Genomic DNA, 137,173 nt, shown 5'->3' with positions numbered 1-137,173 from the left:
TGTGTAGCCTTGGCTGTCCTGGAACTCAACCGTATAGACAAACTGGCCTCACACACGGAGATCCACCTGCCTCTGCCTCCAGAGTGCTGTGTACTATTAAAAGCATGCACCACCACCTCCTGGCTTAAATGCTCTTTACTGAAAACACAATGCAGATTTGGGAGCCTGTTTTCAACCACACCATGGTTCCTGTGTCTGCCTCTCGAGGTGGGAGTTCTTCTCACCAAGTCAGACCTTCCCAAATGGAACCTGACACTGTCTCCTGCTTTGTAGAGGTGGCTTTGCCAGTGAAGCTAGACATGCTAGGGGGTCACTCAGCTCTTCTGATAGCTGCCACCCACTTTTCCCAAGTTAGTCCCTGGACATCCTAGCAGACTGTGACTGGGAGTTAGCTGACATCTTTCGAGGTCTGGTCTTCTTTGGATTTGTAGTATATGCATGCATGTCTGTCTGTCTGTCTGTGTGCCATGGCACATGTGGAGGTCAGAAGACAGCTTTTGGGAGCTGGTTCTCTCCCACCATCATGTGGGTTGTGGGGATCAAATGTGGAGAAGCAGGCATGGCAGCGGCATCTTTACCAAATTAGCCATGTCCTAGAGACAGGGTCAGTTCCTGAATGGGGAGCTCACTGGCAAAGCCAGCGAGCCAGCTGTTCCCAGGGATCCTCCTGTCTCCACCTAACATGGGGATTCAGGAGTATGCCACTGCACCTGGCTTCTTACATGAGTGTTAGGGATGCAAACTCATGTCTTGTTGCTTTTTCTGCAAACACTTTGCCAACTGAAGCATCTCCCTGGCTCTTGAGGGGTCTTTTGAAAAAATGGCATCTCACCACTGCTCTGGGAGTTGAACAGAAGGGTTTCCCAGCATCTCCTCCCTCTCCATCACTGATGTGTGAGGTTTTTCTCCCCTCCCACCTTTACCGCTCTTTGAAATATATCACCAAGAACAGAGTGCCAATTTTCTGAGGGTCTCTTAAGCTATGAGCGCAATCACTGGGAAAGGAGAGCTCCCCAGAACATTCCAGTCCCTCTAGGACAGACTGGAGTCTTTCCTGTTGTTTTGTATTTTGCTGTTTAAGTGCAGATTCTCATTGGTACTTACCTTTTCTGAAAGCTGTTTCTCTCTGGGTGACCCGCTGCAGAGTCTGGCACATGGAGTCTGCTGTCCTCCATCTTCCTAACCTCTGTGAGATATTCCTTCATGTATCTCTGCGGACTAATGTTGGCTTGGAGACTACATTATCAGAGACAACCAGAGCTAGCCCTACTTGCTTTTGTCTTCCATATGTATATGAATTTCAAAATTACATTTATTTGTGTGTGTGTGTGTGTGTGTGTGTGTGTGTGTGTGTGTGTTACAGTGTGTCTCTGTTGTGATAAAGCATTTGGACCCAAAGCAACTTGCAGAGGAAAGTGTTTGTTTCACTTATAGATTATAGTACACCATCCAAGAAAGCCGAGGCAGGAACTCAAAGCAGGAACCTGGAGGCAGGAACTGAAGAACCATGGAAGAATACGCTTACTGGCTTGCTTTCCATGGTTTGTTTAGTCCTTCCTGCCTCCCTTCCTCCCTTCCTCCCTCCTCCTTTCCTCCCTCCCTCCCTTCTTTCTTTCCTTCTTTCCTTCCTTCCTTCCTTCCTTCCTTCCTTCCTTCCTTCCTTCCTTCCTTCCTTTTCTTTGGTTTATTATGTATACAGTGTTCTGCCTGCATGTATACCTGCATGCCAAAAGAGGGCACCAGATCCCACTTCAGGTGGTTGTGAGCCACTATGTGGTTGCTGGGAATTGAACTCAGGTCCTCTGGAAGAGCAGCCAGTGCTCTTATCCACTTTCTTAAACAGTCCAGGACCACCTGCCCAGAGAGGGCAATGCCCACAGTGGGCTGCACCCTTCCACATCAATTATTAATCAAGAAAATGCCCCCACAGACTTGCCTACAGGCCAATATGATGGAGGCAATTCTCCCATTGAGGTTCCCTTTCCTCCAGGTGACACTAATGCTAAATTGACAAAACTGTCACAGCGCGCGCATGCTCTGGTGCAGATGTAGAGGACAACTTGCAGGAGTTGGTTCTTTCCTTCCACTATGTGGATTGCAGGTATTGAACTCAGGTCATCAATCTTGGCGGCAAGTGCCTTTACACGCTGAGTCATCTCACCAGCCCCGGATTGATAACTTGGTTTTAAGCCATTGATGGTTTTTAGAGGTAGGTTTATGACTCTCTGTTGGGACTTTGATCATTTCAGTACTCTTGGAGTTGGTGATTGAGTAATTACCATCTCTCGGAGGCACTGTGTTGCCCATTCCTGGTGTTTCTGGGTTGTACTTTGCACTCTTTTGTTTTGGGACTCTTCCTCAGCTTTATCTGGTAACTCAGGGAACAGCCTTCTTTGGAGGGGCTCAATCTCCAGCAGCACCCAGAGAAGGGAAAACAAATTGTTCTAGCAGTAATAACACCCAAACCAACCAGATATAGAAATGCATACAATTGTAGTCAATTAAAGCCAACAAATATAGAAAAGTGTACAAAAAAGTAAAGAAAAAATGAAAAGGGAGTGAAAATAATCCAATTAAAGCTTATAAAAGCAGATGAGAAAGAAAAGTAGGGGTGGAACAGGCTGGAGGGTCTGCTCAGCTGTGGGGAGCACCGCTGCTCTTGCTGAGGACCTGTCTTCGTCTCCAGCACTCACACAGCTGCTCACAACATCTGCAGCCCCAGCTCCAGAGGATCTGGTGTCCTCTTCTGGCCTCTGAGGGCACTCTACACACCATACACACATGCAGGGAAACACTCATACACATAAAATGAAAATAAATAAATCTTAAAATTAAACATTAAAAGGTAAGGAAGTGAGGTGAGATGTAAAAGAAAAAACGTAGTTACTCAACCAAACAGGTATGACATTTTAAAAATTTACTGAAATGAAGACAAGACATCCCAGTTTCCTTCCCATCAGAGGTCAGTCTTGTCGGCAGAGGTGAAGGTTACCAGGTGACTGGGCACTTCTCTTCTGTTCCTGTGACTGCAGTTCTCTTTGGAGAGGTCACAGGTCATGCAGTGTTTACCTTTCCCTCTTCACTGTGTCACTAGGCTGGCCACCAGAGGGAGGGGTATGTGGGCACAGCCAGTTTCACTCTTGGCTGCCTTGCTCCAGAACGTGCTGGGGTGGAACAGAGCTTCCACAGCACCAACGTTCGGTGGGTCAGCTGTGACTCTGGTAACAGTTCAAAGAGACAGGAAAATGTGGTGACCTTTGACTCCCAGAGCAGTAAGAAGAGGCAAGACCTTTTTTTTTCTTTTCTTTTATTCCAGACAGGATTTCTCCGAGCAGCCTCTAACTCAGAGATCTGCCTGCTGCTGCCTCCTGAGTGCTGGGATTAAAGGTGCCCACCACCATTGCCCAGAGGCAAAACCTTTTAAAGATGGCTCCTGGACACTGCACTTGGGTCATATGCCAGGAAGAACAAACTTCCGAAGTGGCACGGACTGTGCTGACTCCCGGTCTTGTCTCTTCAGGCTGCACTTCAGCATGGTGCCGAGACCTGCGCTGTTTTCTGCTTCTTCCCTTTCTTTTGCCTCACCCCTCAACCGTGCTGTGCCATGGCTGTGCTTGGCCCTGGGTCACTCTCTTACCCTTTGTTCCTTTTGTCAAAATCTCTTGAGTTTTTCTCAGGTCTGTTTTTACAACTAAACTTCAGTACCTCCACATCGACACCCTCTGGAAAGGCAGAAGCTGGCCACAGCAGTGTGCTTACCTGCTACCTCATCCCTTCCAAATCTTTTCGTGTGTGTGTGTGTGTGTGTGTGTGTGTGTGTGTGTGTGTGTGTGTGTGTGTGAGAGAGAGAGAGAGAGAGAGAGAGAGAGAGAGAGAGAGAGAGAGAGACTATGTAGTCCTAGCTGTCCTGAAACTTGTTATGTAGACCAGGCTGGCCTAGTACTCACAGAGATCTACCTGCCTCTGCCTCCTAAGTGCTATGATTAAAGGTGTGCATCACCACACCCAGCTAAATCATTGCACACACATCCCCAACTCCATATTTTTATGGAAAGAATTTCATCCTATTTTTTCTTACATTGTCTTACATTTCTTACATTGTCTCAAGCACATTGAGACAATGCTATTACATATTTCTTTTGTTTGAAGGTCTGTTATTGGATGTTTTTGGTCTTTGGCTCTTTTGGGGGCTCACCACTCAGCTCCCAAATAAATCATACATGCCTGGCCTTAGCTTGGCTTGTTTCTAGCCAGCTTTACTTAAATTTTCCCATCCACATTTTGCCTCTGGGCTTTTCCTGTTCTCTTACTTTTGTAAATCTTACTCTTAGCCTGTGGCTTGCTGTGTGGCTGTGTGGCTGTGTGGCTGGTCCCTGATATCTTCCGCCTTCCTCTCTCGCTCCTTCTTCTCTCCTCCCAGATTTCTCCTTCTATATATTCTCTCTGCCTGCCAGCCCTGCCTTTCCTTTCTCCTGCCTTGCTAGTGGCCGTTCAGTTCTTTATTAAACCGTCATGTATTTTAGAAAGTCAAAGCATCACAGCTTCACAGAGTTAAACAAATGCAACATAAACAAAAATAACACACCTTAAAATAATATTCCCCAACAAAAATCTTTTGTTATCACTTTATTATATTTCTCTCCTGAGTGGTGTAATAATTTTACCTTGTATGATCACAGGCTCTATGAGAACTTTCTGGATTAAAATGTGATTACAATTATTAAACACAATTGGTCAAATAAGTACAGATTCTGCTAGAATTATATCTTTTAAATGCATGATTCATTAAAATCATTCACATAACATTTCTGTGCATGATTATCACTTGCTGCTGCTGATAGAATTTGCATTATTTTTATTTTTCTGTTAGTAATGAGGTAACCTGTTCACACATGAGTGTAACTTGTCTCAACGAGACCTCTTGGAATTCTAAGTCATGTCAAAAATTACACAGCAGGAGCTGCCCTGCATTTGTTGTGCTGGTGTTGGTCATCTCGTGGTTAGAGGAGCGTCTGAGCTCCCCTCTGTGGGGGCTGAATGACTGGATCCTGTCTCCTGTATATGCTGCTGTCAGGGTGCTGCAATCTGGCTGTATCTCCTCCTGGTACCTTCCCCTTCAACTCTCTCTTCTTCTGTCTCAGTCTTTGTGTGGGCAGCTTCAGCCTAGCCATTCCCTCGAGAATACAGATCAGCCCACAGAATGAGGTGGATTTCCAGCCTTGGCTGATTTTCTCTTTGCCAGTTCTATCCTGCACCTTGTCGTGAACTATGACTATACAATGTATAGTAGGGACCATCATGTATGGTTTATCAATCCCTTCCCTACCTTCTTTTTTGCAGCTAGACATGAAACCCAGGGCTGAGCAAGAACAGTGTTTCTGAGATATGGTAGTTATTGGCTAGTGAGCACCTTTGCACGTCTCCTCCCTGTAACACTAGAGATGTGTTTTCCAGATTGTGTACTACTCAGATAAAGGTCAGCTTACCTACACAGGGAGCATATGAACAAGGTTTGTTTATTAGTGAGGATACTTCAGCTATGGAAACTTAGTATCATGTCAGCTTGCCTAGCTGTTAAGACATTTTTCTGTATTCCACTCCTCTATGTTTCTGCTTAGGATGGGACACAAAAGAGATTTGTGTGCAGGATATGGGGCATGGGAGGTGTCTTAGTTAGGGTTTCTATTACTGTGAAGAGACACCATGACCGTGGAAGGAAAATATTTAATTAGGGCTGGCTTACAGTTTCAGAGATTTAGTCCATTACTGTCATGACGAGAAGCATGGCAGTGTGCAAGCAGACATGATGCTGGAGCAGGAGCTGAGAGTTCCACATCTTGATCTTCAGGGAGTAGGAGTGTCACAATGGGCATAGCTTGAGCATGAGACCTCAAAGCCCGCCTGCACAGTGACACACTTCCTCCAACAAGGTCACACCCCCTGATAGTGCCACACATTCAAACACTGGAGTCTATGGGGCAGGGGCATTCCTATTCAAACCGCCGCAGGAGGGAAGTGCCGGACTTATGTTGCCCATGTACCACAGTATTAGCGGTTTGCTGAGGCTGGCTCTGCAACCCCACAGCCTTCCTTTCCGCCCTCTTCTGCTTCTCTGATTCCTGGTGTATATCTGACTCTGACAAAGGCTCATCTGAACAGAACACATGCCCACAAAGGGAGATGCAAGACACAATGGCACAGTGTGCCACTGCGCATCCATGCCCCTTCCTGATGGCCCCACCCTGAGACCAGCACATACTGTGAAGGCCACAGCTTCCTAAGAGTGCTTGTCAGGCCAGACAATGACACAAAGTCAGTCCCTTGTTGGGAAAGTCCCTTACTATACTCTGGTTGGTTCTGATCCTCTCATTTTTTTTCCCTTTCTTTTTTCTTTTTCCATTGAAAATGCTATTGAGGCCAGGCAGTGGTGACGCAAGCCTTTAATCTCAGCACTCGGGAAGAAGAGGCAGCCAGATTTCTGAGTTTGAAGAGAGCCTGGTCTACAGAGTGAGTTTCAGGACATCCAGGGCTACACAGAGAAACACTGTCTCAAAAAACCAAAGCAACCAACCAACCAATGAAACAAACAACAACAACAAAAAAGTTATAGGGGCAGAAGAGGGGGCTTAGCAGTTAAGAACACTTGCTGCTCTTGCAGAATCTGGGTTTAGTTCTCAACACCTGTGTGGTGGCTCACAACCATCTGTAAGGCCAGTTCTAGGGCATCTGATGCCTCTTCTGGCCTCCTGGGAACTGGGCATAAATGGAGTGTGCATACACACATGCAGATACTCATACACAAAAACTAATTTGTGTTTGTATGTGTGTGGGTACGTGTGCCAGAATGCACACAGGAAGGTTGGAGGATAATTTTCAGGAGTCAGTTTTCTTCTTTACCATGTGGATCCTGGGGACTGAAATCAGGTTGTCATGGTTGGTGGCAAGTGGCTTTATCCATTAGGCCATCTTTTTTTTTTTTTTTTTTGGTTTTTCAAGACAGGGTTTCTCTGTGTAGCTTTGCGCCTTTCCTGGATCTCACTTGGTAGCCCAGGCTGGCCTCGAACTCACAGAGATCCGCCTGGCTCTGCCTCCCGAGTGCTGGGATTAAAGGCGTGCACCACCACCGCCCGGCTCATTAGGCCATCTTAATGGCCTCTATTTTTTTTTTTAAAGGCAGAGTCTTATGTAGCTCTGGCTGACTTGGAAGTCACAGTGTAGCTGAGGATGTTGAGGATGGCTCTGAATTCCTAACCCTCCTGCGGTGTCCCTGGTGCTGGGGTTACAGGCATGTACTACTCTACCCGGCTTCTGACTGAGTTCTGACTAATGCACAGGGTTAGTCTGCGATGGTAGCAGTCAATTCTACAGCTGACCCTAGGCTTTCATCTGCAGGTGTCCTAGTAAATGTGATAAGCCCAAAAAGAGTTTGAAAAATACAGATATTAATTTCAGTACATATTTGCCAGTAAACTGACAGAAATAATGTTTTTACTTATGTAGTTTAATATGCATCCTCCTGGTGCAGGAGAGATGGCTCTGTGGTTAAGAGTGGGTACCACTCCTGCATAGGACCTGAGTTCTGTTCCCAGCACCTATGTCCGGCAATGCCTCTGGCTTCCACAGGTCCCTGCACTCACGTGCACACAGACACATACTCATACACATAATTCACTAGGCAGCCAGATTAGACAGTCTTTCTCATAGTTATCTTTCTTTTTTTGGATTCTATAGATAGGTGGATAAGGATACATAATCTTATTATATGGGTAAAATAAGAGTGTATTACTTTTAATATGTCTCACTAATACTCTCTTTTGCTAATGGCCTTAAAGATGTTAGTTGGAAAAGAAATGAATCAAAATCTTACTCCATATAATCATCACTGTGGTGATATTGTGTTCCCCAAAATATTGTTCACCCTAGTAAACTTATCTGGGGTCAGAGAATAGAACAGCCACCAGATATAGGCCAGAAAATGGTGGCACACACACCTTTAATCCTAGCATTCTGGAGGCAGAGATCCATCTGGATCTCTCTGAGTTCAAAGCCACACTGGAAACAGCCAGGCATGGTGACTCACGCCTTTAATCCCAGGAAGTGATGGCAAGAAGCAGAAAGGTATGTAAGGCGTGAGGACCAGGAACTAGAGCTGGTTAAGCTTTTAGGCTTTTGAGCAGCAGTTCAGCTGAGATTCATTCGGATGAGGACACAGAGGCTTCCAGTCTGAGGAAACAGGATCAGCTGAGGAACTGGTGAGGTGAGGTGGCTGTGGCTTGTTCTGCTTCTCTGATCTTCCAGCATTCACCCCAATACCTGGCTTCAGGTTTGATTTTATTAATAAGACCTTTTAAGATTCATGTTACACATCACTTTGTATAATATACTTGAGTTTAGAAAACTCATCAAAGATCAAGAGTATTTTAAAATGCCACCCCATGAATACCTTCAATAGGAGTCAAAAGAAAGGGAAAGGACTAGAGAGAGATGGCCTATTTAAGTAAAAGGACCTGAGTTTGAGTCCCTAGCCCCTCTGTAGAAGCCAGAGATTGCAGCACATGCCTGTAACTCCAGGGTAGAGACAGGCAGATTCCAGGAGCTCACTGGCCAGTCAGCTGAGGTCAGGGTTAGTGACAGAACATGCCTTAAAAAAAAAAAAAAAAAAAAAGAAGTGGGGCGGTGGTGGTACACGTCTTTAATCCTAGCACTTGGGAGGCAGAGGCAGGTGGATCTCTGTGAGTTCGAGGCCAGCCTGGGCTACAGAGTGAATTCCAGTAACAGCCAGGGCTACCCAGAGAAACACTGTATTGAAAAACCAAAAACCAAAACAAAACAAAAAACCAAAAGGGGAGAAAGGAAGACATCTGATATCTTCTTTGTGCGCGCACGTGTGTGTACGTGTGTGTGTGTGTGTGTGTGTGTGTGTGTGTGTGTGTGTGTTTGAGAGAGAGAGAGAGAACCTATATACATGTGGACATAACACACACACAATAAATAAATAAAGACATAAATAAAAGGACATAAATTCTATAAGGAGTTTGTGTTATTTTGATTCAAAGTAATCTCATGGAGTCCACTGTTTTAGATGAACTAGCTCCCCCAGCTATCTGGAGCCATGTAACATCTACTTCAGAACAGCTTGAAGATAACAAATATGACCTCAACAGTCTCTGAGGGTCAGGAACCCAGGAGTAGCAAGTTTTGTTCAAGTCTGTTGAAGGAATACAAGTTGGGGCTGGGAAGCTGGTGCCCTACTGAGGTGCCACTGGGCAGATCATCTTAGCTAGGGTGGTGGTGCTCACACTGAGAAAGGGGTTCGGGGAGAAGGAGGGAGAGAGGAAGGGGGAAGAGGGAGAGAGAGAATGAACATATGTGAGTGTGGTGATATACTGTGTACTGAGAAAGGGGTTGGGGGAGAAGGAGGGAGAGAGGAAGGGGGAAGAGGGAGAGAGAGAATGAACATATGTGAGTGTGGTGATATATTGTGTACCCATTATAAACTTGCCTGAGATCAGAGGACAGAGCCAGCCACTAGATTAGACATAGAGGTCAGGCAGTGGTGGTATACACCCTTAATCCTATCACTCGGGAGGCAGAGATCCATTTGGATCTCTGTGAATTCAAGGCTACACTGGAAACAGTGCCAGGTAGTGGTGGTACGCACCTTTAATCCCAGTACTGGGAAGCACACATGCCTTTAATTCCAGGAAGTGATGTCTGGGCAAAGAAACGCATGAGGAAACAGGAATTCACTCTCTTTAGGCTGAGGATTTCATAGAGGTAAGAATTAGTGGCTGGCGGCTCTGCTTCTCTGATCTTTCAGCTTTCACCCTGATATCTGGCTCTGGGATTTTTATTTTTTATCTATCTATCTATCTATCTATCTATCTATCTATCTATCTATCTATCTATCTGTCTGTCTATTTTTTGAGACAGGGTTTCTCTGTGTAGTTTTGGTGCCTGTCCTGGAACCTAGACCAGGCTGGCCTCGAACTCACAGAAATTCGCCTGTCTTTGCCTCCTGAGTGCTGGGATTAAAGGCGTGTGCCACCACTGCCCGGCTCTGGGTTTTTTTTTTTTTTTAATTAAAAGACCATCTAAGATTTGAACAACACGTGACACAGTCACACACACACAGAGAAAACACACGTGAGACAGACAAAAGCAAACATAAAGGGAATGAACACACGTGAGACAGACAGAAGACACACACACACACACACACACACACACACACACACACACAGAAAGAGAGGAATACATGTGAGACAGAGACACAGAATGAACACACATGAGACACAGGGCACACAGACACACATAAGGGGTAGGGGAAACATGTGAGACAGTCTGGAGGCCATTTGCTGCTTGGGCCTCCAGAGCAATAAGGAGAGAAGGTACACTGGAGGCAGGACCAGGAGCCCTTCACTCCGCTGTGCGCATGCTCTCTGCTGATGATGTGAAGCACAGTCTCATACAGTCTAGCCTCTCAGAGTCCAGCTAGGAAGGGTGGTTTTGGAGCTGACTGCCAAGAGGCACACACAAAGGCCACTGCAGAAACATGAACACATCTGACTATGAAATGTGACGCCAGGCCCCTTGGCTGTTACCTTACACTGTGTGATACATGCACCTTCTTCCATGGTAATATGACATCACTAGGATCTCGGTGTCACACAGAGGGTCATAGATCTGCACTAACCGCTTCACTGTCAACATGCCTTGAAAATCTTGGTCCAGAGCTGTCTGAAGCTCTGGAGACAAACCGCCTTAGGACTTTCTGCCTTTGTCTATAATCAGATCTGATCTCCAAGAGGCATCAAGCCTGAAGCAGCAAGAATACCTACACACTCAGGTTCTTGTCTAAGAGGTCAGAGCTAGGAGGTAAGCCTTGGCTTGGCTTACGTAAGACTTCTGTCATAAACATGCATTTTTAATCCCTTTGAGCTTTTGGAATTCGAACCCACAACGCCCGTTTTCTTTTTCTTTTCAGAAGGCATAAGATTTTAATTAACGGACCAAAACCTTGAGGTTTTCTGATGCTAGGGCTGCAAACTCAGGTATCTATAGGGATTTAGTATTCAAATGAGGAGCATGCAGATTGTTCCAGTTGAAATGGAACCCCCACTGTGAGGGTGAAGAGGTGTTTGTGTCATGAGGACTTTTACTCTCATATTTAACTTTCATTGATTAGTGGGCTAATAAGGAAGTTGCTTGGCTATGGAAGTGAGCTTTCTCTGGTTAGCTTGCTCTGTCTTGTCATGTGATGACCACTGTCTGCCATGGCCCAATAGAAGGCTCTCACCTATGCCTAGCAGATCCTGGCATCGTGTTCTTGCTATGAACCAAAAGCAGGTTCTTTTCTTCCTTTTTTCTTTTCTTTTCTTTTCTTTTTTTTTTTCAAGACAGGGTTTCTTTGTGTAGTCCTGGCTATCCTGGAACTCACTATGTAGACCAGGCTGGCCTTGAACTCAGAGATCTGCCTGCCTCTGCCTCCAGAGTGCTGGGACTAAAGGTTTTGCAGGATATTTGGTCACGCTGTGAACCCTGAGATTTTGTTAATTAAATAAAATCAACCTTGGGTCAAGAGGTGGAGCTAGCAACTAGTTGACAGGCAGTAGCCATAAAGATTAAGAGGGATTTCAGAAGACGGATACTTTGAGTTTGGTCGTTTTTTTGGTTTGTGTTGGCAGAAGAGAAGCTCTCTTTCTATCATCTGAGACACTAGCTAAGGAGGAAGGTCAGCTGGTTGCTCCTCGGCCTCTCTGAGCTGGCAGGTTTTGACCCCAGCACCTGATTTCCAAGTCTTTATTGGTAAAATTGTAAGACTGAGTTTAGTTTAAGAACAACAACCGTATACTGTTATCATAGATCTCAAAGCCAGATACTCTAATTTTTTAAGAGAAATTAAAACAGATTTTAAACGTGAAGTCGTTTAAGATGAGGTATATTCACATGAGTGCAGGTACCTACAGGGGCTTGCTGTGGATGATTGATTGATAAATAAAACACTGATTGGCCAGTAGCCAGGCAGGAAGTATAGGCGGGACTAGCAGAGAGGAGAACTGAGAGAACAGGAAGGTGGAGAGGAGGAGATGCCAGCCTGCTGTCCAGGGAGCATCATGTAAAGGCAGCAGGTAAAGCCACGGAACACGTGACGACATATAGATTAACAGAAATGGGCTGAGTATAAGACTAAGAACTAGACAATGGTAGGCCTGAGCTAATGGCCAAGCAGTTTAAATAATATGTGTCTGTATGTTTATTTTATAAGTGGGCTATGGGACTGCCAGGGCTTGGCGGGACCTGGAGAGAAAAACTCTAGCTACAAAATGGCGCCCAACGTGGGGCGACAAGAGTTTTCACCTAAAACCTGAGAAAAAAGATTCTAAAACGGAGGCTTGGCAGGACCTGGAGAGAAAAACTCTAGCTACAGGGGCTAGAAGAGGGCACCAGTCCAGGCTGAGCTCCAGGAGTCCAATTGATGAGAGAGAGGAGAGATTCTATGAGCAAGGGACATTGAGATCATGATGGGGAAACATACAGAGACATCCAGCCAAACTAGTGTAAATGTATGAACTGTGGACCAAGAGCTGTGGAGCCCCCATGGGACTGGACTGGGCCCTCTGGATGGGTGAGACAGTTGTTTAGCTTCAACTGTTTAGGAGGCCCCCACACAGTGGGATTGGGATCTGTCCCTGGTGCATGAGTAGGCTTTTTGGAGCCCACTACCTATGATGGGACACCTTGCACAGCCTTGGTGCAGGGGAGGGGACTGGACCTGCCTCAGCTCAATGTACCAGGCTCTGCTGACTCCCCATGGGGGACCTTGCCTTGGAGGAGATGGGAATGGGAGGCGGGTTGTGGGGGAGGAGAAGGGGATCTGTCATTGGTATATAAAATGAATAGAAAATTTCTTAATAATTAAAAAAAAAATTAAAAAAAAAGAGGGCACCAGTTCTCCCAGAACTGGAGTTCCAGGCAGTTGTGAGCACCCAATGTGGGTGCTGGGAACTGAACTCAGGTCTTCTGTAAGAGCAGAAAGCACTCTTAGTCACTAAGTCCATCTCTCTAGTCCTCCTAAAATGTGAAACTTTTAATTGATTGATTTTGGCAATGCTAGGGGTTGAACTTGGGGCCTTCAGGTTAGGAATATGCTGCTCTTTTTCTTTTTTCTTTTTTTTTGGTTTTTCGAGACAGGGTTTCTCTGTGTAGCTTTGCGCCTGTCCTGGAACTCACTTGGTAGCCCAGGCTGGCCTCGAACTCACAGAGATCCGCCTGGCTCTGCCTCCCGAGTGCTGGGATTAAAGGCGTGCGCCACCACCGCGTGGCTCTTTTTTTTTTTTTTGAGACAAGGCTTCACTGTGTGACATCCCTGACTGTCCTGGAACTTGCTTTGTAGACCAGGTTGGCCAAGAACTCATAGAGATCCTTCTACCTCTACCTCCCGAGAGCTGAGATTAAAGTTGTGCCCCACCAGGCCCAGATCTGGCATGCCAATTTTTAAAACAATGAAGATGGCGGTGTAGGCTAAACATACACATGGGAGGATCATACTCACGTGACCTCTACATGCTATACTGTATGCTAAGTGCTGGGTCCTTCAAGGTCTTTGGCTGGCTGTTATATTGGTGAATTCCAACAAACTAATCTTTCAGGATCCACAGAACTTCCCACACTCACTATGGACGTATGACTTGATTTGGTTAATGGAGCAATCAGAGTTTGATAAACATTTGTTGATTGGTCTTGTCCTTTTTTGAGCCACCCTCCAGAGGCTTGAATGATAAGAAGCCAGTGGAAAAGAGAGGTTCCAGAGGATGAGAAATCATTTTGAATGTGTTCCCAACTGATTACAGGCCCACGTGTAACCTCAGCTTATACCACATTGATCCAGATGAGCTTGGCTAAACTATGCAATCATAAAAATAAACCATTGTTATTCTGGGCTACCAAATCTTGGCACGGTTTGTTATGTTACAATAGGTAACTGAAACAGAGGTCATTTAACCTGCCCTCCTGTCTGGTGAAATCCAGACAGCAAGGTAATGGCAGGAACTCTTCATTCTGGGCTTTTCTCGGTTGCTTTTCTTTCAATTTCTTGGTGAAAGCCACCAGATAAAGATCATAAAATTTCAAACTCTAACGGTAGGGAATTTATACCGTGATTTGGATGTATACTGATCTCTGGAAATGGAAAGAGTTCGAAAGTCATCCACTGCACTGGGGCAGAGAATTGAAAAACACTTGAGAAACGGGAAAGCAGTCTCTGCCATTGAGAAGTGGGCTGGGTACAATCATCCAGGCCCTTGATGATAGCCAGAGCCTGGCCCTTACAGCTAGGTCTCCTGTAAAACATAAACAACTTCACAGACCACTAACATCACATAAGGATATTCTGTGGCCTTATCTTATGGATCAAGACAAAAACAAGACCACTCACTCCATAATCATTTGTGAACACAGATAAAACATGACCATTATCCAAGCCACACACACAGCTACAAAGACTAAACACTTGAATCTGGCTAACATGAGGGGCTGTCACCAATTACTGCTTAGCTTCAATCTAACTTCCCCCAGATAAGACTGCGATGTCCAATCTTAGAATTACTCCCACTTCGCTCCAGGGCCTCTTCAAATCCTCTTCCACATTACCTAAGGTCTCCTACTGAGACGTCCACGATTCATCATGACGAATGTTCTCTTGTGCTTTATCAGCGTGTTCCTGGAGGATTTTGGTTCCAGGGTACTGACAGACTTGGAGAAGAAGATCACAGAGTTAGAGGCAGAGTTCCCCGGAAGTCTCCAGTTGTGTTCTTTCATAGCATCTCTAACTCTCGGTTAATGTCTGCTGTTTTTCCATTAGAATTAAGCTTCCTGAGAACAGGGGTCTCTCCCGTTACGTTCGAAGTTGATTCCCAGTGCTTAGGGCAGTACTCGGTAGAAATTGAATGTTTAAAAATAAATGTTTTCAGAACGAACAGCTTCCTTCTCATGGCTCAGTTCCTCCCAGTCAGTGTAGCAGATCTTCATACACCTATTTCCCCACTCAGTCTCCAAACACTTCCTCTAGAGATGTCCATCTTCCCTTGGCTGCGTCCTCGGGTTCTCGGGCCCTCTCCCACACTTCCTAGTGCACCTTGGGCCCACCTGTCCCTACCAAATGCAACACACACGGAGCGGCGGCGCAGCCACCTACGCGAGTGGCACTGCAGACACCCAGGGCGCATGTGCGGAAATCGGTCGCACCGCAAAGATCTCAGACCTAAGTGAGGAGTTGCTTTCGAGTTTCCGTCCGGGTCCCGGCAGCCCCAGGCTGCCAGGAAGTCAGGAACGACCAGCCGGAAGGAGACCTTGCGCGCGGGGATTTCTGGGACAAGTAGTCGCGGCACTCACGAGGCCCTACCCTGAGCAAGCTCTAGATTCTCCAGGTCTGCATGTACCGCACTCCCAGCCCTGTGCTCCTGGAAACGCACCCTCTACAGTGGCGAACCCCGGCAGAGTGGGCCGGACGGCTTCTTGCTCCCACAAGGCCGCGCGAGCCGCGGTGGTTGTCGGGAGTTGTAGTCAGCTGCGCGTCCTCGTCCGCCGAGTGGGAGGGCGGAGCTGCCGGCGGCCCGGGCGGGCTGGCAGCTGGAGTGGGTGCGAGAGCCGCCTCCACCGCCGCCGCTGCCACCGCCTCCTCCGCCCGGGCCGTTCGCTGCTGAGCGGGGAGAGCGAGGCGGGGCCGCCGGGGCCGCCATGGAGCCCGACTCGGTGATTGAGGACAAGACCATCGAGCTCATGGTGAGTGCGGCCCGCTGGCCCTCCGTTCTTCCGGCCGACTGGCGATCCGGGGGCCTGCCCACCTCGGCGTCCGCGCCAGGCCAGCCCTCGTTCCCTGCCGCCCGGGCCCGGCCGGCCCCCTGCTGTGGCTCGTTGCTGACGCCTCGCGTTCCCAGGCTGTCCCGGCCTCCGCTCCCCCCCACCCCCTCCCGCCTGCCGGGCTCCGACCGGTCTCGGGCGCCCCTGCTTCGCTCCTCCGGGAGCCTCCGCTCACTCTCGCCTTGCCATCGCACTGGTTTTAGATTTCTTTCCCCTTCCCATCCCTCCCGGCAGGCCCGCATCGCGCTTCCCACCCGCGCTTAAGCCGAGGGTGGTGGTGGTGGGAGGGAGTCCGAGACCAGTTGGGGCCGCTTCGGCCTCCGTAACCTAGGCGTGCGGGGCGGGGGGGGGTGTTAGGGGGGCTCTCAGCACCTTCTCCCCAAGCTACGGCTGTGTGGATGCCGGGATAGGCCCCGTAGGGCTGGGATGTTGGGGGTGCCCTCGAGTCTGAGGCTTGCGGGATATGAAGCCTCTTTTCTGGGCCCCTGTGGTGTCAGGCTTCTTGGACAAAGGGTTTCCTACCCTGCCGTGAAGGATGTTTGTATAGCAAGGCCCCAGGTACTCTAGATTCCATCCTCCAGGAAAGGGAAACCATAACTTTATCATTTGGGAAATGAGAGGGGAGGGGGAAGGGGTCGTCCTCATCACCGCCCCCCGCTCTTAAAAAGAAAAAAAGGGGCATTCTTGGCCCACAGAGAAGCAACGATCCCTTTTACTGTTAGAAACCATTGGTAGCCAGACTGATGAGGTCTCCCCGGACCCCCCCAACCCCTTTCTGACCTCAGACTTGGTGCCAGAAGGGTTTTTGGAAACAGGACTATGAGTGGCTGGGAGAAGTGAAGAATTTGCTCATTGGTGGAAGAAATAAAATATGGCTGGTATTACCTGCCAATTTGAATGTGAGGGAAATCAGACCAGGCTTGGGAGTGTGGGGAGGCAGTCAGCCTCTGCAAATGGCCATACAAAGGGAACCGTTGATAGTTTCTTTGTATCTCCGCTAATACAGTAACAACTAGTATCTATCTGCCCCATGGTAGCGAGGAAAGCTCCAAGATCTACTGAACTTAGCAAAACGTTTTCCTAGTCAGATTCTTTCCAGTGTGAAAATGCTTATTGAGTCACTGATTCCACTGGGTAGGGTTGGTGACATCAGAGCCACTTCCCCCATTTAATGCTATAAATAATAAATGGTGATACTGAAAGTCTGTTGGATAGCCTCATGGTTTCTGTGGATGATGTTATCCAGGGAGTTGAGATATACGTTTTAAAATGGAAGTATAGTAGCGTAAAATAAATATCGAGGTAGTCTCATGTCTGCTGGCCTCTGCACAATGTGCAGAACTGAACTTGTTGAAAATTAGCGGGGGTTGGGGGGGACCTCTAGTAGTTCTTGGGGTGTGTGTGTGTGTGTGTGTTCGTGTTCGTGTGTTCAGAGGGATTCTGTCACTTGAGGGATTTTGATTTTTAGGTACTGAGGAATTTTTCCTTTTCAGCATCAGATAGTTGGTTATAGCAGTTTGGGCAAACTTCTGAAGTGGGTTATTTTAACAAAATATCATTTAAAAATGGTTGTTTATGTATTACTGTGAATGGATACATGCACAAGAGGACAACTTTAGAATCACTTCTGTCCTGCCTTTATGTGAGTACTGGGAATTGAACTCATGTTGGCAGGCTTGTATGTTCAAATGCCTTTGGCTGAGCCATCTTGCTGACCTCTATTTTGGCAAAGTATCTTCAGACATGCTCCATCTTCTTAAAGATAAACAGTACATCTGCTTTTAGGGTGACCAGTGCTTCATACTGAAACACATTCACTTAAAACAACCAAAACACAGTCTTCTTCAAAAGATGTATAAGAAATACAGTGTATCCCAAGGCATGGTCTGTTAGTATGTGACTAAAGAAAGACTCTGTCCCACATTTACTTGCTTTCTATGCATATAACTAAAAAGTTTTGTTTCGGATGCTGGGGTGCACCTCAGTGGTAGAGCACAGGTTTAGTTAGAACCATGAAGCCATGATGAGTGGCTTAGACTTTGTGTGATAATATGTGCTGTTACGCCGAAGAGATGTCAACCCAACATTTAATAAAAGGTGTAGTAGTCATGATCAATTTTAAAATGGTTTTAAGGATTTTTTTCCTCAAAGGTGGGATCTCTTAGGACCCCTGGGCAATCTTTTCCATGAATGGTAGGTGTTTGTTTTAGTGCAGTAGATGGCTCAAGTGCTTGGCTACTGAAGAAGTCTAGCATCAATGGACAGATCAGAATGCCTTGAAAATCCAGGCTCATCTGGCTTTCTGTATTATTACATTTCAATTATAGTTTCCAGAAATTGGTTGAAAATACATTTAATAATGACTTGAAAATAACATGATTGGAAGAGGAGAACTGGTTAAATTGATGCTATTTTGGAAGCCTAGAGCATAAAATGTTTCAAATTTTTGTGAGTCCTCTTCTGTACTCAGATATTTGTGATTTTGGTGCCTCTGTGAGTTTGGTACCTAATGGTTGACAAGATATGGCATGTGCTGTTTTAGATTGCACTGCAGTAAAAAGAGGAAACTGGCTTTGTGTCATCTTCAGTTCTTAATTGTCAACCTTCTACTTTGATTTTGATTCATCTTTTTCTCTTGTACTTGGTAAGACTCATGGCAGTCTTGTTGGCAGCCTCTTGGGTGCTGGGGTTACAGGTGTGAGCCACTATATACCTTTTTCTGTTTCTTTTTACAGTGCTTGAGCTCAAAGCCAAGCTTGGCTCATGCTAGGCAACTGCATTCAGCTATCTCCTCCTAGTCCATTTTTTGTACTTATTTTATTATTATTATTATTATTATTATTATTATTATTATTATTATTATTTGGTTTTTCGAGACAGCTTTCTCTGTAGCTTTGCTCCTTTCCTGGAACTCACTCTAGCCCAGGCTGGCCTTGAACTCACAGAGATCTGCCTGGCTCTGCCTCCCGAGTGCTGGGATTAAAGGCGTGCGCCACCACCGCCCGGCTAACTTACTTTAAACATTTAGGAGAAATTAAAGCTAGTTATAGTGGAGACTATATCTATCGTTTACTATAGTACACACTTTGCTTGAGTTCTACCTCTAGCAAGGAGGTGGTTGGAGGACAAAGATGGTAATAGCGGAATAGTTAAAGTTTCAAAATCCAAATCCCTACTTGGTGACTTTTATCCTTATTTGAGGCCTGGGTCTGCCAAAGGTACTTGCATGTCTCTGGCATTCTGCATAGGACTCTGACTTTAATAAAAACTGTAAAGAGTGCTTTCGCTCTCCCCCCTCTCTCTCCACTTTCTCCTTTTCTCCTTTCTCTTTCCTCTCTTATCTGCCTGCCCCCTGTCTTTCTTAACACATTCCCTTTACTGACTCCTTGCCCTCTTCTTGGGTCTCTTGTTGCTCAGGCTGGCCTGGGACTTTGTGGCTGCCCTTGAACTCCCAATTCTGTTGCTTTTGCTTTCCACGTGCTGTGATTATGGGTCTGTGCCACCATCCTCAGCAAGGTGATAAATAAACTCTTGATAGAGACAATGAATTTATAGTTGCTGATAGTAATTTAATTGCCATGTGTCTTTCATGGCTTTGTACTGGCCCAGTGTTGTTTCAGCTTTATGGACCTGTTTTCTAAACTTCTTTGTAACAGTCATCTTTTTTTTTTTTTTTGGTTTTTCGAGACAGGGTTTCTCTGTGTAGCTTTGCACCTTTTCCTGGAACTCACTTGGTAGCCCAGGCTGGCCTCGAACTCACAGAGATCCACCTGGCTCTGCCTCCCAAGTGCTGGGATTAAAGGCATGCGCCACCACCGCCCGGCCTGTAATAGTCATCTTTATTATGAGTGAGTTAGAACAGCAGTGATCCATTTTGGAAATACAGTTCACCAGGCTGTGTGTCTGGTTTACAGATTTCACTGGAAAGAATGCAAACTTCATTATGCATCACATTCAGTTTGGAGCATGAGTTGATGTACGAGAGCTGCGGATTGACAGAGAGATGGCTAGTTTTTCTCCCATGGAAAGATAGCAAAATGCGGCTAACAGTTGTAGGACACAAACCAGTGGGTAAAGGTGCCACACAAACCAGCCACCAAGCCTGACTACCTAAATGTCATTCCCTAGGACTTATAGAAGAAGGAGAGAACAAACCTCCGGAAAACACCCTCCCACACCAACTCACATAAATAAATGTAATTTTAAAGAAGTTTAAGGATTGCTGGGTGGTGGTTGCCTACACCTTTAATCCCAGCATAGGGAAGTAGATTTCTTGAGTTCAAGGCCAGAGTGAGTTCCAGGACAGATAGGGCTACATAGAGAAACCTTGTCTCGAAAAACAATAAACAAAAACAAGTTCAAGGATGATAGTTTTGTTTTGTTGTTGTTGCTTTGTTTGTTTGTTTTTTTGTTTTTTCTGTAGACCACACTGGCCTTGAACTCACAGAGATCCACCTGGTTCTGCCTCCCGAGTGCTGGGATTAAAGGCGTGTGCCACCACCGCCAGGCTTTTGTTTGTTTTTGAGACAGGATTTCTCTGTGGATAGTTTTGTTGTTGTTGTTGTTGCTTTTTTTGTTTGTTTTTGAGACAGGGTTTCTCAGTGTAGCCCTGGCTGTCCTAGAACTCTCTTTGTAGCCCAGGCTAGTGGAACTCAGAGATCCACCTGCCTCTGTCTCTGCCTCCGAGTGCTGGGACTAAAGGCATGTGCCACCATCACTTGGCTAGGATGATAGTTCTGTCTTATGGGTGTGAACAAAACAAAACTTGCCTAGTTACACTTCTACTGAGTTATTAGCTGTTGAAAGATTCCCCTCTGCTAAGAGACCTTAAGTGAGTCATTTCCTTTTGTTTTTAATCTCTTAAGTGGATGAAGTAATGCAGATTAGAACATAGTGGTCCTTCTTAAGAAGGTGCAGTATAGTGCTATCTTTAGAGTTATTAAAGTATAGGCAGTCTGCAAAACTGGAGATGAAAGAAACTGATAAGGTAAATCGTTTTTCTCTGTTTTCTTTTTGGTTCAGTTGTTTTGTTTTTCCTCCCTTCCTGTCCTTGACTTAGTGAGGCAAATTCAATTGTTTAGTGAATCTATCAAGAAGTTGGATGTCTGCAGCTGTCCCTCATAGCTCTCTGGTGGCTCCTAACTCACCAAATGGCATAAATAGATGCGGGTTTCAGCAGGGCCCAAGTGATATCAACCACATGAGTTTATAGGATCTTTGACCCATCTAAAGAGGCTGTGGCTCTAATAGCAATTTGTCTGAGGATTTGCAATAGGCTAAATGTCCTTCAGATTTGACAGGGGTGGCCCTGACTGCTGTAGTCTGTCCTTTACTAAGTAGAGAGCTAGCCCAGGATACTTACTAACTAGGCCATTGAAACACAGATTCCTAGACCCTCACACATGTGGCCCTTGGGCAGTGCTTTTGGGGCTGCGAGTTCTGAAGCCCTTTGGAAGCATGCTGGGATCCTGGGGAAGAAGCTTTTCCAGGCCTGCTGACTCTACTTCCTGTCCCTCTTCCAATCCATTTCCTCTCCTGCCACTTCCTTTCCCTCTTTGAATCTGTCTCCCTTCAGCCTTTCTTCCTGCTTGCTTCTCTGCTGTGCCTCAGCCGGAGTTTGGGGAATCCTGGTCCTGTGTACTCTGCTCGCGCTCCTTCCATTGTCAGCACTGGGATAAAGTGCCTTGAGTACATTTTTTGAAGGCAGCTGCTGTTTACTGAAAGAACTCCATCCTTGAGCAGCCTCTGGCCAAATTGGCTTAGGTCACATCTCAGCAATCTTCCCTTCTGCTAATGCTGATAAACCTCTATCAGCCCAGGAGACATAATGGAGGCCACCTCTTTGATGTCAGTTTGTAAGGTGGGTGGCAGATAGCATCTTGTTTGGTTGCATAGTCCAATCTTTGTGGACTAATCCTTAAATGAATGAATTACCTAGCGGTACTTAGGCTAGTCTATGCCTATACTGTAGTTACCTGTTTGTGTCCCCCATTACATGATAAGGTCTTTATATGGGAGATGAGACCTTCCTCCCTTCCTCTGGCCACAGCTCCTTCACATACACAGTGTGCTTCTGTAATAGCTGTTCATTCAGTGGTGAACTCTCTTCTCTGTATCTTAGCCATCTTCATGTCTGGGAAACTCACCTGTTACCAGTTCTCTTTTATGGAGCCTTCACATCATTTACTGAATGTTATACAGAATTGCAGTTGTGTTTAAACACCCGTGCCAGAAGCTGCAGTGGATGATCCTTTTCCCTCACCGTGTGTTAAGTGTGTGGTACTTGGTGGCTATTTATTAATTTAAATTAATGTTAGGTTTTTTTTTTTTTTTGAGCGCCATGATACCTTTTAGATTTTCTTTTGATAACTTTCACACAAAGATGTATATACAAGAAAAAGACTGGTGAGGGAAAGTGGAAGTTGGTGTGTGGCCCACATGACATGCATAGACATTTACGCATCATGTACGGACCTATACATATACAGATTGATTTATATGCACCCTAGACTGCTGATTAGCCAAGAAATGAAGCCACGTTCTTTTTATATCTGTTGGTGAGGATAGTTGATAAACTGCAAGGGTTTCCTGACCTTAAAATTTGTGATTTAACTGGCAGAAAGGGCATAGGCTGCAGGGTGAAACACCTGATTTCTGCCACAGCTCTACACTTGCCATGTGACCTTCAAGGAAGCCTTATTGCAGTGTAACTAACTGCACACGTACAGAAACCTGGTTATCCTCCTGAGTTACCGGGAAGGCTTCAAGAGACATGTGTATGAAAGGACTTTGCGGGGGGACGGCCTTTCTGACTGGACCTGCAGTGCACGGATCCTTTTGCATTTTAATACTTGACATCATTACTAAGTCGTCCAGGCCAGATTCAAACTCACAGTCTTCCTGTGTCTGTTTCCTGAGTGCTAGGATTACAGGTGTATACCACAGCACCTGAATGATGCTTCTTTTCAAAAAATATTTCATTATGTGTACGCACATGTCTGAAGTGTGTATTTGTGTGTGTGTGCACCCGTGCATGTGTTGTGAAGCCATGGGTGTTAATGTGGAGGTCAGATGACAACTTGGTGGAGTCATTTCTGCCCACACTTTCTGGGTTCCAGGGATTAACCTGCAATCAATGGACTTGCCCGACAGTCTTCTTTACCAGTGGAGCCGTCTTGCAAACCCCAAGTTTTTATTTATACATTCTTTTAAATTGCTTTAAAATTTTTGAGACAGGTTCTCACTTCATAACCCAGGTTAGCCTTGAATTTACTATTTAGCCCAGGCTTGCCTCAAACTTGATGTCCTCCTGCCTCCTCCTCCCAAGTGCTAGGATTATAAGTGTGTGCTTCCGTGGCAAGCCTTCAGGGACCTACATTTTATAAAGCAAACTCAGAACAGATGGTGTGGGAAAAGTTAGCTTTTTGTCCTCATGAGTTGTGCATGTGTTTATTTGTAAAGCTATTTACATGTCTATGCTTTTATTTTTAGAGACTTACGTTCATTTGCTTTGAGCCCATAGATACCATGAGTCATTCTTTGAGGGAAATGATAACATTTTACAGTATCCACAATGGTTTGGAAAATATGGGAGGTACTGTGATGTTTAGTGGGAACTATCAGTTGGCCTGTCTGATCAGACCTCTGCTGAGCTCCAGAGAGAAATCCCTACCTTCACCCCAGCCCTGTGTTGGGTATCCTAGCAGAAAGAGACCGGTGGTTAGTGTATGTGATCATTGAATATTCTGAATAATGTTTCATTCACTGGTTTATGGGGTTCTGGGAAATGAAGCTATTTCATTCTTGGCAAAGCACCAGGTGATTTTGGCCATTAATTGAATAAGCAAGCTTTCCTTCCGGGTTGAATTGTTCTTAATTGAATTAGTTGACAATGGGGGAAAACCTGTTGGTCAAGAATGAGCTTGTTACCTTCTGTTAGGTTTCTGCTTGATCACAATTGCTTAACAGGAAGTTTGTCTTTGTAGGCAAATGAGAGGCAGCCTGGGAGGACCTGACAGTCCGGTTGGTGTCTCTCACCTTGGCCGTACTGTTTTAACGAATGTTAACTTTTGGGTGGAGTTTTGTGATGTCAGCAGGAAGATTGACTGTTGATGAGATTCCCTCTCATGGGTAGTCCACATAAAGGCCTTCACAGGCCAGAGTGCAGGGAGGTAGAAATTGGGACATTAATGAGAAAAATGGTGGGAAGAAAGAAAAGCACTAGCTTGTGAGTGGAGAAGTGTGCAAATCCCATGAATGTGGGAGAGCTGGTCCCTAGCAGAAAGCTTCTGCTCTCCTGAAGGGAGAGCCAAGAGTGGGCTCTACACACGCCTTTGGACTTTGAAGGAGCTAAGCTGAGACCCTTTAGCCGCTTGTAAGAACTGACGATAAAGTATACTTCGGTTGTCTGAGAAGAGACAGGGACAATTTAGTCCTCAATCTCTTACCTTCATCTGTTAATCTTCGCAAAGCCTGAGGCCGGTTAGGCATTGCAGAGATACTTCTTTGAAGGGAAGGGTGAAAAATTAACTCACCAGTACAAGGAAAGGCCAGAGGATTCAGTAGGGTGAGAAACGAGTTGGCTGGAGAAGTGCTTGTTTGCTGTGTCCTGTCCTGCAGTGTGGATGTAAGTTGCTCTTTGAAAAAGCAGACTATGTTGTTTGAGCGACTAGCTACCAGCATAGTTCACTGGATACTTGGGTCACACCTGGATTTCCAGTTTAATTAATTAAGACAGAGTTTCATGTATCCTAGGCTGGCCTGAAATGCTGTGTAGCCACAGATGCCCTTGACTTCTACTCTTCCTGCTTCTACATCTGGAGTCCTGGGCTCACCAGGATGTGCACCAGGTTAACGGAGTGACAGGGACGGACTCTAGGACAGCAGCTCTCAACATGTGGGTCAAGACCCCTTTGGGGGTGGAACGACCCTTTCACAGGGGTCACCCAAGGCCATCAGAAAACACAGATCTTTACAGTTCATAGCAGTAGCAAAATTACAGTGAAAGTAGCAACGAAAATAATAAATTTATGGCTGGGGGTCACCACAACATTAAGATATTGAAAGCTCACAGCATTTGGAAGGCTGAGAACCACTGCCCTAGGACTTTGGATGCTGGGCAAACCCTTTGCCAACGGAGCCACATGCTCAGTCTTCAATTCATTCTGTTTTTTATTTTTTATTTTTTAATTTTTTGGTTTTTCAAGATAGGGTTTCTCTGTGTAGCTTTGTTCTTTTCCTGGAACTCACTCTGTAGCCCAGGCTGGCCTCGAACTCGCAGAGATTACCCCTGGCTCTGCCTTCCGAGTGCTGGGATAAAAGGCATGCGACACCACCACCCGACTTCAATTCATTCTTGACTCAGGAACATCAACTAGTGAGGAACAACTTGAACTTTTTTTTTTAGGCATGCTTCGTTTGCATGCTTTCTTTAAGTTGTGAGGACTGCAGGGTGTGTATCTGGTCACTGTGATGTAGTCCCTCTGATGGGCATTCAGTTCCTTCAGTGCCCAGAGTGCTGACATCAGCACTGTTGCCGTCGCCTGTGGACTGTTACCGCATCTTAGAAGTCAGAGTTCAGAAGGATTAGAAAATCCTTATCAGGAACTTGTTTGCTGCTAAGAGGGGACTAAGGCACCTTTAGGATGTGTTTTGCTATGACATTAGTGCTTGGGACCATGCAATTACATGGCTCCTTGGTAATGGGATGCCTTTCTATGTGGAGTAATCAGAGGTTTGCTCTTTGTGTCAACCAGGATGAAATTCTCATTACCCAGGGCTTTGTGAGAGCATTTATGTCTTCTGTTCCGAAAGTAATGAGTTGCCTGACCCTTGTACTCAGGGGCAGTTGTGCTTTGTGAAAATGGCATGGCTTCACCTCCTGTAGAAGGGGACTTGGGAGACAGTCTTGAGAATTAAATATGCCCTTCAGCTGCCCATAGGTATTCAATACTGCAGGGACACTTTGGCAGTAGTGTGGCAAGTAAGTTGAATCTGCATGTTCTCTCTGGTTGTCCATCCTATTTAATGTCTTTTCTCTTTTTGTTATGGTTGGTTAGGATTTGCAGTCTAATGGGGAGCTCATGTGGTAGAAAAAGAATGAATAGTATTTGGATTGGCTGTAATGTTTATGAGTGTCATCTTGTAAATTGTTGGTTAGTGTTCTTTATTGTCTCTTTGGTTTACCTGATGATTGGCTGTTGTATGGTATTGGCCTCTAGTGAACTGTAAGTTCACTCCTACCTTGATTGTCATGCTTAAGAATGTTCTGGATTCCGATTGAACATCAAGGATTTGAGTAATGTATGTAGGTTTGATGTCTTTTCAGTGGCAAACCAAATGTTTCTTTGATAGGAATGTTAGTAAATATTGGGAGATATTTGAACCCTCGCTTATTTTCGTTTTGACTGGCAAACTGCTTTTGTAGTGGTGGAAGCGCTGTCATAGAAAACTGACATTACTGTCATTGTATTGAATGATCAGGGACAGCTTACGTGGATGGTGAAGTGAGTCTTAGTTGCTCTCATTTGTAGATTGTATGCTATTTATTACGAGTAAATGTTAATATTAGCTGTATTTCACTATTTCTCTCAGTGCTGAAGGGCTGAGGGGTGTTGCCCCAGGCCCTTCATGTCCAAGGTCTGTCCTCAGATCCACCATTCCATCGGCCTTTCTTTCCATTCTTGGTGGCTGTCGTTTGCCGCTGGTGCCATGGTGGGTGTATGGATTGCTCTCTGTCTTTCAACAGTTACCGAAGTGCATGTTTGGGATTTTGTTGAAGAAAGCTGGATACAGTAAACGGAGAGTCTTGGAAGATGCTTGACCGCTGTCTTTTCTCAGACTAGTCTGAAAGGGGATGCCCCATTCAGTCAGTGGTGGATCTGAAGTGCAGAGTACTTCCAGGTAAGCCATCACCCTGTGTGTGTTGTTTTGTGGGACTCACCTCACTGAGAGAAATTTCAAAAGTAAAAAAATCTTTTTAGAGTTGGGTATTGTGGCTTCCACCTGTAATCCCAGTGCTAGCTTGCTGGGGTGGAGGACATAGTGGATATTTGTGCTTAGTGTTGTGTGTGTATGTGGGTCAATGAAGGGGCTGTGGCAGAATTACCAGGAAAAACTGCATAAATGTGAGCAGTACAGCTCTAGGCTTAAATATCTTCTAGGCAAAATCTCAATAGAGAATAAACAGGGATTTGGGAGTTCTAGGGAGATAGTTTATAAAATAAGTGACCATTTTGAGACATTTTCTTGAATGATTTCTTTTCTTTTTCTTTTTCTCTTTTTTTTTTTTCTTTGAGACAGGGTTTTTCCATGAATTTTTAGTGCCTGTCCTGAATCTCGCTCTGTAGCCCAGGCTGGCCTCGAACTCACCGAGATCTACCTGGCTCTGCTGGGATTAAAGGCGTGTGCCACTGCCGCCTGGCCAGATTACGTTTGTAGAGACCATGTAAGGCGGCAGTCTGTTGAGGATGCCTAGAGGGTCTTCTCAGGCAGAGTCCCTCCATAGCAGCTGTGCGGGCACTGCTAACTTTTAGGCGCTGTCGCTCAGTAGGCCCTTGGCATGTTTCTTAATTGGTGCGAGCTTCACTTGGATTTTAGGTAGTGGAGTGAAGCTCGAAAGTACTGAGGAAGTGCAGGTAACCCGGGCCATGCAGCTAGGAAATGGCAGAGCTGGGGTCAGGCCCAGACCTTTCTGTCCAGTGAAGTTTGAACTTAAGCCTTCTGGATTTTCACTTTTTTTTTTTTTTTAAAGTGAAGTAAGTGTGTATGTATGTGTGTGTGATTGTCAGTAGGTGTGTGTAGGTGCTCATTGTGTCTGTTTCAGGGATGAGGGTACATGTGGAGGCCAGGTTGATGGCGAGTTTCCTTCTCAATAGCTCTTCTACCTTATTTTTGATTCAGGGTCTCCTGACGAACCCCAGCTCTCTGGTTCTGCTTCACTGGCAGGAGGCAGGTGCTCAGATGATAGGTGTGCTACCTCAGGCTTTGAGGTGGCTTGTATTTATTTTTGGTGTTTTTTTTTTTTTTAAGTTTAATGGAACAGCTTGGGTTCTTGTGAAGTGCAGCAGCCCTTCATTGACAGCATCTCCTCAGCCCCTCACAGTGGATTTTCACTGACGAGGACATGCTAGCTCCTTGTTGGCATGGTATTTGTCCTAGTCAGGGTTACAATTTCTGTGATGAAACACCAAGACCAAAAGTTAGGGACGAAGGAGTTGAGTTGGCTGACACTTCCACATCACTGTTCATCACTAACGGAAGCCAGGGCAGGAACTCAAACAGGGCAGGAACCTGGAGGAGGCAGGAGTTGGTGTAGAGGCCGTGGAGGGTGCTGCTAACTGGCTTGATCCTCATGGCTTGCTCAGACTGCTCTTACAGAACCCAGGACCACCAGCATAAGGTGGTCCCACTCTCAATGGGCTAGGCCCTCATCAATCACTAATTAAGAAAAAACCCGACAGGCTCGCTGATAGCCCTGTTTTATGGAACTATTTTCTCAGTGGAAGCTCCTTCTTGTCCAGTGGCTCTGACTTGTGACGAGTTGACATGAACTAGCAGAACAGTATTTTGGTCATTTCTGGTGCTCTGCTTGCTTTCTGAAAATTCAGCAGCTCTTTAGTGACTGTGAAAGTAATTAAGGGGCACAAGAGAGGCGCAGTACATTGAAATGCAGTGTGCTGTATACAAGGAGTGCCATTGAGTTCAACCCTCCATCTTTCCCATCCCTTCTTAGTATTTACTGGTGCTTTTAGCTTAAAGCTCAAATGCGTACACTCCCTTTGACCTGTCATCTGTCAGCCTGACAGCATAGATACTGTCAGGTCACTCTTGAAAACACAACCTTTTCATTACTTAACATTTCCTCTAGATTGCCTACACCCTATACTGTTGAAAATTTCCTGTTAGAGACTGACATTCGGACCTGTTTGAGTTAGATTTCTTTTATTTGCTAATATTCTAGGTAAGCATTTCCACCTTATGAGCAGTGGGTGGTGGCTGTAGTATAGAAAGAAGAGCAGGTAATAGTTACTGGGCACTTGCTCTCTAGTTACAGTTTACATATGCACTCATTGTATCTTTACAATGACCTGGGGAGGTAAGAGCTCCTCGTGCTTCATTGTGAGGAAACCAGCGCATACAGTGGCTAATAATGTGCTCAAGAGCAGAGGTAAGAGGGGAATCCAGGCAGTATGGTTTTAGAGACTGTGTCTCTGTCCTCTGCTCTCCACAAGTACACAGGCAGAAGTCTCTTCAAACAGGGTGTACAATTTTCTTACTTTTAGAAATGTTGACGCTGGGTGTGGCAGCTCATGAGCCTGCAATCCTAGTGTTGGGAGTCTGGCCATGAGTTCCAGGCAGCTTTGGCTGTAGAGCATGATACTGTCTCAATAGAAAAGGAAGCAGTTGTTGAATGTCTGTTTCTGCCCTTCTCTTAAAAAAGTCTAGCCTTCAGGTCCCGTTAGCCGTCCAGGCTCTCTTTTTCCCAAGCAAACCCCAATAGTGAATTTGAGATGGTCTTTCAGAACAGTGCTGTGTGGTAAACCCTGCATGGTCAAGGTGTTTGAAACCTCTTCTCTTCAGAGTAACAGCCAGTAGTCGTCAAAGTGTTTGCTTCCTGCTTTTTGTTTTTGAGACTGGGTCTTGCCCCATAGCCCTGGCTACATTGAACCTCTGATCCTCCTGTGTAGTTCTCTGGAGGGCTGGGATTACAGGTGTGTGTCAGTGTACTGGCATATGTGACAGTTTTGTAATGTAACTAACTCAGTTTATATTTAAATAGGCACATGTAATTTTAGAATTTGTCATCATCCAAGGTGATGCCTTTAGCACCTTCAGAAATCAGATCCATTCAGTGTGCTCAAAGTACGCCGTTATCCTGGGGATGGGTTGACATCAGTAGCTTTACAATACTGTTGTGTAAGACCAGAAACTAATTTTATAAGTTTACAATGATAATATGTAGTGGGCATGTTTAGTATATTTTTTTTTTCCTTTTTTTGAGACAAGAGTCTCATGTAGCTCAGGCTGGCCTTGAACCCACTATGTAGCAGAGGATGGCCTTGAACTAGGGATGTTTCTGCATCTACCTTGGGAGTGCTGAGAATTACAGGCATACACAACTATACTGTTTTATTTGATGGTGGTGATCAAACCCAGGGCTTTTGTGCGTGCTAGGCAAGTACTCTACCAACTGAGCTACATCCCCAGCCTAAGTATACTCTTTTGGAGACCGTGTTTCTCTGTATAACCCTAGCTGTCCTGGAACTCTCTCTGTAGATCAGCCTGGCCTTGAACTCATGGGAATCCACCTGCCTCTGCCTCCCCAGTGCTGGAATTAAAAGGTGTGCACCACCACCACCCGACACCTAAGTATACGCTTACAGAAAGATTTGCTAGATACTAATTTATATGTTAGTTTAATTCGGAAGGGCCTGCAGATTCTAGTCAATGACTACAACATTCTCTTGGGGTAGGTAAACTTTGCCTAACAGGTCATGTCATGGACTCAGTCTGTTAAGTAAGATATCTGCTGGATGGATTTGGTTTCCTGTGGAGTGGATAGATTTCTTGATGTCAAAACCACACTTTCCAAACCCTTTTCTAATTAAGGCATTTGGGGTTTTGAATTTTCCTCTTCTCTACCCCCCCCCCTTCTTTGTTTTTGAGCTAGGGTTTTGTATATAGTCCAGGCTGGGCAGGAACTTGTGGGCCTCCTTTACCCTCCCTCAGTGTAGGGATTATAGCTGCATGCTACCACACCTGCTTCGGAGCACTTGCTTAGCATATTCAGCTTGAATGGACTTTTGACTTAGAAGTCTGAGAGGTTCTTGTTTCTTCCTCTTCCTCTTTCTTCTTCTTCTTCTTCTTCTTCTTCTTCTTCTTCTTCTTCTTCTTCTTCTTTTTGGCATGTATGTGTCATGCATTCATGTGTATATGCATGCTTGTGTGTATGTGTCCGTGTGCATGTGTGCTCATGCAGAGGCCCAAGGTTGATGTCAGATGTCTTTCTCCATTGCTCTCCACTTTATTTGCTTCAGTTCTCATTACAGTGTACTTCACTGAATCCAGAACTCATGGATTGGCTTGTCTAGTTAACCAGCTTGCGCCAAGGATCCGATTTCCACCTCCCAAGCCTTGGGAGGCCGCACCCACTCTGCCGGGATGCTGACGCCCCTCCTCCAGCTTGCAGGACAAGAGTTTTTTCCTCTGAGCCATTTCCCCAGCCCTGGCCCCTGGTTTTGCCTGAGTTCCTTTGTCACTGCTGTGACCCATTTTCTGTCCATTTTCCACTCTTAAGGACATAGTTGACTTACTAAGCTTATGTAACTTGACCACATAGTATGCTGTAAATAGGAGCATACTCCGAGGACCACATACCCAATAAATAGTACATCCTCCTTGCATTACAGCATGATTTTCGTGGAGCTTGTTTTAGTCTCCTGCGTCATTACTTTCATTTTGTTTTCTTTCTGTTCTTGAAGTAGAAAAGGTAACACAAGTGAATGGTATTTTGGGAAGTTAGCTTGGCAAGTAGATGCAGGATGAAGAGACTGAAGGCAGAGATCTGTTGGGCTTAGTGGCCAGTGATAAAAGTGAGCCAAAGTGCTTGGGGGCGGCGGGCTGGCCAGGGGGCTGTGGCTTTGTGGAAGTTACAGGTGGAGGAACTACAGAGTTTAAGGGCTGGTTTTAGTAGCAGCGGAACTGAGTAAATATCATTAGTTTTGGATTTTTCTCTCTGCCTTGGGCCCTTTGGTAGATGTTTGCTTCTTCCTCAGGATGAGTGATACTGTAATAGAGCACGAGATTGGGGGAGAAGAAAGAATGAGTTTCTGTTGGCTGAGAGTAATAACGAATTAGATTTGCCTAGAGATGGGAAGATCTAAGGGTGGAGGTATCTATGTGTAATATTGCTCTGAGCTCACCAAATAGAGAAATTTGGCAGCCTTTGCCTTCATGTATCTGCCTTTATTAATAGAGCTATGAGACTACTCAAACCCAGACTGTGTCTGGGAATGCCAACACTGGGATGGGCTGTGATGTGGCCACCCTGATTTCCTTACTCCTGCTTCCTGTTCCCGTTCCCAGATGACGTCATCACATACATTCCCTTGCTGTCTTCTCTTACTCTAACTGGCTGATCAATAGAGACACAGTTGTTTTTTGGTTTTTCGAGACAGGGTTTCTCTGTGTAGCTTTGCGCCTTTCCTGGGACTCACTTGGTAGCCCAGGCTGGCCTCGAACTCACAGAGTTCCGCCTGCCTCTGCCTCCCAAGTGCTGGGATTAAAGGCGTGCGCCACCACCGCCCGGTGCGAGACACAGTTTTTAAAGTGTGTTTTCAAAAGGCCACTGCACATCCTTCATTAATTCACACAATTTCAGTTCTACATCTGCTTACTAAAACAAGAGAAAAAGAACTTGAGCAGGGATGGGGAAGTGCTGTCCACCCTCCTGGCCAGCTTCAATTCTGAATGCCTCTCCCTAGCTCTGGAGAGTACAACACGGTGTTTTTAAAGACGTTTTAAACATCACAACATGGAGGCTAAATACAAGTCAGCTATTTTACCTATGTGTCAGTTAAAGAAACGGCTGTCCAGTGCTGGAGTGAAATGAGCTGTGGTGGACTAATTGAGGAGCTGGGTTGGTCTCTAGTGCAGCACTTCTTCAGAGTTCATTTTGAGTTTCCTTGTGTAGTTCGCGCCGGCCTCAAATTCACCAGTCCTTGGGGGTTTAGAAAAAGATTCATTCATTTATGTATTTATTTTATGTGTCTGGGTGTGTTGCCTGTATGTATGTGTACCGTATGTGTGCAGTGCCCATGGAGGTCAGAAGAGGAGTCAGAGATGGTTATGAGCTGCCACATGGGTTCCGGGAATTGAACATGGGTCCTCTGCAAGACTATCAAATGCTCCTTACTGCTTAGCTATTCTTCATGCCCTCCTTAACGGATTTTTAACTCAATTCTTTTTAACTACATGTTATTTCTACCTTAATTACTTAAGACTGATGGAGATGGCCATCAGTACTTGACACATTTTAAAGTAAATTATATGTATATGTGGTATGAACCATAGAGTACATAGTGCAAAAGAAAATGCAAGGCTCTTGTTCTACATTCATGCATCATCTTTCTATATTCATATATAGTTTTTTATTATTACTAATGTTTTTATTATTATTGTTGTTATTTTGAGATGAGGGTCTCACTAGAGTCCTGGGTAGCTGGGAACTTGTTATGTAGACCAGCTTGCCCTTGAACACTCTGAGAACTGCCTGCCTCTGCTTCCTGAGTGCCAGGATTAAAGGAATGCTCTGTCATGCATAGCCTGAACCTTTTTTTTTATAAAATTATTTTATTTAATATTATTTTATGTGTAATTTTTTTTCTGCATGTACGTCTGAATACCATACATGTGCGTGGTAACCGAGGAAGCCAGAAAAGGGCATTGGAAGCCCTAGAACTGTAGTTACAGATAGTTGTGAACCACTGAGTGGGTGCTGGGAATTAAATCCAGGTCTCTGTGTTCTTAACTGCTGAGCCATCTGTGTAGTCCCTGAATCTTACCTATTTTAATGTAAAATATGATGTGATCATCTTGCATATCAATTCCCAAAGGGCTCTCATTTTTTTGAGGGGATACTTTTAAAAATGCAAGCCTATTGTATAAGTAGGCTGTAATTTGTGTAACTAGTCTGGAATGATGGATGGTATGTGGGCCATTTCCAGTCTTTTGTTTGCTATAACATATAATGCTACAAAAATAATTTTGTGCATATGCCAGTTCACATTTGAAGAGTGTAACTTTACGGCAGATTCTAGGAGAAGGTGGGCTAGGTAGGTCCTTTGAAAGGGCTGGCCCTGGGCAAGGGTTTAGCTCAGTGGCTTGCCCAGCGTGTGTGAAGACTGAATGTGGTCTTCAGCATTGCACCTCGTGCAGGCTTTGCTGTGGGCTGCACTTATCTCCTGAGTCTCTAATGGTGGTAAGTGGCCTTCTAAAGTGGAAGTTTTAAAAACTGTGGCCCTCCTCCCTGTCCACCCCAACCCCAGGGCTTTCTGCTTGCCTGGTAGTTGCTCTGGCACTGAGGTAAGCCTCCTGACTTAGCATGAGAGCTAGCATATGCACATAGAGTTGGAGTCAAACAGGAGCAAGCGTTCTTTCCCCGGGCTCAGCACCACCTTGGCATCTTCTGTGTTGCTTCCTCTCTCTCCTTGTTTTCCTCCCCTACCTCCTTCGTTCTTACCCTGGTGCAAATCTTTCCTTTGGTGCAAAAAAAAAAAAGAAAAAAAGAAAGTAGGTTGCAAGCATTGTGGTATTGTTGCCCCTAAGTTTGTACTTAGTGTCTTAATTTAGAACAGGCTATTTATTTTCCCTTCTTTTCCCCACCGACTTCTCGGAAGAGCCCAGTTTAGTTAGTTGCCTTGTACATGTGCAGCGATGTGCACCGTTCTGCATTCATTTGAGTATTTCCTTGCAGTGTCATTGAACTTGCTTCTTTAGCGTCTGTACTAAACCAGAGCTTTGGTGAGCTGCATCCAAGCTAAGCTTTTGGTAGGAATGCTTCATCATTGGAGAAATGTGTCTCACATCAGATCACATCACGAGGCATTAGGAGCTATGCATTGTCTCTTGGTTAAGGTGGCAGCAGCCAGGTCTCTGTAATCATTGCAGTTTTCTCCTCTGCTCTTGGTGAGTTTGTCTGCAGAGCACTGTTTGGTACCTTCTCACAGTCTTGCTCCTCACCTAGAGACTGCAGTATCCCAAACAAGAAGTCTCTCCTTAAAATTACAAAATGGTGGTCTAGTTGTCATTCTTTTTCTGTTTATTAGCTAGTGTTCACAGAACTAGCCTGATTCTCCACCTCTCTATCTGTGCCACAGTACTCTCGTGGGCTTTTGTTTATTTGGTGTGTTAACAGTCAATTACCAGCTTTACTGATTCTCCGTGTCCCAGATTTGGCTAATGAGAGCCCCTTCTAGCTAGCTCCCACTTTCTTTTGATGTTAACCCCCCACCCCCAACACCAGCCTGTGTATTTCCTGGCTTTTTGGATCAAATTGTCTTAGGTCTATGTTGTGTGACACTGTGGCTTTTTATGGGGCTTATTTCTAGAAACTATTTGTTGTCACTGTAGACTCTTGTGGTAGACAGGCTAAGAAATATGTTGAAAAAGAACTATGAGTTCATGTTATTTCTCATTCAAATTTAATATTACAGTTTTCTCCCTCTGACCTTGATAGTCTCGATACTGAAAAACCTAAGGGATCTTGTTAACACAATGAACATCAAATTGAGGTGCACATTGTTCCCTAAGTAGGTAAGTAGTTTCATTCATTCATTATTGAGCATGTCTTCTTTGGTAATATGGAAATAAAGAGTAGAGTCAAGCATGTATATTGCTCCAGTAGTTTGCAGTCTTGTGTGGAGACATGAATTTATTTGGTGTTGTGGGAGTTAGAAGGAAGGCAGTTTCCTAAGGGACGTTTAGTTGCTTATTTTATGTGTGAGTGTTGTTTTTATGTGTGGTGTATGTGTGTGCGGGAGGCCCAAGGGAGGTGTTGGGTGTCTTTCCCTTCACTCTGAGGCCTTGCTCTTAAAGTCAGGGTCTCTCATGAGCATGGAGCTTGTACCTTTTGGGCTAGGTTATGCTATGGTTAAATAAAGCACGTGCAGGACGCACCCAGCTTTTACATGGCTGCTGGAATCTGAACTCCCAGCCTTATGCTTACACCACAAGACTGAGCCTCATCTCTCCAGCTCCGTAGGCTGGAGGTTTGGCAGGAATTCGACATGGGCATAGATGTGCTGGGACAGGGGGCTGCCATAGCAAAGGTAATGAAGTGACCGACAATGGCTAGAAAGCTTTCTTGTTTTCTTTTTAATACTAATTCTACTTTTTTAGATTTTGTATGTTTTATTTTATGTGTCTGAGTGTTTTGTCTGCATGTATGTGTGTGCACCACATGTGTGCCAGGTGTCATGAAGGTCAGAAAAGGGCCTCAGATTCCCTGGAACTGGAGTTACAGATGGTTGTTAATCACACTGTGGGTCCTGGGAACTGAACCCTGGTCCTCTGCAAAAACAAGTGCTCTTGACCACTGATCTGTTTCTCCACTCCACCCCACCCCTTTTAGTTTTTAATGATGTGCACGTGAGTGCAGGTGCCTGCTGTCCCTCATGGTCTTGTTGTTGTTTTTGTTTTTCCAGACAGGGTTTCTCTGTGTAGCTTTGGAGCCTGTCCTGGAACTCGTTCTGTAGACCAGGCTGGCCTTGAACTCACAGAGATCCGCCTAGCTCTGCTGGGATTAAAGGTGTGTGCCACCGCCACCTGGCCTGTCCCTCACATTTTTATGAGACAGAGTATAGCTATGTAGCCTGGGCTGGCCTTGAACTTATGATAATCTTTCTGCCTGGACCTCTCAAGGACTAAAGTTACAGGTATGTGTCAGCCATGCCTGGCAAAGGTGTGTGATTTCTATGAGGAAGGATGAGTAAGTAGTCCCATGGATTGCTTAGTACAGATGAGTGAAGCATTTGAGGTAGATGATATAATATCTTTCCAAGGTTATAACTAAATCTCGGACTTCTTTTAGGTCATAAGTTACAGACTACTGTACATATAGGTAGGAGTCCGCAGAGAATTTTATTCTGTACAGATCTTTTTTTTTTTTTTTTTTTTTAAAGATTTATTTATTTACTTTGTATACAGCATGTATGACCAGAAGAGGGCACCAGATCTCATTACAGATGGTTGTGAGCCACCATGTGGTTGCTGGGAATTGAACTCAGGACCTCTGGAAGAGCAGTCAGTGCTCTTAACCTCTGAGCCATCTCTCCAGCCCCTCTGTACAGATCTTAAGGATTGGGACTTTGCATGTCAAAACATCCCTTTCTGGGTTTGTGTGAAAACTGGAGCCTTTTGAACCAGAACTTGTGCTTTCCTGTCCACTGTGGCCCTGTCATGCTCTCTTCATGACATCTGCTGATACATGTGAGTTTGTGATTCCTACATGGACCAGAAGATGAGGGCGGTGGATGTGGCTTATGGAAGTCGGAGCAGCATCCGTGCTTTACAGGATTATTCTGGCAGTCAGTTTGGAGGCTGCACTGAAACCAGAAAAATTGGAGCAGTTAATAGACTGTTGCATTATTCGAGGGAAGAAGCGACAAGCTAGTAACAGATGGTGGAAGAGGAGGAGATGAGTCATTTTAGATATAGACTGGATAGAGTGTACGGATAGATGTGAGATGATAGGCCTATGGATTGACAAAAGAATGCAATCCTTAGAGAAAAAGAAAAGACACACTGTTTGTGTGTGAGAGTGTGGACGTGCACAGGCCACCGGTGTGCTTGGGGGTTAGAACAGCTTCTGGGGGTTGGTCCTCTCCTCCTCTGTGTTGAGGCAGGGTCAGGCTGATTCTCCTGTCTCTGTCTCCCATCTCACCATAGGAGTCATGGAGTTACTGGTGTAGTTGTGAGTCGTCACAGTCTATATCACAGCTAGCTCTTTGACATGAGTTCAAGAATTGAACTTAGGTCCTCAGGGCCAATGGCAAATGCAAGCGCTTTTTACCCATGAGCCATCTTGCCAGACCTGTGAGGTCTTAAAACTTTAAAGTACAAAGTCCTGGGGTTGGAGATTTAGCTCAGTAGTAGTGCCAACTCTTGCCTAAATGGGCAAGGCTCTGAGTTCAGTTCTTAGCTCTGCAAACAAAACAAAAACAGCTTTCAAATGCTTCTTACAGCTAAGATATATATATTCACTGATCACATTCTTGAAATTGGCCATTTGATTTTTATAATCTGTTGATTAATTTGGTAGATATCAGTATGTTGTTGTCACTGTGTAAAGTTAATTCTATTAGTAGGTGGCAAAATACATAGCCTCGTTAAGGCCTGTAGCTCAGTGGTAGATCTCATGCCTAGTGTGCTCCCGGCCCTGCATTTGAGTCCCAACACTGCATTAGAAAAATGTAATTTCTACATGGATTGTACTTTTGAATGTTGTACATAAATATTTGTCTTGTTATTCTTTTATATGACATCTCTTTAACTGTGTTAAAATTTTAAATTCTAGTAGTTCTATGTAGTTCTTTTTAAATAATGTATTATTTAAATTTCCTACAACCTCTGTTACATATATTTAAAAAATACCATCTCAAGACCATTTGTATTGTCAGTATTTTGTCAGAAGTTCTCCCTGGTTGGTTGGTGTCAGATTTGAGCAGTTTCCTCCCAGACACTCTGAGGGACAGACAGACACTCTGAGGGACAGACACTCTTGGGAAACAAAGGAAGTGAACAATGATAGATTAAAAACGGGTGTGTGTGTGTGTGCATGTGTGTGTTACTAATGTTGATTGTATGTAGCTTGTATACAGTAAATAACACACCTTAACTATATAGCTCAGTGAATTTCATAACACATACTATGACTGCCACTCAGAATGTGATACAGACCATTTCCCAAGCCCTTGAAGAGTTACCACTGCCAGCCAACTCTCCCAAAGATATGTATAGGTTAGCTGTGTCTCTTTTTCAGTTCGATGTTCATGTTCTCTGCCCATTATTATGTCGGTGAAATTCTCTTGTTTTGTGCATATGTAATTTGCCCCTCTGCATTTTCCATTTCTAGTACATTGCTCTTTTTACTGGGTGGCTAGACTAGCTGGGTTGATAAATAATGGAGTTGCTTCCAATTTTTGGCTGCTCCTGTGGATAACACTTTTTTAAAATTTGTTTTGGTTTTTGAGACAAGAGTTTCTCTGTGTAGCTCTGGTCATCCAGGAACTTGCTCTGTAGACCAGGCTGGCCTCGAACTCAGAGATCTGCCTGCCTCTGCCTCCCGAGCACTGGGATCAAAGGCGTGCGCCACCACCGCCCGGCTGATAACACTTGTAACTAGACAGAATCCGTGTTTCTATTGGGCATGCTAGGGAGCTTCGATAAGACAGTTGAGATAGGAGAGCTGGGCTGTGGGTGAGCACAGGGGGGTGAAGTGGTCCACTTGAAGCTTCTCTTCCTGAGCTAGAGTTCCATTGTCATCTGACACTGATGGTGTGCCAGTCCTTGTCAGTCAGCCTAAAGGTTGTGTGCTGGTATTGTTATTGTAGCCTTGATTTGCTTTTTATTCAATCAACTTATTAGAGTTGGTGATCGGTTAAATGTACTACTTACTTTAAATGTAGTGTTTGAGTTTTCAGAAATACATATGCTCATATAACCACCACCATAATCAACATATGGTTCGTTTCCATGCTTTCAAAAACCTCCCTTACTTCCCTTTACAGTCACTCTCCTTCCCCCACCCCCACCCCCACCCCCAGTGTCCTGCTTTCTGTAACTGTTGGTTAATCCAATCTGTTCTGGAATGTCACATGGATAGAGTCATATAACAGTATACACTGTGTACTCAGTTATGTTTGCTTTGCTTTGTTCAGCAGGGTTTTAAGACTCATTCATTTTTTCTTAAAAAGTGTGTGTGTGTGTGTGTGTGTGTGTGTGTGTGTGTGTTGTTTTGTGTGAATGTATATGCAGGTGTATTCTTTCTGAGTAAGTGGTCATTGACACAACATAGAACTTCTTAGTGAAAATCTGTACAGTTCACCCACGGTAGGTAGGTATGTATTGCTTTTGGCTAAGTCAGTCATAACACACTAGTATTAATGACAATAAGTAGTAATTAGTCTATAATTTTTAAAAATCTTTTAAAAATTATTTAATGTGTATGTGCCTGAGTGTGTGGATGTGCCCTGTGAGCATGCAGTGCCTGAGGAGGCCAGAAGAGGGCATGAACTCCTGGATCTAGGGTTACAACGTGGTTCTGAGCCACCTGATGTGGGTGCTGGGAACTGAACCTGGTTCCTCTGCAAGAGCAACAAGCTCACTTCCTGCCGAGTTTCTTTCCAGCCCCAGTCATAGAATTTGCTTTTAAATATTTTTCTTGTTCTCAGTTCACAAATGTAGTGACTTACTTAAACTGTAGTGTGTGTGATTACAGTGCCATGCCGTGTAAGGAGACAAAACCCGAGTAAGTAGGAGAAAGAAACTGGTGGTGAGGTGAAGTTAGAACCCAGTGTTGGCTGGCAGGGAAGGGCCGGCTTGTGCTCTGTCGGTAGGACTTTGGTGTCTTCCATGGTAAATATGCTTTCTCTTAGGACACTGGCTCTTTGCGGCAGTGGTTAGTAGCCCCGTTGCTGTGCAGATGTAGGTCTTGTTGCTCAGTGTGGCTTCCACAGGTCTTTGGAAAGTGTGGGCTCCTCTCTTCTGTTGTGCTTGCTTTTGTAATCTTAGAGTTTGCATTCTTCAGTCTCTTACTGCTTTTCCCTGCTCTTCCAGCAGGGATGGGGTTTCAGACCCTTTAGTTTTACAGTGTCAGCAAATTTCATGACTCCATAGGAAGGGAAATGAGAGAGGGTTAAGACTGTTCAACTGTAGAATACCAGATTTTTACAGCCTAGGCTTTTTAAAATTTATTTCTGATTACTTTTTTGGAAATAGGGTCTCAGGTAAATGAGGTAGCTGTGATTTTCCTGCCTTCACCTCCTGTGTGCCCGGATTGCAGATGTGCACACTACAGCAGGTTCCCTGGTTTGGACTAAATAGTCGGTTTGTTAGGACTTTGCAGTTGAAAGCCATAGAAAACTCACAACTGTTTAAAGCCCCCAAGGGAATTTAGAACCCGAGAAGAAAGGTGTATGTGGACCCAGGTTAGGCGAGGCGGCTTCAGCAGCCCTCTTCTCATCTCTGTTGCCCAGCTCACCGGGGAAGAAATTTCTCTTCTGTTTCCCACCCAAGTCTTCTGCTTCAACTTTGGAGTGTGTGAGCAGTAACTGTGATTGGGTGATGTAGCAAGAAAACTGCAGCTGTTCACCAAGCCTCATGGTCAGAGTTTTACTTCACCTGTAGACTTTTCTTTTTTATGTTCGTTGGTATTTTGCCTGCATGCGCGTCTGTCTGTTGGATCCCCTGGAACTGGAGTTACAAGCAGTTGTGGCTGCCACATGTGTGCTGGGGATCGAACCCGGGTCCTCTGGAAGAGCAGCAAGTGAGTGCTCTTAACTGCTGAGCTGTCTCTCCAGCCTGCCTTGCAGACTTTTCTAGAGTTGGCCTGCTGCTCACTCAGCAGGTATTTGAGCTTCTGTTGTATACAGGTACTGTAAGGACCTGAGGACACCAAGGTATACACTGATTCATTGTTTTGCCAGTTGCTTTTGTTTTGGTTCTTGTTATAAAACACCTGGCTATAACAAGTAGAGTTTTTGAGGAGAGAATTAATAACTTTCAGTAGTTTCCTGTTATATTTAAAGCATTTTTTTTTGCTTTTGATTATTCTCTCTCTCTCTCTCTCTCTCTCTCTCTCTCTCTCTCTCTCTCTCATTTTCGATACAGGGTTTCTCTGTGTAGTTTTGGTGCCTGTCCTCCTGGATCTTGCTTTGTAGAGCAGGCTAGCCTCGAACTCACAGAGATCGGCTTGGCTCTGCCTCCTGACTGGGATTAAAGGCATGTACCACCACCGCCTGGCAATTTTCTCTCTGTAAAAATTGAGACCGGGTTTCTCTTTGTAGCCCTGGCTATCCTGGATCTCACTCTGTAGGTAGGCTGGCCCCGAACTCACAGAGATCCGCCTGGCTCTGCCTCCGTAGTGCTGAGATGAAAGGTGTGCACCACCACCGCCCGGCTGATTATTTTCAAGAGGCAGTAATTTCATCTGCCTCTCGTCCCCACCTCCCAGTTGTGGTAGCTGTTTCTGTTTCTACAGATTCCATGTAGACATGTGTATGGAGGCCAGAGGTCAGTCCTGGTTGTCCTTTCTCAGATGCTCTCCACCTAGGTTTTTGAGACAGTATCTCTATCTCATGGAACTTGATTAGGCTAGGCTGACTGACTGGTCAGGGAGCCCCAAGGATCGGCCTGTCTCTGCCTCCTCAGCTTTGGGGTTACAGTTGTACTTTATCTCACACACACACACACACACACACACACACACACACACCATGGGTTATAAGGATCAAAGTCAAGCAGTTTACTGACTCAGCTAACTCCCCAGCTCCCTTCCACCACCTTTGAATGAAAGTTGGTATGTGCGTGGTTGTGTGTGTATGTGTGAATCAGGGCCAGAGGACAGTCAATCTTGGGTGGCAGCCTCAGGAAGCTTGTCTATCTCTTTTGAGACAGGGTCTCTTCTCTCATTGGCTTGGGGCTCACCAAGTAGACTAGACTGGCTGGCTGGCAAGCCCAGGTGTCCTTTAGTCTCTGCCTCCCAGCACTGAGATTACATGCTGTGCCACCACGCCTGGCAGTTCTACATGGGTTCTGAGGACTGAATTCAGGACCTTCTGCTTGCAAAGCAAACACATTTCTGACTGAGCCGTGTCCCAGCCCCTTCCTACAGATTGCTAATCCACCACTCAAATGTTGTGCGGCTCATAAGTTGTTCTGCATGGCACAGGCTGAGCTGGAACTCGAAGGCCTCCTGCTTCTGCTTCCTGGTTGCTGAGGTTGTAAGTGTGTACCATCACACCTTTTCATTCTGTGTTTGCTTAGTTGTTGGACAACTCCTTATGTTGGTGACATCTGTGTTACTGGTTTGTGGAGTATTTTGATTACTTGCTTATAGCTAAATCAGTCATAGAATTATTGAAACAGTGGTGCTAAAAAGGGTTTGCATTGATGATAAGCATTCAGTATCTCTGAAGTTTATGTAGGGCCTTTGCATGGCTTCACTGCTTCGTCTGTGTGAGAACCACACTTGCAAAATCACCTCTTAGCTTTTAGGCTGACTTTACCATCATCACCATCATCTGCTGTTAAGATTGTGTGCTTTGAATGGCTGCATACTAACAGCTTAAGGCCAGAGCTGTAGAGGACCTGGCTGGAAAAGCAGTGTAAGGATGGGATGAACACAATGGTTATAAAGGCCCTTTCAGCTCCAGCATCCAGTGAAATCCCTGGCTTCAAGAAGTGACAAGAAGTGAGCAGCAGTCTCCTTCACCTGGTTACCTGCAGGAAGCAGACAGAGTGTGTGTGTGTGTGTGTGTGTGTGTGTGTGTGTGTGTGTGTGTGTGTTGTGGGGGGCGGGGGTGGGTGGGGGAGACTCACAGCTAGCCCAGGAGTATCTTCCTGAGGCCGGCCTGAAGGATCGCTCAGTTGTTCTGGGTGCCTAGTGGGCTATAAAGCATGCAGCGTTCTTCTTCAAATCGTGGTCAGTTTAGGGTGTGTGACCAGTAGCTATACGGAAAGATCAAGTGTGAAGTGAGATGGCTGAGGAGCCTAGCCAACTCTTGCCAAGATGGAGCCCTGAGGATCCAGTTCCATCCTGAGACCCACAGGGTGGAAAGAGGGAACCCACTCCCTCAAGTTATTCTCTGACTTCCACACACCTGTCATGTGCACAAAATAAACCAATAGAAATGTAATAAAAAAATTTTAAAATTAAGGGCTAATAAAACATGCCCCACGATAGCCAAGCTTGTACTTCCTCACTTCTGAGTTCTTGAAGAAGCAAGATTTTGATCAGCACTGCTAAGTCTGTTATCTGTAAAAATGTGGGCATCGAGGCCCTACCATTGGGGGGGGGGGTGTTTATTTGGGGGAGAGGAGACTGGTTAACTCCTGAAAGCTATTAATATTTAGAGATTGCAGAGGCTTGTTTAGATGGTGTAAGGTTTGAATTCCCAAAGCTGCTAGCAGAATCCATAGTTTAGTTTTGTTTTGATTTTTTTTTTTTTTTTTTTTTTTTTCTCTCCCTGAGACAGGGTTTTTCTGTATAGCTTTGTACCTTTCCTGGAACTCACTCCGTAGCCCAGACTGGCCTCGAACTCACAGAGATTCACCTGGCTCTGCTTTCCAAGTGCTGGGATTAAAGGCATGCACCACCACTGCTTTGATTTGGGTTTTTATTGTCCTCTTTTTTTTTTGACAGTCTTGCTCTCACCTAGGCTGTCTGGGAACTTACTGTAAAGTCCAGGTTGTCCTGGAACTTACTGTATAACCTAGCCTGTATAGCTCAGCACGATGACCCTGCCTCCTTAATGCTGGGGTTACAGGCCTGAGTCCCATGGCCAGCTTGCTCTCCTTTTTTTAAATTATTTTTAAGTTAACTTATTTTATTTTGTGTGCATTGGTGTTTTGCCATGGGTGTCAGGTCCCCTGGAACTGGAGTTTTATAGACAGTTGTGAGCTGCCATGTGGGTGCTGGGAATTGAACTGGGGTCCTGTGGAAGAGCAGTCAGTGCTCTAAACCACTGAGCCATCTCTCCAGACCCTTGCTTTCCATTTTAAGCATTGATTCATAGTTTGCAGGGGCAGGAATCACTTTTGCAGTTGATCTACAAAAGATTTTTCAAATACCAACTAATTTTAGTGCTAAGACAGTGAGATGAGGTTTGTTTACAGCATTTTGTACTATAAGGAATTAGCTACATTTCTCCCTTTAGTAAACTGGAGAATATAGCTTTATTTGCATAAATAGTTTGATACCAGAATATTTGGTTTAATGGTTTCTTGCAATGTTTGCTGAAGCATTTAGTATACTGGCCTGTACAACAAATATTTTTGAATAAATAAACAACTTAAAATGAAAAGGTTAATTGTTCTCAAGCCATCTTCCTGAAATAGCTTTCTCTTCCTAGGAGAAAATGAGAGTGTTTATCATATGGGGAAAAGTTTTTGACTTCCCATATGTTCTGTTGTTCTATATAAAACATAAATTTTGCACTCTCTCACATGAAAACTTGATATGCTAGAAGGGAGTTAGAATCTTATGTAGAGGTTTCCAAAGACACTTGAAGGTTCTTGGTTTGTGAAGTAGAAGGACCTGGAATGGACCAGCTTGCACCTCTGCCTGGGGTGGTATATTAATCTGTCTTCTGTTGTCGTGACGAAATACCTGAAGCTGGGTCCTTACAAAGAAGAAAGGTTGTGTAGATGACAGTTTTGGAAGCTGACAGTCCAGGATCTGCTGCTCCATCTGTTTGGTTTCCAGTGAGGATCTTGTGACCGTGAGAGGTGTGTTTAGAATGGCAGGAGTTCATTTGGAAGAGACCACCTGAGAACCCCTGACCTACACTATTCTTCTCAGTGTGATGATGCTCCTGTGACCTAACCACCGTCTGCGGCCACCACCTTGTAGTAGGGTCAAGCTAGTTAGCAAGTCTGCAGCACACAGGGACCCCGAGGGCACGAACCCATGGAGCCACAGCCAATGGGAAGGAAAGAAGTAGCTGATGGCGGCTTGTCTCAGTTTCTAGGTCAAATATGACAACCAAGACGCCTTCTAGGTCAAATATGACAACCAAGACGCCACTTTATCCTGTCAGCTGAAAGTCCTCGTGGTGTAGAACATGGAGAGCGTGGGCCGCCACAGTAAAGTACTTTTCCTCTTAGATGGAAGACTGGGTTTCTGACTGGAGCTCAGTTATCTGGTAGCTGCGGTAATGCCTTTGCCAATAAGAGTGTAGCCAAACCGATAGCTGTTTATCCCCATCTGCTTGTCCCCTTTGTTGAAGGTCAGGGGCCTGCAGTTGAGGGGTAGGTTGCTGTGACCAGATCCCCAAGTGAGGATGGAAAGGCCAGTGTTACATATGAAGTGCACTCAGGAGATAGGATCCAGAAGCATGGATGCTGTATTTCCAATTGTATGTGGCTGACTGAAAGAATAAAATAAAAATAACTGCATCTTATTCTGAGTATTTTATATGTATTAAAATGGGATCATAATTGTAAGTCCTGAGTTACTGCCATGTAAAGCTTTTCAAATTACTTCTGTGTATTGGAACTTTTCTATGAACACCTGTCTGGATCATGAATAAGCTTCTGCTGGATGGTCCTGTGTGGCAGAAACATGCTTTTCCTACGGGTAATCCGTAACTTATTGAATGGTCCTTGTTGCTGGAGTTTTCTTTGTTATTATGAATAGTGATCTGATCTGATGGACATCTTTGTCTTTTCCCCTTAATGTAATATCTTACTTGTAAATTGACGAGTCAATGATACACGTGCTTTTCCCACTGTGAAGCCATGTTGTGCGGTTGTACCTCAGAGGCTATGTCATGTCAGCTCCTCAGTTACAGTCCATTAAGACTGAGAGATGAGCAGCAGGGTGAGAAAATGTGAATTAACCGAGGGAGGTGCCACTTTGGAGTCTAATATTAACAGAGAATGATAGGCAGTGTAAATTAGAAAAGGGAGCAGGGGGTTTGGAGTCAGAATTCTAGATCTACTTTTTTTTTTTTAAAGGTAGGGTTTCATATACCCCAGACTGGCCTGGAACTCACTACATAGTAGAGGATGGCCCTTACTCTCCTGGTTCCACCTTGCTAATTCAGTTCATGATTGTGAGCAGGGCAAGAGGAGAGACTCTTTTTGAGACAGGGTTTCTTTTTTGTAGCACTTCCTGTCCTGGAACTAGCTCTGTAGACCAGGCTGGCCTCGAACTCACAGAGATCCTCCTGCCTCTGCCTCCTGAATGCTGGGATTAAAGGCGTGCGCCACCGCACCCGGCTGAGAGACCTTTTCCTAAGTGGTGTAGGCACTGACAGTTTAGTTGCATGTGCTCCTGTACATAACTCATCACCCAAGCTCTTGTAGCAACCTTAATTAAACTCTGTGCTACTCATAAAGAAAAAAGAAGGGTTGGGGCATAGGTCGTTGACAGTACTTCCCTAGCATGTATGCAGCTTGGGTTCATTCTCTAGCAATGTAAAATGAACAGACAAACAAATTCGTTAGCCTTCATCTCTCCCTCTTCCAGAGATATTCATGCAGATCATGATGGTTTTGTGAGCTTTGGGGTCTGAGTGTCTTTTCTTGGATCATCACTCAGAACTGAGAGAATAGTGGGTAAGAGTAAGTTGGGCTCTGGCTTTGAGTTCTAATTCTATCACTGTTTGGCCTTGTTTGAGTCTCTCAAACTCAGCAGATAGTTAGTAAATTTCCATTTTCCTTATTGTGCTCCCTTTTCTTCCCCACGTCTTCCTTTACCCCTTGTTATTTTGTTCCCTTATTGAATATCTCAATATACAATATCAGCTTGAAAACAATCTGGTGTAATGTCAGTGGCAAGTACGTGTGCAATTCTAAAGTACACGTGCTAAGAATTAAATGTGAACTGTCATGGTCACATGACACATTATTGTCCAATTTTGTTTTAACAAAGTCATTCTATTTGAAAGACTGTTGTTAACACATAAAGGTATGGATCAGTACTGTATTTTTTAAAGGTATGGAAAATGCAATTAAATTGTGAATTAACAGTATTATTATTACTACTACTACTGTGTGCGTGCGTGTGTATGCGCTTATGTGTGTGTGTCCATCCATGGGTGTCTGTGCAGGCATGTGGAGGCAATGCTGTCCTTGGTGCCCTCTACCTTAGCTTTTGAGACAGCTGGTCCCTGAACCGGGAGCTCAGTGATGAGCTAGTCCACTGACCAAGGAGAACTCCAGGGTTCCTCCTGCTGCCTCCCCAGTGCGAGGGTTTCCAAGTGTGTCCACTCCACACAGCTTTTCTGTGTGCTGGGGATCTGAACACTTACTGGTCTTTATGCTTGTGCAGCGGGCACGTCACCTCCTGAGCCCCCCTCTCCTGTCCCTGATTATTAAATTTTTAAATATCTTTCTTAACAGAATTAAATGATCCAAGCACTCATACTTATTTAGTTTGAACAAAATTTACAGTAATCTACTAAAGACAGGTGTGGTTTTGTACTATTTGCTTCTACCTGTTACCATTGGATTATTTTTTAAATAATTTATTTATTTTTATTTTATGCACACTAGTGTTTTGCTTGCATGTATGTCTGAATGAGGATGCCAGATCTCCTGGAACTGGAGTTACAGACAGTTGTGAGCTGCCGTGTGGATGCTGGGAATTGAACCCCGGTCCTCTGGAAGAGCAGACAGTGCTCTTAACCACTCAGCCATCTCTCCAGCCCCAGATTCTTTTTTAATAGACTTTTCATACTTGTGTGTTTATTACACATTCTAGAAAACAGGTGTTTGTTTGTTTGTTTGTTTGTTTGTTTGTTTGTTTTTGAAGCCTCTTTGGATTGATAGTGTCCTCCATTACCTACTTGTTGGGCTAAGAACCTATGACCCATTTTAAAAAAGATTTGTTTTATTTAATGTGTGCGCATGTGTGTGTGTGTGTGCGCGTGTTGATGTCAGGGGTATATGCACATGAGTGCTTGTGCCCATGGAAGCCAGAAGTGTCAGATCCTCTGGAGTTTGAGTAACTGGTGGTTGTAAGACACCAGTGTGGGTGCTGGGACTTGAACTCGGATCCGGGGAGAGCATAAGTGCTCTTACCTGCTGAGCCATGTGTGTGGCCCCTCAGTTAAGTGTTAGTGCTCCACTGGCTTTTGCCCTTGCAGAAGCTGTGCCATTGCTTAGTTAAGCTTATGCTCTTTATTCTGCTGGAAACTCATCTTTTCTTTTCCCTAGCTGCCCCTACTCATCATTTTCAGCTTGGTTGCCTCCTCCTTTGGATAGGTTGCCTTTTTGTGGTGTGTATGTGTGTTTATACATTGTCTAGATCTCTTCCTGTGTCTAGAGGAAAGTTTTGTTTTCTATTTTTTTCTGTGTAGATAGACAAAAGTTCAGATACATTTTTATTGAATGTGTTGAAGACATTCAACTTGGTCATCTCAGGCATCTTGATAGGAATTAGATGAATGAAGTTAATGATTTGACTTGGTGGGAAGTGGTTTAAAGAAAAATACTTGAGGGGATTCTAGGAAACCAATAATAATGCAGATTTCTAAATCAAGAAACATTAGAGAGATGATGGAACATACCTCTGTACACAGTTTTAAAAGAATTGCCTCTTTGAGAAGGAGTCGGGGCAGGAGATTGGGAACAATGCCATCTAGAACCAGACCAGCAGGCAGCCTTGTGGCATTTGTGCACGCTGGCCAATGAGAAGACAAGGTTGCGGCAGCTACTTTCTGTCATTTGCTTTGTGGTTCCTATGGTAATAGAGAGCCTAGGACATGTCTCTCTTACCTCCTTTAATAAACTGTCTGCTTTTGAAAATGGCAAAGGGCTATTATTCCTGTTTTTTATTGACTTAAGTGTTTCCCAGATCGTGATGAATGTGGCAGAGTCAATAAGCATTGTTGGCTTCCTTGGCCAGTGTTTTATTTGAGTTTAGAGTTGGAAAACGTATTCCTCCTGATTGTATATTTGCCGGTAATACCAGAACCTAGTATGAATGATTTCATGTTTTCTATGAATGAGTAATCAAAAATTAGAATCCTGGACATTATAAGCAGCTAAATATGAAATGGTAACAACTGTATAGTGGCGAGTTTATGGCCCCTGGGATGGTCCTTGTGAGAGTCTCTGGAGTTTGATGCTAAAGTTGCAGGAAGAAAGGCTGGCCTGGTATTGGTGGGTTAGTGACCAGGTCAGTGCATATTTGTTAAGACTGGCAAATATGCCATTCAGACCTGCTATGACAGTAGATAAGATATTTCACTGTTATCTTAAAAAAATTATACAAGAAAGAAGGGAATAGTTACATTGTGAACATAGCTGATGAGAAGACATTTTTAATTATTAAAAAAAAAAAAATGACAACATGAATTTCCAACCAAGTCCTAAAATGTAAGTTAGAAGTGTCAAGAGTCCATCACTGTTAAGGTCCTAGTTGCATTTTATTTGGTGTTCTCAGGCTAGTGAATGTAGACTTTTTGTTTTGGCCGTTGTCAGGTTGGACCCCTATCTTCCTGGTGCGTAGGGCAGCATGTGTGAACTTCCTTATTACAAGGTGCAGGGGTTTCCTACAGTGGCCTTTTCTGTTGTGTAAAGACTCTTTCCAGCAGTGTAAACTTCGGTCAGCTATCTCCAGGACAGCTGGGTGTGGGCATGGAACACGTCTAAGGCCTTTTAAGTACCACTGTCTTAGCCCCATCTTGACCTGGAAGATGGCAGAGCTGGGTGAGCTGAAAGTTGAGATTTCTGAGCACTAGCTAGGTCTTGGCACTTGCTTTACAGCCCCAGCTGGGCGCTGCCTGGGAGCCTGCTGCCTCTGCAGCTCCTGTTCTCAAGCAGACTGTCAAAGGCTGGGGAGCTGGCACTCTAATTTAGGATTATTAGAATCAGCCCCAGCTCAGACCTCTCACTGTGTGGTTTTTAGACAAGAAGGTTGCATCTCTTTAAACCCATTTTCCTGTTCTGAATATTGGGAAAAGTACTGTGTGTAAAGATTGAAATGGTGTTGAGTTGTGGTTAGCACCATGAGACACGGTCAGCTCTTAGGGATCACTCCTACCGTTCTTCTGTAGTGTCTACTGTGGATGATAGGAAGGTAAACTCTTGAAACAGATCACCAGCGAGTCCTTTAGAGGATTTTTCCCCCTGACTAGAGTTGGACGAGCCGGCAAACAACCTGTAGTTCTAGCGCTGGGGAGGCTCAGGTTGGAGGATCACGGGGTCGAGGTCAACCTAGGCTGCATAGTGAGATTCTGTTTCAACAAAACAAAAACGGGGCGAGTAAGATGGTTTAGTAGGTAAAGGTGCTTGCTACTAGGTCTGGTGACCCGAATTCTATCCTGGGAACCCTTTCAACCATGTGGAGGGTAAAAAGGAGAGAGTTGACTATTCTAAGCCATCCCCTGACCTCTACCCCTGTGTCATGGCATTTAACCCCCCCCCCAATTAAAAATTATAATAAAAGAAGCTGCCGGGCGGTGGTGGCGCACGCCTTTAATCCCAGCACTCGGGAGGCAGAGCCAGGCGGATCTCTGTGAGTTTGAGGCCAGCCTGGACTACCAAGTGAGTCCCAGGAAAGGCGCAAAGCTACACAGAGAAACCCTGTCTCGAAAAACCAAAAAAAAAAAAAAGAAGCCAAAACAAGCAAACAAGTCTTCTCTGGAATACTTTTTAGAAAGTTGTGAAGCAGATTTGGGGTATAGCTCAGGAAGCTTTCCTGGAACTCGTGAGACTGAGTTGAGTCCTTGCTGCAGGTGCAGAAAGGAAGCTTTAGAGAGGAATGTGACTATTTACTGAATAAATGAAACTTGATTGCAAGCGAGCTTTGTTAATTTGGTGTTAGAGAATGCTGATATGGTCTTTACTCTCTTGCCTAGGAGCTGAGTGATTCTGTGCTTAAGCAAACTATTCCAGAAAGAAAGCTAAATTCTACTCAGTTGTAGAACACTTGCCTAGCATGTGCAGAGGTCTTGGCTTCTATCCCCAGGACTGCCAATAAAGAAAAACAAAAACAAAAATGCTAAGAGAATCCTGAATTGAACTATAGAGGCTATTGGGAGTTTATTTACCTTAACTAATCCAGGTAATGAACATGGGGTGTGGGGCTTTCTCTGACCACACAGTAACTCATTCTGATAGAACTAGTGTGCATAATAAATAGTTCCTTCAGGTAGAGAGCTTGCTGCGGTAGAACCAGCCCGCATTCCTGAGAACCTTAGACAAGATGGTGTTTTGTAGATCACCTGTAGACCGAGATAGGATCTGCCCTTCAGGAGTGACCTGAGAGTTTACCGTGACAGTTGTCCTAATAGGAACCGGTCAGAGGAGCTCAGTAAATGGCAGCCACTTCCACCATATTTTATAAAATGTGCTCAGGTCTTTCTGTGGTTTCTTTTCTATGTTGTGGAACTGTTGAGCAACAAAGCCTGTCCTGGAGCAGCAGACGCTTTGCCACCCCATTGACCGTGCTAAGCCTTTAATCAACACTCAGGCTGGAAATGTGTGGTGTTTGCATTGCTTAGAGAAATGCACCGTAGCTTCCTCCGTTTGTTTTCTCTGGTTTTGTGTCCTGGATTCATAGGCCCTTTCTAAATAACCTCAGTATATCTACCTTGTGAGTGAGCTGTAACTAGTGAGCAGGAAGTGCTGGAGCCCAGGTCTGTCTGTTTCAAGCAAAGCTCTCTTGGTTTATAATCCACTCATACTGATCGTAGAACGTTCGGCAGTGTAAGCCTAGGAGTGGCAGTGGCCCATGCCTTTAATCCCAGCACTGGAGGCAGGGATAGGCGGATCGCTTGAGTTTGAGGCCAGCGTGGTCTACAGAGTGAGTTCCAGAACAGCCAGGGCTACAGAGAAACCCTGTCTCCCCCCTGCCCCCAGTATATGTATAAAGCTATAGTCTGATGGTTACTGTATATTAGCTATAATATATGCTCACTTTCACGGTACATTTTCTTAGTTCCTTTGAAAGCAGCAAGTTTTCTTGTTTTGTTTTAAGGGTGGAATGGAGTCAGTGAGTTAAGCTTTTAGTTCCTAGTCTTGCCACCAAGTTTGTAAAGTCCAGAGTGAAAAGTTCCAGGTCACAGAACTCGGAAGAATGCAGAGATGTCGATGACACTGAAAATGACCTGTGTTTCAAGCAGTTTTAATTGCCTGTATCTATCACTTATCTGTCTTGTTCCTTTGCCTCATTCTCTTAAGTCTCCTGCAGTTATACTGTAGAGAAGTGTAAAACTGAATTGGCATAATGACTGTTGGGGTCACCAAAGGGTTTCCATAGAGGCATCCTGGTCTTATGGAAAGAATGTGGGATTTGATCGCCAACAAACCGAACCTTAAAGTCCTGGCTCTTCCCTCCTAGGCTGTGTGTCCTTGTGCAAAGTATTCAACACCCGAGTCTCCGTTTTCTTATAGTGTAGTGTTGGGGTAGGGGGTACATTCAGAAGGCCTGCTATATAGTTTCTTGAGCAATTGTATGAGAGAGACCCGAATCCCTTACTCTTAGGGAATTGTCACACTCTCTTGAGTGGTCTTGCTTTACTCTCAAACTCATAGTTCCCTCTAGTGGGTTTTCATGTAAGCATTCTCTCCCTCTTGATTCTGTTTACTGTATCCTGTGAAATGAATGGTTGGCAGTACAAAATCCCTGTCCGCAAGACAGAAAGGGCCCTGCTCCCCAGGGTTCAGGAAACTCAGGACCATCCCTGCCCTCTAAACTGCATGGGTGCGCCCCTGCCCCGACTAACACTGCCTGTGTGAAGGAGTGACTTGTTGCGACCTCTAACTGCTTCTTCTCTTCCTTCCTTTTTGTCATCCTGCAGTGTTCTGTGCCAAGGTCTTTGTGGCTAGGCTGCGCCAACCTGGTAGAGAGCATGTGCGCACTGAGTTGCCTGCAGAGCATGCCCAGTGTCAGATGTCTCCAGGTGCCTCTCTTCTTTCTTGTTGTAAATGTGTTTTTACGTATGCCATGAACATTTGTTGAAACTTGCAGTAGTGTGTTTAATCCAATGTTAAGTCTGCTAAATGTTCTGTGTAACCCTCTGCTTTCCTCCAGCCTGGACACCCCCTGAGGAGTACTAAGAGGGCCCTTCCGAGCAAACGGGTCTCGAAGGGCCCTTTCTTGCTCTCCTTTTCTGCTCCTGCCTTTTAATTCTCCCCCGCCCCACTTCAGAGTTGTGATTCTCATGTTTAATAGTTAAACCTTTGAACAACAAAACAGACTATTCTGATATCTCCCATTTGGCACCTTTAACAGTTTTGAGTTGGGAGGGTTTCATAATTGAAATGATGATTTTTCTATTTTGAAATATCTTTTGGTTTGCCTTTTCTTCTCCATTCCAAAGGGGGTGGGAATCACTAGTTAACATTATTCTATAAACCTCAAAATGAGGTTTATGAAGACCACAGCTTTATGCTGCTGGGAACCATCTGTTTGAGCCAATTTCAAAAAAATGGCCAGATGTAATACCTGTCCACAGGGTCCACCCCGTTTTCCAGGCCAAGGCCAGCAGAGAATTCCACAGATAAAGTAATATTGGGTGGGGCTGTTGGAGGGGTGGGGGTGGGGTTGCTTAGGATAACACTGTAGCAGGAGTGTAGTTGGTGACCTCTCTTGATGACTTCTGATAAAACCAAGGCCAAAACCATCATGGCTTTACCTGGGAAAATCTGTTTAGAGAGTGTGTTTAATTAAATGTGTCAGTAGCAACATCAGCTTTTACTACTGCATAGTTCATACAGTTTGGTATAGTGTTCTTTTAAAAGCAGTGTTAAATTCTTGGTGTTCTGCTGATACTGCCCAGATTTTAGGAAACGAGTTAGAGGGATATTGATGCCATGGATGATTTCACTGTTCCTTCTCAAGGCTTTCTATTCATGTGTACAGTCTTTAAATGGTGCCAGGGGTTTGGAAGGAAGAAGTTTCTTTTATATTGATGTTGGGCTCTTCCTTGCTTATTGCCAGCCTCTGAGTAGCACTGGTGTGGTAATTGATTGAAATTGCTATCTTTAGAAAATTGTGCTTCATTGACAGAGAGCTGGGGTTCTACGGAAGAAGATAGGTCCGAAGTCTAGGGTACAGTGTTTCTTTCACTCCGGCAGACAGTATTGCAGTGCTCTCTCTCTCTCCTTAGCACCACGGAATGGGCATTTGCATTATAAAAGTCTGTCTCTTCAATGGGTGCTTGAGGGCTGCCCTTGATTTGTGGCGGGCTGACCCAGTTTTAGCCAGAGCTGGCAGTACACGTAGGGAAGAATTGTACTTATGAAGTTATTAATCGGAGGTTTTCTTTGCTGTATTCAGTTAAAGTAATCAGGCAGCATAGGCACCAGTCCGTGTGTGGGTCCTGGTGCTTCGAGTTCGCTGGAAGTGCTTGGGAGTGGGAGGAAGTATGGGTTCCTGAAAACAGGGAAATGCCTTCAAAATTCTTCAAAGTCACCTTCCTCTGAGGAAAAAAGATGAAATGTTGCCTTCATTGGACCTTGTTTCAGTGATTGGGAGCAATATTGCTGTTAGATGCACGTAGGGAGTTTTGATTATTAAGCTTTTACTTTGACTGGCCTATAATAGAGGGCATGCAGCTTAGTGAAATGAACAAGGGCCTTGCCGATTGGAGTTAGCAAGTCATTATTTTGTTCCATGTGAAAATGAACCTAGAAGATTTCTTTCCTTTTCACTTATTGTTTTATGTATTGTTGTTGGTTACAATTTTAAACAAAAAGTGTGCATGTAGAGTTTTACTTTTTACTTTTCTTTTAAAATGTAGTTCTTGTTTTGATTTTTGGTGGAGATTGAACCCAGGGCCTTGTGTACTAGGTAAGTGCTGTGTCACTGACTGCAGTCTTGGCCCTTTGTTCTTTGCTGCTGTCCCCAGGCAGCACCTGTTGATGGACTCCATGTTTGTTCCCTTACAAAGATGGCTTTCCTTGGCGCTGGATGTCATTTAAAAAGGCTCTGGAAGAGGGGAGAGCCGTGTTGACTTTGCTTGGGCTGTAGAGGTCTGAAGTTGACACACTGGACCAGTAGTAACCGCAGCTTTCAGCCTGTTGTCCCGTGTGGCTGGCTGTACTTTCTGAAAAAGCAGGAGTGAATGTAGTCATTGTAGCTAGGCATACTTTAGCGAGTGCAGATTTTGCTGGTGGAGAGGGTTAGCAGAGTCTTTTACCAACGCTGTGTGCTTCACATCTGTCAGCTTTGGGACAGCCTTGTGAGGTGCAGGTGTTACTGTCCCCTTTTCCTCATGCAGCAACTGAGGCAGATGATGCAGCCAGCAGACTGAGATGCTGTGCGCTGACTGACTTAGGTTTAGAGGGCTGTGAAGTGCCGCAGCAGGCGTTTGAGGTCCAGGCTGCCTCGGTGCAGACTCTTCCCTCTGTACTGGTTTTTTTTAAATTTCCCTCTTTCTGTTTTTTTTTTTTTTTTTTTTTTTTTTTTTAGCATAGCTTCATTTATGGAAATTGTACTAATGATATATAATGTATGGTTTGTTTAGTCATTTATTTTAACATAAAAGGAGAAAAGCTTGCTAAATTCAGACGTCCCCTTTGCCAAAATGAACACTCCTGAATCTTAGAGCTAGGAAGCCTGAGTAGATTTCTGAGAATTTAATGCCATGACTATGTTTCTGGTATGTTCCCCAGTGTGTAGATGAGAGGCACAGATTTGTTCCCTGCTGTCAAGGAACTTACTGCAGTAAGCAGAACCACAAGTGAAAATCCAGACTGAACTGCAGATGGAGAGAGAGAGAAAGAGAGAGAGAGAGAGAGAGAGAGAGAGAGAGAGAGAGAGAGAGAGAGAGCGCTCTGAAGGTAGCTAACCACATATGCTCATAGAATCATATTAAGCAGTGTAAGTTTGATCCACTCTCCATGTTCTACAACAGTTAGTTGGCTTGGAATGCCTGAATGTCTCAGAATCTAGCTGAGCTGAGTCAGTAGTCCAGGTTTGACTAGTTGGTTCTTAGATCAGATAATCCAAGAGCACTGATTTGCCAGGACTCTGGCATGATTAACATTGATGACCATACCTTTTATTTTCTCCCTTCTATGTGTTGTGACCTAGGATTCTTGTTTGATTTTTGGTGCTGAGGATTGATTGAACCCCAGGCCTTACATGTGCTGGCCAGGCATTCTCCCACTGAGTCATACCCCTCCCCTTCACTGGATCTTCTGTGGAGAAGTGACCTGGGCTGCTGCTTTGTGTATGAAGTTAAAGAATTGGATTGACTTGCCTAAGTTATATATTTATTTAACAGAACTGGGTTATGAATCTAGAACTGCACGGCTGCCCCAGACTGTAAGGCCAACTGCCTTCTTTAACTTGGCAGCAATCATTTTAGAATTGAAACAAATTCCCCTTATTTTTAATGTCAAAACTGAAAAGCTAAACACTGAGTATAGAACCTGAGTATCTGTGGTAGACTGATAAGTGACGGTGTTCCTTAGGGTAGGAATGCTTGTTGGAAACCTCAGTGAGGATCATGTGACTCAGATTTCGGTGCCTCCTTCCTAGCTGCCTTTGTGTAAAAAGAACAGTGAGCCTGAGGGCTGGGAATGCTACCTTTCAACCGGATGCAGCTTCTGGGCCTGGAGGGAGTGAGGTGCCTTGAGAGCTGCAGGTGGTCTCCAAGTTGGTAAACCCAGATTGATCTTCTGCTAGCTTGAGCTGGAGCCTGTCCCCCTTTTGAATGAGTGAAGGAAGGTAGTTCTTTACCCTGCACAGGTTTTTACCAACCAGGGAACGATACCAAATGCCTCAGGCTGAAGGCCTGCTTCTGAGGGGTGGAAATCCGTTTCTTTGCTTGTAGGGAGTTCTCTATTGAAGAAGAAACCGTTTCGTTTGTAGTTCAGGGCAAGTTAAAGGGAAGCTAGAAGACCAGGCAGATGATGTGGCCCTTGTTTTTTTTTTTTTTTTTTTTTTTTTTTTCTCTCTTGTTCAGATCCTATGCCTCTGGCCCAACAGTGGACTCCCCTGATTTTTTCCTGTCTTTTTTTCTGCTAAACATTGAAGATTTGTTATTTCTTATGATTAGTCATTGCACTTCAGGTCTAAAAAAATATGAAGGCTTGGGATGTGACCTTTGGAATTTCTCAGTGTTAGAGTCTTTAATGTTTTATGAGCATTAAAAAGCACACTTTTCAGCCGAGCGTTGGCATATTCCTTTAATCCCAGCCCTCTGGAGGCAGAGGCAGGAATCTCTGTGAGTTTGAGGTCAGCCCTGGTCTACAGAACGAGTTCCAGGACAGCCAGGGCTACACAGAGAGACTCTGTCTTGAAAAACCAAAATAGACAAACAAACAAAAACCCAAATAAAACAAAACAAACAAGAACAACAAACTACTTTTCCTTTCTATAGGAAACTGCAAAATGCAAGTGCTCAGGCTGGAGATGTAGCTGAATTTAGCTCTCACAAAGCCTTGGGCTAATTCCGCGTAGGTCAAACAAAACAGCTACTTCCCTTCCAAGTGCACCTGTGACCTCACTACCTGTCACCACCTTTATTTCACTTGCAGCCACCCAGTTATGAGGATGGCTGTGTCCCAACGTCCCAAGGAGCCCAGTTTGATATTCAGTCAGCAGAGGCTCCGAAGAGGCTGGGCATTGTGTTCCTTCAACTCTTCCTTAGCCAGTATACCTCTGGATTGATCTTTTCTCCAGAGGATTTTATTTGAAAACTTCTTGCTGTGAAACTTCCTAAGTATATACAGACACTAGTCTTAATCATCTTGAGCAATCTTCAGACCTCCAGCTTTGCCGTTTTCTGGGACACTTCAAAGCAAACCTAAGATGTTGTAACTGGGAGGAAAAGTTTGACAAATAACTGATTTCTGTCAGCATTTAAACATCTAAAAATATAGTTAAGAATGAACAGGAACAGTTGGTACTGAAGGCTATAAAAAGGCCCATATTATGGTGGTGTGTTTTTATAATCTCAGTACTCGGGAGGCCGGGAAGTGTAGGAAGGTGTGGGAAATCTCGTTCTCCTCTCTTTCACCCCATTGTTGCAAGGATGGAAAGACAGGCCTGCCAGTGCTAAGCATGAGTGGCGTGGCATCCTCTCCCCCCCCCCCCCCAGCTGGGGTTGTTAGGGAGTTTGGGGCTAGCCTGGACTACCTAGACTCTAACTCAGAAAGCCGACATACACAGTGCTGGCAAGACGGCGGGGGCAGGGGGGTGTAAAGATGCTTGTTTCTATCTGCTTCCTTTTAGAAAGAGAGGACTGACTCCCACAAGCTGTCCTTTAACCTTTACGTGTCTCTCCACTCAAAAAATACGTGCTAAAAAATATCTCAAGTTTTACTTGAGGAATTGTCACTTGTCACATGCTGGTTCCCATTATACTTTGAGTTTACATGCAGATGGCCACACTCTAGTACACTCTTCAGCTGGCGCTCCGTGTCAGTAGGGAGACAGGAACACTGTATCTTGCTTTCCTTTAGTGACAACTGATGCATTCCAGAGCAGTATTCATGGTGGATAAAGCTTTACAGTGTAATTTAGGGCAAGGAAATAGGTAAATAGGCCTTAAGACTACATGAAAGTGGGTTGTTTTTTTTTTTTTTCCTCTTTGGAAAAAAAAATTGTGATATAAACCTCACACTATATAGCCATTTGTTGTTTGTAAAACTGCTGATTTTATTTCTCTTGTTGGTTTATAATTGTTTATTTTATGAAGTGACATCTTTTCTCTGTCGAAATTTAGATAGTAGTTAATAATAAATAGATGTAGATAATGAAAATAGGTAATAAAATAATAGATAATACAGAAAAAATAATTTAGCTATATTTATTTTATTGTTCATTCTGTGATATTTTTGCCTTGACCTTTTATTTATGTTACATATATTTTGTTTTATGAATGTTCATGTTTCATATTGCATTCTCAATAATAAACTACTTTTAAATATAGTTAACTGAAAAATATGGTACGTATTAGTGAACTTGAGTACCTCTATGTATTTTGCTTGTTCGTTGAGACAGGGTCTTATTGAGTATGTAGTCCAGGCTGTCTTTGAACTCCTGATTCTTTTGTCTCAGCATTCTTTTGCCTGAGTGCTGGGATTACAGGCATGACCCACCAGGGCACATTTTAAATAACTGTTTGGCTTGATCATCTAGGTTATAATAAGTTAATCAGTCTCTTATCAGTGAACATTGAGGTCATTAAACTTTAATGTGTATTCATGATTAATTCCTAAAGATACTCACTGGAAAATTTTGAATTTTCCAAAAGTTCCTATCAGCAGGTTTAAAGTTCAGTGGAAAGGTTGTCTGATATGATTGTACAGAAATACTGCCTAGTGCGAACTATTGAAAACCTAGGAACTCATGAAGAATAAACTTAAAACTACCCTTTGTTGGAGACTAGAACGCTGGATGGCTCAGTGGCTAAGAGCACTTGTTTTTTCCGGAGAACCTGAGTTTAGTTCCCAGCACCCAGAGTGGGTGGCTCACAACTGCCTGTAACTCCAGCTTTAGGGGATCAGACACTGTTCTGATTCCTGTGCACACAGGCACACGTGTGGTATATATGCACACACAAATAAAAATAGAAAACTCCAAACCCTTAGTTACTAACAAACAAACACACACACACTTTGTTTGTTTTCCCCCAGCAGCAAATATTTATGATATTCTTACTTATGTAACTTACTATCACAGGGTCTAAGAAAACAGGAATGTGTGAAACAGACAAAAGGCTTATTATTTGAGAAGCACATTATTGTGTGTATTTATTTGTTTGTAGTGCCAGGGAAGGGGCTGAAGCTTCCTTCCTGCTAGCAAGCATTCTCCCACTGAGCTCCGTTCCCAGCCAGAAACCTCTCTTCATGTTAGTGAGAGAGAATAGGAGGAAGGGGACGCCAGCGTTCCGTGGTACTGAGTGCTCAGCTTTGGGAGATGGCTTCAGTTTCCCAGGGATGAGTAGAAGCCCCTGAGAAGGCCTTTGAGTGAGCACAGGAGGAAATAGTGAGCAGGCTGACAGCAAGGCCGTGGGTGAGAGGATCCCACAGTGTAGAGGTCTGAGTGGGAGCATCTGTGTTGGGAGAGCAGCAGAGGCTGCTGGGTGTGGAGTAGAGGGACAGTAAGAGGTGAACTCAGGATGGAAGAAGACAGGGCAGTCCTGGAAGCACCAATCATCAGCTAGGGAATCAGCAGAGGATTTTTACCACCAAAAAGCCATCTAACATCCCAGCAGGCTCCCTCTGGCCACTGTGTCACCCCGAGATGAAAAAGGAATCAGGGAGACCAGTTCTAGGCTGACCAGCATGCCGGCCAGCATTTCTCCAGAGCCATGGCATCAAAGGAGACAGGAAAGAGGCGTGAAGAACCAGCCCGCCTGAGTGTGGGGCTGACAAGTTTGAACTTTGCAAGGCAGGCAGGATTTTCCTGTCTCCCCTGAAAACCCTCTACCACAGGGCTTTGCATTGATTGGATGAGGCTACCTTACATCATGGGATAACACATCAGCTTTACTGTGAGTTCACTGGTTGTCTGTGCTAATCATATCTGAAAAAGTGTTTTCCCAGCAGCAGCTGGCTTAGTGTTTGAATAGACAAATGACCACCATAGCCTAGGCAAGAGGATGCATAGAAGTGGGGATCACAAAGCCACACCTGGGGGAGGGGTGCCAGGTGGGAGCTAGTTAAGCTTAAGTGGAGACAGAGACAGTTGTGATACAGGGAAAAGAGAAAAAGAGAGAGTTACTTCAGCAGACATGCTGCCAGTCTGGTCAAACTAGTGTCGTTTATAGGGTCAGTACCTGAGCTGATTGGGACTGTGGTTGGCTCCGAAGATGAAACTATCTGCTCACAGCAGTGGAGCAGTACTTCATAAAGAATCATTCTGTCTAGTTTATTGGTGGAAACCATTCAGTGTGTGGAGAACTCAACAGTCAATGAATGTACCTGCATACACAAGTTCCTGAGCTGCCCCTCTGTACACCTTTGTAAACCAGGCACTGTTAGGTCTAATTTATTTATTTGTTCGTTCATTCATTCATTCACTCATCTATTTAATTATTGGTTTTGTTGAGGTAGGTTCTCTGTGTGTATTACTGGCTGTCTTGGAACTCACTTTGTAGACCAGGCTGACCTTGAACTCACAGAGATCCACCTGTCTCTGCTTTCTGAGTGCCGGGATTAAAGACATACGCCACCACCACCTAGCTAATCTTTTAATGATTTATTTTATGTGCATTAATGTTTTGCCTGCATGTATGTCTATGTGAGGGTGCCAGATCCCCTGGAGTTACAAACTGTTGTGAGCTGCCACGTGGGTGCTTGGGAATTGAATCCAGGACCTCTGAAAGAACAGCCAGTGCTCTTAACCGCTGAGCCATCTCTCCAGCCCTGTTCTGTCTGTTTTATATGTGAGACAATTGCAACCGAGAGGGGGAAGGGAGGTGCCAGGACTGAAGGAAGCTATGCTCTGTTCTTAGGAACCTTGTTGCTTGTTAAAGTACAGTCATTGCAGTCTTGTCTGTATTTGAGGTTGTGAACAGGCTTTTCAAAGTCTTGGGCTGGTCATGCATGAGAAGTGCTTCTATGTCACTGTGGGCAGGTAGCTCAGAGGACCCAGTGTCTGCTCTGAGGTCTTTACACTGATGTCCTGCTGGCCGCTGCTCCTTCATGTTTGATTTTTTTTTTTTTGGTAGCACTTAGTGCTGGCTGAAATTAGATTGTTGGTTTGTTTTTTTCTGTCCCTTGCCACACCCGCCCCATCCCAATCCAGGTTCTGAGAATAAACAGGTCATATTTTCAGGCTTATTGCTTGGTAAACAGGCTTGTTTCTGGACTAGTTCCTGGCAGGTAGTAGGTACTCTGTAATTACTCAAATGACTTAGGAGTGGGCACAGTCAACTGGAATGAGAGGGAAGGGTTCTGATTCTGTGGTCTGGTTTTCACTGGGTTGCATAAGCAGGACCACTTTGGGCTTGGTTTTCTGAGCTCTGTAAATTTTAGTATTTCCGTGAGTTGGAAAGTAACCTTGGAAGAAAATTGATTTTGCTTTTAAGCCAGTTGTAATTTTGTTTTGCTTTTAAAAGTAATCTTTTCTGAACTGTATAGTTAATAGTAGAGAATTGGGGTAAAAATGGAAAGTGAGGGAGGTGACATACTTCATATTGGCCTTTTTTGCTTTAGTTTTGAATCTATATACATGCTTTACATGTAGTTGAGACTGTTCTATGAGTTTACAATCTTCATTTTTCTTCATGCCTTGTACACTTACTTAGGTATAGGTGTTTTGTTGTTGTTTGTTTTGAGACAGAGTCTATGTAGACTGGCTGTCCTGGAAATCACTGTGTAGACCAGGTGGGCTTTGAACTCACAGAGATCCTCCTGTCCCTCCTCCAGAGTGCTGCGATTACAGGCATGTGCCATCACTCCTGCCTACTTAGGATGTTTATTCTAGCCTTTTCCTATAATTTCTCATGACGTAATTTGAAAGCATCCCTCGATTTGGTACTTATCAAGGCACTCAGAGTCTTGTCGTTGTTATTGTAGAATGCAGGTCACCTCTTCCCTGCCTTCACTGGGACTGCTCAGGGCCAGCTGGGCAGAGCTTGCCACCTGGTTCTCCTTGTGAGCACATTTCACCAAACCCTCACCAAGGTGGCACATGATTATTTTGAGAAGTTTGAAAAGCCTGTTACCCTGTGGCATCGGAGTTGACGGACTTCATGACACATGGCAGCTCTTCACTCCAGCAACTTGAGTATATGTTGAGTCAGCTGAAGTCATGGCCTATGAAAGAAGATCTTTTGGATACACTTGGCCATGAGAAAGAGCCCCAGAGACATTTTCAGGCACACAGCTCTGCCAGCAATAGCCCAGGCCTTCTGACTGAGCTACCCGGGCACTGTGTCTAGAGTTTTGCGTTGATAATTCAACTAGAATGGCACCATTCACAAATACTTAAGATGCTGTACTCTTTCCTACATTTTGTACCAGCCTGGGGACCCCTGTAGTCTATCACGCTGGCAGTCCTAGACAGGGTGCGTGTAAACATGCACTGCCCTATGTAAGGAAGCTTCCTGCCCCTTGAGAAAGCCAGGCATCCTTTACTGGAGTCTGCAAAATCACTTTTATCCTAAGATAATTGTTAGCTGCGTCATTTGAAAGAAAGAGCAAAAAAAATTAAAATCTCTCATCTTTACAACAACAGGAAAATTAAGAGTTACAGTAATAGTATCTGTGCTGACAGCTAGGAAGGAATCATGGAGTTTCAAGAAAAAAGACTTTCTCCAAAGAAAAATTGCTCCAGGGAATCTTGTAGTCACCATAGGAAGTATCAGGGATGCACTCCTTACTATCATGGATGGCCTGGGGAGACACATGAACCTAGTGTCCTCAGTAAGCACTGGCCCGAGGTGCTTCTTTGTGTGTGTGTGTGTGTGTGTACACACCTGGAGGTCAGAGGACACTCTGTGGAGTTGGTTCTCTCCCTGCACCTTTACAGTACTTTTGAGGATTGAACTCAGCTCATCAGGCCTGCAGAGCCACCTTGCTGGCCCCAGATTCTCCTTAAGATCATCTGACAGTAATAGTTTAAGGGGGTGGGGTGTTCAGGGATAACCTGTTACTCTCTGATTAGATTTGAGGCTGGCACTTCAGGAGGGAATTCACTCCCAACCCCTTTAAACCTGGTCAGAAGCCAGTGACTGAGGAGGCCATGGACCACACCCCCACCTCCACCCCTGTAAACCTGGTCAGAACTTGACTGGGCGGCCACGGGCCTCCGTGGGGGAAGCCACGGCTGTGGTTTTGCTAAGTGCACCTGATGCACCTTTGAAATAGTTTTGTTTTTGCCCAGGGACCAGCACTGTCATCAGCGTTGGTCACAGAGGCATATTTTCTCAGTGGACAGTGAGTGGTAATTGCAGAGGCTCATAATTATTCAGAATGCTGAAAAGAACTGACTCTTGAAAAGTTGAACTCCAAATGAGACATCTCCATTGCGCTTCCGAGGCTCAGGGGACATCGTAGAAGAGGAGGCTGAAAGAAACTAAGAGTTGGGAGAAGGGGTGGCCATCGCTTCCTTGAACTCCAGCAGGCATGATTATCGGCATAAGACCGGCACAACATTGGACCTTTAGCATTCTGCCAGAGGGAGTCAGAGGAGGGGTCATGAGGCCCCGTTCCTCCGGCAGATACAAGTGCAGTTAATAATTAATGGAGAGAGATTTTCTTCAGTGGGGTAGCTGCTGGTAAGGTGCCCTAATTAATCTCAGTGGACACCAAAAACTGGAAGGAAAAGATGTGGTGGGGTGGGGAACTAGTTGAGAAGAGGAAGAGGATGGTGGGGCAAGAAAGGACTTTGGGGGTGAAAAAAATTTGTAGAAAGGATTTTAAGTGTGTGTACGCGTGCAAGCATCTGTTTGAGCGTTCACATATGTGTGGATATACTGTGGAACCCCACAGTATGTTAGCTGTCCTTGCACTCTTGAGGCAGGGTCTGGTGCTGAGTCTGAGGCTCCCTGATTCTGGCAGGTCTAGTTAGCTGTCTGCCCCAGGGATTTCTGTCTCTACTTCCCGAGTGCTAGGATTGGCTGCCCTGCTTGCCTGGCTCTCTACGTGGGTTCCAGTAAGGCACTTTATCTCCTTGTCTACTTCCCTAGTCCAGGATTTAATGTTTTAAAAACAAAACAAAAGTGATTTTTTATACCCTAATAAAGAGAAAAACTCTTAGGACTGAGGATGTAGTGATAGCTTGCTGACCATGTGCAAGACCCAAGCACTGCGTAAATCAACAAGTAACTGGACAGATAAACCTGATTCTCTTTACATTGAAAGGAGGGAGGGTATTTCAAATGCTTGATCATATCTGTTCTTAGTGGTATGCTCCCATGATTTGAAGTGCTGGGTGTGAATGTGAATGAGCTGTTTGCAAGGTTGCTCCTTCTCTGAGTTGGTCCTAGGCTTGCTGAAAAGCTGCAGGTGCGTTACAAAAAAGTGTTTCCAAAGACTTGAAAGCAAAGCTGGCTGCTGTCTTGCCCCTCTGTCTTAGTGCAGGGAGAGTGTCCTGAGTCTGGTGGAACTGAGCTGTGAGTAAACAATGACACTGCTGACATTCAGGCCTCAGGCCCTACCTAAGTTTCACCAAAGCTCTCCATAATGTCCTATATAGATGTGTCATTTCGATTTGTCTTCTAAATAGAGCCTATCACGCTCACTTCATTATAACTCACTGTTTCATGGAGAGGTCCTTTGAAACTATGGAGGTGTATGGTCGCCCTGGCATTTCTCGTTTTCATGTATTGTGTCAGGATAGGTGGTTTTCTGTAGGCTGGAGTCTGCTAGCCGTTATTTTGATGGTCAGATTGCTCCGTTTGGCTAGTGGTGCTTCAAGGGCAGCTCGTGCATCTGTTTGAGCTGCCTTTATCATTGTTTTAAGTGCTTTGTACATTTGTTTGCAACACGTTCAAGATTCTTGGGTTCTCCCATACTCAGATACAAGTGTCCATGCTTAGTGTTGTGGGGACGCCATTGCTTCTGGGCCCAGCCAGAGTGCTAGGAAGTGGAGTTTGTTTCCCTCTGGAAACCTCCGTGAGTTCAAACCCTCAGCCCCAGTACATACAGTCCCATTCCTCCATTTAGCCTTCAGTAAGGTTTTCCTGCCTCAGCCTCCCAGTCGGGAGTACTGACTGGTATGGTCACCACATCAGCTTTGCAGTTGCTTGAGTATTAGTTTCAAGTGCATGTGAGGGCTGGGTTTTGGCAAGCTCCCCCCCCCCCCCCCCCCGTCCAACATTGGTGGTAATAACCCAGTAAGAATGGTGTCTTAATTTACATTTTTAAAGGAACTGAGTGCTCACTTCTTAAAAAAAAAAAATTTGAGCCGGGCAGTGGTGGCACACACCTTGCCTCCCTGGTGCTGGGATTAAGAGGCAGGAGGATCTCTGTGAGTTCAAGGCCAGCCTGGTCTATGTAATAAGTTCTAGGACAGCCAGAGCTACATAGCGAGCAACCCTGTCTTGTGGCGGGTCGGGGGGTGGCGCTGATGCTGAGGATTGATCCCAGGGCTTCTTGCATGCTAAGCATGTGATACACTGCTGATCTATACCCACTGCCTCCAAATTGGCCTTATTTTTCTTGGAACTCATGTGTAGTCCAGGTTAACCTCAAACTTGGAGCATTCTTCCTCACTTCTTCAGCCTCAGTGAGACACCACACCCAACTAGACAACCCTTTCTATATCTGTAATTCCCTTTTGATTGTTCGATCATTATTTGTTTGCTTGTTTGTTTGCTTATGGCATTTCAAGACAGGGTTTTTCTGTGTAGCTCTGACTGTCCTAGGACTCACTCGCTCTATAGACCAGACTGGCCTTGAACTCAGAGATCTCCCTGCCTCTGCCTCTCTGGTGCTGGAATTAAAGGCGTGCGCCACCATGCCTAGTTTGTAATTGCCTTTCTAACACTGAGAAATTTGACTTAGACTTTCCAGTTTTTCACTTGTTTAGTCTTAGGACCTAGGAAATACATTACTGAAAGGTAAATGTACTAAATGAACACTTTTTACTATTTAAAAAAAACAGCGAACTTGAGCTGATGAGATAATTGAAACTGTAGCGGTGCCAGCCTTGTAACGCTGATGCCCAGAAACAGTGTACACAGATATTTTCATAGTATGGTTGAATTTAGTATTTCTTCAGTGAAAATTCTTAGTGGCAGCATTGTTAGATGAAGAGGTATATGTTACCAGATTTTCCTCCCAAAGGGTTGTGCATGCTATCCTAGGCTATAACAATTTAATCCATGTTTCCCCCCAGGATTTACATGTGTTGATGTAGGTTCTGTGAAGTGTAGATCTAATTTTATGTTCCCAAGTTGCTGGCCAGTTGTCCCCACACTACTTGTTCAGAGCTTCTCCAGTCATTGAGCTGCCACTGTTTATCCTGGGCTAAGTGTTCCTGAGTACTGGGGTCTATTTCTGGGCTTTCTCTACCGTTAGCCCAGAATTTGGCATACTGACCCACAGTCCAAATCCAGCCCTGGCTATGTAAACACAGTCACACAACACAGCCACTGCTGTTTACTTGATGCCTTAACTTTCACACTGTGCAGAAAAATACTGTGAGTGCTCGGGACAGAGACTGAGGCTTGCAAAGGTTGAAAGTTTCCTTCTGCCTCAGTGTTCCAGAAGCTCTTCCATTAGAGAGGCTGGGTGACCCCACCCCCACCCCCAGAAGCTCCCCTTCCTCTCCCTTTCTTTCCCCCTTCCCCTCTCCCCCCTTCCTCTCCCTCTCTTTCCCCCTTCCCCTCTCCCGCCGTCTTTCCTGAGTACTCATACAGGTTCATGTTTCCATATGAGCTTGAGTATCTACTTATTTTGCCCCATGAGAAGTTTTTTTTTTTTTTTTTTTTGGAGGTGTGTTGACTTATAAATTGGGGGAAAACATCTGTATAATGTTGAGCTATCTTTTCCAACAACAAGTTATAAAGCAAAAACCAGAGAAGTCTAGAGCAACCAGTCCACAGACACAACCATTCCTGAATACCGAGCGGCCCTGTAGCATTAGTTTTTGAAGAGTTACTTTTTATAGGAATTATCATAAAAAATCCTAGTTTTAAGATGTTCTTTAAATCACAAACTATCATTTTCTAATCTTTCTTGCTTTGGAGCTTATTTCTTAGCTTTTGTCCATTTTAGGCACAGTTGAAAAGCAGATGACTTTAAGTCTCTCCAGTAGGCAGTATGAAGTTTGGTCCCTAATTCTAAGAGCTGCCCACCTCATCGGCTTGTCCTCTTGAGAGCTGTCTTGTCCTGAGAATAGTGTATGGAGAACCATTTCAGGATTCTTTTTCTTCTTTTCTCCACCCAGTGCTTGGGATTGAATCTAGTCCTTGTGCATGCTGAGCAAGCCTTCTGCCCCTGGTATAGATCCCAGATACTTTCCTTCTAGGACTCTGTTCTCTTAGTTTCTACCCATGATGTATTGTGTTTCCTCTTTGAGGTGTTGGGGGTTGGGTTGGGTGCTTTTTTATTTGTTTGCTTTTGAGACAGGGTTTCTCTGTGTACCCGTGCCTGTCCTGGAACTCACTCTGTACACCAGTTTGGCCTTAAACTCAGCTCCACCTGGTTTTATTTATTTTTTTTAAATATGTGTATGGATGTTTGCATGTATGTCTGTGCGTGTCTGGTGCCCTTAGAAGCCAGAAGAGGGCATCAGATGCCCTGGAATCTGATTGCCCTGGGAAACCCAACTTTGTTCCTATTTTTCACAATTTTCTCCTCTATTTGTGGTCTTGTTAGAGATTCACAGACATTTTAGGATGGATTTTTCTTTCTTCCGAAAGCACTTGGGATTCTGACAGAGACTGCATTGTGTTTCTGACTCTGTGGTAATACTTACAGCTTAAGTCTTGTGATCTGTGGAAACAGGGTGTCTAAATGTTGGTGTCTTTAATTTCTTTTCGCAGCATCTTGTGGTTGTCAGATAAATTAATGATGGTTACAAACATTTGTGAACCGCTGTGTGGGTGCTGGGAACTGAACTCAGTTCTCTGGAAGAGCAGACAATGCTCTTAACCACTGAACCCTCTCTCCAGCCCCCCTTTTCGTCTGTGTTTTTAGTCAAGTCATATGTGAATGAAAGTTTTACCATCCTCCCATCCTGTGTTTGGACTAGCTCGGATTTCTAGCACGCTGTTGAAAGTATTGATTTGTCTGACTTTAACCAGAAAGTTGACTTTTTCCAGTAAGTGTGGTTGGTGTTAGTATAGGGGTTTGTAGACTCTGTTCTTTATTAAGTAAGGACTTTCTCCCACAGAGTGCTGTCCATAGTTATATTTTGTCTTTAAGAACTGTCTTGGGAAGGCTGCCTCTTACCATGCACCCTTCACCCCATCAGTTGTGACGTCATGTCTGTGCCGCCTGTGGCTTGTAGAGGCACCAGCAAGTCCCAGGCTTCCTTTCTTTTGCTGCTGCTGCTGCTGCTGCTGCTGTCTGTGCCCTCTGGCTTTGCTGAGTGCCTGGGTGGCGTGTTACTATTGACGACCGCATTCTTTGTGTCCCGTGGCTCTGCTAGTGTCGTGTATTACTGTTACTTTGTTGTGTGGGTTTCCTCTTCCTCTTCCTCCTCTTCCTCCAGCTCCTCCTATACAAGTATGCTGTCAGTGATATTTTTAGTGTTTTGTGTTTTCTTGCTCTGCTACACTGGCTGCGACTAGTAAAATTTGTTTTGGTACGTGAATGGACATTCTAGCTTTGTTCTTGAGTATGGGGGAAATAGCTCATCTTGTAACATTAATTAATTAATTAATGTGTTAGGTACATTTTTATTTTTTATTTTTTAAAATATTTTTTGAGATAGGGTTTTATTACATACCCCTGGCTGGCCTGAAACTCACTCTGTAAACCAGGCAGGCCACATCACAGAGATAGATCCACCTGCCTCTGTCTTCAGGGGGCTGGGATTGCATAGATGTTTTAAAGTCTCACCTTCAGCATTCCTTATGGTCATCCATTATGAAGTACAGGTTCCCAAGCATCTTCTGGGGCTCTGGGAATTAAATCAGAGGCAATCGTGTTTAAAGTGTCGCCTGACAGTTTTTAGTAGTGGATGGGTCTTGAAATTAGGTATTCTGAGCATGTCTGTTGCAGCTGGCTGTTCTGTTGTGTCTTTCTGAGGAGCCACGTTTTGATTACTACTGCCTTGTAAGCTTGAATTTCAAACTCTTTGAAACCCAACTTTGTTCCTGTTTCACACTTTTTTTTTCCTGTTTGTGGTCTTGTGGGAGATTCATGAAAGTTTTAGGATAGATTTTTCTTTATTCCAAAAGCACTTGAGATTGTGACAGAGATTGCATTGTGTTTCTGACTCTGGTGATACTGATTGCGTCTTATCGATCTAAATGTTTGTGTCTTTAATTTCTTTTAGCAACATCTTGTGTTTGTTAGTTAAGCTTAATGTGTATATAGTCTGATTTTTATCGTTTTTCTTTTTTGCATTTATTTCTTCATTCCTTCTTCAGATTCCCAAGTTTTCTTCTGGTGTCATTAATCTGTTTGAAGAACCTTAAAGCTGGCTTCATGACTATTCCTAGACTCCGAGTGACTGTTAGGAAGAAGTGTCCTCTCTGGTCACAGAGCAGGAAATGTGAAGAGTGAAAGTGACTGTTAGATAAAGGATGTGAAGTCTGTTCTCAGGAAAATACACGAGAAGTTAGAGAATCAAAGTCGGTTTGGTCATCCATTTATGAAATACAGGTTCCTAAGCATCTGCTGGGTTTCTGGGAACCCAAATCAGAGGCAGTTGTAGGCACAAAAGTTCATTATGTTATAATTAATAGAGCTAAAAACAGCGTCTTTACTTCCTGTTCATCTCACAAATTATGGGCTGGAGTAAACAGTTTTCATGTGTGTGCATACACATTTTATAGTTCTATCTCTATGAGGCAGTACTATGGTTATTTGGATTTTTAAAAATATATTTATTTATGCATGTGTGTGTAATTCCTATGTAAGTCTTTACCTGTTTGGAATTTAATTTATGTGTGGAATTTGTTTTTAAAGATGTGTTCTGTGTCGTTCTCGTGTGCAGTGCAGTCCCTTGTCGCGTGTTTCACTGTCACCATATGCAGACTTCTTGCTCACTTACTGCTGTCAGAGGCTGGGAAAGATGGCTCACCCAGTAAAGTGTCTCTGCACGAGCAGGAGGACCCCAGAACCCATAAGAAGCCAGGGGCAGCGGTGCACGTCTGTAACTGCAGCTCTGGGGAGTCAGAGACAGGAGCTCCAGATTCAGAGAATGTCTGTCTCAGAAATGAATTAGAGATCACGGAAGACAGCTGACATTGACTTCTGGTCTCCACCCACATCCACACACATGTGCACACCCATACATGCGATGCTTTCTAGGGATGGAGTTATTTAACTCTAGTATAAATGATCACATTTATTTTGACAGTAAATAATGTGTTCTGTTTAAGAAAATTTGCCCATCCCAAGATCCTAAGAATGTGTTGTAGGTAAATAGTAATAGCTTTATTATTTATTGTTTACATTTAGATCTCTGATGTAGAATAGATTGTGTGGGAGAAGGCTTAAGATATCTTTAAAATAACAGGTGCTGTGGTGTTTTAACTAAAAAGTCCATTCTCTTCCTACTGCACCATAGGGTCACTAGTGCTTAGTCAGGTAAATTTAATATGTGGATTTGTGTTTGGATCAGTGTCCTTCCATTGATCATTTGTCTACATGTCTGTTTGCGGAGCTGTCCTTTATTATAGTTATATACTAGTACTTGGTATTCCGTGGTGTGGATCCCCTGGCTTAGTTTATTATTAGATTGCTTTAATTCTCCTGGGCCCTTTATATTTCTCTATGAACTTTTAAATCAGCTCAACGTGTCTGTGGCAGGGGATGGTGGGGGAGGGCAGGGAGGACAGGGGGGAAGGCTCGCCCACAGAAGCCTAATGGTACTTTGACTGCCATTGTGTTGAAACTGTTATTTCTTTATTCTTTTGTGGGGTTTTTTTTGTTGTTATTTTTGAGACAGGGTTTCTCTGTGTAGCCCTGGCTGGCCTAGAACTTGCTCTGTAGACCAGGCTGACCTTGAACTCACAGAGATCCACCTGCCTCTGCCTCCTGAGTGCTGGAATCAAAGGTGTTCACTGACACCACCACCTGGTCTATCTCTATTCTTTAAGGTGAGCTTTTGGTGGGCCTTGATTGTTGGTTTTTGTTTCCCTTTTTCTTCCCCAGTTTTCATTACTTAGTAAATGGTAGCTACCACATTGTAAATGTAACCATCAGGATATAATCTGTAATTTCTTTGGTGTTATGTTTTAATCTTAGACAGACCTGACAAGCTGTAGTTGGACAATAACTAAGTAGTGATTGTGATGTGATATGGTATTTCTAACTTGGGCAGATGTCACTGGTAGGTGCTTCTTGCTTTCTTTTAGTAGACGCAAACCCAGATAAAGAACCATTTTGCGAGCTTTGAATTGTCTTGACTCATGAGCTGTGTTTTATTGGAGATGTTTTCTATGCCAGCAGCACAGGTAGGATGTCTCCCTGTTTTATAAAAAGAAGAGACTACCCCAGAGAGGGCTCCAGTGACTTTCCGGAGTCAAGTTTGTAACTTGACAGCTTTGAGTTGGGGCGCAGGCTTTGCACTGGGGTTCCGGCTCTCTGGGTCGGTCTTTGTACTTAAGTAGATGGCTCCCTTTGTGGTGTGTTCCTCATGACCCTGTGCTTTTGAGCCATTTTTGTTGGTGTTTCTACAGAAACCCTCTCCTCCCTGGCTTCTTGGAGTAAATTAAAAAGTTTTACTTTTAAGGGCGTTCTTGAAGAATAAGTGTACTTTCTAGACTTGTCTGCTGTCTCAGGGAGATGCCAGAATTCTCTTCCCACCCCATGCTGGAGGCAAACTCAGGACCTTGTACAGGCAAGAGCCCTACCACTGAACTACACTCCAGCCACTGTCTGGCCCCTTGGAATACTTAACATTATTCAGTTGAGGTCTTTTGCCTAGGTAACCAGCGCTTGAGGAAAAGAAAGGGTGTCTGTCTCTCAGGTGACTTTGTTTCTAGCATGAGAGGGTCAGAAATGGCGGCATGGCTTTCTTCCTGTGTGTCTTGTAAAGGACATGGAAATAGAGGAAAGGAACAAGGGTTATGTGTTGGTTAAGTGGCGGCGCCCGTGGCTAGCCGTATGCCAATGGATGTTGTGGTGGCGGAAGAATCACGAAGAATCACGAGCTATGGTTACCTTCCTAGAGCTTTATTGAGAGAGAGAGAGAGGGGGCGGGGAGGGAGGGAGGGAGGGAGAGAGAGGGAGAGGGGAGGAGAGGGGAGAGGGAGAATACTGAAGGAGAGGCGATACAGAAAAGAGAGAGGGCACAGAGAGCACGCCCCTTTGTAGGCTGGGACGCTGTAGCAGGCTAGTGATATAATAATCCTTACATTATGAAGTCACCACTTCTTTCTGCGTGGTTTCTAGAAGATGGGAGAGTAGCTAGTATTTATTATGGACATATATTTTACTTCTGCATTTACAGATGCCAAGAGGTATCCTAAGTGCTAAGCTGGTAGAGTGAACAGACCCAACCATATCCATTCTGTGCCGGTTACAGGTCAAAGGAGCCCTTCTGAGTGCTGGGGTATCTCTGACAGTTTTCTTGCGGTGAGGTCCTTTGCGACATTCTTGTCATCTGTTTTGTGAAGGAGTGTGCAGGCACAGAGATGCCAAGTGGCATTTAGCAGGGCTGAACCTGCTGGAGAGTTTGGTAGTTGGCTTCTGTTTCCCCAAGACTACAGCATGTGTCTGTGGTCTTGGCGTGGATCTCTTGCTTTTCCTGGCTGTCTATGTTAAGGGAGATACATTTTTAAGTAAATGTTTAAGTGCATTTTATTTATTCATTTATTTATTCTTAAAGTTTGTTTTATTTGCATGATGAGATCTTAATTCAGTTTGGCACAGACCCTTTTCATTGTTAAATTAGTATCTCCAGGGACTGGAAAGTTGGCTCAGTGGTTAAGTATACTTGCTACTCTTGGGGAGGACCTGGGTTCAGTTCCCAGTACCCACATGGCAGCTCACAGCTGTCTTCTAGAGCAGCAGTTCAGGGCTTCCGGTGTCCTCTCTGGCCTCTGTAGGTATTAGGCATGCACATGGTGCACAGACATACATGGAGGCATACACAATAAAAATAAATCTTACAAAAAAATCTCACCAATCTGTAATAGATGGACTGTCTTCACATTTTGTAGTATACAGATGGCTGTTTACCTGCCCTGGGAGATTGAACCAACCTCAATACTAAAAGCACACAAAAGGAAAATACCTACTTATGTCTGTAATGGTTGTGTACACCCTTTTCCCGCTGTCATTATTTACTGAACAGTACAGTGTGATGGCTACTTGTTCACAGCATTTCAGGGGCAGGATTGTGAGGAGTCTAGAGGTGACTTAAAGAGCATGTATGTAGTTTAAGTGCAAACATACAGTTGTCCTTCCATTTTGGTGTTTGGGGAGGTTCCTGAGATTAGGCCTACGTGGATACCGAGATACAGCCGTGCATCTGCGTACTGTAATTTGTTCTTTTACTTACTCCACATGTTTATCAGTTACACTTGAAGTCAAAAAGGGAACTGTGTATCACCTTATGGCTGGAAAAGCAACGGTACTGTAGGGATAGGCTAGGGAAAAAAGAAATACTGTGATTGAAGACCCCTATGAAACTGTAGCCAGGCATACACTTTGGGGGAATGTCAATAGAGACTGCAGTGACCCAGCTGCACTTGTAAGTAGACCCTGGTATTGCACACGTGCACAGCGGAAGACACGGTAGTTATTTTTAAATGCTGAAAGTGGGCTGGGGTGTGGCCCAGACGTGCTTGGCTCGCTGGCACAAGGCCCTAGGTCATACCCCAAGCACCAAGGGAGACGAAAGGAAAGCTGGGGTGGGAGTGACTGAGTGCATTCACGGCTTCATTTGGGAGTGTGGGAGACAGAACCCAGGGCCTCGTTGCAGGTATACACTCTGCTTTTGAGCTCCATCCTCAGTGGTAATAATTCTTGGAATAATGTACAGAAACAAAATGAACAAACTCCTGTTGTATTTAAGAATTTTAGTGATACAGTGCCAAACAGAGGAAGCCAGACTCAGGAAAGTTAATACAGTGGAATTCTGGGTGGAAAGGAACCACTAATCACTAGGGAGGGCCAATGAAAGCCACAGTGAGAGTTGGGTGTGGTGGTGTGCAGCACCTGTGCCTGGCCCGCAGACAGCTGAGACCTGTCTCAGAAACACACAGAACTCGAACAATAACTTAAACCCTTTCCCCTTGGAGAAGACAGAGAAATGTCTTGAAAACCACATTAATAAGTATTAATAACTTTTTGGTGTCCTTTGTGAAATTACTCTGTAAGTATGTAAAAGCCCATTTCATCCTCTTTTGACCTCTACTTCCCAGAGACTTAGAAAGTTGTTGTCATTCAGGAGTTTGATTGCATATTATGCTGCTTGCAATGACGGTCTCTGCTTTCTGTTTAATTTGGATTTTTTCTACACATCTCACCCATCCACCGTGCCCAGAGCCTTTTCTGGGAATTTGTGCTTTACTCTGTGGGTTAGGTGAATGCCTAACGTGGTCATCTCCTCCTGCCCTTCCTGCCCCTTCTTCTCCTCCTCCTCTTCAGATTTAAAAATGCTGGTTGTAGCTCATTAAATTGATTCGTGGGTTACAATCAGCAGTTGGAAAAGCACACAAGAGACTTATTTTTGTGTGGAAAATTTATTGTTGTCAGGGTGGAATGTCTTTACTGCAGAATTTGCAGTTTTTTTAAAATAATGATTGTTCATTTTAGATGATTCTCAAAGTAGGGAGGTTTTGAAGTGAAAGATATTCTGTGTTGGTTGGTGGCACTTAGCAGCAAAGAAACTACTGCTCATTGGCAAGCCAAGAGGAAGGAGCTGAGGGGTTGGAACCAGCCTGGATTGTCAGGACTGTTGGAGAAGGCAGGAAGCACGGAGACTCCCTTGACATCTGCTGAGCTTTCCTGTTCCAGTCTGGGGGAAGTGTCAACAGAGTCACTGTGGAGAAGGTGGCCACTTCTGCTGGGCCCTTGTCACAGACCATGCGTGTGTCTTAGGACATTATCAAAAGTAGCCTTTTAAAAACAACTGGAATTTTTTATTCTTTTATCTTTGATTGGATACATTTAATGGAGATCCTACTAATTGATCCAACTGATCAAGCCCATGTTTCTTCCTCAGGGTGAAAATTTATCCTGCTGATCAATGCTCGGCATGCTGGGTGGGTCTGCTTTGAGAGTGGAACCCAGGACCTGGGCATGCCAGGCCAGCACTCTACTCCCCAGGTGTACCAGCCTTCTTTTTACCTGTAGTCCAGAGACATATGGTCTGGTGAAATTGTCCCTGGTGGCTTGGAACTCACCCTCTAGCCTAAGCTGCCTCAGACCCAATGATCCTCTGGCCCCAGCCTCTCAGAAACCTGAGATTACAGTCCTTCCCCTGGGGACCTGTATAGAATGGTGTTTCTGAAGGCCATATCCTCAGTGCCTGTAGTTCGATTGTGGTGGTAGAAAAAGTGTCTTCAGAAGAAGATTGGGCTCTTCACAAGGCTTCAGCTGCTGTGTGTGCCCTGTTCCTGAGGGGGTACTCATGCGTGTAGGAAGAGGCTGACTTTGAAACCTGACGCTTATTGATGGGAGACGTCAGGCAAATTGCATAGTATGTCTGAGTCAGGGTTCTCGCCATTGGTAGAGCAGAATGTAATATATGTACTGTCATGCAGGTTGTGGTAAGGAATAGAGGTAATTCACGTAAAGTTTTCAAAGTTTCAAAGCCTGACTGTTGTGGGCCATCATTAAACGGTAATGTTGTTTGGCAGAGCAGGGTTTGATGGGTAAAGGTGAGTTAGCTTGTTGAGCTGAGTTTGGTCCTGGGACCCGCACAGTAGATAGAAGGAGAGGACCAACTAACTGCAGGTGGCACTCTCTCTGCTGTCTTTCTCCACGTGGCTATGGCGCCTGCACAGCGTGGTTTTTAAATGGAACCGTTGTTGGTTCTGCCCTTGGAGAACTGTCAGGTAAGGTGTGTAGTGCTGTCATTAATGTAATTGAACGCCACTTGCAGAAGATGCCAGCAGTGCATTTGATTCCAGTGGCATTCGGCAGTTCTGGAGTCTTGCATTTTGGGTTGGGTACATTGTGGTGGCATCAGTGGAGCTTCGTTCCTTAGGCTCCCGCTGCCACATAGCCACCCCATTTTGCCATAGCAGTGAGATTTAAACAGAGACATAAACCAAAATTACTCAAAGAACTCATAAAAGTTTTCCTAAAGCCCATGGACCTCTAGTAAGAACTCTTATAATTAAAGATTCTCAAATAACTAGTTTGATGGTAAGCAGGACTTAGCCCAGAAGTGTGTATATAATCTCCTCACACTCCACAGAGAGCTACATGACCGTGCACCAGTCACCCTGTATGTGAAGAGCCTCACATACTGTCCCTGGGGCCAAGCAGAGGGACTGTGGTGTTTTCTGAAGGCCAGTGCACAGCACACACTCCTAGAGGACTTCTTTCAAGTGGGCAGGGTGATTTTGCCTTCCTCTTCTCCGGACAAGTGGTCACATTGCCATGCTTCAGGCATAGGTAGAGGCCTGGGATGCCTCTTATGTCTCATAATGCAGCTGCCATAACAAGATATTTTCTGTCCCTAAATACCATTAGTACCCAGGGCAGCCTCCCCAGATCTCAGCTGCTGCTTCCTGGATGGTATTGTTTGGTGGTGGGTTCAGAGTAGGTAGGGTTAAGTGTTTACTTATTTGCATGTTGTGCTCCTGGCAGATAGATGTAGAAGACAAGAAGTGATGACAAGCAGGCAGGGATGAGGGAGCCAGATGGGTATTTAACCTCTCTCAACCTGATTGGCTGACCCCATGGTTTCACCTGAGAATTTGGATGTGTGTCACTAACCTTGACTGCACCTGAACCCTGGACCTGTTGCCTTTAAGAAGTCAAACTCAGTGATATAGAAAGTGTGTGTGTGTGTGTGTGTGTGTGTGTGTGTGTGTGGTGCCTGCATGGCACAAATAGCTCTCTTACGAGAAGTTTGCTGCACTGTTACCGTCATCACTTCCCCACAATCCGTAGAGCAGATTGTGAAGGTGATGGAGAAGAGGCTTCTGCTGGCAATTGTCAGAGTGGCCCTTTCCTTTGTTGAAGTGGGAGGACGAAGACTGTGCCATGGTCCAGTGTTGGCAGATGCATGCTGAGCTATCACAGCAGATGTTACTCCTGGGGGCTGCTTGAGGGAAGCAGTACTACACTGACTCAAGAGTTCTAGCTCCTTACAGAATGGGTGGGAGGTGGTCACTTACTGGGATGTGTGAGAAGTCTAGCAGGTGACGTGTGTGCTCATGTGCATAGGCAGCGTTTCTCATAGGCTTAGACCCCAGCTCATTTTTTCTCTCGACATCTCTCATGCTGTGTAGAATTAAATACTGTTTGGAAGTGATTCACTGGGACTGTGGTCCAGTGGTCAGGTGCTTTTAGCAAAATGAGGGACTGAGCTGGAGCTGTAGAGATGGGGGAAGTCACGACAACCGGCCTCATCCGTGTAGCTTTAGTGCTGTCCTCTGTTGGTAGTTTTTCTCAAGTATATAAGAGAAGCTGAAAATATGCAGGAGGGGGAGCTTGTCTGGCCCTCGGAGGGTTTCACTGAAGTGTAATCAGTTAGCTTCTGTAGTCCAGCCTGAAGAGAATAGTTGGCATTTCTTCAGAAGAGCTATGTTCCTCTCAGCTGTACAAATAATGCTTTTGCTATTTTAAACAGGTGAATTTAAACCTCCACTGTAACGATGGCTGCTACTGGTGTAGTCTGCAGGACTCCTGACATTTTTGATTCCTCCTTGAGTCAGGAAAGACATCATGGTGTGTCTTAGTTTTATTGCTGTGAAGAGACACCATGACCCCAGCAACTCTTACAAAGGAAAACATTTAATTGGGGCTGGCTTACAGTTCAGAGATTTAGTCCATTTTCATCATGGTGGGAAGCGTAGTGTTGTGAAGGCAGACATTATGCTGGAGAAGGAGCTGAGAGTTTTTTTTCTCCCCTAAGATGTATTTATTATGTATAGTGTTCTGTCTGCATGTCTGCCTGCAGGCCAGAAGAGAGCACCAGATCTCATTTCAGATGGTTGTGAGCCACCATGTGGCTGCTGGGAATTGAACTCAGGACCTTTGGAAAAGCAGTCAGTGTTCTTAACCACTGAGCCGTCTCTCCAGCCCCAGAGATGAGAGTTCTACATCTTGATCTGCAGGCTGCAGAAGGAGACCGTCAACCACTAGGCCTGGCTTGAGCTTTTGAAACCTCAAAGCCCACCCCTTAGTGACACATTTCCTCCAACAAGACCCCACCTCCTAATAGTGCCCCTCTCTATGGGCCTGTGGGAGCCGATTCATTCAAATCACCGCACGTTGCTTAGGTCAGAACCGCTCTTTCTAACTGCCGTACTCAGGCAGTAAGGAACCAAGATACTCAATTCCAGAAAGTTTAAGCTTAGAATATACTACAGACCTTATGAATTATGAGGAGCCTGGCTCTCCACTTAACTTCCCATCATTCCACGCTCTGCATGTGCTTCTTCCTGCCATGCTTCTGTCTCCTTGCCATTTATTTCTTTGTTTTTCGATACAGGGTTTCTCTGTGTAACAGCCGTGGCTGTCCTGGATCTCGCTCTGTAGACCAGGCTGGCCTCGAACTCACAGAGATCCCTGCCTCTCCAGTGCTGGGATTAAAGGCCTGTGCCACTGCCTGGCATCTCCTTGTCATTCTTGGCCGCTGCTACTGTGACATGCCACTTTGTAACTTCATGCTCAGGGATGAGGTCCTGAGTCACATTCTCAGTTTGCCTGTTCTGTGGAAAACTGTTGGCTTTGTTAGTCTCCAGGGCTGTTCCAGGTAGTATAAGGATAGTGACATGGGGGTGCTTCACAAGCAAAATATTTGTTCGCTTCTTCTCCCTCTTCTTCTGCTTCAGGACTGTCCACTGATTCCCCTCCCCATCCCCATTTCCTGCACCCTGTCACTGGCCTTGACATTCTGGGACTTTTAGATTTTATTGAGGAAGATTGTCCATTCTACTGTGCCCAGGTCACTGAAGTTATAAACATGTGAAGGTAGCCTTGGGAAAGTAGCGTCCTCAACGCAGGGAAGGAGGCATCTCCGACCAGAGATTCAGCACCAGGCACAGCACTGGTGGTCTCACCACACCCTGTGACTCTGTTTGATGAGTGACTTCCCTTCCCCAAGGTCCCACACTGAGTGACCAAGTCAATAGTCTAGTTTCTTGCTCTGGCTCTCCTTCCGTGTGCCACCAAGGTAGACAGTAGTGACTCCTCCTCAGTGGTGACTCAAGGTCACCATTGCGGATTTCCCATTGGTCTGTTGGGAAGTCTCTGTGGGTGGAGCCCACACATTTCAGGACTTAAAAGGTAAAGGAAAAGTAAGGAGGGTTTGAGAAAGAAGCTTAGCCCTGAAGATGCAACCAGATCCCATAGTGTTGGTAACTTTGATAGATCTGTAATGAACCTTCCGGGAAATGCTGTGGGACCGATGTTGGAGTTAAGTTTTGTGCTCCAATCTTTGAGAGTTCTAGGTTTGGGAAGGAACCTTAGAGAGAGTCCCTGGCCGCTAGTGAGCTGTTCTTTAGAGCACAACCCTCCCACTCCCCCTTCTCACTAAGGCTCCACTTAGCTGTTAGGTGGGAGCTTCCAAAGGGAAAACCCCGTCATGATAAGCTCCAGTTAATGGGCGTCTGCTGAGCCACTAGGTCACCAGAAGGGATAATTACACAGTTTCTTTGTGTGGTAAATACAAAAATGGAAAAAAAAAAATGTGTTCTGAAGGCAAGCCAGATTGTTAGTGACTAACTGTCCTCTTGAGAAAGAGCGCTGGGGCACCCCTCCATAGCTGTTGGGAGAGATGGCAAGACCATTTCCCAAAACAGCTATGGAGGGAGGTGCTTGGAGGGCCTTGTCACTTGTGATTGCTGGTGGATGGGGTGCATTACTGAACAGCAGGCATTCTAGGAGACATCTTGTTCAACCATTGGGAACTTGTGAATCTCTGAATATTCTGCCACAAGCCATAGAACAACCAATGCTGATGAAGGTGTACTTCCACCGCACCCCACACGTTAGCTGGTTTCCAGTCATGGCCAGCCTCCAGAATGAAGACTGTATGCTTACTGTTGATTTATGGAAGATGAAGCTAGCTTCCTGACCCAGAATGGCATGTTAGCCACAAGCCAGACTTCTTGGCTTTGCATCCATTATCTAGTTTGAGATCTAAGTTTATGCCTTGCAGTCATTTAGGTTTTGCAGAACTCGGCATAATTCAAATAACCTGTTTTTCCCCCTTAGAACACTTCAGTTATGGAAGATCACAGTGAAGATGAGTCCCCAAAGAAAAGTGCTCTTTGGCAGGTAGGCACCATAAGCCAGCAGATTACCATAGAAAAGTTCTGCCCTTGCTCGTGTCCTCACTGAGACCGGAGCCCAGCCTCAGAAGCCACCCTATTAGCCAGACCATCATTTCCTCAGGGAAGTGTCCTTAGTATAGTAAATAACTTTGGAGTTTCCTGAAAGATTCCGAAAGGGCATTAACCTGAAATACTGACTCTGGCCCAAGATGGACCGTGTGGAAATCCTCCATCCGGGAATGGTGGGAGCATTTAGTTTCTAGCCGAGGGCAAACCTTATGGCGGTCCTGCCCCACGTTCAGAACGGCTGCTCTCTCCGTTCACACACCCTCCGCTCTACCCTGCTCTTCCTGTGGGGCACTTTCTTCTTTCATTTCAGTCCCTGTTTGCGGCTCTCTGCTTGTTCCTTCCAACCTCGCAGGATTTGAGGTGGGGGGTCTGGGGAACATGCAGACCTTCATGGTTTAGTGTTTTTATTAAGCATTCTGGTGAACATTTTCTCCTTTGTGAGGACGTGAGTAAAGGCACAACATATATAGCACAAAGCGGGGGGGGGGGGGGAAGTTACCTGGGCTCATTTGATTAAAAATGATGGAGGTAGGTTAGTTAGCTAGAATAATCTACGCACAAACTTAAAATGAAGTGAAACAAGGTAAAACTAGAAGCTGGAAAATGTGCTCCTAAATCTGCATGTGCCCTGCTTGTCTTTTTTGAACATCATGTGTAAAAGGAACACTCGTGACCTTCTTCCACAGCTGCATGGCCGCACCTCTTAACTGTTGACCTTTCAGTTTGCAGCGGCTCCCAATCTCCTCCTAGTCAGTCACCTGGTGGGAAACTTGGTGGTGAATGAAATAACAATCCTTTGCCTATCAAATGAGAAAGGGCGTGTTAAGAAGCAACACAGATGCAGGCCGTTGCCATAATTCTGTTTAACTTGTTGTGAAAGCAGATGTTCTGGAAAATTGTCATCCAGATGTTGAGTAAGGAAAGAACACATGAAGTCTCCCAGTTAACATTCTACACACAGCCTTATTTGTCATGGTGTGCTCCCCTCTCCACAGATGATTGTGTTCATAACACCGTTAAGACTCCACATCTGCCTCTGTTCCTCCCATCATTTCAAAAGCTGCCTCTCTTAGTGCAGTCTACTTTACTTAAAGCTGGCCTGTAGGGCCACACTGTAGCCCTTCTGTGTAGATGATGTGTTGTAATTTGCATTACCAATTGTTTGCAATTAGACAGTCACTTCTATTTTTTCCTGTTATAACATTATGATACTGTTATGCTTAAAATGACATGTACATCTCCTTTTATGCCTGTTAATATTTATCACAGCAAAGGATTTTTACTTTGTGTCATTCTTCTATTGAGTCGGTTAGATGGGAATGTCTTTCAACAACCAAAACTTTGAAATGCTTGTTCAATGCTGCCCTCTGGTGGTAACAGGTGCTAATTGACTTACCCCTTGCTCCAGGAATTGGGGTGGCCTGGAGAGTTGGACATGGGTGGTTAAAGGAAATTAAGTGGAAGCTGAATGCTTTCTGATCTTGCCTCTAAATGTAGACATAAAAACTTACTTGAGATATGAAATGAAAAGCTTTTGTCAAGGAAGGCCAGAAGTTTCCGTCGAATATTTAGAGGCTCTCTTCTTTCTTCAATGAGTTTAGTCTAGTTTAATTATAGAACATGCCATTAATGAAAACTCTTCATTCCACATAAAGGCTTTGGAAACAAGTTTATAACAGATTTAATGGACATTTGTAATTCATCTCTTCAGGTCTGAAAATCCTTCACTGTCTTAACTTTCTGTCAGTATCTATGAGTAGGTTATCAGATGAGCAGTGGACAAGTGGCTTGGCAAGTGTGTAACAAAACACTAATGTGGCTGGGTGGTGGTGCATGCCTTTAATCCCAGCACTCAGGAGGCAGAGGCAGGCGGATCTCTGTGAGTTTGAAGCCAGCCTGGTCTGCAGAGTGAGATCCAGGACAGCCAGGGCTACATAGAGAAACCCTGTCTCGAAGACCAGAACAAATCAAAACAAAACACTGATGTGATTGTTTTTAAGTAGAAGGTCCTGTGTTTCCTAGCATTAGTAGTGTTGGTGGCTTCGAGTCTAGGGCTGTAGACTGTATTGTTACGGTGGTGTGGGGCTGTGTGTATGGTTGCGTATATGCGAGTCTACAGATGTGTCTAGACGTTGAGTGTCTTCTGCTGCTGTTCTCAGCCTTCCTGCCTTGAGCTAGGGGCTCCTGCTGAACTGGAAGCTTGCATTTTCAGCTCTTCTGGCCGGTCAGTGCGTTCTTGGTGTCTGTTTGTTTATATGCCTTCATGCTAGTGTTACTGGCGTGTGTAACCATGCCTGGATTTTTAATGGGTTCTGGAGATTTGAACTCAGGGCCTCATGCTTACACAGCAAGTGCTTTTACTTGCTGAGCCATCTTCTCAGCCTCTAGATTGTGGGGTACTGCCATCCAGAAGTGTTATGCAGGGCTTTTTTCTTTCGTCTTTCTAGGGGAGTAGTGCTAAAATTGAACCCTCTCCAGGACTTTACCCAGACTCCTATGGTTTCAATTAAAAGTTTTAAATTAATTAATTTAATTAATTAACAGACCCATTTTATAGTATAAGTATGGAGGCCACAGGACAACTTTCTGGAGTCTGATCTCTTTCCGCTCTGTGGGTTCCTGAGCTCAAACTCAGGCTGAGCTATCTCATTGGCTGTCAGATTAGATGATGATGCTCTACAGGGAAAGGTAGACGGAATTGATGAGAAAAGTGTTGCTGTAAGGAGTGCACTGCTCATATAGAAACCGTCCAGGGTGAACACCTTTCCCAGGATACAGGAGTGACTTTGGACAAAAGGGATGGAAAGTCTAAACTGTTGGGCCGTCTTTTGTTAGCCATGGGAGCCAATGTGGAGGGGTCAGCTCTTAGGAGAAAATGGAGCATTAGATTGACTTACTTTCAGGCCCCTCTTCTGTTGGATAGCCTGGGCTTCTCAATGTGTTCCTTAAGTGCAGTCTGGTCTAATAGACTCTGCAGCACCCGGGAACTTGTTAGAAATACAGATTCTCAGGCTCTCATTCAGACAGACAGAATCCGAGTCTGTGGTATTAGGCTCGAAGCTACTCTAATGCTTGCTCAGGTGTGAGAACCATTACTACTGATGTACAGTAGCCCAGACTGCTCCAGTTGTAATCGGACATGGTGCCTGTGATCAGCTGCGGTCTAAAAATATGAAAGGAAACATCTCAGAAGTGTAGTGGGGCGAGTGTATGTACATAATCACATAACATTAGAGTATATTGTTTGAAGTGTTCTATTGTCAATAATCTCTTATTATGTATAACTTATAAGCTCAGCTTTATTGTAAGTATGGATATAAGTATAGGTAGAAACATGTGGCATTTAGTATTATCCATGGGTCTAGGCATCTAGCTGAGATCTTGGAGCATATCTTGAGAATATAAGAGAGATATTAGCTTTTAATTTTGAGGAAGTGAGACAGACTACTACTAGCCAACCAGATGCCAGCTTGTCAAGTTGGGCAGTTAGTTCCTCTAAGATGATCGTCTCCAAAATGAGTTACTTAATAATGATGGGGGTAGGGGGAGAGAGGAGTTCCAGTAAACATTGGGGAATGATGAGCTCAGTCACCAGTCAGCTTTGGAAACAGCTACAACTTCAGCAATTACTGTGCTCGTTAATTTGAGGATACGCATAGGCCCTGGATACATTTTAATTATGTAATGAATGAATGAACAAAGAAATGAATTTGGTTTAGGTTAAAACTGCCATTTTAAGGTTAAAACCATAGGACAAAAGGTATTTCTAGTGAAACCGATTAAATGCTTTTCAAGCTAATTATTGTTTCTTTGTTTTTCCAAAACAGATAAGTAACGGAACGTCATCTGTGATTGTCTCCAGAAAGAGGCCATCAGAGGGGAACTACCAGAAAGAAAAGGACTTGTGCATTAAGTACTTTGACCAGTGGTCTGAATCAGATCAGGTGGAGTTTGTGGAGCATCTTATCTCACGAATGTGTCATTATCAGCATGGACATATTAACTCTTACCTGAAGCCCATGTTGCAGCGGGACTTTATCACCGCCTTACCAGGTAATCGGGCTTGTCCTGACAGTTGCTGAGCAGTGCAGGATGCCCAGTCCTCAAGCCTGGGGAGAGCTGAGGGGATGTCTGTGACTGCACTGTGAGCCACCGTTTCTGGCAACATCCATTGTATTTGTAGTTAGATTTTAATCCTTCTTCAAGTGCCGTAGTCAAATACAGTAGATATGCTTTTAAGAAGTGCAGGCTATTCCTGTGGTTGATCGTGTGGTATGTCGATCAGTGCTGGTACTGCTTTTAGTTGCCTTTTGTTCTTAAAGATACATGTTTTTATTTTAATATATATGCAGTCTGTACTTACTTTTACATGTAATTTAAAAAAATGTATGGAGCTGGGCATGGTAGCTCATGCCTGCTTTCCTGACACCCCTCAGCCTAAGACAGGAGGATTATTTCGTGGCCAGCTAGGGAGAGGCATACAGAAGACATACAGGTGCACATGCACACATACATCTCTTTTTCCTTAAGTCTGTACCTTGGCAAGCCTGGAGTTGAGGTTGTTCACTTGTATCTGAAGGGATAACTTAGGAAAGGGCCAAGAAACTGAAAAAAGAATGGTAGTGTGTTCTTCTTTCCTCCCTTTCCCCTCCCCCTCCTCTTTCCCTTTCCCTTCCCTTTCTCCCTTCCTTCCTTCCTTCCTTCCTTCCTTCCTTCCTTCCTTCCTTCCTTCCTTCCTTCCTTCCTTCCGGTTTTTCGAAACAGGGTTTTCTCTGTCGCTTTGGATCCTGTCCTGGAACTCACTTGGTAGACCAGGCTGGCCTTGAACTCACAGAGATCCACCTGTCTCTGCCTCCTGAGTGCTGAGATTAAAAGTGTGCGCCACCACTGTCCAGCTTCTTTTTCTTTTTTTGTTTATATTTACTTATTTTATTTTTATGTGTATGAATGTTTGTATACATGTATATCTGTCAACCGTGTGTGCGTCTTGTGCCCATGGAGGTCAGAAGAGTGTTGGGTACCCTAGAACTGGAGTTAGAGGTGGTTGTGAGCAGCAGTGTGGGTGCTGGAGTGACTGAGAGGCTTCTGATTTCTTCTTCCAGAGTTTGTGTGTTGGTTTTCTACACCGAGAGTGTAAAGACTGAGAGTCAGCTGAGAAAGGCTTGCCTCTGCTGTTCCCTTGATGCCAGAGTATCGTCCTGTCTTCCCTCAGATGTTTTCCATTCGTGTCTCTAGAAAAGCAAATCGGAACCTTTTCCATCCGGAATTCTAACATTCAGTTGCTTAGTTCAGTTTCTCTAGGCGGATTAGAATGACAAGGATCAGGAAAATGGAGTGAAATGCCTTTGGGTCACGTGGCTTGTTTGCTATGTGCTGATGTAAAATGATGGCAGGCGGGCATTGGTTCAAAGTAAGCACAAAGGATAAAATCACTCAGAGTTAAGATTCCTCTGGGAAAATCCTTAATTTAGCCTGAGTATTAAGTAAATGGATCATAACTGTCTTAGTTTACTATCTATTGCTGTGATCAAGCACCATGATCAAAAGCAACTTGGAAAGGAAAGGGTTGATTTCAGCTTACAGTTGTTGCAGCTTACAGTTCTCCATTGAGGGAAGTCAGGGCAGGACCTGAAGCAGAGACCACGAAGAAATTCTGCTATCTGGCTTGCTCTCTCTCATGGCATGCTGTTTGCTTTCTTACATAACTCTAGCCTGTGCCCGGTTGACAAAAAAAAACAAAAAACAAACAAACAAAAAAAACAAAAAAACACCTAACCAGGACAGTAACTCAATTCATAAAATTCACTTTTAATTATGGAGCACGAGAGGAGGGGCCTTTCATTGTGTGAGAGAGAAGGGTATGGGTGAATGGATTCTTGAGTGTACCTCCTGTACCTAGCATAGCACTCCAGAGCCTTGGCCCTTGAGCTGCTCCAGGAAGGGTCAGGGATGTCTTTCAAGTTGATGATTGTGTTGTTCCTCATCACTGACTGCTGACGAATGAGGCCGAGCCTCTGTTCTCTCAAGCAAGTCTGTTCATTGTTTGTTTTCGTATTCCTCCCTCTACTTGGTTTTCCAGCTGGTTTAGATGTGGGTGATTGCCTCTTATGTTCACAGAGTAGCCACAAGGTGGCACTGTTGAAGTTCTCCTGGTAGTTTGAAGCAGCTCCTTCTGGGGAGTGCACAGCCTTGGAGAAGAGGCAGAACAGATGAACATGTGTTATGTATATAAATATGGTTAGGATAATTGCATACAATTCAGTTTTCATTACAGTGAATTTTAAGGCATTGTCCATATCTCTGTTAAAGTGGAATTTTGTGGTATTGAATGTTATATGAAATGAATGGACTATTGGCTGGGACATGGAAATATTTCTGTTAAAATGCTATTTGTTTTAACAGGATTTTATCTGAACATATATACACATGTCAGTGCATTTCTTACATGAGAATCTAATAGCCGGGGACAAGCTGGCCCAGTTGATTGTGTGTGTGACTAGTAGACTTGGATTAGACCTGGCGTTAGTTCTTAGCCCAGACCTGTGCTGTAGAGCATTACGGGAAGCTAGGTCTGTGGGCACTTGTGTTGGTTCAGTGAGGTGCAGAGCGGCTTTGACTCATTTTGCTGGTCACTGTTCAGTCTTTTCAGTAAGTACCTTGAGTTTGAATTTTTACTGTTAAGATTGACAATCACTTTAAACTTTTAATTTTGAAAAACATTAGTTCTAAAAAAATTGTCTATAGTTTTGGCTTTTTAAAAAGCTTACTGTGAACATTGTACCTGTCAGTATAGGAAAAATGGAAAATGTTTGTGGTTTTTGGCTCCTTTTGGTTCAGTGGAAAAAGTGATAATTATGATACAGTTTTCTAAAAATCATGGTAAATGTTTAGTCTGCAATGTCAATTTCTGCAGGCTAAGTTTGTGGTTTGTAAGAACTGTTGTTAAAGGGGAAATTTATACCATTTCAAATAGAGGCAGATTGTACTTCAAAAGGGATGATAAGTCTCACTGATCAGTTTGGTGAGGTATCTGTGCAATTAAAAATGTTGAAGCACTTAGCTTCCTGACTGTGGTTATTCATTTGTCTAGCCCCAAGGAAGGACAGAAAACCATTATAGACTGTAAATGTGACATGACAGACTAGATCAAAGGTCACGGAGAGGGGCAGGAATGAGCTAAGACTTCGGGGCTGGATGCAGGGCCGAATACCAGCATACTCACAGTGGAGAATGTGAGTGTTGGCATTAGATGGCCCCTAGGCTTCAGACCCAGACTCTTGTGTGTGTGTGTGTGTGTGTGTGTGTGTGTGTGTGTGTGTGTGTGTGATGTGCCCGGCACCTGGTGGGTGCTCTGTGTAGGTGTTTGCACTGTCATTTGGTTTTCTGGATAGTGTCACGGGATTTGTGACCCGTGCTTCTTTCCTTTGTAGCCCTTAGAACCACACACTCCTGGGCTTCGACACACTGGGTGTAGGTGGCTGTTTTGTTTTCAAAGTTTCTAACTTCAGATTTATAACCAGAGCTGTGACTAGGGAACAGGAGCAGCAGAGGTGGGGAGGAGAGGAAGTTGCCTGACAGCTGAGAGGTTTCTAGAGTACTGGAGGCTTCCGTATGACCGAAGCAGCTGTGTTAAACTGACCTTCGTCAAGGGCATTGAACTGACAGCACACATTTGAAGTTCCTTTGGATATGGTGGTTTTTACACACTGCACTTTGAAATCAGTACCTTTTAATTGTTTGAATTTATGCTGACATTTTTCCAGTCTCGTGTGGTGCCTGTAATTGGTATCAGCGGCACTCCCAGGACTGCGTGCAGTGTCAGGCTGCATTCTGAGGCAGTCTCTGTCTTCATGCTGCCTCAGGAAGCGGGGTGGAGGGCTCACTCAGCACAATAGAGTAATGAGAGCCGGTTACACGGTTTAGGAAAGTACTTAGTTTAACACCCCAAAGCGCTTCAGTCAGCCTGGCTAAAAGATGAGACTGCCTTGTGTGACTCCCTTTTCCTTGGTGGACTTGAAACAAGAAAGTTGCGAGGTTTGTACAGCTCTTCAGGATGACTACTGAAGAATCTTGTATTTGGGGTAGGAGTGGGGCAGCTAAGGACATTTATTGAGTATCTGTTATATATCTGGCCCTTTATGTCTCTTACGTTATTAACCCTCCCAATGGACCTTTGAGATTCCTTCCCTGTAAACTGTGGGCTTTAGAGCGTTTATCTTGGAGAGTGACTTTGCAGATTATGTGATCTAACTCCCTTCAGCACTTAAGATTGTTCCTATGGTATCGACTAATGATATCCAAAAAGGATAATAGATCTGCTTATGGCCATTCACATAGCAGTTGGCTGAAACAAAATGTAAGCCGGCTTATGTGGTTTACCAGCTCTTACATTTTCTGTAAGACTAAAGCATGCCGCCTCCTGTGAGAATGATGGGAATTTAAAGTAGTAACCAAAGGAGAGGAACCTAGCTGTAGGTGTCACCAGGACGTTGTTTAAATGAGCCAATGGCATTTGAAAGAGGAAATATGGAAGCGATTTGCTTATGCAAAAACTTACTGGTGGTTTAATTGTGAGGACTCAATGAGGAGGAAAGGTCCAAGACTACATAGGTGCCCTTGCTATAAACCAATAGTCTCCAAATGGTCAGAATTAGGTGGCACTTCCAGAAGTATGGATCCCTAGGCTGCCTTCTCCAGTGGTTGATCCAGTAGCAAGTTCAAAGGATCTGTTTTTGTTACTGTGCTTTTGAAAGTCAGTGACCCTAATTGATTCTAATGCAACACATGGCTTTAGCATCTCATGGTTTCAGGCTCTGGCTTGTTAGTAAACTGGAAGTTGGGTGCTGCTCTCCTGGTTCTTCACAAGTGATGGGAACCGTGCCATTGAGATCTGGAAAGACAGCTTTCTTTCTAATGCATGCTCACCTTGCTGTCCATTTCATCTCTTCCAGAATAGGGGCTTGAAAGGCGATGGGTTAGGGCATGCTTATAACCACTTAGGAGTGTCTAGTTAGTGATGTGGAAGTCATGGAAGGCATGTAAAGTGGACTGTTGATATCCTGTGTAGGAGCTAGAAGAGGAAGTCCAGTGAGCCCCCAGAATTAGAGAATCCAAAGAAGACCTACGTGTGTTACCTTAGGGCTAGAGAAATGTGATTAAGCGTGACTTTAATGTGACTATAGTTGGGATAAGCTGAGAGATTCTGGATTGAAATCCATAGTCTTAGCTGTGGTGTGGAGAGAGGGGTGTGCCTGTGACTACACAGAGAAGATGTAGGAGAGGGACGCAGGAACACGCGGTTCACAGGTGTTTGAACTTTGCAGAATGGTATCAAGAACACTGAGCTCCACATCATGTCAGGTTATCCAGAGAGAGAGCTGAAGATAAAGTATCCCACCATCTGGAGGGAAGTTACAATGGATGGGGGGTACTGTGCTTACTTGAAGTCGATGGCATAACGGGACTAGAAAAAGGTCTGTTTTCACTTTTGTTTACCTTAAGTTCTTTTCTGTCCCTAAGAATAATGCCCTCAAGCAATAAAGGAAAGAACAATTGTGACCAAGCAAAACATGAATATATTTAGAAATCCTGCAAACAAATTGTGGGACAGTGATGGAGCTGAAGACTGATGTTCAGAACTGGGGAGGTGTGAGAAGGGACTGAGTGTTTCGGGGCAGCTGGGCTCCAGAGTCGTGCCTGATGGTGCCCAGAAGATACTGTGGAACAGGTCTCTGGGTTTTAAGAGCTGGGCAAGTGTTTGTAGGATGTCAACTGTTACATTGGCTCCTACTCTTTAGCACATCTTAACTTTAAAAAATTCATTGGCGCTGGGCGGTGATGGCGCAGGCCTTTAATCCTTGCACTCGGGAAGCAGAGGCAGGCGGATCTCTGTGAGTTCAAGGCCAGCCTGGGCTACAGAGTGAGTTCCAGGGCAGGTTCCAAAGCTGCACAGAGAAACCCTGTCTCGAAATTTAAAAAAAAAAAAAAAAAAATCCATTGGCATCTGAAAAGATTAGGAAGGGTGTGTAAGCTTCAGAGGGTGAATGCAGGATGTGAAAGATCTCTTGGATATGGGTTTAGGAGCTGGCAGTTCGTGTGTGTGTGTGTGTGTGTGTGTGTGTGTGTGTGTGTGTTGTCATTTTTCTCCACTGAGAATGGGTTGTATATGTTAAGGAGGGACCCAAAGCAACTGGTGCCAACCTGCAAATGAAAGGCTGCAAACCCAGTAAGTACCAGCCAGCCAGTGAGCAAGCAGTCCAGTCAACTGGTTCCTCTTCTGCCTGCTTTTACCAGAGTGAAGGTCAGAAGAGTGGTCTGAAGATGGCAGTGTCGCCTGAGGACTGCATTGACACGTTTGGACTAGACGTGTTTAGAGGACTGAGAGAGCTGGTGGCCGAGTGTCAGGACCCTTGAGTATTACAAATTCACCAGTAATAGCCTGCAGGGGAAAAGCTGCTGTCCTGGGTGCTGTCCTTGGTTCTGACCCATTTCATAGGTTTGTTCTCAGAAAGACAATCTAATTTGCTCATTATGCAGGTCTGCTGAAGAATACTCCCATTTCTGGATGCTACAAATTCAAATTCTAGAGACTGAAGTGGCTGGGCCCTGTGGAACTTTGGAAGCTGAATTAGAGTGAAGCTAAGCATAAAGCGTTGCCGCCCCCATCCCCCCAGTGGTCAAATACAGAGTTAAGGGGATTGTTTCAATGGCAACTGGGGAGAAAGGCATAAGAGTTTACCTTGCTGCTTTACTTCTTTCTAATAGGATTTATTGTTTTAATAGATATTCATAATATTAGACCACTTCAGCATCTGTGACAGCAATAGAGAAAATTGGTTATTACAAAGCTAAGTACTTTGAGGTGCTACATGTCAGAAAATCTGGGACATGAATTTTGCTCTGCACCTGCCAATAAGACTTTCACTAAACTGAACTCATATATATTCTAGGAACATTTTCAGATATCTCTGATACTTTAATTTTCATATGTATTTTTACCTGTGACTAAATCTAGAATAATTTAATAAGAATTATTTAAATTGCCAAGTGTACTTATTTACATCAAATTATGCATACCGTTACAGCTCAAACTACCAATAAATAGAAGTGGTATATTTAAAAAAAAAAAAAAAAGATTTTAACTTGTAGCCATCTCAGGAATCTGTTGTGATATGGCCATTGGGGAAGGAGGTCAGTCTTTGATGCTGTGACTGTAAGGTAATTCGAGTATACAGGATAGCAGTGGTGCCATGTTAGCTTTGATTATCAGGGTGGAGCGTGGGTCTTAGATCTAGTCCAGGATAGAATTATTATGTGAAGGGCTTCGAAATTTGTCATTGGCCCCTGGAGCTTTCAAGGATTCACGGTGGAGTGTGTTTTATTGCAAAAGATAGTGACTATAAGCAACAAGCACAGGTTTTGAAGCAAGAAGTCTTGACTTCCTGTCGTGGCTTCAGAGCACAGCCTGAGAGTTTTCCTTCTTGTGCCTCAGCTGTAACTTTGGAGAAGTGTTGGCTAGTGAGGCTTTGGCAGGAAAATGGGGAAGGGAAGAAAGAGTTTCACTGTGTCGAGAAAGACAGACCTGTCCCAGGGCAGGCAGCTGTTACACTAAGAGCAGCTGCTGTCAGCTGCACCTGTTGACGGGCTTGTCCATGGCTTGCTCCTGGGTGTTTGACCTGCCGCCTCAGGGTTTACTCATTCTTTCTTGAAGGGAAGGGCTGCTCTGTGTCCTCTGCCCTACCCATTGTCTTCATTGCTTTTCTGTTTTGTAGAGCAAGGCTTAGATCACATAGCAGAAAACATTCTTTCCTACCTGGATGCCAGGTCTCTGTGTGCAGCAGAGCTGGTGTGTAAAGAATGGCAGCGAGTGATCTCCGAAGGCATGCTGTGGAAGAAGCTGATCGAGAGGATGGTGCGCACTGACCCTCTCTGGAAGGGTCTCTCAGAGAGAAGAGGGTGGTAAGTCTGGGTGCTTGGTTGGAAGAAATTCCCTTGGTGGACAGTCAGCTCGATTACTCAAGGCAATTCTGTTTGTGAATGTGTCAGTCTACTTAAACAAGGAGGAAAATGATTAGTCAAGACTAGTTAAAGCTGTTAGAATTCTTCCTTCTGACATGTATGCATTTGTTATTATAAAGTTTTGAATACCTCAGATGGGTGAGTCATTCATCTTTTTAAAGCTGTGAATTTATGCTTTTTCAAAACTTAGGCAATGATCCCATCACAAAAAGATATGAAAAAAAAAATGTGAGAGTTGGAGCCGGAGAGATGGCTCAGTGGTTGAGAACACTCACTGCTCATGCAGAGGACCCTGGTTCAATTCCCAGCACCTACTTGGCAGCTCACAACTGTCTGGTGCTCCATTTCCAGAGGATCTGATGCCCTCTTCTGGCCTCCATGGGCACCAGGCACATGTGTGGTGCACAGACATACATGCAACCAAAACCCCCATCCGTAAAACAGTTTTTAAAGGAAAATAGGAGAGTCAAGTAATGGTATTTGCTGTAATTGCTGGGGATTAAACCTGGGGCTCATTCATGGTAGGCAGCTGCTCTACCACTGAGCTATACCACCAGCCTGAGGCATGTCATTTCACTATTTATTACTTCACTGCTGATGGGGAAGAATGGAAATACAGCCATAGGGTTTTCCAAGAAAGCCTGTGAGCTTCAATACAGCTCGATAGTTCTGTGTATTGTCTGTGCCCTGGCTCAGTCAGCGCAGAGAAGGAGCTACAGACAGGCACGGGACTGAGAAGAGTGAGAGGGGTGGGGAGTTGGATTTTCTTTCTGGGAGGAAGTTTAATGTGGACTAGGACTTCTCTTGAGCTTCGTTAGCACTTACTGTGCATGTGGGTGCAGTAGCACACGGGGAAGAGAACACGGAGAGCTAAGTTCTAGGGACTGAGGAAAGACTGAACGTGGCTAATGGGCATGAGCAATGCCAAAGGATAGCAGGCTGACGGTGTCCTTGACCTAACCTTGGGATGGAGTTTTCGGTGTTTGTGGTGGATAAGAGCACAAAAATATATTTGATAGTGAAAGTGTACAATCCAGTGTGAAGGTCCACAGCTTCAGAATGCCTATTGTAATTTTTTAAAAGCTCATTAAGATGTATGTATAGACTTTGCAACTAGTTAATTTCAGTGTGTCCTGTTTTTTATTTGCAAGATTTTACTAATAAAGTTTATAAGCGGGGGAGGGGGACAGCCTAGAATGAAAGCTTAGTTATTTGTGTGACGGTACTCAGAAAACAAAAGACCAGCATCATGCCAGAACTAAATTGTCTCTACCATGGAAACTGCAGTTTGTCAGAAATCCTGCTTTTGAACTATTAACATTCAGTGCAAGGGAAGACATGAAACATGGGGCTGTCCTTGTAAGCATGCTTAAATAAAATCTGCTCTTTTATGTGCAAAAATGTAACATCTGTTTGTTTTCATTGCCAGGGATCAGTACCTGTTTAAAAACAGACCTACAGATGGCCCTCCAAATTCATTTTATAGATCATTATATCCAAAGATTATCCAGGACATAGAGGTAACTGTTTCGCTTAATTGTTTTGCACCCTTTGGGGTCTTGTTCTCAACTTTTTATATTGTTTTAAAAGTCCTTTTGTTCTAAACTCATGGAACTCATATTTTTTGTAAAATTTGAGCCTTGGAAATAAATGTTATAATGTGTAATCTGTGGCTCTTCTTCAGAGCCGATCATGCCTTTTTATAGAAATACAACTTTTCAAAAACATGAAATGCTTCTCTAAGGCTGCCAGTTAATTAAAACCTTAATCCAAGATCAACTCTATTCTAATCTGATAAATTGTCCACACTCCAAGGCCCACTGCTTGAGGTAAACACACTTTTCTATTGAGCCGTCATTGTAGAAGGTGTGCTTGCAGTCGCCTCTCTAAGTTGTGCATAGTTTTTCATAAAGACGCCTCAGACTGTTCTAAGCAGCGGTGAGTGGGCCTTGTCAAGCAGACTCTGCTTTGGGCCCGCTGTGGAGTTGAGTGTGTGTCAGTGACCAGCGGAGATCTGTGCATGTGCTGAGGAGAAACATTAGCGGTGTTTGATACTGTTGGCGTGCTCCAGGTCCGTTTTATTCCTCAGCCCTTTCCCTTGAACCAGGAAGGACATGCACAGGCAGTTCTCCTTAACTCTTTCACATATGTTCTCCCTGTCCTTGGTTACTTCACCGTTTCCTCTTTGGTAGAAAAGTTTAGCTTTGGTCGGGCAATGCCGTATCTCCCATAAAGTTACAGCTGGTCTCCAAAATGTGAAGTAATCCTCTCCTCCAGGTGATGAACATAAAAATTATCGTGCCAAAATTAGTTAATGGAGAAACATGTGCCTTTGTAGAGTTCATCCTCTGCCCCTTCTCAGGCAGATGTGAACCAGTGGATCCATCCCATTAATGGTGCATCTGTGTGTGACAGGATATCATCATTTAAAAGAGAAACTTTTGTCTGAAGTGCATGCTCTCTAAAATGAACTAAAAACTAACCTTTTAGGGAGGGTTCAATAATTTAAAGCCACTGCCAGATAAAGTTTAGGAATTAATTGACCTGTTGTTCCAAACGTGGACTAATGTCCTGCAGTGCTCAGCGGACTGCCATCATAGGTTAGTGTTTTTGCATTTCAGGAGGGAAGGGCTGCTCAAGGTAGGTGTACCAGACATCTTGGAAATGCTCTTTGGCAGGGGGGAGCTGTTGATATAAACTCTCCAACTTTTCTTGAGTGGTCCCAAGAAAGCATTCCTTGTGAGGGGATGCTGTTTAAAGCCAGTTATTAACAAACAGACTCTGGAGAACCTTTATCAGATTGAGGTTTGGTGATGGAGATTATTTTATTTAGTTGCCATGACTACCGTTATAATTGACAGTATGACAGCAGTTACCATCCCCATTTCCTCAGACTGAAATCATACTTTAGAGCTAACAGAGAAGGCAGATGTGATGGGAAATGGAGCCATTGGGGAAACACTGTTTGACATAAAACCTCTGCATCATGGTGGTCTTCCCAGTGGTTCTTAAAGTGTGGTTTAGGAAAACCCACTGCCCAGCCACAAGAGTGTCCTCCAGATTTTTGTGGCTAAATTTCTTAGTATGAAGGATGACGCTTATACTTTGGTGTACTCACTAATAGTAATAGTGACAGAAGCAGTGTACCACTAATAAGACACTTACTTTGTTTAGCAGTTTATAGCATAGTTTCTCATAGATAGCCTAGACAGCCTGAAAAGTAGGTCAAGTCTATATTGAAAATGTAAGAAAGAAGGGCTGACAAGGTAAACTCTTTCCCTGGATTATAGTGAGGGTTACAGTCCACAGCCATCCACATACTCTGACACACACGATGAGTAGGGAGTCCACAGCCAACCTCATATTCCCCGGCCCTTCATGTATGTTCTGTCAGGGCAGACATACAGACTCATATACAGAAGGTCTTCTCTCTGGTGATCCATAGATCATAATGTGAGGCACACAGAGGAGCTTGGCCTTGTCCACATGACTGCTGGGAAAGCTTCACCTGCAGGGTGACACCATGGTTGTCACTTCTGTAGTCAACCATGGACTGTGCTAGGGGATTTACATCGATAAATAATAATTTATTTTTATTTTTTATAATAATTATTATAATAATTTTACAATGCCCAAGCCATATCCTTATCTGTATAAAGGAAAACAGACTGAAAGAAGATTTAGAACGTGTTACATAGAAGAGGTGGGCTTTTAGCTGAAGTCTGTCTAGCCCTAGGCTTACAGTTAGTTTTTTTGCTGTTTCCAAAGTGGAAATTTCAGGAAGTGAAGGAGAAGGGCATGTTTTATTCCTGCAGACTTCCCTCTTCCTCTGAGTGTGTGGATACTCAGTTCCTTGACTGTTGGGTTAGGAACTAAGATGAGAATCATTGGCCTTGCTTCAGTTCTGTTAGAGAAAAGGTAGTGTTGAAAGGTACTTAAGGACACTGTCCAAAGGTAGGAGATGTCAGGCAAGTGTCACGACCCCCTCGCCCTCGCAGTCTGTCCTTTGCCCTTCCACTCCACAGATCAGGCACTTCTGGGACAGCACTCGGGTTTCCCCTCTTCTCTATTTTAACAGCTTGCCGACTGCCGAAATACTTCCATGCTCAGCTTGATAAGCACAGAGGAAAAATGTTCCTCTCTGAACTTTGCCTTCCATATCTAGTCACCAGAAATTGACTATATTTTAAGGAAAAATAGACAACCTGGCTTTGTGTGGCTAGCTCCTGCTGTTGAGAAAACGGGGAAGTGAGAATCAGAGCCTGTGGAGAATAGTTCACATTCTTCCCTTTCTGCAAAGGTTCCCCTCTCCTGGGTGTTCTTGCCACACAGAGGGTTTATGGGGCCTCTGAATTGAGAAGGAACTCATGGTCAACCTGAGGCTTGTCCTGCCAAGAGGCAGTCACACACCCTCCGTCGTTCTCCAGAGTCCATGCCAGTCTGTTTTCAGGGTGGCTCAGGGTGCACTGCAAGGCACTTGGCAAGAATGGTTGGTTGAGCTTAACCCCCAGAACTGGGATCCCGACTCCCCAGTCCCCCTCCACCCCGCACCCCAAACGCTTTTGCAGGCAGATGGCTGTCGCTCTTACAATCCAACATGTTAATGCCCTGAACTTGGGTTTTTCTTTTCTGCCATTTCAGAGTAGTGACTCTTTATATTTACCAGGTAAGTGAGTGGCTTTGGAGCACTCTCCTTGGAGCTGGCCATGGGAAATGACGGTGTGTTGTATCACACCTTTTAATAAACCGCATTTCATTCAGAGAAAGCGGAAAACTTTTTTTGTGGTTTGCAAACTTGATATTAACATTGTCCTGACTAGAAAATGCTGAAACTTGCCCACCCACCCAGCTATGTTTAGGCTTCTAAAAATAATGTTATTCCTCCATACTCAGACATCTGTTTTCACTCTATTGCCAATTTAAATGCCGCTGTATACTCTGTATATCATGGCTACTTTCCCAGTATTTTGAAATTTTGCGCAGGGTAAGGGGATTTTACAAGTTCTCTAACACGTGAAATTTTCTTCTACAGTAGCTGTACCACATGACGGCTCATGGCATGGCAGGTATTGGAGAGGACACCTGTGTGACTAGCTTTATTGCTGCTGAACTCAGATAATAGCTCCGTTACATCTGAGGGCTGAGCACCTTGCTGGGCCCACTGTAAAATGCAGGCTACCAGCAACAAACAGCAGCCTAGACCAGCACTATAATATAATTCCTCCAATTTCGGGAGAACCCTCTCTTTTTAATTACAACCGACTGCTTTTGGCAGTGTTCCCCATAGGCTGTGATGAGCACATCACATGTTTTAATCTTACATGGCCCTTCGTTGTTGGGGGAACAGAGTCTATTGATCTGTTGCACAGAGGTGGAACCCGGTGCTCAGTCAGTACCACTGGCCAAGGCTCTCTCTTGACTTGGGTCATTTCTACCACCAAGGGCTGCCAGGCTTGAAGGTCTAGTTTTTGTGAAAACCTGGTTGAGAAGAATTAAAAAAAAAAAAAAAAGTTGAGGTCATCAGACATGGTGGCAGTGTTCTGGGTAGGCATAATCACAAGCAAGTGCTGCTTTTATGTGTGGGTGGCCTGGAGAACTAAGGAGGGGCAGTCTCAGGAGTGCCCTTGGTGGCTACATGGCCGTCAGAGACTTCCTGTCGGGTTCCAGTAAGCTATACTTACCTTGGATTCAAGAACTTAAAGATTGAAAAACTTGCCCTAACGGGGGTCTTCCCAGAGTGACTCACCAAGAGTCTTCTGAGCTTTGCTTAAAAATTTACAAGTATCCTAGAAAGTTAGGAATCTTGTGAGCGTGGAGAAGCTTGACCATACCACCATTTCCTGTTGACTTAGACAGAAAATAGGGTGTCTGGTGGTGCGTGTGTGAAGTCCTGTCCTCCCCAGGGAGGGTCGGGAGTAGATGGGACAGTTCAGCTTCAAGGCTTCACTCAGGTGTTTCAAGAACTGAGTCAGCGCTAGGTGACCATGTGGTGTCATCTTGGCACCTCTCCCTCATCCCTCTTGTGTCCTCAGTGTGTTAGATACAGTTAAACATTATGGCCACCTCGTCCCATTCTAGAAAATACCTTGAAGAGTAGTGAGAAAGTGTGTAAGAAGTCCTCTCATCCTCTGTCTGCATGGAAAGCACTTTTTCCTTTAAACTCTTCATGTGATGTAAGTGTGCTTCATTGTTCACTGAACTACAAAGTAAAACCTACTTTAGAGTCACACAATTTTATAGCCCAAAGGTGGGTGTGCAGTTTTTTTCAATCAAGAAATTTTTTATTCACTTTACATACCAATCACAGATCCCCCCCAGCCTTCACCCACCCCCCCACCCCCCATTCCCTCCTACAAGAAGGTAAGGCCTCCCATGGGGGAGTGAGCAGAGTCTGGTACATTCAGTAGAGGCAGGTCCAAGTCCGTCCCCCGCCCCCCTTGTCTCAAGACTGTGAGGTGTCCCACCATAGGTAGTGAGCTCCAAAAAGCCCACTCATGCACCAGGGGTCCCCTTAAGCAGATCAAGCTACACAACTGTCTCACTTATGCAGAGGGCCTAGTCTAGTCCCGTGAGACCATGCAGTTTTAAAAACAGTGTCTGGTCTACATAGGACGTGCTATGTATTCAGTGCTTTGGGTTCAAGTGGAGTCACACATTTCTGTCCATTCTTGTGCCTCCATAAGGACGTCACCTGAACATGAGTGACTACCACCCAAGGTCATTGGCTAGGCTAGAAGTAGACTCCTTACTAGTATATCTGGCTTCCTAGATCAACATTTCCCTGGAATAGTTAGCATGCTGAGGTGGCTAGTCACCATCCAAAAATACACTTATTTCTCTAGATGTTTCTAAACATTTGAGTTTGTTTAAATAAGCTTTTATACTTTGGACTCCTTTAAAAAGTTGCTCATAGAGATGAGTTGAGAGGTGGTTGAGGTCTTGAAAGGTGATTGTTCAGTGTGGGGGCGAGGGAGGGTGAGTTAGTTTTTTTTTGGTTTTGACATTTTGCCAGCCACTAGAGATAATGCCTGAATTAGGAAGTCCTGATGGTAGCAGGTGGACACAAGAGCATTTCCACACTGCTGTTGTCTCCAATTATTGAATGTGTGCTGTCCTTCTTGTTAGGACAAGGGTTCTTCTTGCTAAGTACAAGGGTCACACATCTGTGACCTTTGTGATGGACACTTGCCCTTTTAAGTACATGTGTATTAATGTATGTATTAGTAGCTCCAATTCTCCATTTTTTTCTCTATAAAAATGTGGGCAGTGGCCAGGAGGTGGTGGCGCACGCCTTTAATCCCAGCACTTGGGAGGCAGAGGCAGGCGGATCTCTGTGAGTTCGAGGCCAGCCTGGTCTACAGAGCGAGTTCTAGGACAGCAGGGCTGTTACAGAGAAACCCTGTCTCAAAAACAGTAAAAAACACCCCCCAAAAAACTTCCCAATGTTTATATCATATTTATTATTAATGGTCATCTAGAAATGATTTAAAGTATACAGGAGAACGTGCCTAGGTATGTGAAAATACTATGCCATCTAATTGGGTGCTCTCCCAATACTTGGGAGGCCAAGGCAAGAAGATTGAGAATTTAAGGCCTTGACTACATAGTGAGGAGTACCTTTCCAAAAAAAAAAAAAAAAAAAAAAAAAGCAAACATACACAGAGAAATTATGCTGTTTTACATAGTTATGCTATTTTACAAAAATAGATTTTGGTATCTGTGCTGGATTGTAGAATCCCTCCCCTATGGATGGATACCCAGGGACGATATATAAAAATAGGACAGTGTTAGGAAGTGTAGTGCCTGCCCTGAAACATTCAGTGAATGTTAGCGTTTTAAAGAGTTCAGAAGAATGCAGTCTTCAAATTAAGAGGAAATGTGGCTTATTGGGTATCAGGAGAACCAGTAATTGGGCCTTTATTGTGAATAAAGGTGAGATTTTATCTTTTTCAGTACAGCAAGCAGTTATGCTTTAGCTACCCAGAAATCGTTTTTCAAACTGGACTTGAAGTTGAGTGTGGATGGGTATTATTCCTGTTGTCTGCTGGCTTCCAAGCCTGAGAATCCAGACCGGCTAGACTGAGGAGAGGCGTAGGTCTTTTAATCTTGGGGAGTCCCTCCTAGCTGCTCCTTGAGCCTAGGCCTTCTGGTGGACACCCTCTACTTCTTCATTGAACTGGGCCAGGGTCTCAGGCTAGGGTGCCTTTGGTGGCCCTCAGGTCCTGAGCCAGAGTTTATATTACTTGTTTGTTATGGACACTCCCCTGAATTGTTAGTGATATATTTGTATTCTGTATTCTCTGCCTAAGGACTATCCTTTAGACCAGTGAATATGTTCCTATTAGAATCCTAGGCTGATCAGAACTGGGTTTGATGTCTAAGTAGTCCAGTTACTGTTTTTGTGACCTTAGGCAGGTTAAACCCTTTCCTTATTTATAAAAGGAAAACAATGAGAAATACTGCCAAGATTATTTAGCCAAATAAATTTAGTTCAGAGTGTAGATGTTCCTCAGTGTACCATGAGGTTTCAGCTGATAAGCCCATGGTAAGTTGAAAGTAGTGTAGCTTGAAATGAGTTTAACATATTTAAGCTAATTCAGTGACACATTGCACTGTGGGTTCCCATTGTTCTCCTCTTGTGAGCTAGTGGCAGACTGTGGCTTGCTGCTGGCATCCAGCATCCAAGTGGCTAGTCAGGGAGACAAAGGATTAAAATTCCAAGTACAGTTTCTGTTGAATGTATTGCCTTTGCATTACAAGGCCAAGAAAAAATAATAAGCTTAACCATTAAAAGTGAGGAGAGAGAGAGAGAGAGAGAGTGTGTGTGTGTGTGTGTGTGTGTGTGTGTGTGTGTGTGTGTGTGTGGTGTTGGTGTTGAGACAGGCAGGGTCTTGCTGTGCAGCTCAGGCCTTGAACTTGTTGTCTTGTGCCTCATCTTCCCCAGTTCTGAGATTCCCAAGTGTTTCCTCTCACAACTGGCTCGATGCCTCTAATGCAGCATGCATCCTGTTGAATATGCTCATTAAACAGTGCATGACGATGAGAGGATTGGAACCCAGAGCTGAAATTGTCCATTTTTATTGTTGTTTTCCTTTGGTTTTTTGAGACAGGTTTTCTCTGTTTAGCCCTGGCATCCTGGAACTCCCCTCCAACTCCGAGATCCCCCTGCCTCTGCTTCCCAAGTGCTGGGATTAAAGGTGTGCACCACCACCGCCCGGCAAAAGTGTTCCCTTCTTATTTAAGTGATTACAGTCTGGCTGGAGCTTGAGAGTGACAATGCAGTCAGTTCTTTCTCTGTGCGACGTCAGCAGGTCCGGCACAGCGGTCAGACAACTCTTGAGTTTGACGTGTGGGTCGTGAGGATAGGGCTGAGTAATGGGGCGGTCTTCTGCCAGGTATTTTAATTGGCATTAGGGAGTAACTCAGTGTGAGTTATTATTTCTTTGTCTCTTAGGGACCAATAATGTTCTTTAAACATACTGAATTCTGTCTAGTCCATTTCAGATCTAACCCAGATCTCCCTGGACATCCTATGGCAGCTGTCAGGTAGGCAGGGAAGGTTTCAGAAGCAGCATTGTTGGCTAGCGTCTCACTAGGAAAAGAGCAAAATTAGGGTGTCCGTGGTGTTCTGCTTCTCGAAGCAACACCAGAATGTGAAACCTAGCAGAGCAGTTGACTCACCGAAGCTACCTCTTGCCTCCTTCTCCAGACCATAGAATCGAATTGGCGGTGTGGACGACACAACTTGCAGAGGATCCAGTGCCGCTCTGAAAATAGTAAAGGTGTCTACTGTTTGCAGTACGATGACGACAAAATTATCAGTGGCCTCCGGGACAACTCCATCAAGGTGAGCTGCTAATTCTGTGCAGGGCTGAAGTGCTGGTGTGTGGTAGTCTCTGCTGCTCTACATAGATAGGTTTGTATCTGTTCTCAGCATCAGTAGCTCTCGTGTTGTTGAAAAGCACCAGAAACAGCATTTCCTGGTCTCATCCCTGGCTCTGAGCACATTCACATTTGATGCTCTCTGTTTATGATATCCCCTCAGACTCCCTTGTCCTGCCCCCGTAGATCACCCTTTCATATCCCTGTGCCCAGGAATCCAGTGGTCTTCCATCCGCCTTCATCCATATATATAAGAAAGAGTTCCCCCCACCTCCTCCCCTCCCCTCCCCTGCCCTCCTTGGAAATGAGCAGGTGTCTACGGTGGTGATGGATAACTGCAGTTCATCCAGGGAGTGGGGTATTTTCAGCATTGAAAGGAATTTGCTATACAGGCCATAGAAAGGCATGGGGAGCTGTAAACGCATGCTACTAAGTTAAAGAAGCAGTGTTGAAAGGCTGAACGGTACAGGGTTCAGTGTGACAGTCTGGAAAGGAGAAGCTGTGAACGTAGTGAAAGAAGGGAGGAAACAGCTCAGGGTGTGAAAATAACTATTACTAGTGTTTACTTCCTTTTCATTTTCAGAAACAAGGATCATGTCATCACATAACCAATTTTTGTTTTGATTCTTAAGTGCTTAACTTTGTAATAAAACATTGTCTTTTCTCACTAAGAACTCTTGATAGTTTTTTGGGGGGGTTTTCAGGGAACAAACACTCCCATTTTTAAAAAAAATTTTCGAAACTATCAGATAAGCATTTTGAAACGGACCTAGTAGAGGCTGTCACATTATTTACCAGAGAGTGAGCTGACTCTTCCCAGGTTTTATTAAAACCCCCTTATCGAGCTGCTGATAAATGAGTACAGTAGCTAAATGTTGACATTAGCAGAGCTGTGTGTCTGCTCTGGAAGCTGGTTGGTGTTGTCCTAGTTCTGGTTCCTCTTGTTATTCCCTGCCTGTTGGATACTCACCTTGCTTCCTGCTCTGCTATGATTCAGAGTGCAGGGTGCATGAGAACCTTTGTGTAAAGTGCCGGCACTAAATTGCTGCTCTGGTTCATCTTGTCTCGATAGATCTGGGACAAAACCAGCCTGGAATGTTTGAAAGTGCTAACAGGACACACAGGCTCTGTCCTCTGCCTCCAGTATGACGAGCGAGTCATTGTAACTGGTTCTTCAGATTCGACAGTGAGGTGAGTGGTCTGGCTTCATTCTCTGATCTCAAAGGCCATTCCTGAGGAGACAGAGATGCATACTGTCTTCAGGAATTTTTGCATGCATGCACATTCATATGTGTGCGTATGTGCACATACATTCACACCTGCTGCTCTGTACATATTTTTACTTGGCTGTATCTCAAGACTTTTTGATGGAGACATGTTAAACAAATAGTCCAGAAGGCTGAGTTTTTATAAAGGTGTCTTGTTCTTCTTGCTGTGTTCTGTAGAGTTGGCAGTATATTCTCCTATAAAATCACACTGCTTTATATTAGCTTGCCTCCTGTTCTTAGGAGCCTGCCATCTAGAGCAGAGAGGAAAAAGTCAGTTCTTGAGCGTGAGGGGTGCAGGAACTGAACGAATCAGGCAGTTTGTAGACCCTCGGGAAAGTGAGTTCTGAGAGCCAGAGACGACACATTTGATTATGATGTCTGCTTGAGTTCTCTTAGGTATTTTGCCTTCATCTCTGCAGGTATATTAGGAAACTGGGAGGGCACATCATTTCCTTGGAGTCATAGAACCAGTCCATTTTGGAACCTTGAGTTTGGGTCACACATGACTGTCTTTTTTTTTTAAAGATTTATTTATTTATTTTGTATACAGAAGAGGGCGCCAGATCTGATTACAGATGGTTGTGAACCACCATGTGGTTGCTGGGAATTGAACTCATGACCTCTGGAAGAGCAGTCAGTGCTCTTAACCGCTGAGCCATCTCTCCAGCCCACACATGACTGTCTTTATAGCCTTTGCAATGGTGGAAGCTGAGTTCTCCATTACCATCCCGGGGCAGTGTGGAAGAGACATTGCAGAAGGGAAAGCACACCTCCCTGGACCCGACATGCAGTGAGGTGACAGAGTCCAGCAGAGCCAAAGAGCATCATACAGCGAAGGCTGGGGGGGACTGAGGGGACTGAGGGAATGAGGAGTGAAAGGAGGGGGCTCACCTCAGCCGACTCAGATGCTTGTGAGGATTGCTTAGTCATAGGCACTCTGGAGGAGCTGGGTAGTTCTCGGTCCATCCCCGGGTTCTGTGATGTTCCCTTTGGGTTTCTTGTCCCGTATCCCACTGTCCGACTCTTTACTCAGCCCCACCCCACAGCACAGCTACTGGCTGTGCCCTGGTGTCACCTCCAGGCTGCTGCCTTGTCACTGCTCAGCCTTCACGCCGTCTTCTTCACGCCGTCTTCTGCTCTGTCAGTGCATCCTTTAGGATGTTGGGGCTTTTTTTTTTTTTTTTTTTTTTTGCATGTCCAAGTGTCAGATAAAAAGTGATTTGATGAAACACCCCAGCTTAGTTTGCAAATTATAAGCAGTAGATTCTTCAACATGCCAGAGGCCAATGAAAACCTTAAGCTTGGGATCACCCTGGGCTCCTCATCCGTCAAACTCCTCTTGTTGTATCAGACTCACTGAAAGCCTCCTGACTTGAGGGATGTCTTTGTCACCTGTACAGACCTGAAGACATCCCTGAGTCAATACTTTGAGTGTGAGATAAACCTGACCCAGCCAGGGTTAGCTTCCTTCTTAAAGGCAACTTAGCAGTTGCCAGCTTTGAGGAAGCTGCTGCCCAGGTTCTGTTGCATACCATGTGTAGGCATACCCTATACCGTGCACCTGGGTACAGGGTTCTGCTGGCAGCAGTCTGGCAGAATATACTTGGGGTACGGGGGTTCTGCTGGTAGCATGCACTTGGTACACTAAGTGACACTGAACCCAGACCTCCCTGGCTCTCCCTGTCACAACTCTCTGTTCTCTTCCAGAGTCTGGGATGTGAACACGGGTGAAGTTCTCAACACTCTCATCCATCACAATGAAGCTGTACTGCACTTACGCTTCAGCAACGGACTGATGGTGACTTGTTCCAAGGACCGGTCCATTGCTGTGTGGGACATGGCTTCTGCCACTGATATCACTTTACGCCGTGTCCTGGTTGGCCACCGTGCTGCTGTCAATGTGGTAGACTTCGATGATAAGTACATTGTGTCTGCCTCTGGAGACAGGACCATTAAAGTGAGTGTGTCTGCAGTCTTCACCCTGGCTCTTCCCATCCCTAAACGGCAGAGAATAGAATAGGCAGCGGTGGCTGGCACTGGGTGGCAAGGTCTCTTCTTAATGCATTCCCATAAGACCCTCCCATTTCACATGCTTGTGCAGCTACAGGCAAGACAAGAAAAAAAAGTCATTGGTCCCAATAGAGAACAGTTGCCAATTTCAAGAGATGACATTGTTGGTTTCTCTGTGTAAGCCTTTGGCAGTCCCAGAACTCACTCTGTAGACCAGGCTGGCCTAGAGATCGGAGATCTGCCTGCCTCTGCCTCCCAAGTGCTGGGAGTAAAGGCGTGCACCACCACTGCCCGGTTAAGTCACCTTCCTAAGGGACAGAGACTGAGCTTTACATTTGTCAACTCAGTTACACCACCACTACCATGACATGGCTCAAACTGGTCATGTGGAGCTCAGACTTGGTTTATTCTCTTCTGAGAGCTTGCTATTGTATAGGCCCTGGTTAAATGCTGGGGAAAGACTGATGAACAAGACATGTTCCTGCCTTCAAGAAGCCAGGTTGGATCAGATGAAAGGCAAAATGGGACCAGCAATTGTAGACTAAGGTGACCCACAGGGTATATGATTCCGTTATCTGTGTTAACTTATTTTTAAAGTTTAGCTTTCAGTGTGTGTGTGTGTGTGTGTGTGTGTGTGTGTGTGTGTGTACACATACATTTACTCATAATTAAATTGATTCTTTGACAGTTTCATACATTGTCCACACCGACCATTTTCACCCAGCCTCCCACTTCCCCATTCTCCATTTCCCCACAGTCTCTTTCCCACATTCATCTCTGTTCATTTTGTTCTGTGATCCATTGAGTTTGACCAGTGTTGACTGGGTACCATGGGTTTGGAGTTACGTCTTGGAACCTAATGGGTTCAGAGGTGGGTGCACAACTGCAGACAGTGACCCCCCTCTCTCAGAATCTATCCCTAGCCAATAGTTCATCAGTAAGGGGTTGGGCCTCGTGAGATCCTTCTAGCTTTCTTACATATTATTAACAGCTTTATAATTTCCATGCCTGAAGATTTGGCTTTTCCAAATGTATTACTAGTGCATTTACAGCTTTGTATAACACCCCCCAGCCTGGTTTGTAAACACTTTCACCTACAACATTAACTGTGCAGGAGAATCAGCCACCTGTTCCTAGTATTCAGCGTCTACCCTCCGTCTCTGAATTTGCCTGTTCTAGACATTTCATGTAAATGGAATCGTATATCCTGTGGCCTTTTGTATCTAGCTTTTTCGTGTAATGCAGGGTTTAACACAGACCAGGGCTTTGTTGCTTCTGGTGGCCAAGCACGTCTTTACTCTGAACAGATGACACTGTTTCCCCCTCCTGTGCTGATGCACTGTTGTTTGTTTCCCTTGGCTGACAATTATGAATGATGTTGCTGTAAACACTTGCCCATTCATCTTTGCACATTCAGTTAGTTCTCTTAATTGATTAACATCCCAGGGAATTGCCAAATGGTTTTCCAGTGTGGCCGTCCCATGTTATGGTCCTGCCAGCGGAAGGCTTTGTGCTGGGCAGTGCTCTGTGCTTTGGTAACTTGCCCCACAAATCATGGGCCACGTCTCATCAAAACTTAGGTTTCTGGAAGTGGGACAATTAGATTTTGTGTGCATTAACGTAACCACGACAGTTAGGAGCACTTGGGCCTAATTAGAAAACACCTCTGTGGTGAGGTTGCTCCGCACTCTTGCCCACACTTGTTCAGGTCTTGTTTTGATCTGTAGTCATGGTGCGCTGCAGGAGTGTCTGGAGTTGGCTTTCACTCTTCAGTGGCTAGTGGTTTCTTGCTTATTGGTCACTATGTACTTGGTCTAGATAAATGTGTTTAAGTCTTAAGCCCATTTAAAAACTTAGTTTTATTTTTATGGTTGAGTTGTAATTTTTTTTAAAGATTTTTTTATGTATTATAGAGATGAGCCCCTTAAGCAGATAAATGATTTTTCTCTCATTCTTTCATTTTGTTAATATCACCCTTGGAATCACAAATAACTTTTAATTTTGATGACATTCATTTTATTTTGTGTGTGTGTTGTGTGTGCTTTTGTTGTGATACCTAAGAAACGATTGCCCGACTAGGCTCTTCCATTTAGATCTTTGATCTGTTTTGAATGAAATTTTTATGTAGGGCGTGGGGTTGGGGGTCTAATTCCATGTGGAGGGGTGGACACAGAAATAGCTGCTCTCCCATTGAGCTGCAGATGCAGCTGGCTCACCAGCCCAGGAACTCCAGCCACTGTGTCTCCTTATTTGGCTCATCACATAGTAAGTGTGCCTGTGAGCACCTGCATCTTACAGACAGATTCACAAGAGGGAAGTGTTTATATCATGTGTGGAATATTAGGAGTCAGGTGCCAGACTGGTGAGAAGAGGGGGCTGTGGAAGGTGGAGAGTTTGTGTGTCAGTACAGTAAGTGTGACTGTGAGCTAGTGTGCAAACAAAATGACACCGACTTCTTCCTCCACAGGAGGAAATACCTTAGCCTTCCAGGAGATGTTGTCTTTGTGAAGATCTCAAAGTTTAGACTTCTAAACTCCCCTGTATTTCACTCCAGTTTTATTGCCCACGGCCAGCAAAGCTCATGCTGTCCAGTTTCTACCCTAGCCCGTTGTTAACCAAGAAGAAAATTTGTGGTCAGTCAATTTGGGATCTTTCTTGGAATGTGCCCCTGCCTCCCACTATGTAGCCACACTGTCTTTAAGCTTGCCATCCTCCTACCTCAGCCTCCTGAATGCTACGATGGTAGGGCACATCTCCGTGCCCAGCTCTCTTGGAAGGTATGTTGTGGCAGGATTCGGTGTCTTCCTAACAGCGCTGCTGTCTTTCCACAGGTGTGGAGCACGAGCACTTGTGAGTTTGTCCGCACTCTGAATGGGCATAAGCGGGGCATCGCCTGTCTGCAGTACCGGGACCGGCTGGTTGTCAGTGGATCGTCAGATAACACCATCCGGTACGTAGGAATTGGAATTGGTGTATTTTTTACAAAAACCGATCAGTAGAAAACAAAACCAAAAGAGTCTCTTACTCCAGAATTAGAACACATATGAGTTTATACCCTGTGGATCATGCAAAGGAGAAGGCTTAATATGGCTGGTGGTTTGGTTTTCTAAGACACTGCACACCCAGTGAGTCCAAGACCCAGCCTTTCGAAACCAAGCAACCCTGGTATCTAGTACACACAAGGCACCACTGAGTTTCATCAGGATTGGGAGACCACTGGGACTGGAGTCCCTGGCTGTGTGTGATTTTGCTCTACATGCTTTTTTCCTTTCCTGCCTCACGTCCATACCTCCTCAGGGAAGCTCTTCCGAAGCCACTGGGCTCTGTGGATTTATCCACTGAGATACCAAGAGAATTCCCAGGGACTAAGCATAATTGAAGTGTCTTTGCTGAGTTGATTAAAAAAGAAAATGCCTTTTAAATATTTCAAATTACATAAAACAAAATGTAACAGAAAGTGAAGCTTCCACCTAAATTAGTGCTAAAAGCACAAATGTTAGAATTCGAGATAATATGTATGTATGTGGTATGAACCAGGAGTGAGGTGGGAATATGGAATTGAAGAGAATGAAAAGTCTTACCTGTATGGAACAGGTGTACAGAACTTGAGGAGGGCGTAAGTCACGTGTGAGAATCTGTTTCATAGACAACTGCTTCTTGTTTAAGGCTATGGGATATTGAGTGTGGTGCCTGTCTAAGAGTCCTGGAGGGGCACGAAGAATTGGTCCGATGCATCCGTTTTGATAACAAGAGGATTGTCAGTGGCGCCTATGATGGGTATGTGTTTAGTCTGCACATGCATGGGTATAGCCTTGTCAGGAACACAACTGCTGTCTCTTAAAGAGCTCTGTGCATGCTGGATTCTGTGTGAGAAAATCTGTCATACCAGTGGGTCAGGTGTGGATGCCCAGGCCCAGAAAGATGAAGTAAAGCTTGCCTCAACCACACCGTAGCCAGGCTCTGGAGTTCTAGCTTATATGCTAACTATTACCAGAAACATAAAGAGTAGGGCCTGCAAGATGGCTCAGTAGGTGAAGGTGCTTGCTGCACAAGCCTGGCGGCCCGAGTTCAATCCTGGAGCCCCTGGTAAGGAGAGAACTCACTGCAGACCTGTGTGCATGTGAATATACATGTGTGCACACACAGATCACACGACAGGGAATTCTGGTCTTTGCTTAATTCTAAATAAACAGGAACACCACTACCCCCTCCCTTGAACTCAGTAATAAATTCCTCTTTTCTCCTTTTGTTCTCAATGACAAATGGAAGCTATAAGCCCCAGTCCTGCATTATTATATGCTTGGTCACTGGGTATTAGTGCTATAATCATTTCTTCATTTGGAGAAAGGCATCCTGGAATCTTGCACTCAGTCCCCCAAGTAATGAATTTGGTGACATAGATACCTAGTTAGGAAGTGAATTTGGTAACCCAAAGTCCTCTGCCTGTTTTTCTCCTTAACAGTAACATCCCTTCAAAGTTTCAGGAACTCTGGGAAGGCTTAGGTTCTTTTTCCAAAATAAGATATTCAGAATCTAAGTTCAGAAACAGAAACACCAGCATGTTGCCCGCTGGGTTTGGCCGAGACTTGGAGGTGCGCTCTGCCTTGTCATGGACTTTCCCACGGTGTAGACAGTGGTAACTTCTGCCTTAATCCCAGTCTCATTTTTCCTTTGCAGGAAGATTAAAGTCTGGGACTTGCAAGCTGCTCTTGACCCTCGGGCCCCAGCAAGCACATTGTGTCTGCGCACCTTGGTGGTACGTGATTTGTTGGGGTGATGGGGTACCCAGTAAAGCTTGTGTCTTGTACCATGCTTTTAGAGATTCATGGGTAATTTTGGCCAGCCAGAACGTAGCACCTTTACACTACTGCAGGGTCCTCTGTAGGTGGGCAGGCATCCTCACAGCTTGTGCTGCATGCCTCATGTAGCCGTGGGGGAGTCTCTAGTGTGCGGCTGTGCTATGTTTTATAACCGCACACTTGTGTACTGTTAAGGTCTCTATTGTGTGGATTATTGCTTTGGCACATAGGAACATTTTAATTTTTAAAATTTATTTTGAATTAATAAATAATTGTGTATTGTTAAAGAGTATGATGTGATTTTTGTTTATAGTATACATTAGAGAAAAATTATCAACTAATTAATGAGAACAAAAATTTTAATTTCTTTCTGACAGAAATATATTAAAAATCTGTTTTTAAACCAAGTGTAGTAGTTCAGACCTGTAATCCCAGCACTTGGGAGGTAGACGCAGGAGGATCAGGAGTCTGAGGTCATCCTTGCCTACATAGTGAGTTTGAGGCCAGCCTGGGATACATAAGACCCTGTCTCCTACCTGCAAAAAAACAAAAACAAAACAAAAAAAAGCAAAACTACTCTTCATAAATTCTGAAGTATACAACACTTTGCTTTTTATTGTGGTCACTCTGTAGTCCAGTGGATGATTGACAGGGTTCTTGCAGTCTAACTGAAGCTTTGGACCCTTTGATGAACATTGGATTCGACCCACCTTTCTCTTTGCATCCAGCCCTTCCCCCTTCTCCCACTCTGGTGTCCTCCTTTTTGTCTCATGGCTATGGGATCCAGTCTGTGGGATCATTGTCTTTCTGTGCCTGGCTTAATTCCACTTATGTAATGACCTCCAGGTGATTGATCATTCGCATGTCAGTGTAAATGGCAGAGTATCTTGGTTGCTTTAAGACCAAATAAATACTTTATTTGGATATGTCAATCTTTTGTAATACTACCAAAGCTGTTGAAATCTAATATTGATTCTGTTGGGTTTTTTTTAAAGAAGACATCTGAAAACAGTGATGGGCTTTTCTTGAAAAATTTCAGTAGGTTTTTTTGTTGTTGTTGTTGTTGTTGTTTGGTTTTTCGAGACAGGGTTTCCCATGTAGTTTTGGTGCCTGTCCTGGATCTCGCTCTGTGGACCAGGCTGGTCTTGAACTCACAGAGATCCTCCTGGCTCTGCCTCACTAATGCTGGGATCAAGGGCATGTACCACCACAGCCCGGCTTGTCTGCTATGGTTTAACGTAGATGTTCTTGGTTATGTTTAAAAAATTTTTTTTGTAGGAGCAGGATGTGGTAGTGCACACTTTTAATCCCAGCACTCAGGAAGCAAAGGCAGAGGCAGGCAGATCTCTGTGAGTTCGAGGCCAGCCTGGTCTACAAAGGCAGTTCCAGGCTGGCCAGGGCTGTTACCTAGAGAAACCCTATCTTTAAAAAAAACAAAAACAAAAGAAAGAAAGAAAGAAAGAAAGAAAGAAAGAAAGAAAGAAACAAACAAACAAACAAACATTATAGCAACTTCGCACTTCTGATTCTGGTTTTACGGTGGGTTCCAAGTGGGTGTTAGCTCTGATGGCCTAATTGAGATGATCACATAGCTTTCCTTCTGTGACATATGCCTAGTCCACAATGTAGGACATAATATTCATAACTTAAAAAAAGGAAAGAAAAGAAAACCCTAGACAGCAAAACAGAGCATTTGTTCTCAGAAAGGGCACCGCTCAGTGGCTGGGAAGTCCTGCAGGAAGCGCGGATAAATGCTGACTCTGCAGCCTGAGTTAAGTCCTGGCTCTGGAGGTGGGGACTCTGAAGATGGTACTGTTCATCAAGCTGCTCTTTTGCAGGAACACTCTGGACGTGTGTTTCGGCTACAGTTTGATGAGTTTCAGATCATCAGCAGTTCCCACGATGACACTATTTTGATTTGGGATTTCTTAAACGTGCCTCCCAGTGCCCAGAATGAGACACGCTCTCCCTCCAGAACCTACACCTATATCTCCAGATAGCGGTCTGCACTTTGGCCCAGTCTGGTGAGTATACTCAAACCCCAGCCCTACGTGGGCTCTTCAAGGCCTTGCTTCTGGGCTTTACCTTTGAATTCCTTGGTGATGTGAACAAGCCTCTTCTTGTTCTAACAGGTGAGGTCCTGATGGTCTCACCACAGAACCCTGCACACTGTGGGCTTTGACATCATTGTTAACAGGTGATGGATGAGGTTGCTGTCTTAAAAACTGGCTTTCTAAGTGATTTCCTCAATGGTCATGGCCATTACACACCAGGGTAGTTCTTCAGGTTTGTTTTTGGAGTGCAGGGATCAACCTTTTTTCCTGGTCCTTTGGTTCTGTGGTTACTAGTATTTTCTTTTTTATTAAAAAGTACAAAATGCCTATGTGTAAAATTGAGAAGTTGTGGGGATGGAAAGAATGAGAACCCCTAATACCACGTCACCCAGAGTCCCATCATTTCAGGTATTGTTGAGTCAAGGTTGAGTCCCATGAACGCCTCTCAAGAAGTTTGTCCTGCTCGGGGCTGACACACTGTAGCCAAGCACCGCATTGGACCCGTTGTATGCTTTGTTTTTTCTGCCCTGCAGACCCAAAATAGTTTTAAACCCTTGAAAAATATCAAAAAGAAAATTGGACGCCATGTAGAAATTAGATGATATTAAAATTCCACCCTCCCTAAATCAGTTTAATGGGAGTGTAGCTGTACTCGTTTGTTTACTTTTACTGGGCTGCTTCTGTGCTTCAGTGACAGGAGTGAGTAGTTGGGACAGAGCTCACACAGCCTGTGGCATGTCAGCCAATTCCCGTGCAGCCTTTAAGAATCAAAGATCTGCATCAAGAGTGGCAGATCTGTGCTGCCTTGGACAACTCCCTTGCACCAGTAGTGCTGGTTGAGGGAACAGCTCTGGGACCCCAAGTGACTGCAAGGCATGGTGGGCTGGTGACACCTGCTGTGTGTCAGGGAAGGCCACCAACAGGGACCTGAGAGCCACTCGGATGTTTACCGTTCCTGCTCTCCCATGTGCTAACACTGGGTCTGCCTACACTGTCAAATTCTCCCTCACTACTTTCTCTTGGAAGATTCTAAGACCATTGAAAAGACCATCATGCACCTGGCAGAGTCTTGTATTCGTTGAGTGAAGTCTTCAGAGCATGGCCTTCCTCCTGGTCTCTCCCTTCCATTCTTGAGCCTGCCCTCTGTGCCTCTCCCATGTCCTGTCCAATTAATGTCTGTTCTTCTTTCTTCTCCAGGGTTTCCTGGTCTCGAACTACTGGCTACATGGCTACCACATGCCTAAGGGAGTTCATTCACAGCTGAGTTCTGGGGCTGGAATTGGTTCTAGATGCTGGGTAGACACAAAGCAGCCCCACTCTTCTTCAAGCCCCACCATTTCCCAGCGCCACCCCTGGCTCTACTTGGAGAAGGACAGCTTAGCTTACCGACTGCAAGTAGAGCAGCAGCTCACGCCCCTCCCTTCAGTGAAGAACCCAACGCTTCCTTCCGATGCACATGCTCACGGGAAGGACACATGGCCTGTTCTTCAGAAGCAAAGCGACCGTGGGAGAAGACTTGTCTCTAATTTACATCGCTTTGAACCTTGGTTTGGTACTAAAAACAGCATTGCATTCTTGGTGAAGTGTTGGGGGTTCAGGGCTCTCCTCTCCAGCAGCAGCAGCAGCAGCAGCAGCAGCAGCAGCAGCTTCTCCTTAGACCTTCAGGTCACTGTCATTCTGACGTGCATAGGAATGTGTCGGACAACGGACAGCTCTGGATTATTTTAGTATTTTTGGATTACACTTCCTTTCTGTACCAGTTTCTTTTAATTTAAAGAATAAGTGAGTTATATTACCTCTCCACAGGTGATATAGCTATTTTCTTTTATTAACTGTTTTCTGTTCCCTCCTCATTTCCTAATATTTGGTAGAGTAACACCTTTATCCACGTGCTTGCCTCCTAATTTAAAATACTGTACCCGCATGTAGATATAATGTACATAACACTTCAAGCTCAAGGTTGCCGGACGGGCCCCTGCATTGGAGACACTACTGTGGAGTGTGTCGCTCAGCCGCAGGTGGGCCCGAGAGCCTGACTCCAGGGTTGCTGTGATTCCTAGAACCTTCCTGCAGTATTCCTTTGCGTTTTATTTGTCACTGTCCTGTGTGTGTGCTGTGTTCAGATGGAACTTCAGAAGTTTATCAGGATGTTTGTTTGTTTGTTTGTTTGTGGCTTCTGCAGTGGACAGGCATCTTCGCAGTCTCCATGTCACTGTTCTGCTCCTCATGAGTACCCCTCCTGAGAGCTAGTGATCACCTCATCACGGGGATCATTGGCTTCTCTGTCCAATGTCCTGCTGTGTGGCAGTAACCCTGAGACAGGAAGAAGGCAGCCCTGTTGACGGGGCTCCTGGCTCTGGGCTCCCTGCACTCTGGTAGGGTGTTGGAGGCTGCTAAGTTAGAACCTGCGGAGCAGGTCAGCTGTTCTGAGCTCCATGAAGGGCTAGGCCCTCCTGTGTGGAGCACAGCCTCAGGCCCCGTCAGCTCTGGTGTGACTCATCACTTCAGTTCTCAAAGCTCCCAGGTGTGAGAGGCACACAGGACATTGGTCAACATTTCCCTCTTTCAAGATTAGGTTTTGATTTGCCCCTCACCATTGTTTCCAAAGATCAAGGAATGTCAGTAAGTACCCTTTAAAGGACCAACCAGCCCCTCCCTGGGAATGGAGCCTCTTCCCATGGAAGCACACTCTGGAGAGAGAAGGCCTCTGGGCTCTGCTCGTCCTGGCATTGTGAATGCTGTGGGGATCAGTGTGTGTCGGTGATTGGTTTACTGGGTTGGCGTTGTTTTTTCCATGTTGGTTTCTTTTCTTTCTTTTGTGTCCCCCCCCCCCCTCTCTCTCTCTCTCTCTCTCTCTCTCTCTCTCTCTCTCTCTCTCTCTCTCTCCTTTTGGATACATTGTTCTCACATGCTTCTACATTTGTTTCTGAGAGGTGGGGGCTCAAATGTATAGAAAGTAGGCCCCTGTCTATAAGGGGGTGTGAACACACCACCTCACAGCTCATCACCCTTTGACAGGAACGCCCAGGGGAGGCAGGGAGGGGGAGTGAATTCTGAACAATCGGACTTTTCTGTTGTTTTTGCATGTTAAATATAGAAGTTCCTGTCCATCCTTGGGGTCAGGGCCTTCACATATGCACACGACCTTTGAATTGTGCCTACTAAATTACAGCAGGGGACTTGGGTACCCAAGGAGTTCCAGTGTCTGGGATTACAGCAGTAATTCCTAGTGTACTCTGGACTTTATTTTGCTAACCGTAATCAAGCAACTGTAAATTACTGCTATATTAATGTTAAAGCACTGGGGTAGTCTAATTCTAACGGTAATTAATTATGTTTGCCAATTATCTGTTTGAAATAAATATGTGTCTGAACAGCTATTGAAACTGTTAAATTGTACAGATATTATCATGACGGCTTTGTACTGTGGAATGTGCTTAATAAAAAAAGTTTGACCTTTGTCCAATAAATTGCTAAGTAATGTCAGTAAATCAAGATGAGTATTATGCAGTACACCTGACCTGGCTTCATGGCGATTGTTACTTCAGCTACTAATTCAAAGCCAATACTCTCAATAAAGTGTTGCAGTATTCCGCTGTTCTGTTACATTTTTCAGAAAAACAGTTTTGTACTATCAAGAATTAAGAGACATACCTTAGGGTAGATTTTCAAAGTCGTCTGCTGTATAGGTAAAGCTGACTCGATTCTGGCCTGTGGAATTCCTCACCTTCCGCTCTCCCAGAAAGCTCCAAGAGCTGAGGACTCCACACCATCAAATCTGCGTGGCGGGTGTGCATGATTTCTGCAAACTAGGAAAATGGCCCCAGGTACTTCCAGGTGAGAGGATCCTTCCTCTTGAAACAGTGTGAGTGATGGAGGTACAGGTACAGGAAGTGAACTTGCCATGACAGTACGCTTTTTGAATGAAATACAACAGTATTTTGATGGACTTACCCATGAGCTTGGATAAGAAAACTAGTTTACAACGCCTGAAAGAGTACAGGGTGCTACTTCTCCCCCTTTCTGGTGATCATTCCATGCCATTCTTGTTCACTGCCTTAGTATTTGGTTATAAGGATATATTTTTGCCAGTTCAATTGAGAGTGGAGATTGGCTTGTTTTTTGCCCATTTGTTAAATGTAGTAAGCTGTTCCCCATGGTTTGGGCTAGTCCTTAGGAACAGCAAGGGATGAACTCCCAGTGTGTGTGTGTGTGTGTGTTGGGGAGCGGCGGCGAGTATGTAGTAGCTTGGATTGTGTACTGGGTAGTTTTATGTTAACTTGACACAAGTTAAAGTCATCTGAGAGGAGGGAACCTCAATTAAGAAAATGCTTCCATAAGATCAGGTTGTAGGCAGGCCTGTAAGGTATTTTCTTAATTATTGATTGATGGGAGAAGGCCCAGCCCACTGTGGGTGGTGCCATCCCTGGTTGGTGGTCCTGGGTTCTATAAGAAAGGCTGAGCAAGCCAGGGGAAGCAAGCCATAAGCAGCACCACTCCATGGCCTCTGTCAGCTCCTGCCTCCAGGCTCCTGCAAGAATGCAGATCCAGTGATGCCAGAGCTGATTTCAAGGTAGCCCAGAAATCTAGATTATGTACTCGCCCAACTTGTAGAAGCACCTTTCCTTTAAGATGTATTTTTAGTTTGTATATGAGTGTTTTGTCGGTCTTGGGGTTTCTATCACTGTAATAAAACACCATGATCGAAAGCAACTTGAGGAAAGGGCAGACGTAGGTTTACTACTCTCGTAGGTTTACTACTCTCGGGTCACACTCCATCCCTGAAGGGAGTCTGCAGGAGCAGGAGCCTGGGGCAGGAACTGAAGGCGGAAGCCATGGGGTGGGGCGGAGTGGGTGGGTGGGTGGGAGGCTGCTGCTTACTGCCTTGCTCTTCCTGGCTCGTTCAATTTTTCTTCCACCAGGACCATCTGCCCACAGTGGGGCCCTGTCCACAATGGGCTGGGCATGCCCACATCAATCTTTAATCAAGAAAATGCCCCGCAGGCTTGCCTACAGCCAGATTGTACGGAGTGGAGGCATTTTCCCAAATGAGGTCCCCTCCTCTCAGTGACTCCAGCTTGTATCAAGTTGATAACACTAGCCAGCGCTGTCTGCCTCTATGTATGTCTGGGCACCGAGTTGTGCAGTGCCTACAGAGGCCATGAGAGGGCCCCCTTGAACTAGAGTTACAGACAGTTGGGAGCCACCGTGAGGTGCTGAGAACTGAACCTGGGTCCTCTGCTAAGCCATCTCACCAGCCTTTGGCAACTTTTTTTTTTTTTTTTAAGCCAACCTCTCCACCAGCTTGCGTCTGAACTAGTGGAATGATAAGCATTTTTAGTGATCTACTGATACACTGTATCAATGAAGGACTTGGGTCTTATGGAGGAAAGGGACAATAAAGATTATAGGCCTCCTAATGTGTGTAGTATACAGTAGTCACTCAGCATGTTGGTGAAGAGGTATTTATGGGACCAGAGGATGAAAGAGCCAAGAACTGGATTCCACATTTCCAGTTGCTGGGCCTGCTCAGATGGACTTGGGATCCCCTATAGCAGGGCAGCGTTTAGGTGTGGGTTGGCTTGGTCTCTGCAGAGCTCCAAAGTCTCCAGACTCCTGCAGGCTTCTTGCACTAAGCTGTCTAGTACCCAGTGGTACCCAGCTGTCATGGAACATATGGCTGCCTGTCTTGGGGTACCAGCATCTGCCTGAGGAAAGGGCAGAGGTCCTTGAGGTTTTTTGTTTTTGAAATGCCCCCCTGTAGCCTAACCTGTCGTTGAACTCAGAGCTGTCCTTCCTCTGCTCCCAAATACTGGGATCATAGGCGTGCCCCACGGTGCCTGCCCTGGGCCTCCGATGATCTAGTTCACAGATCTAAGAGCAGGGCTGCTTAGGCATAGCTGTGTAAACGTGGCAGGGCGGGCGGGCGGGCAGGCAGGATGGACTTTACCCTGGTGGATTCTCAGCTGTGAGAGTTGAGTGAGTGGAATCACTGCTCCCTGGCTTCCTACTCTCCACTCACCTCCAATCCTTTCCAGGTTTGGTTCTATCACTGGCTCTGAGACTTCTTTCTGGGCAGGCCCGGGAGAACTCAGGACTTAGAAGACCCAGGTTAGGGTTTTAGGAACAGCCCAGCCTAGTGTCCTGGGGAGCCCCCCTGCCCCGCCCATCCTCAATACCCTTGGTGCCAGTTGACGGCTCGCAGGCTGTGTCCTGCAAGGGCTACTTGGCTAGCCGCTGGCGAGGAAAGGGCAGCTTTGGGCCCAGAGTCCTCCCCCTGGACTGGAGCTGTCATCTGTGTACAGGCAGGCCAGTGAGCAAGAACATTCATTGCCCGGAACCTGAGCTTTCATAACTAGGAAGCGGAGTCTTTCAAGAGTGCTGTAGGGATAAGTGGTATAACCTAAAAATGATGCCTGGTAGCCCCATCGGTGGTGTTTAAATAGCTAAGGGTGCCCAGTCAGGCCATAGTGGTGTCTGGGATGGCATGGGAGGGGACACAGATACTCAGGCCAGCCTAGAACACGAGCTGACGGTCCCCGGTGAGGACTGTTCCCCCACAATGGAGCCCTGAGTATGCAAGCAGGGCCTGGGAAAGATGGGAGAGTGCGTTGCCTAGATTTTCTTCTGGTCATATTGGTAGCCACAGCTGACGTCTGTAAGTGGCCCTTCTCTCTCTCCACGCTCTACGGGTGCCATGATGCCAACAGAGCCCCCACCCCCACCCCGTGCGGAGGAACCAGGCCTCAGGCTGTGTGGTCCCTTCATGCTGGCAGACCGGCCGCTCATCTCTTCTCCCTTCATCCCACATCCTTGGGATGCAGTTTGGTTTGGTTTTGTTGTTGTTTTTGTTTGTTTTGACACAGGGGCTCCCTGTGTAGTCCTGGCTGGTCTTGAACTCACAGAGATCCATGTGCCTCTGCCCCCGAGTGCTGAAATTAAAGGCTTGCGCCACCACACCTGGCTTCTGGCAAACATTCTTGATCAATAATGTGTGTGATGTGCCTGGGCCAACACTCAAGGTGTGATTGAGAGCAAGTGGCAGGGTGCTCGGGCATCAGGCTCCATCCCGGGCTAGTGAGCTGGGTGTCTCCTGTCCCAGTTCAGGAGAAGAGTGCTGAGGTCGAGAGTAAGGAAAGACGCGGGAGGGAGAGCAGGTGACAAGGCTCCCTCCCATGTTGGCTTCATGTCTCCCGGGTACCATTCAGTGGTGCTGTAACAGAAAGGGACACGGTCCCATTCTCGTGAAGCTTGATTTACAGAAGAAGTAGTCCCCTGTACCTGCTCCAGCGTGTCAAAACACACACACTGGCAGGCTAAATGAGGATGAATGAGAACTGTGAACAGATCACGTGGGCAGGGGTTGGAGGAGGTTTGGAGCACCTGACCAAGACCTCAATGGTAAGGAGTCAGATACAGGCTAAGTCAAGAAAAGATGTTCCCGATGAGGCTGTGGGGATGCAAAGGCCCTGAGGTAGGAAACCCCTGGAGCGGACATCCAGTCCCCTAGGAAGGAGAAAGGAAGATTTGGGGGAGGGGTGTGTGTGGACAGGTAATGCTTTTGAGTTTGAACAGTGGAGGTGAGGTGTTCAGAGAGGGGCTGACTTGAGAGATGCCTAGAAAAGGGGCTTGTGCTTGCTCCTGAGTCTGGAGGAACGTGTCGGGTTAGGAGAATGGAGGGTAAGCCAAGCCTCGGTTCATGCAGAACCAGAATGCAGGCGTCTCCCTGGGAGCAGTGGCTGGCTGCTGCTTACACACTGGACACCTAATCTCACCTCACACTCCTTCCAGAACTCCGGGATCCCGTGGCAGCCTCCAGCCTCTCCCTGGCTCCTGCTTGCTGGCTCCCTCCTTGGGAACGTTCCTGAGGCCCATCTGCACAAACAGCCTAGGGCCAGGTCTGCACCTCAGGAACAGGAGATAAAAGGGGCCATGGGGACTTTTCCACCAAAGGCAAAAGCAGTTTGTAGAATGGGCTGTGAGGTTTTGTTTCAGGAAATTTCATCATGTCTCCAAGAAGGGGGGGATGGAGGCGGGGTGGAGGAAAAATGGAGAGAGAGGGTGGAAGGGAGGATTGGTCCCAGACTTCCTTGCTCCTTTTCATGTTGGTAACACAGGTGGCCCAGGTCAGCCTCAGGTCAGCGACAGTCGGCTCTTTAGTGCCCCTCTGTGAATACCTCATTTCTGTAATAGTTTTTCCTTTAAAAACAGCTCTGCCTTCTTTGGCAGATGGTGACATTCCATTAGCATATGGAATATTTTTCAAAGCACACCCAAAAGTGTGTCTCATGGAGGAGCCAGGGTAAAAGCATGCGCAGGCTTGAAGAGTGTGTTGGAGCCCCCTTGGCATGCAATGGAAGGGCACACTCCCCCTGCCCGGGCACCATCGTCGCTGGTCCTCACCTGAACCAAGAAGAGAGCTGCTCCTGAGGGTAGCCTGCCCGCTCTGCAGGGCAGGCACAGCCACAGAGCAAAACTAGAAAGGTGACCAGAGGACGAGGAGCACAGCTGGTACCTGGCAGCATTGCCCATGTGGCCTCAGGGGTAGTGACATGCCCTGACCAGCTCCGATCGGCCTGGGATGCTGTGAGCAGCTCCGCTGTTGCCTTCCTTCCCAGTAAAAGTCATCTGCCACCCAAGGCTGGCCAATCTCTCGCGTACACCAATGAGATCAGGCCACTTCCTTGCCAACACTCCAGCAGCTACGACTGTCCTCAAAATCTCACAGGAACTCTGCTATGGGCTGTAAGGCTCTCACTCCTGCTATTTTGGATCAAGCTTCTCTGCCTTGCATACCAGCTGCAGGAGTGTTTGCCATCTCTGTTCCTGCCTCTGGACTTTTGCACATACTGTTCCTCTGCCTAGCACGCATTTCTCTCAGCATGTGCGTGGCTGTGTGCATGGCTGTGTACATGGCTGTGTGCATGGCTGCTTCCTTCTCATTTAGGTCTCAGCTAAAAGCCTTCTCCTTCGAGAAGATTCTCTGAGCATGAGTCCAGTGCTGTCCATCACGCCATGGAGATACCTCCAGTAGGTCATCTCAACAGTCTATGTCACTGTCTAGCATATTCTGTATTACTTTAAGTACCCATCTTACTAATATATTTTGTTTGTTTGTTTTTGAGACAGGGTTTCTCTGTGTAGCCCTGGCTGTCTTAGAACTCACTCTTATAGACCAGGCTGGCTTCCGACTCAGAGATCTGCCTGCCTCTGCCTCCCAAGTGTTGGAATTAAAGGTGTGCACCACCACCTCCTGGCTTCAAGATAGACTTCTTGAAAGCCTATTATGTGCCACATACAGAGCTGGGAAGGGTCAAAACAAATATCCCTGCCCTTATGCCACCTACATTATGACAAAGGAAGACAGACAATGAATGTATCACAGTCGTCTCTTGCTGTCTTCAGGTGATAATTCTAGGACCTCTCAGGTACCCAAATTCCGGCATACTCGGCCCCATCCTGTACAATGGCTTAGTGTTTATACAGGACCCATGCATCATCCCAAGTGCCTTCACTCATCTCTGATGAAAGCACTACACAGGCTGCTGTGACCTATACTGCTTAGGACACAGTGACAAGGTGTCTGCACAGGTGTGAAACAGACGCACCTCCCTCCCAGCCTCACATTTCTACCCAAGGTGGGTGCAGAACCTGTGACCTGAGAGGCCCAGCTTTTTACAACTGTATATAATTCCTAGCCAGAAGCATGACCTTGAGGACAAGACCCCTATTTGTTTTGCTCAGAGACAGAGCCCAAGGCATTGTGGTTAGCTGGAGGGCTGCACCACATTTGATAAACAGTCTTGAGACATCGGCCTTGGTAATACTCTGCCAGTGGAACAGCAAATGTCTGGGGTGTTGGTGTGTTGTTCCTCATCTGCTCCAGTATCCTCAGAGGTCATTGTTGTCCACCCATTTAACAGATGGGCAAGTGAAGTTTCAGAGACGGGATAAATGAGTTGATGGAACCCTTAGCTGTCTGTGACTGAGACACAGGATAGCTATCATTTACTTCCCCCTTGAGGCTGGCTCTATTCTGTTTGAACTCCCTGCTGCTGGGATGCTGGCTCAGGGGCAGAGTTCACGGTGTTCTCAAGCAGATGGTCTAGCCTGTTGTGGGGACAGGCTTGCAGTCCCACCTCATTATTGCTGGGTGCTCAGGAAGGAGAGGACTGGTGGAAAAAGAGCTCCTTGGTCAAAGCTCTTTTTGCAAACGGGACTTACAAATCCTCCATGCCTAAGAACATTGAGACTTAGAAAGGTGGCATCTAACTTGTCACAGGGCAAGTCAGAAAGGATGAGAAGTGAAATGTTTGATAGTCTCAGGCAATTGGATGATTGATGATGGTTGGTGATTGTGGTAATGGTAGTGAAGGTCATGTGATAATGGTATGATGGTGATTGTGGTGATAATTGTGATGTGGTAGTGATGGTAGTGATGATGGTGGCAATGGTAATGACAGTGATAATGGCCACCAGGGTTTGAATGTAGAGCACCCTCGCCCTATCCCCTGTGTTTGAACACTTGGTTCCTAGTTGGTGGCATTTGAGGAGGTTGTGGCACCTTCTGGCTCTGGCCTGGCTGGTGGATATGGGGCCATATAAATAGGCTTTCAGGAGTATAGGCTGACTCCACTTCTGGTCTTTCTCTGTTTCCTGATCTGCCAAGAAATAACAAGCCATGCCACAAGATCTCAATGCCATGGATGGACCCCAGCTCCCATGGCTCCTCTGCCGTGATGTACTGCATCCCTGATAAACAAGCAAGCTTGCCCCATACTCATGTTAGAAATGATTCTATCACGGTGGTTAAGAGAAGTAACTAACATAGTGATGGTGTTTAATCATGATGATGGCATTGCTGATGGGGGTGGTGATGATGATAGGATTCCTGATGATGTTGCCCATGGTGATGGAGCTGCTGATTTTGATGATTAAAAACTGAAAGTCCTTTGTTGGAGCCCATTTAGGTTTCCTAGTGGCTTTATCCAGCAGGTCTGCATAAAGAGGATGACTGGACCACAGGCCTGAGTACCAGGTGCTTGGAAGGGTCTACACTTGGCTGTATCTAGCAAAGGGAAGGTCTTTGCCCCTCCCCTTGGCATTGTCATAAAAAGCCCTTTGGAATAAAGTTCTGGGCTGGTGGGTAAGGATCCAGGCCCTCCCGAGGCTATCCTGTATTTCTGTCTTTCCTCTCATCCTCTAGGTATCTCTTTCTGTCTAATACCTCTCACTTCTCCCTACTCAAGAGTACCCTGGATCGTAAAAGTGGGGACTGGTCCCCCACAGTCCTTGGAGGTATAGGAATGTGGGCATGGATTCATCGAGGCTTCTGTTCTTCATGCACTCCTTCCTCACCATTCTCCCCTTGCAGTGTGGTCAAGGTTGATGTTGGCATTGGCATGGATATGAGACTGAGTCCTGGTCCTGCCACTGAGGGGCTGAGTGACCTTATGTGAGTCATGTCACTCACTTTCCTCAGCAGCTGCACAGAAAGGAAGGAGTAGTGGACAAGCATTTTTGTGACTCTGCAGGAAATGATGATGTACTCGAGACAAGGAGCTCTGTGCCCGCCCAGAGGTCTTGTGGAACAGATGTACTCCTCCGCATCCTTGTGAAGCTTCAGCATAAGGCTTTGTACACCACAGGGCCTAGTGAACACCCCTGAACTCAGAGTCCTTGGTGGAAGGGTCTTGAAGCTAGGCTCAAACTCCAGTCCCTTAACTTCTTGTCATGACACAGGGAGGAACATCACTGCTCAGGAAGCCCCCGAGTCATCTCTGGTAAAATGAGTAGGAGTGGGGTTAATGCCTCCTGTATTAGTTAGGGTTTCTGTTGTGAAATAATCTTTCTGTACACTGCGAAGATTTGTCACATAGATTAATTTAATAAAAAGCTGAACAGCCAATAGCCAGGCAGGATTTTCAGGACAGAGGATGCTGGGAAGAAGGGAGGGGACGTGGAGTAGCCAGCCAGCCGGAGAAGGAGCAAGACATGGGAGGACAGGTAAATGTCATGAGTCACGTGGCAACATGTAGACAAATAGAAATGGGTTAGATTCTAAGAGCAGTGGGACAAGCCTAAGCTACAGGCCAAACTTTCATAATTCATAAGAAGTCTCTGTGTGGTTATTTGGGAGCTAGCTGGCGGGACAGAAAAATCCACCTACTGGTTTCTATTGCTGCAATGGAACACCATGACCAAAAAGCAAGTTGAGGAGGAAAGGGTTTATTCTACTTACACTTCCACAGCACTGAAGGAAGTCAGGACAGGAACTCAAACTGGGTAGGAACCTGGAGGCAGGAGCTGATGCAAGAGCCATGGAGGGTGCTGCTTGCTCACATGGCTTGCTCAGCCTGCTTTTATTGTTGCTGTTGGGGTTTTGTTTGTTTTGTTTTGTTTTTCAAGACAGGGTTTCTCTTGACTGTCCTGGAACTAGCTCTGTAGACCAGGCTGGCCTTGGACTCATAGAGTTCTGCCTCCCAAGTGCTAGGATCAAAGGTGTGTGTCACCACAGCCTAGCCCAAAACCTGCTTTCTTATAGAACCCAGGACCACCAGCCCAGGGATGGCACCACTCACCATGGGCTGGGCTCTCCCCCATGGATCACTAATTGAGAAAATACCTTACAGCTGAACCTCATGGAGGCATTTCCTCAACTGAGGCTCCTTCCTCTCTGATGACTCTAGCTTGTGTCAAGTTGACACAAAACCAGCCAGTACATCTCCTTTGCAGGCTTGTGGATTAGAGATGCTGACTGTGAGATGCTTGGCGTGCAGTAGATCTGTGTTCATGGCCAGAGCAGGCTAACCTCAGAGAGGTTGGTGTCCCACTCACCATCCCCTTTCTCTGAGGACAAATGACTGGGAAACATTCTTAGAGACATATCTGTAAACTTGGGCTCTCTGTACCAGGAGCCATGGTTAAGGAGAGACAAGTTTGGGAAGTGGAATGGCTGGAAGCATTCTCAAGGCATCAGATGCCTGCCTTCCATCTGGAATGTTCATTTCTCAGCTACAAGCTCTGGCCTGTGAAAATGCAGCCTTGGTTCTAGAATGTAGATTCAGGCTGGCTTCTGAACACCCCTCTCCCCTATCCCTGCCATGAACTTCGTGGAAGACCACATTGTGCAGCCACTTTTCAGCTCAAATTCAAGGAATTAAACCCTCCTGATTTGGGCTCATAGCTCAGTCCCCTTTAGGTGTGACCTCCCCTCCGTCTCAGGGTAGCAGTGGGGTGAGGTTTGATGGGAGTGAGGTCCACTTCTCTCCTGGCTTCTCTTCTCTCTAACCTGGATGACTCTTCCACTAAGAGGTAGCCCTGACTCTGTCTGGAGCTGGCCCCGAAGTCTCTGAGGTCCCGTGATGTACTGTGAAGTCTGCTCTGGAAACTGTACAGGAAGTGTGATGGTTTGAGGCCCTTCTCTGGTCCCCAAAAGTGCCAGTACCCACGATTCCATTCACATAGACCTCTCTGCTCTCAGGGTAGAGATGTGTCTGCCTCCTGTATGCCAGAGGCTACCTTTGCTGTGGCTCTTTCTGGTAGGGCAGCCACCAGTCTATTCTGCAAAGCTTCATCTCTAGAGGTGGCCCTTGCTTCATAGGGGAGGGCTGTGCACTTGAACTTGGGTTTTCTGATTTCAAACTTGTCTTCCTTTTCCTTGCGGCTAGTCTTAGCAAGAAACTCAAGTTCTAGTATGGGAGAGTTTTGTGCAGTAGTTCACAGGAGACTTTGCCTGTATCAACAGAGGTCCAGAGAGGGACAGTGATTTTCCCAAGGTCACACAGCTAACAAACAAGGACCATACTGGAATTCAATTTTCCAGCATCCAACCCATTACTATTTATGGTCCCAGCCCTTCATGGCCACTTGGCCCAAGCCTAGGTAGGGATGACACAGATGTCCCTACCAAAAGCGAGGTAGGTGTTTTCCTTGGCAGGGAACTAGGATTTCCCTCCTTCCCTGGGCTAGAAACTTGTGTTTGGGATGCTCAGGTGTGGCTCCTCTCCTGGCTCAGAGTCAGGAGGTAAAGCCTGCTTCCTGTTTTCCTAGGGTGGGGAAGGTCCGTTTGCAAGCTGAGTCTCCTCCCTCCGTGCCTCTGACCCCTATGACCTTTCTTCGACCCTTCCCCCTCCCCTCCAGCCTCTGCCCAAATCCCAGGCTTGGAGAGGCATCACTAACTCTCCAATCCTCACACCCACCCCTCCTCACACCCCTCCTCACAGGAAATGCAGGCTTCCAGCCAGTTCAGCTCAGTCAGGCTCACAAAACAGCTAGGCTCTGGGTCCTGCCTACCTGTGTTTGCTGGGAGGATGCTGCAGCTGAAGCAAACAGGAAGTGCTCCTGGATGGAGTGGGAGGGGCGCTGGGCCCATTCTAACCAGCTCTTGCTGAAGTCTGGGCTCTGTGTTGAAATTATAGTCAAAGGCTTTGTAGCTGTCTGAAGGATCATGGTGTGGTGTGGCACACAGAAGTTAGGGATGGCGGTGGAGACAGAGGGCTTGAAGGAGCCCACATCGAAGCCCGTGAAGTGAACGACAGAGCTGGACGGGAGACGGCAAGCATGTCACAGGGGAGAACTTCCTCAAAGTGGACGCCTGGGGTTCTACCCATCACCCACTGCACCTTAAGCATCCATGTTTATCCCTACCACCCTCTGGCAGAGGGAGAGGCTGAGACATGCAGACCCAGGCCTCCCACTCTGCCACTATTCAGTGGCCTGGGCAAGCCTGCTGACCTACCCTACTGTGCCCTTGAGAAGGCAGCTGGGATCCCAAGGACAGGCTTGGGAAAACCAAAGGGGCTGCTCTGAGCTTGCCAGGAGAATGAACGATGGCGTTTATGAACAGTGTTCATTAAGTGGCCAAGAGAGCAGGGCAAAGGGCCAGTGGACATTCAGAGAATGAGCCAAGGGTCCCATCAACCACCAGCACACCTGGTCGGTGCTCCGGGCAGGTGGGGAGGCAGGCATTTTGCCACTTCTTCTGCGAGAGGCTGGGGAGGAGGCCGCTAACCACTGGGAAGTGTGCCCCACAGTTCACACCCACCTCTCCAGCCTCTTTCCACTAAGTCAGTGGTGATCAGGGGCTGGGAAGGGGAACATGATTTCCAAGAACACAGCACAAATAGATGTTAGTGTCCACAAGGAAAGCCAGGATCGTTTATTCACTCTGAAGCGTGATCTCCCCAAGGTGGAATTTTCTTATGTTGTGTTTACCTGTGGAATTTATTAGGATGCATTTGGCTGAAAGCAACAGGGTAGCTGACTAATAGAAGCCAGGCAGTCACAGGCTGGCAGCCCGAGGGTGGCTCAGTGACTCAGTCAACATCGAGAACTCTCTCCCTATTCTATCAGCCTCAGTGTATTTTCTTTTTGTTTTGTTGTGTTTTTTTTTTTTTTTTTTTTTTGAGACAGGGTTTCTTTGTGCCTTTCCTGGAACTCACTCTGTAGCCCAGGCTGGCCTCGAACTCACAGAGATCCACCTGAGTGCTGGGATTAAAGGCATGCACCATCACCGCCCGGCTTCAACGTATTTTCTTTAAGAGTAAAGACTACCTCCTACCCCTAAGATGGCTGCCCTAGCTCAAAGCATCACATCTTTATCTACTGTATTCCAGGTAGAATGTTAGAAACTTGCCGTTTATTAAGGAAGGAACTTTCCCAGGGACCTTTGGAGACATCTGCTTGGTCAGAACAGGGACACATGACCAACCCGAGATAAAGATTATCCAGCGATGGTGTCTCCTAAGGCTGGACACAGCTTGCCCAGTCCAGGAGAGGATCCTCCATTTCTTGTCTGGATGGCTGCATTCCGGAAGTGGAATCTGGACCTACCTGGACTCAGGCGAGCTCTGCCTGCCTCATCAGCTGAGGGTGGGAACAAAGATGGGGCAGGCAGAGGGAATAGGGGAAGCTTGGATCTTCCCTGTGTATAAGCTGATAACATGATCTCTCCATCACAAGAGAAGGCTTTATTGTAGACATGAGAGAGAGAAAACAGCCAGAGGCATCTGATGAGTCCAGAGCAGAGAGAGAAATAATATGCCCAGCAGACTAAACAAGGCTGGGGCTATCTGTGAGAGAGGGAGAAGAGCAGAGGATATAGAAAAAGAAGAGAGAAAATAAATTAGAATAGAATAGCAGGAATGCAGTGAATCGTGAGAATAGCTGGGTTATACGAAGGGTGAGTAGTTGGTGTAGGGAAGGGCCAGGAGACTGGTGCGGGGCCTTTGAAATGTACGAGTGCTTGTGAGTAGGGACTGAGGTCCTCATCCTTCTTATGACCCGGCTATTCTCACTGTTCTCTGAGCTCCAGGCTCCACCAGCCAAGGCCCAGCAGGCAGGAGCAGCAGAAGTTACTGCCTGAAGGAGCCAAGGAGCCACAGATGAAGATGAAGCCCCTGTGGCAGGACTCGGCCCTGTCACCAGTGCTCCGTGTTTCAGGAGGCCTGTAACGCCGTCCAGTACAAATGTTGCCTCTACCGAGTGCTGGACATGCTGTCTGTTGTCAGCTAATGAAAAAAACCAATGTGTTTCTCTCTCCACCTCGGCTGCCAAATCCAGGGCCAAATGTATGTTATCCAGGTGCTTGGGGCTGGCTCTCGGTGCCTTAAGCATTCTTTCCTATCCTCTCTGATCCTCTCCTGTGAGGGGCCCTGTTCTTTGACTCATGCCCTGCTCAGAGCCTCTGGGCATCAGGGGCCCAGCTCAGGCCGGGGAAGAGTCCTCGGAGATGCTTACTAGGCTCCTCCCTGCCCAAATCTCAGCCTAGACAAAGCAGGACAAACTGGGCCAGGAAGGCCGAAAGCGCACGTCTTGGCCATCTCGGGGACCACTGAATCACAGCCTGGCTGTTTTTCCACTGTCAAGGGGTTTCCGGCTGCGGGGAGAGCCGCCCTTCCTGGATTAATGGCCTGGGTGTCAGGCGGTGGGAGGAGGTCTGCTGACATCTCTAAGGGAAGACAGCGGTGGTTTTAACACTGGGAGGGTAGTCCTGGTTAGTAAGCGGGTGATTTATCTGATGACCAGTATTTGGGTTTCCCCCGTGGTTTACACTTGAATTTGGGCTGAATGGAGTAGGAGTGACAGGGCTTCAAGGAGGAAAGGGCAGAGGTGGCTCAGAGTGGAGGCTGGCCCAGCTACCATCCACACTTCCCGGCTCATCTATGTGTTTGCTCAGCCCCTCATCAGCCCCCTCCTGCCTTGTTGGGGCCACTGCACATTTGCTTCAGGGGCAGGCCTCCCTCTGACTATTTGTGCACCCCCACACCCATCTGGTCTCCAGAGGGATGATGTTTGCAGAGCCACATTCAGAAAGATGCTGGAAGGCCTTTCTCAGCACCAGCCTGGGGCTTTCTGCTTCCAGACGTGAGAATTTAACTTCTGTTGTTTATCAGCTACCAGTTTCTAGTGTTTTGTTATAGCAGCACAAGCTGCCTAAGAAATGCTTCTTCATAAGATCCCAGACTCCCAACAAGGAAGAGTGGACCCAGCTGCATCCAAGCAACATGAAGCACCAAGAAGAGGCACTATCCACATCCCAGCACTCAGTGGGTGCTTCCTATGTGGGAACTCACTCATTTCTGTCAACAGCCCTAGGATCTAGATACAGAGGTATGAGCAACTTACCCACGGCCTCCCAGCAAACAGATTTTCTCCACCTGCCCCTATCCAGTTCCACTTCTGAAAGGGGCTGGGGCCTCCTCAGAGGAGAAGGGTACCCAGTGTGATGGTGAATGTTATGTTTAGGGGAAAACTGACTGCTCTAGACTTGTAAGGACAAAATGGTTTTTCAACTTATATAAGCCATGAGGAAGTTGCTCCTACCTTGAACGTACCCTGCCGTCAGCTGCCCTGAGACAGACCACTTCCTGGTGTAGCTGGGCTACTCTTAAAAAACCGCTGATTGTTGCAAAATGTTTCACCGTCTCAAGGTAATGGGTCACAAGATTAAACAGCCTAACGGCTAAGTTCTGCTCTTGTGTGAAGCGCTTGTTGACTTGGATGGCTTGGCTGAGGTGCCTGCAGGACGTCCGTTACAAAATCAAACCTTGCCTGCACCCAGACAGGATATGAGTTAATTTGACTCCCCAGAATGATAACTACTTCATGGTTTTTGCCTTTATAATCAATCCTTTGGCTAACAATAGCCAGGACCTCACCTAAAGAAGTCTCTCTGGTTTGGTCCTGGCTAGTCTCTTCTTAATAAAAAGCCTCTAATTTACTAAAAACCAAAATTTGAGTCAGACTGGTAAATCTCTGAACAACCCCAGACACACAATACCCACAGGGTGCCACGTTGACTCTGGGACTTGAGAGATGGCTGTCACTACCAAGTTCCTGTTGCTGTGGCATTTAAAAGTGGGGCCTTTAAGAGGCGACCAAGTCATGAGAGCCCTGTGACACAAAGCTGGCTTATGAGACTCAGTCCTGAGAGAAAGTCTCTCCTAAGGCTCTGAGGCAGGCATGTCCAGCTGCAGCTGTCACCCTGCTGGGCTCAGGCAGTCTGGCTGCAAGGAGGGTTGCTTTCTGCACTGGTCACTTTACTGTCCCGGCTGACAGAACACCTTGGCATAAAGAAATTAAAGGAGAAAGGGGTTTGCTGTGGCTCCACATTCCCGAGGGGATACAGTCCATCACGGCAGGGAGGGCATGGCGGCAGGAGTGAGGTCAGCCTGGCAATCACGGCCCTGGCCAATCACGTTCCCTCTCCATAAGGAAGCAGAGGAAAGGAGGCGGAAAGAGAGAGAGAGAGAGAGAGAGAGAGAGAGAGAGAGAGAGAGAGAGAGAGAGAGAATGGGAAGAAGCAGGGCCAGGCTTCCTCAAAGCCCACCCCTAGTGACCAGTGACAGGCTTTCTCCAGCTAGGCTGCACCTCCTAAAGGTCCCAAACAGCAGCCCCAGCTGGGGACCAAGTGTTCAAACATGAGGCTAGGGGGACACTTCTTTGTCAAACCACTATTGTGTCTGTGGGTGGTCACCAGAGTCTGAATGGCTAAAGCCAGGGAACTACCTCTTCACAGTTCTAGAGGCTGGAATCCAATATCAAGGCATCTGTAGGCATTCTCTCTCTCTCTCTCTCTCTCTCTCTCTCTCTCTCTCTCTGTGTGTGTGTGTGTGTGTGTGTGTGTGTAGGCACACAAGTGTATAGAGGTCAGAGGACCACTTTGGGGAGTCAGTTCTCTCCTTCCTTCTTTATGTGAGTTCTGGGGATTGAACTTAGGTCTCAGGATTGAGTGGCAAGGACCGCCTACTCACCGAGCCATCTCACTGGCCCCATCCCCTTGCTTCTGAACAGGCTGTTGAGTGGAGGGTCTGGAAGGAGAGCTGGAGGGTTGAGATCATACAAGCAAGGCAGGTCCTGAGCTGACGCACTGGGGTCTCCACCAGCGAGCTGCAAAGGCAGAGACCCAGTGCCCTGCTGACTTTTGCCTGCAAGAAGAGTTCTTTTGCAAGTGACTTGCCTGAGCAACTCTGTGAGCTGAAAGAAGACCCCAGGGCCTCTTTACCAGAGGAAAAGGAGAGCAGACATGGCCTGCCCCTGCCAGCACCAGCCTTCTGGGGCAAATAAAACGCAGCTGACATTGGGACACAGTGCCTAAGTTGCACTAAAATCTACCCCATAAATGGTCTCTTTCCTTGTGAAACCACAAAAGGCATGGAGGAAGGTGGCTAGGGCCAGGCAGAAATACTTCTGCAGTGTGGCCGACTCTCCAAGATCAAGGGTGAGCAGAATTTCTGCCCAAGAAGTGGGCTCCCTGCTCAGCAAACCTGCACTCCCTGGCCCTTTTTGAGGGACTAGGGTTGGCATTTGGGGCAGAGGTCATGGCTGTGTTGGGACTCCAGAAAAGTGAGGCAAGAGATGGGTTTTGAAGAACTCCAATGAAGAACGCAGTCTCGGGGCAGGAGTTTCTCAGGCGACGGTCAGGAAGCTCTCAGAATCAAGGAGGAGGCATGGGATGAGCCTTAAGCAGGAAAGAGGAAACTGAGGTGCAAGGACCCTGCTCAGTGGCAGCTCCTTTTATAGGCTGCTGCTGGGCCCGTAGTTGTGGGAGAAGTGTTCCCACCACCATACTGCAGGTGCTGGCTCTTGAACCCTCACATGCAGCTAAGGGTTACCACTCAGTAAGTGCTTTTGGGCCATTCCTCCCCAAGTCCACTCAACCATCGGCAAGACTGGCCCTAAATGCAGGCTGCCATTATGGGCAGGGCTCCATAATGGGATGATTTGGTTACAGGCATGATTACCAGGTGTTTGGAAAGGTCTATACTTGGCTGTACCGTGTGTTTTGATCTTGCAAGGGGGAGGTCTTTTGCCTCACCCCTTGGCATGTTATAAAAAGCCCTTTTCAATAAAGGACAAGTCTGTTGGGTTTTGACCCAGGCCCTCCCTAAGCTATCCTGTGTTTCTACCTTTCTTCTTGTTGGCTAGGTCTCTCTATCTGAAATTTGAATTTCACATGATAAAAAAATTAATAGAAGAAATGAATATTTATCTGAAATCAGGACTAGGCATCTTGCGCTTTTGTTTGCTAGCTCTGGTCGCTCTCTCCTGGGGGCTGGACTCTGCCCTAGTGGGTAATGGACAGAAACCTGTCCATGCTGGCTAGTTTTCATCATCAGCTGGACACAGCCTTGAGTCATCTTGAGAGAGGAAACCTCAACTCCAGAATTGTCTCCACTGGCCTGTCAGCCTGTCTGTGAGAGATTGTCTTCATTGCTAATTGATGTAGGAGAACCCCACCCACTGTGGGTGGCACTGTCCCCTGGCAGCTGGCCTTGGGCTGTAGAAGACCAGGAGCTAACCAGGAGCCAGTGAGCAACATTCCTTAATGGTTTCTGATTCAGCTCTTGCCTTGAGTTCTCATCTTGACTCTCCTCAGTGGTGGACCATTGTGGGAGCCCACAGGTTTCCTAGTGAGAACTTTCTCAAGGTCAGAGAATCTGAGCTTGCTTTACCAAGCAGGGCTCCATAATGGGATGATTTGGTTACAGGCATGATTACCAGGTGTTTGGAAAGGTCTATACTTGGCTGTACCGTGTGTTTTGATCTTGCAAGGGGGAGGTCTTTTGCCTCACCCCTTGGCATGTTATAAAAAGCCCTTTTCAATAAAGGACAAGTCTGTTGGGTTTTGACCCAGGCCCTCCCGAAGCTATCCTGTGTTTCTACCTTTCTTCTTGTTGGCTAGGTCTCTCTATCTGATATTTCCTCATTCCTCTCTCCTCCACCTAAGAAGCCTTCAAAAGGTGGGAGCTGGACTCTCACAGACCTTCTCTTAGTTTGCTTCCTATTACTATGCTAAAACATCATGACAGAAAGCAATTTATGGAGGAAAGGGTTTATTTCAGCTTATAGTTGTAGTCCATTATCCAGGGAAATCAGGGCAGGGACTCAAGACAGGTCATTGGAGGCAGGAACTAAAGCAGAGGAGTGCTGTTTATTGGCATTCTCCTCCTGACTTGCTCAGTTGGCCTCCTTATATACCCCAGGACCACCTGCCTGGGGATATCACTTCTTGCAGTGGGCTGAGACTTTCCTCATTAATCATCAATCAAGAAAATGCCCCACAGCAGTACATGGTGGTGGTACATACCTTTAATCCCAGCACCCCAGAGACAGAGGCAGGAGGATCTCTGTGAGTTCAAGAGATCTATATTGGGCTAAATAGCAAGTTCCAGGCCAGCCAGAGCTACATGGTAAGACTTGTCTCAAAAAAACAAAATGGAAGGAAGGAAGGAAGGAAGGAAGGAAGGAAGGAAGGAGGGAAGGAGGGAAGGAGGGAGGGGAGGGAGAGATGGAGGAAGGGAGGGAGGGAGGGAAGGCCCATATGCTTGCCTACAGGCAAGTCTGATGGGGCATTTTTTCAACTGATGCTCCCTCTTTCCAAATGACTATAACTTGTATCAAGTTGGCAAACAAACAAACAACAAAACCCCACCTACCCAGCACAGACTGTGACATGGAAGTGCAAGCCAGATAAAGCCTTTCCTCCCCACATTGCTTTGGGTCAGGGTGTTTTGTCAGCCCCAGAGAGGAAACCAGAATGCTTTCTTCACCTCTGTTTGGCCAGTACCAACCTTAGGGAACCAGAGCCATCTCATTGTTTGGAGGGAAAAGAGCCCCAAACAGGAATACAGGTGCTCGTGAACTGAAGGCAAGCTGCCATGCCTGCACACCCACACCATACTGCAAACCCTGCAGATAAGCAATGACGGACTTCTCATCTCTGCCAGCTCAGCCACAGCTGCCCCTCAGCATCTACTGTGTACCCACGTTGAGCACATGGACAAGTAGTGGCTTGCTGTGGCTGCCCAGTATTTGGAGAGAGGATTGTATCACACACTGATCTTCTGTTGCTATAACAACATACCTGAGATAATCACCTTAAGCAGAGGGAAGGTTTCTTTTGGCTCTGTGTGGCATATTCCATTGCTTTGGGGCCTGTATTGAAACAGCATGTTATGGCAGGATTGTGTTGGGGACACTGTGGCTCAACTCAGGAAGCAAAGAGAGGGTCAGGAGGGACAAGTATGCTGCTAGTCCCTTCAAAGTCATGTCCTTAATGACCTACAGCCTACCAAAAGATTCTACCATCTGCCAATAGTGCCGAGTTGGGAACTACACCTTTAACACAGGGACTTTTTTTTGGGGGGCGGGGAGGTTGAGATCTAAGCCACAGTTGCACACATCACTAGCCCAGAACCAGATCCAGTTCCAAGCCTGATTCTTATGGGATGTATTATTTTTGTATTATTTTGCACACCATAAGATGGTAATCCACCCAAACTCAAGGACTGTTGGTATCAACTGCAATGCCAGTTAGTTATAAAAGCTTTCTTCTCTCTAGGAAGTGATGAGCATGGGAAGACTGGTCCACAAGGCTATTCTCTGTTCCCTTTGTAGAACACAGAGGCCTCCTGCCCCTCCTGCCCCCTGCCGGTCACCGTGGAGGCAGGCCACTCAGGATCTCCTCACTCATGTGCTCACCGTGATGAGTGGGTGAAGGAGGGAGCCCACTGACGGTGGAAATGATCTATGGGGTTGCCTGTCTAGACAGGGCTGACCCACTAGACAGGCAGGAAAGCAAACGGGAGTGAGCTTTGGCCAAAGCTGAAACTCAAGACACCCTGAGCCATCCTCTGCTGAACTGGGGCTGTCTGGGCCGTAGGCAGCCTCACTGCTGCGCGCTCCAGAATCAAAGGAGGAGTCACGATTCAGGAAAAGCCTGAATTTCACAGTGAAAACTTTAATAAGGGAAGGGGAGCCTGGACGCCTCCTCTCTCTTACTCCTTTGTGTGGGGGAAGCCGCTAAGAGGAAATCAGTATTTTAGCTATGAAAATTGTCTTCAGATCTGCTTTGGAGAGACATCTACTGATTGAAAACATCATTTTGGGGGGGCCTTTAAATCAAGGGAAACAGGTGCAGGCTGGTGGGTTCTAGAGGGAGTATTTCTCTTGGAAAGTAGCAAAGGTGGCCCAGATAAGGTCCCTTAAAAAGCCAGCACCCTGTCACCTGTCAGGCCTCCATCTGTAGAAGCTGACTGAAAGATTAGCAGAGAAGTGAAAGGAAAACCACTCCTGATGTTTCCAGGGAACACTCTAAGTCAGCACCTCCCTCCCTCCCTCCCTCCCTCCCTCCCTCCCTCCCTCCCTCTCTTCTGATCCTGCCCCAGGAAGGCATGCATGCTTACTGCCTTTTTCATAGCATCTATCCCACTCTGCTCATTCCCACGTGGATCCTGCCCCGCTCTGCTCTGACGTATTTGGGTGCAATGAACTTTATTGATAGTATGCAAGAGAGTGGGGGGTCCCTAAACCCCTTCTCTTTTTAAAAAATTTATTTAACCTTATTTTATGTGTGTTGGTGTGAAGGTGTCAGATTCCCTGGAACTGGAGTTACAGACAGTTGTGAGCTGCCATGTGGGTGCTGGGAATTGAACCCGGGTCCTCTGGAAGAGCAGTTAGTGCTCTTAACTGCTGAGCCATCTCTCCAGCCCCCCTTTCTTCTTCTGGGGGTCTGAGGTGGAGACTGTGTTGGG

At 45.5% G+C, this 137,173-nt stretch overlaps 1 protein-coding gene across 3 annotated transcripts; it reads left to right on the top strand.

Moving 5' to 3' along the window:
- Positions 1 to 15,573: 15,573 nt before the first annotated feature.
- Fbxw11 (F-box and WD repeat domain containing 11) lies at positions 15,574 to 116,732 on the top strand. Of its 3 annotated transcripts, none has more exons than XM_059270232.1 (13): positions 15,574 to 15,783; positions 80,977 to 81,039; positions 84,932 to 85,157; positions 92,876 to 93,062; positions 94,552 to 94,642; positions 102,832 to 102,969; positions 104,077 to 104,195; positions 105,980 to 106,229; positions 109,114 to 109,232; positions 109,949 to 110,059; positions 110,960 to 111,038; positions 112,920 to 113,105; positions 114,333 to 116,732. In XM_059270232.1, exons 1-12 carry the CDS (start codon positions 15,739 to 15,741, stop codon positions 113,079 to 113,081), a joined length of 1,590 nt encoding a protein of 529 aa, XP_059126215.1. In that variant the 5' UTR covers positions 15,574 to 15,738; the 3' UTR covers positions 113,082 to 113,105; positions 114,333 to 116,732. The 3 variants fall into 3 exon arrangements, with proteins under 3 accessions (XP_059126215.1, XP_059126214.1, XP_059126216.1); XM_059270231.1 differs by lacking the exon at positions 80,977 to 81,039 and adding an exon at positions 52,896 to 52,997; XM_059270233.1 differs by lacking the exon at positions 80,977 to 81,039 and having other exon boundaries at positions 15,575 to 15,783.
- Positions 116,733 to 137,173: the final 20,441 nt, after the last annotated feature.

This window comes from Peromyscus eremicus, chromosome 8a (genome assembly GCF_949786415.1).
Source record: "Peromyscus eremicus chromosome 8a, PerEre_H2_v1, whole genome shotgun sequence".
Taxonomy (NCBI): domain Eukaryota; kingdom Metazoa; phylum Chordata; class Mammalia; order Rodentia; family Cricetidae; genus Peromyscus; species Peromyscus eremicus.
The sequence above is the reverse complement of the archived record's forward strand: the minus strand, read 5'-3'. Positions and strand labels throughout refer to the sequence as shown.

Coding starts and splice junctions, on each gene's coding strand:
- Fbxw11 (XM_059270231.1), top strand. CDS start 15,739: ATGGAGCCCGACTCGGTGATTGAGGACAAGACCATCGAGCTCATG. Junction 102,970..104,076: donor TCCGGGACAACTCCATCAAG/GTGAGCTGCTAA, acceptor TTGTCTCGATAG/ATCTGGGACAAAACCAGCCT. Junction 110,060..110,959: donor GTCAGTGGCGCCTATGATGG/GTATGTGTTTAG, acceptor TTTCCTTTGCAG/GAAGATTAAAGTCTGGGACT.